Source organism: Balaenoptera acutorostrata, chromosome 7 (genome assembly GCF_949987535.1).
Source record: "Balaenoptera acutorostrata chromosome 7, mBalAcu1.1, whole genome shotgun sequence".
NCBI classification, from domain to species: Eukaryota; Metazoa; Chordata; class Mammalia; order Artiodactyla; family Balaenopteridae; genus Balaenoptera; species Balaenoptera acutorostrata.
The window spans coordinates 118221172-118365350 of NC_080070.1; positions in this window are offsets into that span (position 1 = coordinate 118221172).

Consider the following 144179-nt stretch of genomic DNA (forward strand, 5'->3'; position numbering starts at 1 on the left):
CAATAATTCTGGAGCATTGTGATGAGAAGGGCCATGGTGCATTGTGATGACACGGTCATGGAACTTTGTGATGACAAGCAATCTGGAGCATTGTGATGACCAGGGCCATGGAGCATTGTGATGACACGGTCATGGAACATTGTGATGACAAGAATTATGGAGCATTGTGATGACACGGTCATGGAACATTGTGATGACAAGAATTCTGGAGCATTGTGATGACAAGGGCCAAGGAGCATTGTGATGACACGGTCATGGAACATTGTGATGACAAGAATTATGGAGCATTGTGATGACACGGTCATGGAACATTGTGATGACAAGAATTAAGGAGCATTGTGATGACAAGGGCCATGGAGCATTGTGATGACACGGTAATGGAACATTGTGATGACAAGAATTTTGGAGCATTGTGATGACAATGGCCATGGAGCATTGTGATGACACGGTCATGGAACATTTTGATGACAAGAATTCTGGAGCATTATGATGACAACGGCCATGGAGCATTGTGATGACACGGTCATGGAACATTGTGATGACAAGAATTCTGGAGCATTGTGATGACAAGGGCCATGGTGCATTGTGATGACACGGTCATGGAACTTTGTGATGACAAGCAATCTGGAGCATTGTGATGACAAGGGCCATGGAGCATTGTGATGACATGGTCATGGAACATTTTGATGAAAAGAATTCTGGAGCATTGTGATGACACGGTCATGGAACATTGTGATGACAATAATTATGGAGCATTGTGATGACACGGTCATGGAACATTGTGATGACAAGAATTATGGAGCATTGTGATGACACGGTCATGGAACATTGTGATGACAAAAATTATAGAGCATTGTGATGACACGGTCATGGAACATTGTGATGACAAGAATTCTGGAGCACTGTGATGACACGGTCATGGAACACTGTGATGACAAGAATTCTGGAGCATTGTGATGACAAGGGCCATGGAGCATTGTGATGACACGGTCATGGAACATTGTGATGACAATAATTCTGGAGCATTGTGATGACAAGAATTCTGGAGCATTGTGATGACAAGAATTCTGGAGCATTGTGATGACACGGTCATGGAACATTGTGATGACAAGAATTATGGAGCATTGTGATGACACGGTCATGGAACATTGTGATGACAAAAATTATGGAGCATTGTGATGACACGGTCATGGAACATTGTGATGACAAAAATTATGGAGCATTGTGATGACACGGTCATGGAACATTGTGATGACAAGTATTATGGAGCATTGTGATGACACGGTCATGGAACATTGTGATGACAAGAATTAAGGAGCATTGTGATGACAGGGCCATGGAGCATTGTGATGACACGGTCATGGAACATTGTGATGACAAGAATTTTGGAGCATTGTGATGACAACGGCCATGGAGCATTGTGATGACATGGTCATGGAACATTGTGATGACAAGAATTCTGGAGCATTATGATGACAACCGCCATGGAGCATTGTGATGACACGGTCATGGAACATTGTGATGACAAGAATTCTGGAGCATTGTGATGACAAGGGCCATGGTGCATTGTGATGACACGGTCATGGAACTTTGTGATGACAAGCAATCTGGAGCATTGTGATGACCAGGGCCATGGAGCATTGTGATGACACGGTCATGGAACATTGTGATGACAAGAATTCTGGAGCATTGTGATGACAAGAATTCTGGAGCATTGTGATGTGACGGTCATGGAACATTGTGATGACAAGAAATATGGAGCATTGTGATGACAAGGGCCATGGAGCATTGTGATGACACGGTCATGGAATATTGTGATGACAAGAATTCTGGAGCATTGTTATGACAAGGGCCATGGAGCATTGTGATGACACGGTCATGGAACATTGTGATGACAAGAATTCTGGAGCATTGTGATGACAAGGGCCATGGTGCATTGTGATGACACGGTCATGGAACTGTGTGATGACAAGCAATCTGGAGCATTGTGGTGACCAGGGCCATGGAGCATTGTGATGACACGGTCATGGAACATTGTGAAGACAAGAATTCTGGAGCATTGTCATGACAAGAATTCTGGAGCATTGTGATAACACGGTCATGGAACATTGTGATGACAAGAAATATGGAGCATTGTGATGACAAGGGCCAAGGAGCATTGTGATGACATGGTCATGGAACATTTTGATGACAAGAATTCTGGAGCATTGTGATGACACGGTCATGGAACATTGTGATGTCAAAAATTATGGAGCATTGTGATGACACGGTCATGGAACATTGTGATGACAAGAATTATGGAGCATTGTGATGACACGGTCATGGAGCATTGTGATGACACGGTCATGGAACATTGTGATGACAAGAATTCTGGAGCATTATGATGACAACGGACATGGAGCATTGTGATGACACGGTCATGGAACATTGTGATGACAAGAATTCTGGAGCATTGTGATGACAAGGGCCAAGGAGCATTGTGATGACACGGTCATGGAACATTGTGATGACAATAATTCTGGAGCATTGTGATGACAAGGGCCATGGTGCATTGTGATGACACGGTCATGGAACTTTGTGATGACAAGCAATCTGGAGCATTGTGATGACCAGGGCCATGGAGCATTGTGATGACACGGTCATGGAACATTGTGAAGACAAGAATTCTGGAGCATTGTGATGACAAGAATTCTGGAGCATTGTGATAACACGGTCATGGAACATTGTGATGACAAGAAATATGGAGCATTGTGATGACAAGGGCCATGGAGCATTGTGATGACATGGTCATGGAACATTTTGATGACAAGAATTCTGGAGCATTGTGATGAGACGGTCATGGAACATTGTGATGACAAAAATTATGGAGCATTGTGATGACACGGTCATGGAACATTGTGATGACAAGAATTATGCAGCATTGTGATGACACGGTCATGGAACATTGTGATGACAAAAATTATAGAGCATTGTGATGACACGGTCATGGAACATTGTGATGACAAGAATTCTGGAGCACTGTGATGACACGGTCATGGAACACTGTGATGACAAGAATTCTGGAGCATTGTGATGACAAGGGCCATGGAGCATTGTGATGACACGGTCATGGAACATTGTGATGACAAGAATTCTGGAGCATTGTGATGACAAGAATTCTGGAGCATTGTGATGACAAGAATTCTGGAGCATTGTGATGACACGGTCATGGAACATTGTGATGACAAGAATTATGGAGCATTGTGATGATACGGTCATGGAACATTGTGATGACAAGAATTATGGAGCATTGTGATGACACGGTCATGGAACATTGTGATGACAAAAATTATGGAGCATTGTGATGACACGGTCATGGAACATTGTGATGACAAGAATTATGGAGCATTGTGATGACACGGTCATGGAACATTGTGATGACAAGAATTAAGGAGCATTGTGATGACAAGGGCCATGGAGCATTGTGATGACACGGTCATGGAACATTGTGATGACAAGAATTTTGGAGCATTGTGATGACAACGGCCATGGAGCATTGTGATGACATGGTCATGGAACATTGTGATGACAAGAATTCTGGAGCATTATGATGACAACCGCCATGGAGCATTGTGATGACACGGTCATGGAACATTGTGATGACAAGAATTCTGGAGCATTGTGATGACAAGGGCCATGGTGCATTGTGATGACACGGTCATGGAACTTTGTGATGACAAGCAATCTGGAGCATTGTGATGACCAGGGCCATGGAGCATTGTGATGACACGGTCATGGAACATTGTGATGACAAGAATTCTGGAGCATTGTGATGACACGGTCATGGAACATTGTGATGACAAGAAATATGGAGCATTGTGATGACAAGGGCCATGGAGCATTGTGATGACACGGTCATGGAATATTGTGATGACAAGAATTCTGAAGCATTGTTATGACAAGGGCCATGGAGCATTGTGATGACACGGTCATGGAACATTGTGATGACAAGAATTCTGGAGCATTGTGATGACAAGGGCCATGGTGCATTGTGATGACACGGTCATGGAACTGTGTGATGACAAGCAATCTGGAGCATTGTGGTGACCAGGGCCATGGAGCATTGTGATGACACGGTCATGGAACATTGTGAAGACAAGAATTCTGGAGCATTGTCATGACAAGAATTCTGGAGCATTGTGATAACACGGTCATGGAACATTGTGATGACAAAAATATGGAGCATTGTGATGACAAGGGCCATGGAGCATTGTGATGACATGGTCATGGAACATTTTGATGACAAGAATTCTGGAGCATTGTGATGACACGGTCATGGAACATTGTGATGACAAAAATTATGGAGCATTGTGATGACACGGTCATGGAACATTGTGATGACAAGAATTATGGAGCATTGTGATGACACGGTCATGGAACATTGTGATGACAAAAATTATAGAGCATTGTGATGACACGGTCATGGAACATTGTGATGACAAGAATTATGGAGCACTGTGATGACACGGTCATGGAACATTGTGATGACAAGAATTCTGGAGCATTGTGATGACAAGGGCCATGGAGCATTGTGATGACACCGTCATGGAACATTGTGATGACAATAATTCTGGAGCATTGTGATGACAAGGGCCATGGTGCATTGTGATGACACGGTCATGGAACTTTATGATGACAAGCAATCTGGAGCATTGTGATGACCAGGGCCATGGAGCATTGTGATGACACGGTAATGGAACATTGTGATGACAAGAATTCTGGAGCATTGTGATGACAAGAATTCTGGAGCATTGTGATGACACGGTCATGGAACATTGTGATGACAAGAATTCTGGAGCATTGTGATGACACGGTCATGGAACATTGTGATGACAAAAATTATAGAGCATTGTGATGACACGGTCATGGAACATTGTGATGACAAGAATTATGGAGCACTGTGATGACACGGTCATGGAACATTGTGATGACAAAAATTATAGAGCATTGCGATGACACGGTCATGGAACATTGTGATGACAAGAATTATGGAGCACTGTGATGACACGGTCATGGAACATTGTGATGAAAAGAATTCTGGAGCATTGTGATGACAAGGGCCATGGAGCATTGTAATGAAACTTTTCATTGTGCACCGTGATGACAAGGGGGATGGAGTATTGTGATGAAACTGGTCCTGGAGCATTGTGATAACAAAAGCCATTGAGCATTGTGATGACAGGCGTCATGGAGCAATGTGAAGAAAGGGGTCATGGGGAATTGTAATGACAATAGAGAAATGTGATGAAAATGGTCAGCAAGCAAAGTGATTAAAGTGGTCATTTAGAATTGTCATGAAAAACTATATAGAGCATTGTGATGAAAAAGGTCATGGAGAACTGTGATGACTAGGGTCATGTAGCATTGTGATGACACGGTCATGGAACATTGGGATGACAAGAATTATGGAGCATTGTGATGACACGGTCATGGAACATTGTAATGACAAGAATTCTGGAGCATTGTGATGACAAGGGCCATGGAGAATTGTGATGATATGGTCATGGAACATTGTGATGACAAGAATTCTGGAGCATTGTGATGACAAGGGCCATGGAGCATTGTGATGACACGGTCATGGAATATTGTGATGACAAGAATTCTGGAGCATTGTTATGACAAGGGCCATGGAGCATTGTGAAGACACGGTCATGGAACATTGTGATGACAAGAATTCTGGAGCATTGTGATGACAAGGGCCATGGTGCATTGTGATGACACGGTCATGGAACTTTGTGATGACAAGCAATCTGGAGCATTGTGGTGACCAGGGCCATGGAGCATTGTGATGACACGGTAATGGAACATTGTGAAGACAAGAATTCTGGAGCATTGTGATGACAAGAATTCTGGAGCATTGTGATAACACGGTCATGGAACATTGTGATGACAAGAAATATGGAGCATTGTGATGACAAGGGCCATGGAGCATTGTGATGACATTGTCATGGAACATTTTGATGACAAGAATTCTGGAGCATTGTGATGACACGGTCATGGAACATTGTGATGACAAATATTATGGAGCATTGTGATGACACGGTCATGGAACATTGTGATGACAAGAATTATGGAGCATTGTGATGACACGGTCATGGAACATTGTGATGACAAAAATTATAGAGCATTGTGATGACACGGTCATGGAACATTGTGATGACAAGAATTATGGAGCACTGTGATGACACGGTCATGGAACATTGTGATGAAAAGAATTCTGGAGCATTGTGATGACAAGGGCCATGGAGCATTGTGATGACACGGTCATGGAACATTGTGATGACAAGAATTCTGGAGCATTGTGATGACAAGGGCCATGGAGCATTGTGATGACACGGTCATGGAACATTGTGATGACAATAATTCTGGAGCATTGTGATGACAAGGGCCATGGTGCATTGTGATGACACGGTCATGGAACATTGTGATGACAAGCAATCTGGAGCATTGTGGTGACCAGGGCCATGTAGCATTGTGATGACACGGTCATGGAACATTTTGATGACAATAATTCTGGAGCATTGTGATGACAAGGGCCATGGAGAATTGTGATGACATGGTCATGGAACATTGTGATGATAAGAATTCTGGAGCATTGTGATGACAAGTGTCATGGAGCATTGTAATGAAACTTTTCATTGTGCAACGTGATGACAAGGGGGATGGAGTATTGTGATGAAACTGGTCCTGGAGCATTGTGATAACAAAAGCCATTGAGCATTGTGATGACAGGCATCATGGAGCAATGTGAAGAAAGGGGTCATGGGGAATTGTAATGACAATAGAGAAATGTGATGAAAATGGTCAGCAAGCAAAGTGATTAAAGTGGTCATTTAGAATTGTCATGAAAAACTATATAGAGCATTGTGATGAAAAAGGTCACGGAGAACTGTGATGACTAGGGTCATGTAGCATTGTGATGACACGGTCATGGAACATTGGGATGACAAGAATTATGGAGCATTGTGATGACACGGTCATGGAACATTGTGATTACAAGAATTCTGGAGCATTGTGATGACAAGGGCCATGGAGAATTGTGATGATATGGTCATGGAACATTGTGATGACAAGAATTCTGGAGCATTGTGATGACAAGGGCCATGGAGCATTGTGATGACACGGTCATGGAATATTGTGATGACAAGAATTCTGGAGCATTGTTATGACAAGGGCCATGGAGCATTGTGATGACACGGTCATGGAACATTGTGATGACAAGAATTCTGGAGCATTGTGATGACAAGGGCCATGGTGCATTGTGATGACACGGTCATGGAACATTGTGAAGACAAGAATTCTGGAGCATTGTGATGACAAGAATTCTGGAGCATTGTGATAACACGGTCATGGAACATTGTGATGACAAGAAATATGGAGCATTGTGATGACAAGGGCCATGGAGCATTGTGTTGACATGGTCATGGAACATTTTGATGACAAGAATTCTGGAGCATTGTGATGACACGGTCATGGAACATTGTGATGACAAAAATTATGGAGCATTGTGATGACACGGTCATGGAACATTGTGATGACAAGAATTATGGAGCATTGTGATGACACGGTCATGGAACATTGTGATGACAAGAATTATGGAGCACTGTGATGACACGGTCATGGAACATTGTGATGACAAGAATTCTGGAGCATTGTGATGACAAGGGCCATGGAGCATTGTGATGACACGGTCATGGAACATTGTGATGACAAGAATTCTGGAGCATTGTGATGACAAGGGCCATGGAGCATTGTGATGACACGGTCATGGAACATTGTGATGACAATAATTCTGGAGCATTGTGATGACAAGGGCCATGGTGCATTGTGATGACACGGTCATGGAACTTTGTGATGACAAGCAATCTGGAGCATTGTGATGACCAGGGCCATGGAGCATTGTGATGACACAGTCATGGAACATTGTGATGACAAGAATTCTGGAGCATTGTGATGACAAGAATTCTGGAGCATTGTGATGACACGGTCATGGAACATTGTGGTGACAAGAAATATGGAGCATTGTGATGACAAGTGCCATGGAGCATTGTGATGACATGGTCATGGAACATTATGATGACAAAAATTCTGGAGCATTATGATGACACGGTCATGGAACATTGTGATGACAAAAATTATGGAGCATTGTGATGACACGGTCATGGAACATTGTGATGACAAGAATTATGGAGCATTGTGATGACACGGTCATGGAACATTGTGATGACAAAAATTCTGGAGCATTGTGATGACAAGGGCCATGGAACATTGTGATGACACGGTCATGGAACATTGTGATGACAATAATTCTGGAGGATTGTGATGACAAGGGCCATGGAGGATTGTGATGACACGGTCATGGAACATTGTGATGACAAGAATTCTGGAGCATTGTGATGACAAGGGCCATGGAGCATTGTGATGACACGGTCATGGAACATTGTGATGACAATAATTCTGGAGCATTGTGATGACAAGGGCCATGGTGCATTGTGATGACACGGTCATGGAACTTTGTGATGACAAGCAATCTGGAGCATTGTGGTGACCAGGGCCATGTAGCATTGTGATGACACGGTCATGGAACATTTTGATAACAAGAATTCTGGAGCATTGTGATGACAAGGGCCATGGAGAATTGTGATGACATGGTCATGGAACATTGTGATGATAAGAATTCTGGAGCATTGTGATGACAAGTGTCATGGAGCATTGTAATGAAACTTTTCATTGTGCACCGTGATGACAAGGGGGATGGAGTATTGTGATGAAACTGGTCCTGGAGCATTGTGATAACAAAAGCCATTGAGCATTGTGATGACAGGCATCATGGAGCAATGTGAAGAAAGGGGTCATGGGGAATTGTAATGACAATAGAGAAATGTGATGAAAATGGTCAGTAAGCAAAGTGATTAAAGTGGTCATTTAGAATTGTCATGAAAAACTATAGAGAGCATTGTGATGAAAAAGGTCATGGAGAACTGTGATGACTAGGGTCATGTAGCATTGTGATGACACGGTCATGGAACATTGGGATGACAAGAATTATGGAGCATTGTGATGACAAGGGCCATGGTGCATTGTGATGACACGGTCATTGAACTTTGTGATGACAAGCAATCTGGAGCATTGTGATGACAAGAATTCTGGAGCATTGTGATGACACGGTCATGGAACATTGTGATGACAAGAATTAAGGAGCATTGTGATGACAAGGGCCATGGAGCATTGTGATGACACAGTCATCTAACATTGTGTTGACAAGAATTTTGGAGCATTGTGATGACAACGGCCATGGAGCATTGTGATGACACGGTCATGGAACATTGTGAGGACAAGAATTCTGGAGCATTGTGATGAAAAGGGCCATGGAGCATTGTGATGACATGGTCATGGAACATTGTGATTACAAGAATTCTGGAGCATTGTGATGACAAGGGCCATGGAGCATTGTGATGACACGGTCATGGAACTTTGTGATGACAAGCAATCTGGAGCATTGTGATGACCAGGGCCATGGAGCATTGTGATGACACAGTCATGGAACATTGTGATGACAAGAATTCTGGAGCATTGTGATGACAAGAATTCTGGAGCATTGTGATGACACGGTCATGGAACATTGTGGTGACAAGAAATATGGAGCATTGTGATGACAAGTGCCATGGAGCATTGTGATGACATGGTCATGGAACATTATGATGACAAAAATTCTGGAGCATTATGATGACACGGTCATGGAACATTGTGATGACAAAAATTATGGAGCATTGTGATGACACGGTCATGGAACATTGTGATGACAAGAATTATGGAGCATTGTGATGACACGGTCATGGAACATTGTGATGACAAAAATTCTGGAGCATTGTGATGACAAGGGCCATGGAACATTGTGATGACACGGTCATGGAACATTGTGATGACAATAATTCTGGAGGATTGTGATGACAAGGGCCATGGAGGATTGTGATGACACGGTCATGGAACATTGTGATGACAAGAATTCTGGAGCATTGTGATGACAAGGGCCATGGAGCATTGTGATGACACGGTCATGGAACATTGTGATGACAATAATTCTGGAGCATTGTGATGACAAGGGCCATGGTGCATTGTGATGACACGGTCATGGAACTTTGTGATGACAAGCAATCTGGAGCATTGTGGTGACCAGGGCCATGTAGCATTGTGATGACACGGTCATGGAACATTTTGATAACAAGAATTCTGGAGCATTGTGATGACAAGGGCCATGGAGAATTGTGATGACATGGTCATGGAACATTGTGATGATAAGAATTCTGGAGCATTGTGATGACAAGTGTCATGGAGCATTGTAATGAAACTTTTCATTGTGCACCGTGATGACAAGGGGGATGGAGTATTGTGATGAAACTGGTCCTGGAGCATTGTGATAACAAAAGCCATTGAGCATTGTGATGACAGGCATCATGGAGCAATGTGAAGAAAGGGGTCATGGGGAATTGTAATGACAATAGAGAAATGTGATGAAAATGGTCAGTAAGCAAAGTGATTAAAGTGGTCATTTAGAATTGTCATGAAAAACTATAGAGAGCATTGTGATGAAAAAGGTCATGGAGAACTGTGATGACTAGGGTCATGTAGCATTGTGATGACACGGTCATGGAACATTGGGATGACAAGAATTATGGAGCATTGTGATGACAAGGGCCATGGTGCATTGTGATGACACGGTCATTGAACTTTGTGATGACAAGCAATCTGGAGCATTGTGATGACAAGAATTCTGGAGCATTGTGATGACACGGTCATGGAACATTGTGATGACAAGAATTAAGGAGCATTGTGATGACAAGGGCCATGGAGCATTGTGATGACACAGTCATCTAACATTGTGTTGACAAGAATTTTGGAGCATTGTGATGACAACGGCCATGGAGCATTGTGATGACACGGTCATGGAACATTGTGAGGACAAGAATTCTGGAGCATTGTGATGAAAAGGGCCATGGAGCATTGTGATGACATGGTCATGGAACATTGTGATTACAAGAATTCTGGAGCATTGTGATGACAAGGGCCATGGAGCATTGTGATGACACGGTCATGGAACATTGTGATGACAATAATTCTGGAGCATTGTGATGACAAGGGCCATGGTGCATTGTGATGACACGGTCATGGAACATTGTGATGACAAGAATTCTGGAGCATTGTGATGACAAGAATTCTGGAGCATTGTGATGACACGGTCATGGAACATTGTGATGACAAGAAATATGGAGCATTGTGATGACAAGGGCCATGGAGCATTGTGATGACACGGTCATGGAACATTGTGATGAAAAGAATTCTGGAGCATTGTGATGACAAGAATTCTGGAGCATTGTGATGACACGGTCATGGAACATTGTAATGACAAGAAATATGGAGCATTGTGATGACAAGGGCCATGGAGCATTGTGATGACATTGTCATGGAACATTGTGATGACAAGAATTCTGGAGCATTGTGATGACAAGGGCCATGGAGCATTGTGATGACACGGTCATGGAACATTGTGATGACAAGAATTTTGGAGCATTGTGATGACAACGGCCATGGAGCATTGTGATGACACGGTCATGGAACATTGTGATGACAAGAATTCTGGAGCATTATGATGACAAGGGCCATGGAGCATTGTGATGACACGGTCATGGAACATTGTAATGAAAAGAAATCTGGAGCATTGTGATGACAAGGGCCATAGATCATTGTGATGACACGGTCATGGAACATTTTGATGACAAGAATTCTGGAGCATTGTGATGAAAAGGGCCATGGAGAATTGTGATGACATGGTCATGGAACATTGTGATGATCAGAATTCTGGAGCATTGTGATGACAAGTGTCATGGAGCATTGTGATGACAAGAATTCTGGACCATTGTGATGACAAGAATTCTGGAGCATTGTGATGACACGGTCATGGAACATTGTGCTGACAAGCAATATGGAGCATTGTGATGACAAGGGCCATGGAGCATTGTGATGACATGGTCATGGAACATTTTGATGACAAGAATTCTGGAGCATTGTGATGACAAGGGCCATGGAGCATTGTGATGACACGGTAATGGAACATTGTGATGACAACAATTCTGGAGCATTGTGATGACAAGGGCCATGGAGCATTGTGATGACACGGTCATGGAACATTGTGATGACAATAATTCTGGAGCATTGTGATGACAAGGGCCATGGTGCATTGTGATGACACGGTCATGGAACTTTGTGATGACAAGCAATCTGGAGCATTGTGATGACCAGGGCCAAGGAGCATTGTGATGACACGGTCAATGAATATTGTGATGACAAGAATTCTGGAGCATTGTGATGACATGAATTCTGGAGCATTGTGATGACACGGTCATGGAACATTGTGATGACAAGAAATATGGAGCATTGTGATGACAAGGGCCATGGAGCATTGTGATGACAAGAATTATGGAGCATTGTGATGACACGGTCATGGAACATTGTGATGACAAAAATTATAGAGCATTGTGATGACACGGTCATGGAACATTGTGATGACAAGAATTATGGAGCATTGTGATGACACGGTCATGGAACATTGTGATGACAAGAATTCTGGAGCATTGTGATGACAAGGGCCAGGGAGCACTGTGATGACACGGTCATGGAACATTGTGATGACAAGAATTCTGGAGCATTGTGATGACACGGTCATGGAACATTGTGATGACATATATTATGGAGCATTGTGATGACACGGTCATGGAACATTGTGATGGCAAGAATTATGGAGCATTGTGATGACAAGGGCCATGGAGCATTGTGATGACATGGTCATGGAACATTGTGATGACAAGAATTCTGGAGCATTGTGATGACACGGTCATGGAACATTGTGAGGACAAATATTATGGAGCATTGTGATGACACGGTCATGGAACATTGTGATGACAAGAATTATGGAGCATTGTGATGACACGGTTATGGAAAATTGTGATGACAAAAATTATAGAGCATTGTGTTGACACGGTCATGGAACATTGTGATGACAAGAATTCTGGAGCATTGTGATGACAAGGGCCATGGAGCATTGTGATGACATGGTCATGGAACATTGTGATGACAAGAATTCTGGAGCATTGTGATGACAAGGGTCATGGTGCATTGTGATGACACGGTCATGGAACTTTGTGATGACAAGCAATCTGGAGCATTGTGATGACCAGGGCCATGGAGCATTGTGATGATATGGTCATGGAACATTGTGATGACAAGCATTCTGGAGCATTGTGATGACACGGTCATGGAACATTGTGATGACAAGAATTCTGGAGCATTTTGATGACAAGGGACATGGAGCATTGTGATGACACGGTCATGGAACATTGTGATGACAAGAATTTTGGAGCATTGTGATGACAACGGCCATGGAGCATTGTGATGACACGGTCATGGAACATTGTGATGACAAGAATTCTGGAGCATTGTGATGACAAGGGCCATGGTGCATTGTGATGACACGGTCTTGGAACTTTGTGATGACAAAAATTCTGGAGCATTGTGATGACAAGGGCCATGGAGCATTGTGATGACACGGTCATGGAACATTGTAATGAAAAGAAATCTGGAGCATTGTGATGACAAGGGCCATAGAGCATTGTGATGACACGGTCATGGAACATTTTGATGACAAGAATTCTGGAGCATTGTGATGACAAGGGACATGGAGAATTGTGATGACATGATCATGGAACATTGTGATGATAAGAATTCTGGAGCATTGTGATGACAAGTGTCATGGAGCATTGTAATGAAACTTTTCATTGTGCACCGTGATGACAAGGGGGATGGAGTTTTGTGATGAATCTGGTCCTGGAGCATTGTGATAACAAAAGCCATTGAGCATTGTGATGACAGGCATCATGGAGCAATGTGAAGAAAGGGGTCATGGGGAATTGTAATGACAATAGAGAAATGTGATGAAAATGGTCAGCAAGCAAAGTGATTAAAGTGGTCATTTAGAATTGTCATGAAAAACTATATAGAGCATTGTGATGAAAAAGGTCATGGAGAACTGTGATGACTAGGGTCATGTAGCATTGTGATGACACTGTCATGGAACATTGGGATGACAAGAATTATGGAGCATTGTGATGACACGGTCATGGAACATTGTGATGACAAGAATTCAGGAGCATTGTGATGACAAGGGCCATGGAGCATTGTGATGACACGGTCATGGAACATTGTGAAACAAGAATTCTGGAGCATTGTGATGACAAGAATTCTGGAGCATTGTGATGACAAGGGCCATGGAATATTGTGATGACACTGTCATGGAACATTGTGATGACAAGAATTCTGGAGCATTGTGATGAAAAGGGCCATGGAGCATTGTGATGACACGGTCATGGAACATTGTGATGAGAAGAATTCTGGAGCATTGTGATGACAAGGGCCATGTAGCTTTGTGATGACACGGTCATGGAACATTGTGATGACAAGAATTCTGGAGCATTGTGATGACAAGTGTCATGGAGCATTGTAATGAAACTTTTCATTGTGCACCGTGATGACAAGGGGGATGGAGTATTGTGATGAAACTGGTCCTGGAGCATTGTGATAACAAAAGACATTGAGCATTGTTATGACAGGCATCATGGAGCATTGTGAAGAACGGGGTCATGGGGAATTGTAATGACAATAGAGAAATGTGATGAAAATGGTCAGCAAGCAAAGTGATTAAAGTGTTCATTTAGAATTGTCACGAAAAACTATGTAGAGTATTGTGATGACAAAGGTCATGGAGAACTGTGATGACCAGTGTCATGTAGCATGGTGATGACAGTGTCATGGAACATTGTGATGACAAGAATTATGGAGCATTGTGATGACACGGTCATGGAACAGTGTGATGACAAGAATTCTGGAGGATAGTGATGAGAAGGGCCATGGAGCATTGTGATGACACGATCATGGAACATTGTGATGACAAGAATTCTGGAGCATTGTGATGACAAGGGCCATGGAGAATTGTGATGACACGGTTTCATTGTGCACCGTGATGACATGTGGGATGGAATATTGTGATGAAACTGGTCCTGGAGCATTCTGATAACAAAAGCCATGGAGCATTGTGATGACAGGCATGATGGAGCATTGTACAGAAAGGGGCAATGGGGAATTGTAATGACAATAGAGAAATGGGATGAAAATGGTCAGCGAGCATAGTGATTAAAGTGGTCTTTGAGAATTGTGATGAAAAGCGACATAGAGCATTGTGATGACAAAGGTCATGGAGAACTGTGATGACCAGGGTCATGGAACATTGTGATGACACGGTCATGGAACATTGTGATGACAAGAATTCTGGAGCATTGTGATGACAAGGGCCATGGAGCATTGTGATGACACGGTCATGGAACATTGTGATGACACGAATTCTAGAGCATTGGGATGACAAGGGCCATGGAGCATTGTGATGACACGGTCATGGAACATTGTGATGACAAGAATTCTGGAGCATTGTGATGACAAGGGCCATGGAGCATTGTGATGACACGGTCATGGAACATTGTGATTACAAGAATTCTGGAGCATTGTGATGACACCGTCATGGAACATTTTGATGACATGAATTATGGAGCATTGTGATGACACGGTCATTGAACATTGTGATGACAAGAAATCTGGAGCATTGTGATGACAAAGGCCATGGAGCATTGTGATGACACGGTCATGGAACATTGTGATGACAAGAATTCTGGAGAATTGTGATGACAAGGGCCATGGAGCATTGTGATGACAAGTGTCACGGAGCATTGTAATGAGAGGTTTCATTGTGCACCGTGATGACATGTGGGATGGAATATTGTGATGAAACTGGTCCTGGAGCATTCTGATAACAAAAGCCATGGAGCATTGTGATGACAGGCATGATGGAGCATTGTACAGAAAGGGGCAATGGGGAATTGTAATGACAATAGAGAAATGGCATGAAAATGGTCAGCGAGCATAGTGATTAAAGTGGTCTTTGAGAATTGTGATGAAAAGCAACATAGAGCATTGTGATGACAAAGGTCATGGAGAACTGTGATGACCAGGGTCATGGAACATTGTGATGACACGGCCATGGAACATTGTGATGACAAGAATTCTGGAGCATTGTGATGACAAGGGCCATGGAGCATTGTGATGACACGGTCATGGAACATTGTGATGACAAGTATTCTGGAGCATTGTGATGACAAAGGCCATGGAGCATTGTGATGACACGGTCATGGAACATTGTGATGACAAGAATTCTGGAGAATTGTGATGACAAGGGCCATGGAGCATTGTGATGACACGGTCATGGAACATTTTGATGACAAGAATTCTGGAGCATTGTGATGACAAGGGCCATGGAGAATTGTGATGACACGGTTTCATTGTGCACCGTGATGACATGTGGGATGGAATATTGTGATGAAACTGGTCCTGGAGCATTCTGATAACAAAAGCCATGGAGCATAGTGATGACAGGCATGATGGAGCATTGTACAGAAAGAGGCAATGGGGAATTGTAATGACAATAGAGAAATGGGATGAAAATGGTCAGCGAGCATAGTGATTAAAGTGGTCTTTGAGAATTGTGATGAAAAACGACATAGAGCATTGTGATGACAAAGGTCATGGAGAACTGTGATGACCAGGGTCATGGAGCATTGTGATGACACGGTCATGGAACATTGTGATGAAAAGAATTCTGGAGCATTGTGATGACAAATGCCATGGAGCATTGTGATGACACGGTCATGGAACATTGTGATGACAAGAATTCTGGAGCAGTGTGTTGACAAGGGCCATGGAGCATTGTGATGACAAGTGTCATGGAGCATTGTGATGACATGGTCATGGAACATTGTGATGAGAAGAATTCTGGAGCATTGTGATGACAAGTGCCATGGAGCATTGTGATGACAAGTGTCATGGAGCATTGTAATGAAAGGTTTCATTGTGCTCCGTGATGACATGTGGGATGGAGTATTGTGATGAAACTGGTCCTGGAGCATTCTGATAACAAAAACCATGGAGCATTGTGATGACCGGCATCATGGAGCATTGTAAAGTAAGGGGCAATGGGGAATTGTAATGACAATAGAGAAACGGGATGAAAATGGTCAGCGAGCATAGTGATTAAAGTGGTCTTTGAGAATTGTGAAGAAAAGCGACATAGAGCATTGTGATGACAAAGGTCATGGAGAACTGTGATGACTACGGTCATGTAGCATTGTGATGACACGCTTATGGAACATTGTGATGAGAAGAATTATGGAGCATTGTGATGACACGGTCATGGAACATTGTGATGACAAGAATTCAGGAGCACTGTGTTGAAAAGGGCCATGGAGCATTGTGATGACAAGTGTCATGGAGCATTGTAATGAAATGTTTCATTGTGCACCGTGATGACATGTGGAATGGAATATTGTGATGAAACTGGTCCTGGAGCATTTTGATAACAAAAGCCATGGAGCATTGTGATGACAGGCATCATGGAGCATTTTAAAGAAAGGTGCAATGGGGAATTGTAATGACAATAGAGAAATGGTATGAAAATGGTCAGCGAGCATAGTGATTAAAGTGGTCTTTGAGAATTGTGATGAAAAGAGACATAGAGCATTGTGATGACAAAGGTCATGGAGAACTGTGATGACTAGGGTCATGTAGCATTGTGATGACACGGTTATGGAACATTGTGATGAGAAGAATTATGGAGCATTGTGAAGACACGGGCATGGAACATTGTGATGACAAGAATTCTGGAGCATTGTGATGAAAAGGGCCATGGAGCATTGTGATGACACGGTCATGGAACATTGTGAGGACAAGAATTCTGGAGCACTGTGTTGAAAAGGGCCATGGAGCATTGTGATGACAAGTGTCATGGAGCATTGTAATGACATGTTTCATTGTGCACCGTGATGACATGTGGGATGGAATATTGTGATGAAACTGGTCTTGGAGCATTCTGATAACAAAAGCCATGGAGCATTGTGATGACAGGCATCATGGAGCATTTTAAAGAAAGGTTCAATGGGGAATTGTAATGACAATTGAGAAATGGGATGAAAATGGTCAGCGAGCATAGTGATTAAAGTGGTCTTTGAGAATTGTGATGAAAAGCGACACAGAGCATTGTGATGAAAAGGTCATGGAGAACTGTGATGACCAGGGTCATGTAGCATTGTGATGACACGGTCATGGAACATTGTGATGAAAAGAAATCTGGAGCATTGTGATGACCAGGGCCATGGGGCATTGTGATGACACAGTCATGGAACATTGTGATGAGAAGAATTCTGGAGCATTGTGATGACAAAGGCCATGGAGCATTGTGATGACAAGTGTCATGGAGCATTGTAATGAAAGGTTCCATTGTGCACCGTGATGACATGTGGGATGGAGTATTGTGATGAAACTGGTCCTGGAGCATTCTGATAACAAAAGCCATGGAGCATTGTGATGACAGGCATGATGGAACATTGTAAAGAAAGGGGCAATGGGGAATTGTAATGACAATAGAGAAATATGATGAAAATGGTCAGCGAGCATAGTGATTAAAGTGGTCTTTGAGAATTGTGATGAAAAGCGACATAGAGCATTGTGATGACAAAGGTCATGGAGAACTGTGATGACCAGTGTCATGTAGCATTGTGATGACAGTGTCATGGAACATTGTGATGACAAGAATTATGGAGCATTGTGATGACACGGTCATGGAACAGTGTGATGACAAGAATTCTGGAGGATAGTGATGAGAAGGGCCATGGAGCATTGTGATGACACGGTCATGGAACATTGGGATGACAAGTATAAAGGAGCATTGTGATGACAAGGGCCATGGAGCATTGTGATGACACGGTCATGGAACATTGTGATGACAAGAATTCTGGAGCATTGTGATGACAAGGGCCATGGAGCATTGTGATGACACGGTCATGGAACATTGTGATGACAAGAATTCTGGAGCATTGTGATGACAAGGGCCATGGAATATTGTGATGACAGTGTCATGGAACATTGTGATGACAAGAATTCTGGAGCATTGTGATGAAAAGGGCCATGGAGCATTGTGATGACACGGTCATGGAACATTGTGATGAGAAGAATTCTGGAGCATTGTGATGACAAGGGCCATGTAGCTTTGTGATGACACGGTCAGGGAACATTGTGATGACAAGAATTCTGGAGCATTGTGATGACAAGTGTCATGGAGCATTGTAATGAAACTTTTCATTGTGCACCGTGATGACAAGGGGGATGGAGTATTGTGATGAAACTGGTCCTGGAGCATTGTGATAACAAAAGACATTGAGCATTGTTATGACAGGCATCATGGAGCATTGTGAAGAAAGGGGTCATGTGGAATTGTAATGACAATAGAGAAATGTGATGAAAATGGTCAGCAAGCAAAGTGATTAAAGTGTTCATTTAGAATTGTCACGAAAAACTATATAGAGTATTGTGATGACAAAGGTCATGGAGAACTGTGATGACCAGTGTCATGTAGCATGGTGATGACAGTGTCATGGAACATTGTGATGACAAGAATTATGGAGCATTGTGATGACACAGTCATGGAACAGTGTGATGACAAGAATTCTGGAGGATAGTGATGAGAAGGGCCATGGAGCATTGTGATGACACGGTCATGGAACATTGTGATGACAAGAATTCTGGAGCATTGTGATGACAAGGGCCATGGAGCATTGTGATGACACGGTCATGGAACATTGTGATGACAAGAATTCTGGAGCATTGTGATGACAAGGGCCATGGAGAATTGTGATGACACGGTTTCATTGTGCACCGTGATGACATGTGGGATGGAATATTGTGATGAAACTGGTCCTGGAGCATTCTGATAACAAAAGCCATGGAGCATTGTGATGACAGGCATGATGGAGCATTGTACAGAAAGGGGCAATGGGGAATTGTAATGACAATAGAGAAATGGGATGAAAATGGTCAGCGAGCATAGTGATTAAAGTGGTCTTTGAGAATTGTGATGAAAAGCGACATAGAGCATTGTGATGACAAAGGTCATGGAGAACTGTGATGACCAGGGTCATGGAACATTGTGATGACACGGTCATGGAACATTGTGATGACAAGAATTCTGGAGCATTGTGATGACAAGGGCCATGGAGCATTGTGATGACACGGTCATGGAACATTGTGATGACAAGAATTCTAGAGCATTGGGATGACAAGGGCCATGGAGCATTGTGATGACACGGTCATGGAACATTGTGATGACAAGAATTCTGGAGCATTGTGATGACAAGGGCCATGGAGCATTGTGATGACACGGTCATGGAACATTGTGATGACAAGAATTCTGGAGCATTGTGATGACACCGTCATGGAACATTTTGATGACATGAATTATGGAGCATTGTGATGACACGGTCATTGAACATTGTGATGACAAGAAATCTGGAGCATTGTGATGACAAAGGCCATGGAGCATTGTGATGACACGGTCATGGAACATTGTGATGACAAGAATTCTGGAGAATTGTGATGACAAGGGCCATGGAGCATTGTGATGACAAGTGTCACGGAGCATTGTAATGAGAGGTTTCATTGTGCACCGTGATGACATGTGGGATGGAATATTGTGATGAAACTGGTTCTGGAGCATTCTGATAACAAAAGCCATGGAGCATTGTGATGACAGGCATGATGGAGCATTGTACAGAAAGGGGCAATGGGGAATTGTAATGACAATAGAGAAATGGCATGAAAATGGTCAGCGAGCATAGTGATTAAAGTGGTCTTTGAGAATTGTGATGAAAAGCGACATAGAGCATTGTGATGACAAAGGTCATGGAGAACTGTGATGACCAGGGTCATGGAACATTGTGATGACACGGTCATGGAACATTGTGATGACAAGAATTCTGGAGCATTGTGATGACAAGGGCCATGGAGCATTGTGATGACACGGTCATGGAACATTGTGATGACAAGAATTCTGGAGCATTGTGATGACAAAGGCCATGGAGCATTGTGATGACACGGTCATGGAACATTTTGATGACAAGAATTCTGGAGCATTGTGATGACAAGTGCCATGGAGAATTGTGATGACACGGTTTCATTGTGCACCGTGATGACATGTGGGATGGAATATTGTGATGAAACTGGTCCTGGAGCATTCTGATAACAAAAGCCATGGAGCATAGTGATGACAGGCATGATGGAGCATTGTACAGAAAGAGGCAATGGGGAATTGTAATGACAATAGAGAAATGGGATGAAAATGGTCAGCGAGCATAGTGATTAAAGTGGTCTTTGAGAATTGTGATGAAAAACGACATAGAGCATTGTGATGACAAAGGTCATGGAGAACTGTGATGACCAGGGTCATGGAGCATTGTGATGACACGGTCATGGAACATTGTGATGAAAAGAATTCTGGAGCATTGTGATGACAAATGCCATGGAGCATTGTGATGACACGGTCATGGAACATTTTGATGACAAGAATTCTGGAGCAGTGTGTTGACAAGGGCCATGGAGCATTGTGATGACAAGTGTCATGGAGCATTGTGATGACATGGTCATGGAACATTGTGATGAGAAGAATTCTGGAGCATTGTGATGACAAGTGCCATGGAGCATTGTGATGACAAGTGTCATGGAGCATTGTAATGAAAGGTTTCATTGTGCTCCGTGATGACATGTGGGATGGAGTATTGTGATGAAACTGGTCCTGGAGCATTCTGATAACAAAAACCATGGAGCATTGTGATGACCGGCATCATGGAGCATTGTAAAGTAAGGGGCAATGGGGAATTGTAATGACAATAGAGAAACGGGATGAAAATGGTCAGCGAGCATAGTGATTAAAGTGGTCTTTGAGAATTGTGAAGAAAAGCGACATAGAGCATTGTGATGACAAAGGTCATGGAGAACTGTGATGACTACGGTCATGTAGCATTGTGATGACATGCTTATGGAACATTGTGATGAGAAGAATTATGGAGCATTGTGATGACACGGTCATGGAACATTGTGATGACAAGAATTCAGGAGCACTGTGTTGAAAAGGGCCATGGAGCATTGTGATGACAAGTGTCATGGAGCATTGTAATGAAATGTTTCATTGTGCACCGTGATGACATGTGGAATGGAATATTGTGATGAAACTGTTCCTGGAGCATTTTGATAACAAAAGCCATGGAGCATTGTGATGACAGGCATCATGGAGCATTTTAAAGAAAGGTGCAATGGGGAATTGTAATGACAATAGAGAAATGGTATGAAAATGGTCAGCGAGCATAGTGATTAAAGTGGTCTTTGAGAATTGTGATGAAAAGAGACATAGAGCATTGTGATGACAAAGGTCATGGAGAACTGTGATGACTAGGGTCATGTAGCATTGTGATGACACGGTTATGGAACATTGTGATGAGAAGAATTATGGAGCATTGTGAAGACACGGGCATGGAACATTGTGATGACAAGAATTCTGGAGCATTGTGATGAAAAGGGCCATGGAGCATTGTGATGACACGGTCATGGAACATTGTGAGGACAAGAATTCTGGAGCACTGTGTTGAAAAGGGCCATGGAGCATTGTGATGACAAGTGTCATGGAGCATTGTAATGACATGTTTCATTGTGCACCGTGATGACATGTGGGATGGAATATTGTGATGAAACTGGTCTTGGAGCATTCTGATAACAAAAGCCATGGAGCATTGTGATGACAGGCATCATGGAGCATTTTAAAGAAAGGTTCAATGGGGAATTGTAATGACAATTGAGAAATGGGATGAAAATGGTCAGCGAGCATAGTGATTAAAGTGGTCTTTGAGAATTGTGATGAAAAGCGACACAGAGCATTGTGATGACAAAGGTCATGGAGAACTGTGATGACCAGGGTCATGTAGCATTGTGATGACACGGTCATGGAACATTGTGATGAAAAGAAATCTGGAGCATTGTGATGACCAGGGCCATGGGGCATTGTGATGACACAGTCATGGAACATTGTGATGAGAAGAATTCTGGAGCATTGTGATGACAAAGGCCATGGAGCATTGTGATGACAAGTGTCATGGAGCATTGTAATGAAAGGTTTCATTGTGCACCGTGATGACATGTGGGATGGAGTATTGTGATGAAACTGGTCCTGGAGCATTCTGATAACAAAAGCCATGGAGCATTGTGATGACAGGCATGATGGAACATTGTAAAGAAAGGGGCAATGGGGAATTGTAATGACAATAGAGAAATATGATGAAAATGGTCAGCGAGCATAGTGATTAAAGTGGTCTTTGAGAATTGTGATGAAAAGCGACATAGAGCATTGTGATGACAAAGGTCATGGAGAACTGTGATGACCAGTGTCATGTAGCATTGTGATGACAGTGTCATGGAACATTGTGATGACAAGAATTATGGAGCATTGTGATGACACGGTCATGGAACAGTGTGATGACAAGAATTCTGGAGGATAGTGATGAGAAGGGCCATGGAGCATTGTGATGACACGGTCATGGAACATTGGGATGAGAAGTATAAAGGAGCATTGCGATGACAAGGGCCATGGAGCATTGTGATGACACGGTCATGGAACATTGTGATGACAAGAATTCTGGAGCATTGTGATGACAAGGGCCATGGAGCATTGTGATGACACGGTCATGGAACATTGTGATGACAAGAATTCTGGAGCATTGTGATGACAAGGGCCATGGAATATTGTGATGACAGTGTCATGGAACATTGTGATGACAAGAATTCTGGAGCATTGTGATGAAAAGGGCCATGGAGCATTGTGATGACACGGTCATGGAACATTGTGATGAGAAGAATTCTGGAGCATTGTGATGACAAGGGCCATGTAGCTTTGTGATGACACGGTCAGGGAACATTGTGATGACAAGAATTCTGGAGCATTGTGATGACAAGTGTCATGGAGCATTGTAATGAAACTTTTCATTGTGCACCGTGATGACAAGGGGGATGGAGTATTGTGAGGAAACTGGTCCTGGAGCATTGTGATAACAAAAGACATTGAGCATTGTTATGACAGGCATCATGGAGCATTGTGAAGAAAGGGGTCATGTGGAATTGTAATGACAATAGAGAAATGTGATGAAAATGGTCAGCAAGCAAAGTGATTAAAGTGTTCATTTAGAATTGTCACGAAAAACTATATAGAGTATTGTGATGACAAAGGTCATGGAGAACTGTGATGACCAGTGTCATGTAGCATGGTGATGACAGTGTCATGGAACATTGTGATGACAAGAATTATGGAGCATTGTGATGACACGGTCATGGAACAGTGTGATGACAAGAATTCTGGAGGATAGTGATGAGAAGGGCCATGGAGCATTGTGATGACACGGTCATGGAACATTGTGATGACAAGAATTCTGGAGCATTGTGATGACAAGGGCCATGGAGCATTGTGATGACACGGTCATGGAACATTGTGATGACAAGAATTCTGGAGCATTGTGATGACAAGGGCCATGGAGAATTGTGAGGACACGGTTTCATTGTGCACCGTGATGACATGTGGGATGGAATATTGTGATGAAACTGGTCCTGGAGCATTCTGATAACAAAAGCCATGGAGCATTGTGATGACAGGCATGATGGAGCATTGTACAGAAAGGGGCAATGGGGAATTGTAATGACAATAGAGAAATGGGATGAAAATGGTCAGCGAGCATAGTGATTAAAGTGGTCTTTGAGAATTGTGATGAAAAGCGACATAGAGCATTGTGATGACAAAGGTCATGGAGAACTGTGATGACCAGGGTCATGGAACATTGTGATGACACGGTCATGGAACATTGTGATGACAAGAATTCTGGAGCATTGTGATGACAAGGGCCATGGAGCATTGTGATGACACGGTCATGGAACATTGTGATGACAAGAATTCTAGAGCATTGGGATGACAAGGGCCATGGAGCATTGTGATGACACGGTCATGGAACATTGTGATGACAAGAATTCTGGAGCATTGTGATGACAAGGGCAATGGAGCATTGTGATGACACGGTCATGGAACATTGTGATGACAAGAATTCTGGAGCATTGTGATGACACCGTCATGGAACATTTTGATGACATGAATTATGGAGCATTGTGATGACACGGTCATTGAACATTGTGATGACAAGAAATCTGGAGCATTGTGATGACAAAGGCCATGGAGCATTGTGATGACACGGTCATGGAACATTGTGATGACAAGAATTCTGGAGAATTGTGATGACAAGGGCCATGGAGCATTGTGATGACAAGTGTCACGGAGCATTGTAATGAGAGGTTTCATTGTGCACCGTGATGACATGTGGGATGGAATATTGTGATGAAACTGGTTCTGGAGCATTCTGATAACAAAAGCCATGGAGCATTGTGATGACAGGCATGATGGAGCATTGTACAGAAAGGGGCAATGGGGAATTGTAATGACAATAGAGAAATGGCATGAAAATGGTCAGCGAGCATAGTGATTAAAGTGGTCTTTGAGAATTGTGATGAAAAGCGACATAGAGCATTGTGATGACAAAGGTCATGGAGAACTGTGATGACCAGGGTCATGGAACATTGTGATGACACGGTCATGGAACATTGTGATGACAAGAATTCTGGAGCATTGTGATGACAAGGGCCATGGAGCATTGTGATGACACGGTCATGGAACATTGTGATGACAAGAATTCTGGAGCATTGTGATGACAAAGGCCATGGAGCATTGTGATGACACGGTCATGGAACATTTTGATGACAAGAATTCTGGAGCATTGTGATGACAAGTGCCATGGAGAATTGTGATGACACGGTTTCATTGTGCACCGTGATGACATGTGGGATGGAATATTGTGATGAAACTGGTCCTGGAGCATTCTGATAACAAAAGCCATGGAGCATAGTGATGACAGGCATGATGGAGCATTGTACAGAAAGAGGCAATGGGGAATTGTAATGACAATAGAGAAATGGGATGAAAATGGTCAGCGAGCATAGTGATTAAAGTGGTCTTTGAGAATTGTGATGAAAAACGACATAGAGCATTGTGATGACAAAGGTCATGGAGAACTGTGATGACCAGGGTCATGGAGCATTGTGATGACACGGTCATGGAACATTGTGATGAAAAGAATTCTGGAGCATTGTGATGACAAATGCCATGGAGCATTGTGATGACACGGTCATGGAACATTTTGATGACAAGAATTCTGGAGCAGTGTGTTGACAAGGGCCATGGAGCATTGTGATGACAAGTGTCATGGAGCATTGTGATGACATGGTCATGGAACATTGTGATGAGAAGAATTCTGGAGCATTGTGATGACAAGTGCCATGGAGCATTGTGATGACAAGTGTCATGGAGCATTGTAATGAAAGGTTTCATTGTGCTCCGTGATGACATGTGGGATGGAGTATTGTGATGAAACTGGTCCTGGAGCATTCTGATAACAAAAACCATGGAGCATTGTGATGACCGGCATCATGGAGCATTGTAAAGTAAGGGGCAATGGGGAATTGTAATGACAATAGAGAAACGGGATGAAAATGGTCAGCGAGCATAGTGATTAAAGTGGTCTTTGAGAATTGTGAAGAAAAGCGACATAGAGCATTGTGATGACAAAGGTCATGGAGAACTGTGATGACTACGGTCATGTAGCATTGTGATGACATGCTTATGGAACATTGTGATGAGAAGAATTATGGAGCATTGTGATGACACGGTCATGGAACATTGTGATGACAAGAATTCAGGAGCACTGTGTTGAAAAGGGCCATGGAGCATTGTGATGACAAGTGTCATGGAGCATTGTAATGAAATGTTTCATTGTGCACCGTGATGACATGTGGAATGGAATATTGTGATGAAACTGTTCCTGGAGCATTTTGATAACAAAAGCCATGGAGCATTGTGATGACAGGCATCATGGAGCATTTTAAAGAAAGGTGCAATGGGGAATTGTAATGACAATAGAGAAATGGTATGAAAATGGTCAGCGAGCATAGTGATTAAAGTGGTCTTTGAGAATTGTGATGAAAAGAGACATAGAGCATTGTGATGACAAAGGTCATGGAGAACTGTGATGACTAGGGTCATGTAGCATTGTGATGACACGGTTATGGAACATTGTGATGAGAAGAATTATGGAGCATTGTGAAGACACGGGCATGGAACATTGTGATGACAAGAATTCTGGAGCATTGTGATGAAAAGGGCCATGGAGCATTGTGATGACACGGTCATGGAACATTGTGAGGACAAGAATTCTGGAGCACTGTGTTGAAAAGGGCCATGGAGCATTGTGATGACAAGTGTCATGGAGCATTGTAATGACATGTTTCATTGTGCACCGTGATGACATGTGGGATGGAATATTGTGATGAAACTGGTCTTGGAGCATTCTGATAACAAAAGCCATGGAGCATTGTGATGACAGGCATCATGGAGCATTTTAAAGAAAGGTTCAATGGGGAATTGTAATGACAATTGAGAAATGGGATGAAAATGGTCAGCGAGCATAGTGATTAAAGTGGTCTTTGAGAATTGTGATGAAAAGCGACACAGAGCATTGTGATGACAAAGGTCATGGAGAACTGTGATGACCAGGGTCATGTAGCATTGTGATGACACGGTCATGGAACATTGTGATGAAAAGAAATCTGGAGCATTGTGATGACCAGGGCCATGGGGCATTGTGATGACACAGTCATGGAACATTGTGATGAGAAGAATTCTGGAGCATTGTGATGACAAAGGCCATGGAGCATTGTGATGACAAGTGTCATGGAGCATTGTAATGAAAGGTTTCATTGTGCACCGTGATGACATGTGGGATGGAGTATTGTGATGAAACTGGTCCTGGAGCATTCTGATAAAAAAAGCCATGGAGCATTGTGATGACAGGCATGATGGAACATTGTAAAGAAAGGGGCAATGGGGAATTGTAATGACAATAGAGAAATATGATGAAAATGGTCAGCGAGCATAGTGATTAAAGTGGTCTTTGAGAATTGTGATGAAAAGCGACATAGAGCATTGTGATGACAAAGGTCATGGAGAACTGTGATGACCAGTGTCATGTAGCATTGTGATGACAGTGTCATGGAACATTGTGATGACAAGAATTATGGAGCATTGTGATGACACGGTCATGGAACAGTGTGATGACAAGAATTCTGGAGGATAGTGATGAGAAGGGCCATGGAGCATTGTGATGACACGGTCATGGAACATTGGGATGACAAGTATAAAGGAGCATTGCGATGACAAGGGCCATGGAGCATTGTGATGACACGGTCATGGAACATTGTGATGACAAGAATTCTGGAGCATTGTGATGACAAGGGCCATGGAGCATTGTGATGACACGGTCATGGAACATTGTGATGACAAGAATTCTGGAGCATTGTGATGACAAGGGCCATGGAATATTGTGATGACAGTGTCATGGAACATTGTGATGACAAGAATTCTGGAGCATTGTGATGAAAAGGGCCATGGAGCATTGTGATGACACGGTCATGGAACATTGTGATGAGAAGAATTCTGGAGCATTGTGATGACAAGGGCCATGTAGCTTTGTGATGACACGGTCAGGGAACATTGTGATGACAAGAATTCTGGAGCATTGTGATGACAAGTGTCATGGAGCATTGTAATGAAACTTTTCATTGTGCACCGTGATGACAAGGGGGATGGAGTATTGTGATGAAACTGGTCCTGGAGCATTGTGATAACAAAAGACATTGAGCATTGTTATGACAGGCATCATGGAGCATTGTGAAGAAAGGGGTCATGGGGAATTGTAATGACAATAGAGAAATGTGTTGAAAATGGTCAGCAAGCAAAGTGATTAAAGTGTTCATTTAGAATTGTCACGAAAAACTATATAGAGTATTGTGATGACAAAGGTCATGGAGAACTGTGATGACCAGTGTCATGTAGCATTGTGATGACAGTGTCATGGAACATTGTGATGACAAGAATTATGGAGCATTGTGATGACACGGTCATGGAACAGTGTGATGACAAGAATTCTGGAGGATAGTGATGAGAAGGGCCATGGAGCATTGTGATGACACGGTCATGGAACATTGTGATGACAAGAATTCTGGAGCATTGTGATGACAAGGGCCATGGAGCATTGTGATGACACGGTCATGGAACATTGTGATGACAAGAATTCTAGAGCATTGTGATGTCAAGGGCCATGGAGAATTGTGATGACACGGTTTCATTGTGCACCGTGATGACATGTGGGATGGAATATTGTGATGAAACTGGTCCTAGAGCATTCTGATAACAAAAGCCATGGAGCATTGTGATGACAGGCATGATGGAGCATTGTACAGAAAGGGGCAATGGGGAATTGTAATGACAATAGAGAAATGGGATGAAAATGGTCAGCGAGCATAGTGATTAAAGTGGTCTTTGAGAATTGTGATGAAAAGCGACATAGAGCATTGTGATGACAAAGGTCATGGAGAACTGTGATGACCAGGGTCATGGAACATTGTGATGACAAGAATTCTGGAGCATTGTGATGACAAGTGCCATGGAGCATTGTGATGACACGGTCATGGAACATTGTGATGACAAGAATTCTGGAGCATTGTGATGACAAAGGCCATGGAGCATTGTGATGACACGGTCATGGAACATTGTGATGACAAGAATTCTGGAGCAGTGTGTTGACAAGGGCCATGGAGCATTGTGATGACAAGTGTCATGGAGCATTGTGATGACATGGTCATGGAACATTGTGATGAGAAGAATTCTGGAGCATTGTGATGACAAGTGCCATGGAGCATTGTGATGACAAGTGTCATGGAGCATTGTAATGAAAGGTTTCATTGTGCTCCGTGATGACATGTGGGATGGAGTATTGTGATGAAACTGGTCCTGGAGCATTCTGATAACAAAAGCCATTGAGCATTGGGATGACAGGCATCATGGAGCATTGTGAAGAAAGGGGTCATGGGTAATTGTAATGACAATAGAGGAATGTGATGAAAATGGTCAGCAAGCAAAGTGATTAAAGTGGTCATTTAGAATTGTCATGAAAAACTATAGAGAGCATTGTGATGACAAAGGTCATGGAGAACTGTGATGACCAGTGTCATGTAGCATTGTGATGACACGGTCATGGAACATTGTGATGACAAGAATTATGGAGCATTGTGATGACACGGTCATGGAACATTGTGAGGACAAGAATTCTGGAGCACTGTGTTGAAAAGGGCCATGGAGCATTGTGATGACAAGTGTCATGGAGCATTGTAATGACATGTTTCATTGTGCACCGTGATGACATGTGGGATGGAATATTGTGATGAAACTGGTCTTGGAGCATTCTGATAACAAAAGCCATGGAGCATTGTGATGACAGGCATCATGGAGCATTTTAAAGAAAGGTTCAATGGGGAATTGTAATGACAATTGAGAAATGGGATGAAAATGGTCAGCGAGCATAGTGATTAAAGTGGTCTTTGAGAATTGTGATGAAAAGCAACACAGAGCATTGTGATGACAAAGGTCATGGAGAACTGTGATGACCAGGGTCATGTAGCATTGTGATGACACGGTCATGGAACAGTGTGATGACAAGAATTCTGGAGGATAGTGATGAGAAGGGCCATGGAGCATTGTGATGACACGGTCATGGAACATTGTGATGACAAGCAATCTGGACCATTGTGATGACAAGGGCCATGGAGCATTGTGATAACACGGTCATGGAACATTGTGATGACAAGAATTCTGGAGCATTGTGATGACAAGGGACATGGAGCATTGTGATGAAAAGTGTCATGGAGCATTGTAATGAAAGGTTTCATTGTGCACCGTGATGACATGTGGGATGGAGTATTGTGATGAAACTGGTCCTGGAGCATTCTGATAACAAAAGCCATGGAGCACTGTGATGACAGGCATGATGGAGCATTGTAAAGAAAGGGGCAATGGGGAATTGTAATGACAACAGAGAAATGAGATGAAAATGGTCAGCGAGCATAGTGATTAAAGTGGTCTTTGAGAATTGTGATGAAAACCGACATAGAGCATTGTGATGACAAAGGTCATGGAGAACTGTGATGACCAGGGTCATGGAGCATTGTGATGACACACTCATGGAACATTGTGATGACAAGAATTCTGGAGCATTGTGATGACCAGGGTCATGGAGCATTGTGATGACAAGTGTCATGGAGCATTTTGATGACAAGGTCACGGAACATTGTGATGAAAAGTATTCTGGAGCATTGTGATGACAAGGGCCATGCAGAATTGTGATGACATGGTCATGGAACATTGTGATGACAAGAATTCTGGAGCATTGTGATGACAAGTGTCATGGAGCATTGTTATGAAACTTTTTATTGTGCACCGTGATGACAAGGGGGATGGAGTATTGTGATGAAACTGGTCCTGGAGCATTGTGATAACAAAAGCTATTGAGCATTCTGATGACAGGCATCATGGAGCATTGTGAAGAAAGGGGTCATGGTGAATTGTAATGACAATAGAGAAATGTGATGAAAATGGTCAGCAAGCAAAGTGATTAAAGTCGTCACTTAGAATTGTCATGAAAAACTATATAGAGCATTGTGATGATAAAGGTCATGGAGAACAGTGATGACCAGGGTCATGTAGCATTGTGATGACACGGTCATGGAACATTGTGATGACAAGAATTATGGAGCATTGTGATGACACGGTCATGGAACATTGTGATGACAAGAATTCTGGAGGATTGTGATGACAAGGGCCATGGAGCATTGTGATGACTCGGTCATGGAACATTGTGATGACAAGAATTCTGGAGCATTGTGATGACAAGGGCCATTGAGCTTTGGGATGACAAGAATTCTGTAGAATTGTGATGACAAGGGCCATGGAGAATTGTGATGACACGGTTTCATTGTGCACCGTGATGACATGTGGGATGGAATATTGTGATGAAACTGGTCCTGGAGCATTCTGATAACAAAAGCCATGGAGCATTGTGATGACAGGCATGATCGAGCACTTTACAGAAAGGGGCAATGGGGTATTGTAATGACAATAGAGAAATGAGATGAAAATGGTCAGCGAGCATAGTGATTAAAGTGGTCTTTGAGAATTGTGATGAAAAGCGACATAGAGCATTGTGATGAAAAAGGTCATGGAGAACTGTGATGACCAGGGTCATGGAGCATTGTGATGACACGGTCATGGAACATTGTGGTGACAAGAATTCTGGAGCATTGTGATGAAAAAGGCCATGGAGCATTGTGATGACACGGTCATGGAACATTGTGATGAAAAGAAATCTGGAGCAATTTGATGACCAGGGCCATGGAGCATTGTGATGACACGGTCATGGAACATTGTGATGACAAGAATTCTGGAGCATTGTGATGACAAAGGCCATGGAGCATTGTGATGACACGGTCATGGAACATTGTGATGAAAAGAAATCTGGAGCATTGTGATGACCAGGGCCATGGGGCATTGTGATGCCACAGTCATGGAACATTGTGATGAGAAGAATTCTGGAGCATTGTGATGACAAGGGCCATGGAGCATTGTGATGACAAGTGTCATGGAGCATTGTAATGAAAGGTTTCATTGTGCACCGTGATGACATGTGGGATGGAGTATTGTGATGAAACTGGTCCTGGAGCATTCTGATAACAAAAGCCATGGAGCATTGTGATGACAGGCATGATGGAACATTGTAAAGAAAGGGGCAATGGGGAATTGTAATGACAATAGAGAAATGTGATGAAAATGGTTAGCGAGCATAGTGATTAAAGTGGTCTTTGAGAATTGTGATGAAAAGCGACATAGAGCATTGTGATGACAAAGGTCATGGAGAACTGTGATGACTAGGGACATGTAGCATTGTGATGAAACGGTTATGGAACATTGTGATGAGAAGAATTATGGAGCATTGTGAAGACACGGTCATGGAACACTGTGATGACAAGAATTCTGGAGCTTTGTGATGACAAGGGCCATGGAGCATTGTGATGACACGGTCATGGAACATTGTGATGACCAGAATTCTGGAGCATTGTGATGACAAGGGCCATAGAGCATTGTGATGACACGGTCATGGAACATTGTGATGACAAGAATTCTGGAGCATTGTGATGACCAGGGTCATGGAACATTGTGATGACAAGAATTCTGGAGCATTGTGATGACCAGGGCCATGGAGCATTGTGGTGACACGGTCACGGAACATTGTGATGAAAAGAATTCTGGAGCATTGTGATGACAAGGGCCATAGAGCATTGTGATGACACGGTCATGGAACATTGTGAAGACAGGAATTCTGGAGCATTGTGATGAAAAGGGCCATGGAGAATTGTGATGACATGGTCATGGAACATTGTGATGACAAGAATTCAGGAGCATTGTGATGACAAGTGTCATGGAGCATTGTAATGAAACTTTTCATTGTGCACCGTGATGACAAGGGGGATGGAGTATTGTGATGAAACTGGTCCTGGAGCATTGTGATAACAAAAGCTATTGAGTATTGTGATGACAGGCATCATGGAGCATTGTGAAGAAAGGGGTCATGGGGAATTGAAATGACAATAGAGAAATGTGATGAAAATGGTCAGCAAGCAAAGTGATTAAAGTGGTCACTTAGAATTGTCATGAAAAACTATATAGAGCATTGTGATGATAAAGGTCATGGAAAACAGTGATGACCAGGGTCATGTAGCATTGTGATGACACGGTCACGGAACATTGTTTTGACAAGAATTATGGAGCATTGTGATGACACGGTCATGGAACATTGTGATGAGAAGAATTCTGGAACATTGTGATGACAAGGGCCATGGAGCATTGTGATGACATGGTCATGGAACATTGTGATGACAAGAATTCTGGAGCATTGTGATGACCAGGGCCATGGAGCATTGTGATGACTCGGTCATGGAACATTGTGATGACAAGAATTCTGGAGCATTGTGATGACAAGGGCCATGGAGCATTGTGATGACAAGTGTCATGCAGCATTGTAATGAAAGGTTTCATTGTGCACCGTGATGACATGTGGGATGGAATATTGTGATGAAACTGGTCCTGGAGCATTCTGATAACAAAAGCCATGGAGCATTGTGATGACAGTCATCATGGAGCATTGTGAAGAAAGGGGTCTTGGGGAATTGTAATGACAATAGAGAAATGTGATGAAAATGATCAGCAAGCAAAGTGATTAAAGTGGTCACTTAGAATTGTCATGAAAAACTATATAGAGCAATGTGATGATAAAGGTCATGGAGAACAGTGATGACCAGGTTCATATAGCATTGTGATGAAACGGTCATGGAACATTGTGATGACAAGAATTATGGAGCATTGTGATGACACGGTCATGTAACATTGTGATGACAAGAATTCTGGAGGATTGTGATGACAAGGGCCATGGAGCATTGTGATGACTCGGTCATGGAACATTGTGATGACAAGAATTCTGGAGCATTGTGATGACAAAGGCCATGGAGCATTGTGATGACACGGTCATGGAACATTGTGATGAAAAGAAATCTGGAGCAATTTGATGACCAGGGCCATGGGGCATTGTGATGACAAGTGTCATGGAGCATTGTAATGAAAGGTTTCATTGTGCACCGTGATGACATGTGGGATGGAATATTGTGATGAACCTGGTCCTGGAGCATTCTGATAACAAAAGCCATGGAACATTGTGATGATCGGCATCATGGAGCATTGTAAAGAAAGGGGAAATGGGGAATTGTAATGACAATAGAGAAATGGGATGAAAATGGTCAGTGAGCATAGTGATTAAAGTGGTCTTTGAGAATTGTGAGGAAAAGCGACATAGAGCATTGTGATGACAAAAGTCATGGAGAACTGTGATGACCAGGGTCATGTTGCATTGTGATGACACGGTCATGAAACATTGTGATGAAAAGAAATCTGGAGCATTGTGATGACAAGGGCCATGGGGCATTGTGATGACATGGTCATGGAACATTGTGATGAGAAGAATTCTGGAGCAATGTGATGACAAGTGCCATGGAGCATTGTGATGACAAGTGTCATGGAGCATTGTAATGAAAGGTTTCATTGTGCACCGAGATGACACGTGGGATGGAGTATTTTGATGAAACTGGTCCTGGAGCATTGTGATAACAAAAGCCATGGAGAATTGTGATGACAGGCATCATGGAGCATTTTAAAGAAAGGGGCAATGGGGAATTGTAATGACAATAGAGAAATGGGATGAAAATGGTCAGTGAGCATAGTGATTAAAGTGGTCTTTGAGAATTGTGATGAAAAGCGACATAGAGCAGTGTGATGACAAAGGTCATGGAGAACTGTGATCACCAGGGTCATGTAGCATTGTGATGACATGGTCATGGAACATTGTGATGACAAGAATTCTGGAGCATTGTGATGACAAGGGCCTTGGAGCATTGTGATGACACGGTCAAGGAACATTGTGATGACCAGAATTCTGGAGCATTGTGATGACAAGGGCCATGGAGCATTGTGATGACACGGTCATGGAACATTGTGATGACAAGAATTCTGGAGCATTGTGATGAAAAGGGCCATGGTGCATTGTGATGTCACGGTCATTGAACTTTGTGATGACAAGCAATCTGGAGCATTGTGATGACAAGGGCCATGGAGCATTGAGATGACACGGTCATGGAACATTGTGATGACAAGAATTCTGGAGCATTGTGATGACAAGGGCCATGGAGCATTGTGATGACACGGTCATGGAACATTGTGATGACAAGAATTCTGGAGCATTGTGATGACAAGGGCCATGGAGCATTGTGATGACAAGTGTCATGGAGCATTGTAATAAAATGTTTCATTGAGCTCCGTGATGACATGTCGGATGGAGTATTGTGATGAAACTGGTTCTGGAGCATTCTGATAACAAAAGCCATGGAGCATTGTGATGACAGGCATGATGGAGCATTGTAAAGAAAGGGGCAATGGGGTATTGTAATGACAATAGAGAAATGTGATGAAAATGGTCAGCGAGCATAGTGATTAAAGTGGTCTTTGAGAATTGTGATGAAAAGTGACATAGAGCATTGTGATGACAAAGGTCATGGAGAACTGTGATGACCATGGTCATGTAGCATTGTGATGACACGGTCATGGAACATTGTGATGACAAGAATTCTGGAGCATTGTGATGACAAGGGCCATGGAGCATTGTGATGACAAGTGTCATGGAGCATTGTAATGAAACTTTTCATTGTGCACCGTGATGACATGTGGGATGGAGTATTGTGATGAAACTGATCCTGGGGCATTCTGATAACAAAAGCCATGGAGCATTGTGATGACAGGCATGATGGAGCATTGTAAAGAAAGGGGCAATGGGGAATTGTAATGACAATAGAGAAATGGGATGAAAATGGTCAGCGAGCATAGTGATTAAAGTGGTCTTTGAGAATTGTGATGAAAAGCGATATAGAACATTGTGTTGACAAAGGACATGGAGAACTGTGATGACCAGGGTCATGTAGCATTGTGATGCCACGGTCACGGAACATTGTGATGAAAAGAATTCTGGAGCATTGTGATGACAAGGGCAATGGAGAATTGTGATGACACGGTCATGGAACATTGTGATGACAAGAATTATGGAGCATTGTGATGACACGGTCATGGAACATTGTGATGACAAGAATTCTGGAGCATTGTGATGACCAGGGCCATGGAGCATTGTGATGACTCGGTCATGGAACATTGTGATGACAAGAATTCTGGAGCATTGTGATGACAAGGGCCATGGAGCATTGTGATGACAAGTGTCATGCAGCATTGTAATGAAAGGTTTCATTGTGCACCGTGATGACATGTGGGATGGAATATTGTGATGAAACTGGTCCTGGAGCATTCTGATAACAAAAGCCATGGAGCATTGTGATGACAGTCATCATGGAGCATTGTGAAGAAAGGGGTCTTGGGGAATTGTAATGACAATAGAGAAATGTGATGAAAATGATCAGCAAGCAAAGTGATTAAAGTGGTCACTTAGAATTGTCATGAAAAACTATATAGAGCATTGTGATGATAAAGGTCATGGAGAACAGTGATGACCAGGTTCATATAGCATTGTGATGAAACGGTCATGGAACATTGTGATGACAAGAATTATGGAGCATTGTGATGACACGGTCATGTAACATTGTGATGACAAGAATTCTGGAGGATTGTGATGACAAGGGCCATGGAGCATTGTGATGACTCGGTCATGGAACATTGTGATGACAAGAATTCTGGAGCATTGTGATGACAAAGGCCATGGAGCATTGTGATGACACGGTCATGGAACATTGTGATGAAAAGAAATCTGGAGCAATTTGATGACCAGGGCCATGGGGCATTGTGATGACAAGTGTCATGGAGCATTGTAATGAAAGGTTTCATTGTGCACCGTGATGACATGTGGGATGGAATATTGTGATGAACCTGGTCCTGGAGCATTCTGATAACAAAAGCCATGGAACATTGTGATGATCGGCATCATGGAGCATTGTAAAGAAAGGGGAAATGGGGAATTGTAATGACAATAGAGAAATGGGATGAAAATGGTCAGTGAGCATAGTGATTAAAGTGGTCTTTGAGAATTGTGAGGAAAAGCGACATAGAGCATTGTGATGACAAAAGTCATGGAGAACTGTGATGACCAGGGTCATGTTGCATTGTGATGACACGGTCATGAAACATTGTGATGAAAAGAAATCTGGAGCATTGTGATGACAAGGGCCATGGGGCATTGTGATGACTTGGTCATGGAACATTGTGATGAGAAGAATTCTGGAGCAATGTGATGACAAGTGCCATGGAGCATTGTGATGACAAGTGTCATGGAGCATTGTAATGAAAGGTTTCATTGTGCACCGAGATGACACGTGGGATGGAGTATTTTGATGAAACTGGTCCTGGAGCATTGTGATAACAAAAGCCATGGAGAATTGTGATGACAGGCATCATGGAGCATTTTAAAGAAAGGGGCAATGGGGAATTGTAATGACAATAGAGAAATGGGATGAAAATGGTCAGTGAGCATAGTGATTAAAGTGGTCTTTGAGAATTGTGATGAAAAGCGACATAGAGCAGTGTGATGACAAAGGTCATGGAGAACTGTGATCACCAGGGTCATGTAGCATTGTGATGACATGGTCATGGAACATTGTGATGACAAGAATTCTGGAGCATTGTGATGACAAGGGCCTTGGAGCATTGTGATGACACGGTCAAGGAACATTGTGATGACCAGAATTCTGGAGCATTGTGATGACAAGGGCCATGGAGCATTGTGATGACACGGTCATGGAACATTGTGATGACAAGAATTCTGGAGCATTGTGATGAAAAGGGCCATGGTGCATTGTGATGTCACGGTCATTGAACTTTGTGATGACAAGCAATCTGGAGCATTGTGATGACAAGGGCCATGGAGCATTGAGATGACACGGTCATGGAACATTGTGATGACAAGAATTCTGGAGCATTGTGATGACAAGGGCCATGGAGCATTGTGATGACACGGTCATGGAACATTGTGATGACAAGAATTCTGGAGCATTGTGATGACAAGGGCCATGGAGCATTGTGATGACAAGTGTCATGGAGCATTGTAATAAAATGTTTCATTGAGCTCCGTGATGACATGTCGGATGGAGTATTGTGATGAAACTGGTTCTGGAGCATTCTGATAACAAAAGCCATGGAGCATTGTGATGACAGGCATGATGGAGCATTGTAAAGAAAGGGGCAATGGGGTATTGTAATGACAATAGAGAAATGTGATGAAAATGGTCAGCGAGCATAGTGATTAAAGTGGTCTTTGAGAATTGTGATGAAAAGTGACATAGAGCATTGTGATGACAAAGGTCATGGAGAACTGTGATGACCATGGTCATGTAGCATTGTGATGACACGGTCATGGAACATTGTGATGACAAGAATTCTGGAGCATTGTGATGACAAGGGCCATGGAGCATTGTGATGACAAGTGTCATGGAGCATTGTAATGAAACTTTTCATTGTGCACCGTGATGACATGTGGGATGGAGTATTGTGATGAAACTGATCCTGGGGCATTCTGATAACAAAAGCCATGGAGCATTGTGATGACAGGCATGATGGAGCATTGTAAAGAAAGGGGCAATGGGGAATTGTAATGACAATAGAGAAATGGGATGAAAATGGTCAGCGAGCATAGTGATTAAAGTGGTCTTTGAGAATTGTGATGAAAAGCGATATAGAACATTGTGTTGACAAAGGACATGGAGAACTGTGATGACCAGGGTCATGTAGCATTGTGATGCCACGGTCACGGAACATTGTGATGAAAAGAATTCTGGAGCATTGTGATGACAAGGGCAATGGAGAATTGTGATGACACGGTCATGGAACATTGTGATGACAAGAATTATGGAGCATTGTGATGACACGGTCATGGAACATTGTGATGACAAGAATTCTGGAGCATTGTGATGACAAGGGCCATGGTGCATTGTGATGACACGGTCATGGAACTTTGTCATGACAAACAATCTGGAGCATTGTGATGACAAGGGCCATGGAGCATTGTGATGACACGGTCATGGAACATTGTGATGACAAGAATTCTGGAGCAGTTTGTTGACAAGGGCCATGGAGCATTGTGATGACAAGTGTCATGTAGCATTGTAATGAAAGGTTTCATTGTGCACCGTGATGACATGTGGGATGGAATATTGTGATGAAACTGGTCCTGGAATATTCTGATAACAAAAGCCATGGAGCATTGTAATGACCGGCATCATGGAGCATTGTAAAGAAAGGGGCAATGGGGAATTGTAATGACAATAGAGAAATGGGATGAAAATGATCAGCGAGCATAGTGATTAAAGTGGTCTTTGAGAATTGTGATGAAGAGCGACATAGAGCATTGTGATGACAAAGGTCATGGAGAACTGTGTTGACCAGGGTCATGTAGCATTGTGATGACACGGTCATGGAACATTTTGATGACAAATATTCTGGAGCATTGTGATGACAACGGCCATGGAGCATTGTGATGACACGGTCATGGAACATTGCAATGAAAAGAAATCTGGAGCATTGTGATGACAAGGTCCATAGAGCATTGTGATCACACGGTCATGGAACATTTCGATGACAAGAATTCTGGAGCATTGTGATGACAATTGCCATGGAGAATTGTGATGACATGGTCATGGAACATTGTGATGATAAGAATTCTGGAGCATTGTGATGACAAGTGTCATGGAGCATTGTAATGAAACTTTTCATTGTGCACTGTGATGACAAGGGGGATGGAGTATTGTGATGAAACTGGTCCTGGGGCATTGTGATAACAAAAGACATTGAGCATTGTGATGACAGGCATCATGGAGCATTGTGAAGAAAGGGGTCATGGGGAATTGTAATGACAATAGAGAAATGTGATGAAAATGGTCAGCAAGCAATGTGATTAAAGTGGTCATTTAGAATTGTCATGAAAAACTATATAGAGCATTGTGATGACAAAGGTCATGGAGAACTGTGATGACTAGGGTCATGTAGCATTGTGATGACACGCTCATGGAACATTGTGATGACAAGAATTATGGAGCATTGTGATGACACGGTCATGGATCATTGTGATGACAAGAATTCTGGAGCATTGTGATGACAAGGGCCATGGAGCATTGTGATGACACGGTCATGGAACATTGTGATGACAAGAATTCTGGAGCATTGTGATGACAAGGGCCATGGTGCATTGTGATGACACGGTCATGGAACTTTTTCATGACAAACAATCTGGAGCATTGTGATGACAAGGGCCATGGAGCATTGTGATGACACGGTCATGGAACATTGTGATGACAAGAATTCTGGAGCAGTGTGTTGACAAGGGCCATGGAGCATTGTGATGACACGGTCATGGAACATTGTGATGACAAGAATTCTGGAGCATTGTGATGACAAAGGCCATGGTTCATTGTGATGACACGGTCATGGAACATGGTGATGACAAGAATTCTGGAGCATTGTGAAGACAAGGGCCATGGAGCATTGCGATGACAAGTTTCATGTAGCATCATAATGAGAGGTTTCATTGTGCACCGTGATGACAAGGGGGATGGAGTATTGTGGTGAAACTGGTCCTGGAGCATTGTGATAACAAAAGCCATTGAGCATTGTGATGACAGGCATCATGGAGCATTGTGAAGAAAGGGGTCAAGGGGAATTGTAATGACAATAGAGAAATGTGATGAAAATGGTCAGCAAGCAAAGTGATTAAAGTGGTCATTTAGAATTGTCACGAAAATCTATATAGAGCATTGTGATGACAAAGGTCATGGAGAACTATGATGACCAGGGTCACGTAGCATTGTGATGACACGGTCATGGAACATTGTGATGACAAGAATTATGGAGCATTGTGATGACACGGTCATGGAACATTGTGATGACAAGAATTATGGAGCATTGTGATGACACGGTCATGGAACATTGTGATGACCAGAATTCTGGAGCATTGTGATGACAAGGGCCATGGAGCATTGTGATGACACGGTCATGGAACATTGTGATGACAAGAATACTGGAGCATTGTGATGACAAGGGCCATGGAGCATTGTGATGACACGGTCATGGAACATTGTGATGACAAGAATTCTGGAGCATTGTGATGACAAGGGCCATGGAGCATTGTGATGACACGGTCATGGATCATTGTGATGACAAGAATTCTGGAGCATTGTGATGACAAGGGCCATGGAGCATTGTGATGACACGGTCATGGAACATTGTGATGACAATAATTCTGGAGCATTGTAATGACAAGGGCCATGGTGCATTGTGATGACACGGTCATGGAACATTGTGATGAAAAGCAATCTGGAGCATTGTGATGACAAGGGCCATGGAGCATTGTGATAACACGGTCATGGAACATTGTGATGACAAGAATTCTGGAGCATTGTGATGACAAGGGCCATGGAGCCTTGTGATGACAAGTGTCATGGAGCATTGTAATGAAAGGTTTCATTGTGCTCCGTGATGACATGTGGGATGGAGTATTGTGATGAAACTGGTCCTGGAGCATTCTGATAACAAAAGCCATTGAGCATTGTGATGACAGTCATCATGGAGCATTGTGAAGAAAGGGGTCTTGGGGAATTGTAATGACAATAGAGAAATGTGATGAAAATGATCAGCAAGCAAAGTGATTAAAGTGGTCACTTAGAATTGTCATGAAAAACTATATAGAGCATTGTGATGATAAAGGTCATGGAGAACAGTGATGACCAGGTTCATATAGCATTGTGATGAAACGGTCATGGAACATTGTGATGACAAGAATTATGGAGCATTGTGATGACACGGTCATGTAACATTGTGATGACAAGAATTCTGGAGGATTGTGATGACAAGGGCCATGGAGCATTGTGATGACTCGGTCATGGAACATTGTGATGACAAGAATTCTGGAGCATTGTGATGACAAAGGCCATGGAGCATTGTGATGACACGGTCATGGAACATTGTGATGAAAAGAAATCTGGAGCAATTTGATGACCAGGGCCATGGGGCATTGTGATGACAAGTGTCATGGAGCATTGTAATGAAAGGTTTCATTGTGCACCGTGATGACATGTGGGATGGAATATTGTGATGAACCTGGTCCTGGAGCATTCTGATAACAAAAGCCATGGAACATTGTGATGATCGGCATCATGGAGCATTGTAAAGAAAGGGGAAATGGGGAATTGTAATGACAATAGAGAAATGGGATGAAAATGGTCAGTGAGCATAGTGATTAAAGTGGTCTTTGAGAATTGTGAGGAAAAGCGACATAGAGCAGTGTGATGACAAAGGTCATGGAGAACTGTGATCACCAGGGTCATGTAGCATTGTGATGACATGGTCATGGAACATTGTGATGACAAGAATTCTGGAGCATTGTGATGACAAGGGCCTTGGAGCATTGTGATGACACGGTCAAGGAACATTGTGATGACCAGAATTCTGGAGCATTGTGATGACAAGGGCCATGGAGCATTGTGATGACACGGTCATGGAACATTGTGATGAAAAGAAATCTGGAGCAATTTGATGACCAGGGCCATGGGGCATTGTGATGACAAGTGTCATGGAGCATTGTAATGAAAGGTTTCATTGTGCACCGTGATGACATGTGGGATGGAATATTGTGATGAACCTGGTCCTGGAGCATTCTGATAACAAAAGCCATGGAACATTGTGATGATCGGCATCATGGAGCATTGTAAAGAAAGGGGAAATGGGGAATTGTAATGACAATAGAGAAATGGGATGAAAATGGTCAGTGAGCATAGTGATTAAAGTGGTCTTTGAGAATTGTGAGGAAAAGCGACATAGAGCATTGTGATGACAAAAGTCATGGAGAACTGTGATGACCAGGGTCATGTTGCATTGTGATGACACGGTCATGAAACATTGTGATGAAAAGAAATCTGGAGCATTGTGATGACAAGGGCCATGGGGCATTGTGATGACATGGTCATGGAACATTGTGATGAGAAGAATTCTGGAGCAATGTGATGACAAGTGCCATGGAGCATTGTGATGACAAGTGTCATGGAGCATTGTAATGAAAGGTTTCATTGTGCACCGAGATGACACGTGGGATGGAGTATTTTGATGAAACTGGTCCTGGAGCATTGTGATAACAAAAGCCATGGAGAATTGTGATGACAGGCATCATGGAGCATTTTAAAGAAAGGGGCAATGGGGAATTGTAATGACAATAGAGAAATGGGATGAAAATGGTCAGTGAGCATAGTGATTAAAGTGGTCTTTGAGAATTGTGATGAAAAGCGACATAGAGCAGTGTGATGACAAAGGTCATGGAGAACTGTGATCACCAGGGTCATGTAGCATTGTGATGACATGGTCATGGAACATTGTGATGACAAGAATTCTGGAGCATTGTGATGACAAGGGCCTTGGAGCATTGTGATGACACGGTCAAGGAACATTGTGATGACCAGAATTCTGGAGCATTGTGATGACAAGGGCCATGGAGCATTGTGATGACACGGTCATGGAACATTGTGATGACAAGAATTCTGGAGCATTGTGATGAAAAGGGCCATGGTGCATTGTGATGTCACGGTCATTGAACTTTGTGATGACAAGCAATCTGGAGCATTGTGATGACAAGGGCCATGGAGCATTGAGATGACACGGTCATGGAACATTGTGATGACAAGAATTCTGGAGCATTGTGATGACAAGGGCCATGGAGCATTGTGATGACACGGTCATGGAACATTGTGATGACAAGAATTCTGGAGCATTGTGATGACAAGGGCCATGGAGCATTGTGATGACAAGTGTCATGGAGCATTGTAATAAAATGTTTCATTGAGCTCCGTGATGACATGTCGGATGGAGTATTGTGATGAAACTGGTTCTGGAGCATTCTGATAACAAAAGCCATGGAGCATTGTGATGACAGGCATGATGGAGCATTGTAAAGAAAGGGGCAATGGGGTATTGTAATGACAATAGAGAAATGTGATGAAAATGGTCAGCGAGCATAGTGATTAAAGTGGTCTTTGAGAATTGTGATGAAAAGTGACATAGAGCATTGTGATGACAAAGGTCATGGAGAACTGTGATGACCATGGTCATGTAGCATTGTGATGACACGGTCATGGAACATTGTGATGACAAGAATTCTGGAGCATTGTGATGACAAGGGCCATGGAGCATTGTGATGACAAGTGTCATGGAGCATTGTAATGAAACTTTTCATTGTGCACCGTGATGACATGTGGGATGGAGTATTGTGATGAAACTGATCCTGGGGCATTCTGATAACAAAAGCCATGGAGCATTGTGATGACAGGCATGATGGAGCATTGTAAAGAAAGGGGCAATGGGGAATTGTAATGACAATAGAGAAATGGGATGAAAATGGTCAGCGAGCATAGTGATTAAAGTGGTCTTTGAGAATTGTGATGAAAAGCGATATAGAACATTGTGTTGACAAAGGACATGGAGAACTGTGATGACCAGGGTCATGTAGCATTGTGATGCCACGGTCACGGAACATTGTGATGAAAAGAATTCTGGAGCATTGTGATGACAAGGGCAATGGAGAATTGTGATGACACGGTCATGGAACATTGTGATGACAAGAATTATGGAGCATTGTGATGACACGGTCATGGAACATTGTGATGACAAGAATTCTGGAGCATTGTGATGACAAGAGCCATGGTGCATTGTGATGACACGGTCATGGAACTTTGTCATGACAAACAATCTGGAGCATTGTGATGACAAGGGCCATGGAGCATTGTGATGACACGGTCATGGAACATTGTGATGACAAGAATTCTGGAGCAGTTTGTTGACAAGGGCCATGGAGCATTGTGATGACAAGTGTCATGTAGCATTGTAATGAAAGGTTTCATTGTGCACCGTGATGACATGTGGGATGGAATATTGTGATGAAACTGGTCCTGGAATATTCTGATAACAAAAGCCATGGAGCATTGTAATGACCGGCATCATGGAGCATTGTAAAGAAAGGGGCAATGGGGAATTGTAATGACAATAGAGAAATGGGATGAAAATGATCAGCGAGCATAGTGATTAAAGTGGTCTTTGAGAATTGTGATGAAGAGCGACATAGAGCATTGTGATGACAAAGGTCATGGAGAACTGTGTTGACCAGGGTCATGTAGCATTGTGATGACACGGTCATGGAACATTTTGATGACAAATATTCTGGAGCATTGTGATGACAACGGCCATGGAGCATTGTGATGACACGGTCATGGAACATTGCAATGAAAAGAAATCTGGAGCATTGTGATGACAAGGTCCATAGAGCATTGTGATGACACGGTCATGGAACATTTCGATGACAAGAATTCTGGAGCATTGTGATGACAATTGCCATGGAGAATTGTGATGACATGGTCATGGAACATTGTGATGATAAGAATTCTGGAGCATTGTGATGACAAGTGTCATGGAGCATTGTAATGAAACTTTTCATTGTGCACCGTGATGACAAGGGGGATGGAGTATTGTGATGAAACTGGTCCTGGAGCATTGTGATAACAAAAGACATTGAGCATTGTGATGACAGGCATCATGGAGCATTGTGAAGAAAGGGGTCATGGGGAATTGTAATGACAATAGAGAAATGTGATGAAAATGGTCAGCAAGCAATGTGATTAAAGTGGTCATTTAGAATTGTCATGAAAAACTATATAGAGCATTGTGATGACAAAGGTCATGGAGAACTGTGATGACTAGGGTCATGTAGCATTGTGATGACACGCTCATGGAACATTGTGATGACAAGAATTATGGAGCATTGTGATGACACGGTCATGGATCATTGTGATGACAAGAATTCTGGAGCATTGTGATGACAAGGGCCATGGAGCATTGTGATGACACGGTCATGGAACATTGTGATGACAAGAATTCTGGAGCATTGTGATGACAAGGGCCATGGTGCATTGTGATGACACGGTCATGGAACTTTTTCATGACAAACAATCTGGAGCATTGCGATGACAAGGGCCATGGAGCATTGTGATGACACGGTCATGGAACATTGTGATGACAAGAATTCTGGAGCAGTGTGTTGACAAGGGCCATGGAGCATTGTGATGACACGGTCATGGAACATTGTGATGACAAGAATTCTGGAGCATTGTGATGACAAAGGCCATGGTTCATTGTGATGACACGGTCATGGAACATGGTGATGACAAGAATTCTGGAGCATTGTGAAGACAAGGGCCATGGAGCATTGCGATGACAAGTTTCATGTAGCATCATAATGAGAGGTTTCATTGTGCACCGTGATGACAAGGGGGATGGAGTATTGTGGTGAAACTGGTCCTGGAGCATTGTGATAACAAAAGCCATTGAGCATTGTGATGACAGGCATCATGGAGCATTGTGAAGAAAGGGGTCAAGGGGAATTGTAATGACAATAGAGAAATGTGATGAAAATGGTCAGCAAGCAAAGTGATTAAAGTGGTCATTTAGAATTGTCACGAAAAACTATACAGAGCATTGTGATGACAAAGGTCATGGAGAACTGTGATGACCAGGGTCACGTAGCATTGTGATGACACGGTCATGGAACATTGTGATGACAAGAATTATGGAGCATTGTGATGACACGGTCATGGAACATTGTGATGACAAGAATTATGGAGCATTGTGATGACACGGTCATGTAACATTGTGATGACCAGAATTCTGGAGCATTGTGATGACAAGGGCCATGGAGCATTGTGATGACTCGGTCATGGAACATTGTGATGACAAGAATTCTGGAGCATTGTGATGACAAGGGCCATGGAGCATTGTGATGACACGGTCATGGAACATTGTGATGAAAAGAAATCTGGAGCAATTTGATGACCAGGGCCATGGGGCATTGTGATGACAAGTGTCATGGAGCATTGTAATGAAAGGTTTCATTGTGCACCGTGATGACATGTGGGATGGAATATTGTGATGAACCTGGTCCTGGAGCATTCTGATAACAAAAGCCATGGAACATTGTGATGATCGGCATCATGGAGCATTGTAAAGAAAGGGGAAATGGGGAATTGTAATGACAATAGAGATATGGGATGAAAATGGTCAGTGAGCATAGTGATTAAAGTGGTCTTTGAGAATTGTGAGGAAAAGCGACATAGAGCATTGTGATGACAAAAGTCATGGAGAACTGTGATGACCAGGGTCATGTTGCATTGTGATGACACGGTCATGAAACATTGTGATGAAAAGAAATCTGGAGCATTGTGATGACAAGGGCCATGGGGCATTGTGATGACATGGTCATGGAACATTGTGATGAGAAGAATTCTGGAGCAATGTGATGACAAGTGCCATGGAGCATTGTGATGACAAGTGTCATGGAGCATTGTAATGAAAGGTTTCATTGTGCACCGAGATGACACGTGGGATGGAGTATTTTGATGAAACTGGTCCTGGAGCATTGTGATAACAAAAGCCATGGAGAATTGTGATGACAGGCATCATGGAGCATTTTAAAGAAAGGGGCAATGGGGAATTGTAATGACAATAGAGAAATGGGATGAAAATGGTCAGTGAGCATAGTGATTAAAGTGGTCTTTGAGAATTGTGATGAAAAGCGACATAGAGCAGTGTGATGACAAAGGTCATGGAGAACTGTGATCACCAGGGTCATGTAGCATTGTGATGACATGGTCATGGAACATTGTGATGACAAGAATTCTGGAGCATTGTGATGACAAGGGCCTTGGAGCATTGTGATGACACGGTCAAGGAACATTGTGATGACCAGAATTCTGGAGCATTGTGATGACAAGGGCCATGGAGCATTGTGATGACACGGTCATGGAACATTGTGATGACAAGAATTCTGGACCATTGTGATGAAAAGGGCCATGGTGCATTGTGATGTCACGGTCATTGAACTTTGTGATGACAAGCAATCTGGAGCATTGTGATGACAAGGGCCATGGAGCATTGAGATGACACGGTCATGGAACATTGTGATGACAAGAATTCTGGAGCATTGTGATGACAAGGGCCATGGAGCATTGTGATGACAAGTGTCATGGAGCATTGTAATAAAATGTTTCATTGAGCTCCGTGATGACATGTCGGATGGAGTATTGTGATGAAACTGGTTCTGGAGCATTCTGATAACAAAAGCCATGGAGCATTGTGATGACAGGCATGATGGAGCATTGTAAAGAAAGGGGCAATGGGGTATTGTAATGACAATAGAGAAATGTGATGAAAATGGTCAGCGAGCATAGTGATTAAAGTGGTCTTTGAGAATTGTGATGAAAAGTGACATAGAGCATTGTGAGGACAAAGGTCATGGAGAACTGTGATGACCATGGTCATGTAGCATTGTGATGACACGGTCATGGAACATTGTGATGACAAGAATTCTGGAGCATTGTGATGACAAGGGCCATGGAGCATTGTGATGACAAGTGTCATGGAGCATTGTAATGAAACTTTTCATTGTGCACCGTGATGACAAGGGGGATGGAGTATTGTGATGAAACTGGTCCTGGAGCATTGTGATAACAAAAGCCATTGAGCATTGTGATGACAGGCATCATGGAGCATTGTGAAGAAAGGGGTCATGGGGAATTGTAATGACAATAGAGAAATGTGATGAAAATGGTCAGCAAGCAAAGTGATTAAAGTGTTCATTTAGAATTGTCACGAAAAAGTATATAGAGCATTGTGATGACAAAGGTCATGGAGAACTGTGATGACCAGGGACATGTAGCATTGTGATGACACGGTCATGGAACATTGTGACGACAAGAATTATGGAGCATTGTGATGACACGGTCATGGAACATTGTGATGACAAGAATTAAGGAGCATTGTGATGATAAGGGCCATGGAGCATTGTGATGACACGGTCTTGGAACATTGTGATGACAAGAATTCTGGAGCAGTGTGATGACAAGGGCCATGGAGCATTGTGATGACACGGTCATGGAACATTGTGATGACAAGAATTCTGGAGCATTGTGATGAGAAGGGTCATGGAGCATTGTAATGAAACTTTTCATTGTGCACCGTGATGACAAGGGGGATGGAGTATTGTGTTGAAACTGGTCCTGGAGCATTGTGATAACAAAAGCCATTGAGCATTGTGATGAGAGGCATCATGGAGCATTGTGAAGAAAGGGGTCATGGGGAATTGTAATGAGAATAGAGAAATGTGACGAAAATGGTCAGCAAGCAAAGTGATTAAAGTGGTCATTTAGAATTGTCATGAAAAACTCTATAGAGCATTGTGATGTCAAAGGTCATGGAGAACTCTGATTACCAGGGTCATGTAGCATTGTGATGACACGGTCATGGAACATTGTGATGACAAGAATTATGCAGCATTGTGATGACACGGTCATGGAACATTGTGATGACAAGAATTCTGGAGCATTGTGATGACAAGGGCCATGGAGCATTGTGATGACACGGTCATGGAACAATGTGATGAAAGGAATTCTGGAGCATTGTGATGACAAGGGCGATGGAGCATTGTGATGACACGGTCATGGAACATTGTGATGAAAAGAATTCTGGAGCATTTTGATGAAAAGGGGTATGGAGCATTGTGATGACACGGTCATGTCATGGAACATTTTGATGACAAGAATTCTGGAGCATTGTGATGACAATGGCCATGGAGAATTGTGATGACATGGTCATGGAACATTGTGATGACAAGAATTCTGGAGCATTGTGATGACAAGTGTCATGGAGCATTGTAATGAAACTTTTCATTGTGCACCGTGACGACAAGGGGGATGGAGTATTGTGATGAAACTGGTCCTGGAGCATTGTGATAACAAAAGCCATTGAGCATTGTGATGACAGGCATCATGGAGCATTGTGAAGAAAGGGGTCATGGGGAATTGTAATGACAATAGAGAAATGTGATGAAAATGGTCAGCAAGCAAAGTGATTAAAGTGGTCATTTAGAAATGTCATGAAAAATTATATAGAGAATTGTGATGACAAAGGTCATGGAGAACTGTGATGACAAGGGTCATGTAGCATTGTGATGACACGGTCATGGAACATTGTGATGACAAGAATTCTGGAGCATTGTGATGACAAGGGCCATGGAGAATTGTGATGACATGGTCATGGAACATTGTGATGACAAGAATTCTGGAGCATTGTGATGACAAGGGCCATGGAGCATTGTGATGACACGGTCATGGAACATTGTGATGACAAGAATTATGGAGCATTGTGATGACACGGTCATGGAACATTGTGATGACAAGAATTCTGGAGCATTGTGATGACAAGGGCCATGGAGCATTGTGATGACAAGGTCATGGAATATTGTGATGACAAGAATTCTGGAGCACTGTGATGACAAGGGCCATGGAGCATTGTGATGACACGGTCATGGAACATTGTGATGACAAGAATTCTGGAGCATTGTGATGACAAGGGCCATGGTGCATTTTGATGACACGGTCATGGAACATTGTGATTACAAGGATTCTGGAGCATTGTGATGATAAGGGCCATGGAGAATTGTGATGACATGGTCATGGAACATGGTGATGACAAGAATTCTGGAGCATTGTAATAACAAGGGCCATGGAGCATTGTGATGACAAGTGTCATGGAGCATTGTAATGAGATGTTTCATTGGGCACTGTGATGACAAGGGGGATGGAGTATTGTGATGAAACTGGTCCTGGAGCATTGTGATAACAAAAGCCATTGAGCATTGTGATGACAGGCATCATGGAGCATTGTGAAGGAAGGGGTTATGGGGAATTGTAATGACAATAGAGAAATGTGATGAAAATGGTCAGCAAGCAAAGTGATTAAAGTGGTCATTTAGAATTGTCATGAAAAACTATATAGAGCATTGTGATGACAAAGGTCATGGAGAACTGTGATTACCAGGGTCATGTAGCATTGTGATGACACGGTCATGGAACATTGTGATGACAAGAATTATGGAGCATTGTGATGACAAGGGCCATGGAGCATTGTGATGACACGGTCATGGAATATTTTGATGACAAGAAATCTGGAGCATTGTGATGACAAGGGCCATGGAGCATTGTGATGACAAGGTCATGGAACATTGTGATGACAAGAATTAAGGAGCATTGTGATGACACGGTCATGGAACATTGTGATGACAAGAATTAAGGAGCATTGTGATGACACGGTCATGGAACATTGTGATGACAAGAATTCTGGAGCATTGTGATGACAAGGGCCATGGAGAATTGTGATGACACGGTCATGGAACAATGTGATGAGAGGAATTCTGGAGCATTGTGATGACAAGGGCCATGGAGCATTTTGATGACACGGTCATGGAACATTGTGATGAAAATAATTCTGGAGCATTGTGATGAAAAGGGGCATGGAGCATTGTGATGACACGGTCATGGAACATTGGGATGACAAGAATTCTGGAGCATTGTGATGAAAAGGGCCATGGAGAATTGTGATGACATGGTCATGGAACATTGTGATGACAAGAATTCTGGAGCATTGTGATGACATGTGTCATGGAGCATTGTAATGAAACTTTTCATTGTGCACCGTGATGACAAGGGGGATGGAGTATTGTGATGAAACTGGTCCTGGAGCATTGTGATAACAAAAGCCATTGAGCATTGGGATGACAGGCATCATGGAGCATTGTGAAGAAAGGGGTCATGGGAAATTGTAATGACAATAGAGAAATGTGATGAAAATGGTCAGCAAGCAAAGTGATTAAAGTGGTCATTTAGAATTGTCATGGAAAACTCTATGGAGCATTGTGATGTCAAAGGTCATGGAGAACTCTGATTACCAGGGTCATGTAGCATTGTGATGACACGGTCATGGAACATTGTGATGACAAGAATTATGGAGCATTGTGATGACACGGTCATGGAACATTGTGATGACAAGAATTCTGGAGCATTGTGATGACAAGGGCCATGGAGCATTGTGATGACACGGTCATGGAACAATGTGATGAAAGGAATTCTGGAGCATTGTGATGACAAGGGCGATGGAGCATTGTGATGACACGGTCATGGAACATTGTGATGAAAAGAATTCTGGAGCATTGTGATGAAAAGGGGCATGGAGCATTGTGATGACACGGTCATGTCATGGAACATTTTGATGACAAGAATTCTGGAGCATTGTTATGACAAGGGCCATGGAGAATTGTGATGACATGGTCATGGAACATTGTGATGACAAGAATTCTGGAGCATTGTGATGACAAGTGTCATGGAGCATTGTAATGAAACTTTTCATTGTGCACCGTGATGACAAGGGGGATGGAGTATTGTGATGAAACTTGTCCTGGAGCATTGTGATAACAAAAGCCATTGAGCATTGTGATGACAGGCATCATGGAGCATTGTGAAGAAAGGGGTCATGGGGAATTGTAATGACAATAGAGAAATGTGATGAAAATGGTCAGCAAGCAAAGTGATTAAAGTGGTCATTTAGAAATGTCATGAAAAATTATGTAGAGAATTGTGATGACAAAGGTCATGGAGAACTGTGATGACCAGGGTCATGTAGCATTGTGATGACACGGTCATGGAACATTGTGATGACAAGAATTCTGGAGCATTGTGATGACAAGGGCCATGGAGAATTGTGATGACATGGTCATGGAACATTGTGATGACAAGAATTCTGGAGCATTGTGATGACATGTGTCATGGAGCATTGTAATGAAACGTTTCATTGTGCACCGTGATGACAAGGGGGATGGAGTATTGTGATGAAACTGGTCCTGGAGCATTGTGATAACAAAAGCCATTGAGCATTGGGATGACAGGCATCATGGAGCATTGTGAAGAAAGGGGTCATGGGAAATTGTAATGACAATAGAGAAATGTGATGAAAATGGTCAGCAAGCAAAGTGATTAAAGTGGTCATTTAGAATTGTCATGAAAAACTCTATAGAGCATTGTGATGTCAAAGGTCATGGAGAACTCTGATTACCAGGGTCATGTAGCATTGTGATGACACGGTCATGGAACATTGTGATGACAAGAATTATGGAGCATTGTGATGACACGGTCATGGAACATTGTGATGACAAGAATTCTGGAGCATTGTGATGACAAGGGCCATGGAGCATTGTGATGACACGGTCATGGAACAATGTGATGAAAGGAATTCTGGAGCATTGTGATGACATGTGTCATGGAGCATTGTAATGAAACTTTTCATTGTGCACCGTGATGACAAGGGGGATGGAGTATTGTGATGAAACTTGTCCTGGAGCATTGTGATAACAAAAGCCATTGAGCATTGTGATGACAGGCATCATGGAGCATTGTGAAGAAAGGGGTCATGGGGAATTGTAATGACAATAGAGAAATGTGATGAAAATGGTCAGCAAGCAAAGTGATTAAAGTGGTCATTTAGAAATGTCATGAAAAATTATATAGAGAATTGTGATGACAAAGGTCATGGAGAACTGTGATGACCAGGGTCATGTAGCATTGTGATGACACGGTCATGGAACATTGTGATGACAAGAATTCTGGAGCATTGTGATGAAAAGGGGCATGGAGCATTGTGATGACACGGTCATGGAACATTGTGATGACAAGAATTCTGGAGCATTGTGATGACAAGGGCCATGGAGCATTGTGATGACAAGGTCATGGAATATTGTGATGACAAGAATTCTGGAGCACTGTGATGACAAGGGCCATGGAGCATTGTGATGACACGGTCATGGAACATTGTGATGACAAGAATTCTGGAGCATTGTGATGACAAGGGCCATGGTGCATTGTGATGACACGGTCATGGAACATTGTGATTACAAGGATTCTGGAGCATTGTGATGATAAGGGCCATGGAGAATTTTGATGACATGGTCATGGAACATGGTGATGACAAGAATTCTGGAGCATTGTAATAACAAGGGCCATGGAGCATTGTGATGACAAGTGTCATGGAGCATTGTAATGAGATGTTTCATTGGGCACCGTGATGACAAGGGGGATGGAGTATTGTGATGAAACTGGTCCTGGAGCTTTGTGATAACAAAAGCCATTGAGCATTGTGATGACAGGCATCATGGAGCATTGTGAAGGAAGGGGTTATAGGGAATTGTAATGACAATAGAGAAATGTGATGAAAATGGTCAGCAAGCAAAGTGATTAAAGTGGTCATTTAGAATTGTCATGAAAAACTCTATAGAGCATTGTGATGACAAAGGTCATGGGGAACTGTGATTACCAGGGTCATGTAGCATTGTGATGACACGGTCATGGAACATTGTGATGACAAGAATTATGGAGCATTGTGATGACAAGGGCCATGGAGCATTGTGATGACACGGTCATGGAACATTTTGATGACAAGAAATCTGGAGCATTGTGATGACAAGGGCCATGGAGCATTGTGATGACAAGGTCATGGAACATTGTGATGACAAGAATTCTGGAGCATTGTGATGACACGGTCATGGAACATTGTGATGACAAGAATTCTGGAGCATTGTGATGACAAGTGCCATGGAGCATTGTGATGACACGGTCATGGAACATTGTGATGACAAGAATTCTGGAGCATTGTGATGAAAAGGGGCATGGAGCATTGTGATGACACGGTCATGGAACATTGGGATGACAAGAATTCTGGAGCATTGTGATGAAAAGGGGCATGTAGCATTGTGATGACACGGTCATGGAACATTGTGATGACAAGAATTCTGGAGCATTGTGATGACAAGGGCCATGGAGCATTGTGATGACAAGGTCATGGAATATTGTGATGACAAGAATTCTGGAGCACTGTGATGACAAGGGCCATGGAGCATTGTGATGACAAGGTCATGGAACATTGTGATGACAAGAATTAAGGAGCATTGTGATGACACGGTCATGGAACATTGTGATGACAAGAATTAAGGAGCATTGTGATGACACGGTCATGGAACATTGTGATGACAAGAATTCTGGAGCATTGTGATGACAAGGGCCATGGAGAATTGTGATGACACGGTCATGGAACAATATGATGAGAGGAATTCTGGAGCATTGTGATGACAAGGGCCATGGAGCATTTTGATGACACGGTCATGGAACATTGTGATGAAAATAATTCTGGAGCATTGTGATGAAAAGGGGCATGGAGCATTGTGATGACACGGTCATGGAACATTGGGATGACAAGAATTCTGGAGCATTGTGATGAAAAGGGCCATGGAGAATTGTGATGACATGGTCATGGAACATTGTGATGACAAGAATTCTGGAGCATTGTGATGACATGTGTCATGGAGCATTGTAATGAAACTTTTCATTGTGCACCGTGATGACAAGGGGGATGGAGTATTGTGATGAAACTGGTCCTGGAGCATTGTGATAACAAAAGCCATTGAGCATTGGGATGACAGGCATCATGGAGCATTGTGAAGAAAGGGGTCATGGGAAATTGTAATGACAATAGAGAAATGTGATGAAAATGGTCAGCAAGCAAAGTGATTAAAGTGGTCATTTAGAATTGTCATGGAAAACTCTATAGAGCATTGTGATGTCAAAGGTCATGGAGAACTCTGATTACCAGGGTCATGTAGCATTGTGATGACACGGTCATGGAACATTGTGATGACAAGAATTATGGAGCATTGTGATGACACGGTCATGGAACATTGTGATGACAAGAATTCTGGAGCATTGTGATGACAAGGGCCATGGAGCATTGTGATGACACGGTCATGGAACAATGTGATGAAAGGAATTCTGGAGCATTGTGATGACAAGGGCGATGGAGCATTGTGATGACACGGTCATGGAACATTGTGATGAAAAGAATTCTGGAGCATTGTGATGAAAAGGGGCATGGAGCATTGTGATGACACGGTCATGTCATGGAACATTTTGATGACAAGAATTCTGGAGCATTGTTATGACAAGGGCCATGGAGAATTGTGATGACATGGTCATGGAACATTGTGATGACAAGAATTCTGGAGCATTGTGATGACAAGTGTCATGGAGCATTGTAATGAAACTTTTCATTGTGCACCGTGATGACAAGGGGGATGGAGTATTGTGATGAAACTTGTCCTGGAGCATTGTGATAACAAAAGCCATTGAGCATTGTGATGACAGGCATCATGGAGCATTGTGAAGAAAGGGGTCATGGGGAATTGTAATGACAATAGAGAAATGTGATGAAAATGGTCAGCAAGCAAAGTGATTAAAGTGGTCATTTAGAAATGTCATGAAAAATTATGTAGAGAATTGTGATGACAAAGGTCATGGAGAACTGTGATGACAAGGGTCATGTAGCATTGTGATGACACGGTCATGGAACATTGTGATGACAAGAATTCTGGAGCATTGTGATGACAAGGGCCATGGAGAATTGTGATGACATGGTCATGGAACATTGTGATGACAAGAATTCTGGAGCATTGTGATGAAAAGGGCCATGGAGCATTGTGATGACACGGTCATGGAACATTGTGATGACAAGAATTATGGAACATTGTGATGACACGGTCATGGAACATTGTGATGACAAGAATTCTGGAGCATTGTGATGACAAGGGCCATGGAGCATTGTGATGACACGGTCATGGAAAATTGTGATGACAAGAATTCTGGAGCATTGTGATGAAAAGGGGCATGGAGCATTGTCATGACACGGTCATGGAACATTGGGATGACAAGAATTCTGGAGCATTGTGATGAAAAGGGGCATGGAGCATTGTGATGACACGGTCATGGAACATTGTGATGACAAGAATTCTGGAGCATTGTGATGACAAGGGTCATGGAGCATTGTGATGACACGGTCATGGAACATTGTGATGACAAGAATTATGGAGCATTGTGATGACACGGTCATGGAACATTGTGATGACAAGAATTCTGGAGCATTGTGATGACAAGGGCCATGGAGCATTGTGATGACACGGTCATGGAAAATTGTGATGACAAGAATTCTGGAGCATTGTGATGAAAAGGGGCATGGAGCATTGTGATGACACGGTCATGGAACATTGGGATGACAAGAATTCTGGAGCATTGTGATGAAAAGGGGCATGGAGCATTGTGATGACACGGTCATGGAACATTGTGATGACAAGAATTCTGGAGCATTGTGATGACAAGGGTCATGGAGCATTGTGATGACAAGGTCATGGAATATTGTGATGACAAGAATTCTGGAGCACTGTGATGACAAGGGCCATGGAGCATTGTGATGACACGGTCATGGAACATTGTGATGACAAGAATTCTGGAGCATTGTGATGACAAGGGCCATGGTGCATTTTGATGACACGGTCATGGAACATTGTGATTACAAGGATTCTGGAGCATTGTGATGATAAGGGCCATGGAGAATTGTGATGACATGGTCATGGAACATGGTGATGACAAGAATTCTGGAGCATTGTAATAACAAGGGCCATGGAGCATTGTGATGACAAGTGTCATGGAGCATTGTAATGAGATGTTTCATTGGGCACCGTGATGACAAGGGGGATGGAGTATTGTGATGAAACTGGTCCTGGAGCATTGTGATAACAAAAGCCATTGAGCATTGTGATGACAGGCATCATGGAGCATTGTGAAGGAAGGGGTTATGGGGAATTGTAATGACAATAGAGAAATGTGATGAAAATGGTCAGCAAGCAAAGTGATTAAAGTGGTCATTTAGAATTGTCATGAAAAACTATATAGAGCATTGTGATGACACGGTCATGGAACATTGTGATGACAAGAATTATGGAGCATTGTGATGACACGGTCATGGAACATTGTGATGACAAGAATTCTGGAGCATTGTGATGACAAGGGCCATGGAGCATTGTGATGACACGGTCATGGAACATTGTGATGACAAGAATTCTGGAGCATTGTGATGACAAGGGCCATGGAGCATTGTGATGACACGGTCATGGAACATTTTGATGACAAGAAATCTGGAGCATTGTGATGACAAGGGCCATGGAGCATTGTGATGACACGGTCATGGAACATTGTGATGACAAGAATTCTGGAGCATTGTGATGACAAGGGCCATGGAGCATTGTGATGACAAGGTCATGGAATATTGTGATGACAAGAATTCTGGAGCACTGTGATGACAAGGGCCATGGAGCATTGTGATGACAAGGTCATGGAACATTGTGATGACAAGAATTAAGGAGCATTGTGATGACACGGTCATGGAACATTGTGATGACAAGAATTAAGGAGCATTGTGATGACACGGTCATGGAACATTGTGATGACAAGAATTCTGGAGCATTGTGATGACAAGGGCCATGGAGAATTGTGATGACACGGTCATGGAACAATGTGATGAGAGGAATTCTGGAGCATTGTGATGACAAGGGCCATGGAGCATTTTGATGACACGGTCATGGAACATTGTGATGAAAATAATTCTGGAGCATTGTGATGAAAAGGGGCATGGAGCATTGTGATGACACGGTCATGGAACATTGGGATGACAAGAATTCTGGAGCATTGTGATGAAAAGGGCCATGGAGAATTGTGATGACATGGTCATGGAACATTGTGATGACAAGAATTCTGGAGCATTGTGATGACATGTGTCATGGAGCATTGTAATGAAACTTTTCATTGTGCACCGTGATGACAAGGGGGATGGAGTATTGTGATGAAACTGGTCCTGGAGCATTGTGATAACAAAAGCCATTGAGCATTGGGATGACAGGCATCATGGAGCATTGTGAAGAAAGGGGTCATGGGAAATTGTAATGACAATAGAGAAATGTGATGAAAATGGTCAGCAAGCAAAGTGATTAAAGTGGTCATTTAGAATTGTCATGGAAAACTCTATAGAGCATTGTGATGTCAAAGGTCATGGAGAACTCTGATTACCAGGGTCATGTAGCATTGTGATGACACGGTCATGGAACATTGTGATGACAAGAATTATGGAGCATTGTGATGACACGGTCATGGAACATTGTGATGACAAGAATTCTGGAGCATTGTGATGACAAGGGCCATGGAGCATTGTGATGACACGGTCATGGAACAATGTGATGAAAGGAATTCTGGAGCATTGTGATGACAAGGGCGATGGAGCATTGTGATGACACGGTCATGGAACATTGTGATGAAAAGAATTCTGGAGCATTGTGATGAAAAGGGGCATGGAGCATTGTGATGACACGGTCATGTCATGGAACATTTTGATGACAAGAATTCTGGAGCATTGTGATGACAAGGGCCATGGAGAATTGTGATGACATGGTCATGGAACATTGTGATGACAAGAATTCTGGAGCATTGTGATGACAAGTGTCATGGAGCATTGTAATGAAACTTTTCATTGTGCACCGTGATGACAAGGGGGATGGAGTATTGTGATGAAACTTGTCCTGGAGCATTGTGATAACAAAAGCCATTGAGCATTGTGATGACAGGCATCATGGAGCATTGTGAAGAAAGGGGTCATGGGGAATTGTAATGACAATAGAGAAATGTGATGAAAATGGTCAGCAAGCAAAGTGATTAAAGTGGTCATTTAGAAATGTCATGAAAAATTATGTAGAGAATTGTGATGACAAAGGTCATGGAGAACTGTGATGACAAGGGTCATGTAGCATTGTGATGACACGGTCATGGAACATTGTGATGACAAGAATTCTGGAGCATTGTGATGACAAGGGCCATGGAGAATTGTGATGACATGGTCATGGAACATTGTGATGACAAGAATTCTGGAGCATTGTGATGAAAAGGGCCATGGAGCATTGTGATGACACGGTCATGGAACATTGTGATGACAAGAATTATGGAGCATTGTGATGACACGGTCATGGAACATTGTGATGACAAGAATTCTGGAGCATTGTGATGACAAGGGCCATGGAGCATTGTGATGACACGGTCATGGAAAATTGTGATGACAAGAATTCTGGAGCATTGTGATGAAAAGGGGCATGGAGCATTGTCATGACACGGTCATGGAACATTGGGATGACAAGAATTCTGGAGCATTGTGATGAAAAGGGGCATGGAGCATTGTGATGACACGGTCATGGAACATTGTGATGACAAGAATTCTGGAGCATTGTGATGACAAGGGTCATGGAGCATTGTGATGACACGGTCATGGAACATTGTGATGACAAGAATTATGGAGCATTGTGATGACACGGTCATGGAACATTGTGATGACAAGAATTCTGGAGCATTGTGATGACAAGGGCCATGGAGCATTGTGATGACACGGTCATGGAAAATTGTGATGACAAGAATTCTGGAGCATTGTTATGAAAAGGGGCATGGAGCATTGTGATGACACGGTCATGGAACATTGGGATGACAAGAATTCTGGAGCATTGTGATGAAAAGGGGCATGGAGCATTGTGATGACACGGTCATGGAACATTGTGATGACAAGAATTCTGGAGCATTGTGATGACAAGGGTCATGGAGCATTGTGATGACAAGGTCATGGAATATTGTGATGACAAGAATTCTGGAGCACTGTGATAACAAGGGCCATGGAGCATTGTGATGACACGGTCATGGAACATTGTGATGACAAGAATTCTGGAGCATTGTGATGACAAGGGCCATGGTGCATTTTGATGACACGTTCATGGAACATTGTGATGACAAGAATTCTGGAGCATTGTGATGACAAGGGCCATGGAGCATTGTGATGACACGGTCATGGAAAATTGTGATGACAAGAATTCTGGAGCATTGTGATGAAAAGGGGCATGGAGCATTGTGATGACACGGTCATGGAACATTGGGATGACAAGAATTCTGGAGCATTGTGATGAAAAGGGGCATGGAGCATTGTGATGACACGGTCATGGAACATTGTGATGACAAGAATTCTGGAGCATTGTGATGACAAGGGTCATGGAGCATTGTGATGACAAGGTCATGGAATATTGTGATGACAAGAATTCTGGAGCACTGTGATGACAAGGGCCATGGAGCATTGTGATGACACGGTCATGGAACATTGTGATGACAAGAATTCTGGAGCATTGTGATGACAAGGGCCATGGTGCATTTTGATGACACGGTCATGGAACATTGTGATTACAAGGATTCTGGAGCATTGTGATGATAAGGGCCATGGAGAATTGTGATGACATGGTCATGGAACATGGTGATGACAAGAATTCTGGAGCATTGTAATAACAAGGGCCATGGAGCATTGTGATGACAAGTGTCATGGAGCATTGTAATGAGATGTTTCATTGGGCACCGTGATGACAAGGGGGATGGAGTATTGTGATGAAACTGTTCCTGGAGCATTGTGATAACAAAAGCCATTGAGCATTGTGATGACAGGCATCATGGAGCATTGTGAAGGAAGGGGTTATGGGGAATTGTAATGACAATAGAGAAATGTGATGAAAATGGTCAGCAAGCAAAGTGATTAAAGTGGTCATTTAGAATTGTCATGAAAAACTCTATAGAGCATTGTGATGACAAAGGTCATGGAGAACTGTGATGACCAGGGTCATGTAGCATTGTGATGACACGGTCATGGAACATTGTGATGACAAGAATTATGGAGCATTGTGATGACAAGGGCCATGGAGCATTGTGATGACACGGTCATGGAACATTTTGATGACAAGAAATCTGGAGCATTGTGATGACAAGGGCCATGGAGCATTGTGATGACACGGTCATGGAACATTGTGATGACAAGAATTCTGGAGCATTGTGATGACAAGGGCCATGGAGCATTGTGATGACAAGGTCATGGAATATTGTGATGACAAGAATTCTGGAGCACTGTGATGACAAGGGCCATGGAGCATTGTGATGACAAGGTCATGGAACATTGTGATGACAAGAATTAAGGAGCATTGTGATGACACGGTCATGGAACATTGTGATGACAAGAATTAAGGAGCATTGTGATGACACGGTCATGGAACATTGTGATGACAAGAATTCTGGAGCATTGTGATGACAAGGGCCATGGAGAATTGTGATGACACGGTCATGGAACAATGTGATGAGAGGAATTCTGGAGCATTGTGATGACAAGGGCCATGGAGCATTTTGATGACACGGTCATGGAACATTGTGATGAAAATAATTCTGGAGCATTGTGATGAAAAGGGGCATGGAGCATTGTGATGACAAGAATTCTGGAGCATTGTGATGAAAAGGGCCATGGAGAATTGTGATGACATGGTCATGGAACATTGTGATGACAAGAATTCTGGAGCATTGTGATGACATGTGTCATGGAGCATTGTAATGAAACTTTTCATTGTGCACCGTGATGACAAGGGGGATGGAGTATTGTGATGAAACTGGTCCTGGAGCATTGTGATAACAAAAGCCATTGAGCATTGGGATGACAGGCATCATGGAGCATTGTGAAGAAAGGGGTCATGGGAAATTTTAATGACAATAGAGAAATGTGATGAAAATGGTCAGCAAGCAAAGTGATTAAAGTGGTCATTTAGAATTGTCATGGAAAACTCTATAGAGCATTGTGATGTCAAAGGTCATGGAGAACTCTGATTACCAGGGTCATGTAGCATTGTGATGACACGGTCATGGAACATTGTGATGACAAGAATTATGGAGCATTGTGATGACACGGTCATGGAACATTGTGATGACAAGAATTCTGGAGCATTGTGATGACAAGGGCCATGGAGCATTGTGATGACACGGTCATGGAACAATGTGATGAAAGGAATTCTGGAGCATTGTGATGACAAGGGCGATGGAGCATTGTGATGACACGGTCATGGAACATTGTGATGAAAAGAATTCTGGAGCATTGTGATGAAAAGGGGCATGGAGCATTGTGATGACACGGTCATGTCATGGAACATTTTGATGACAAGAATTCTGGAGCATTGTTATGACAAGGGCCATGGAGAATTGTGATGACATGGTCATGGAACATTGTGATGACAAGAATTCTGGAGCATTGTGATGACAAGTGTCATGGAGCATTGTAATGAAACTTTTCATTGTGCACCGTGATGACAAGGGGGATGGAGTATTGTGATGAAACTTGTCCTGGAGCATTGTGATAACAAAAGCCATTGAGCATTGTGATGACAGGCATCATGGAGCATTGTGAAGAAAGGGGTCATGGGGAATTGTAATGACAATAGAGAAATGTGATGAAAATGGTCAGCAAGCAAAGTGATTAAAGTGGTCATTTAGAAATGTCATGAAAAATTATGTAGAGAATTGTGATGACAAAGGTCATGGAGAACTGTGATGACAAGGGTCATGTAGCATTGTGATGACACGGTCATGGAACATTGTGATGACAAGAATTCTGGAGCATTGTGATGACAAGGGCCATGGAGAATTGTGATGACATGGTCATGGAACATTGTGATGACAAGAATTCTGGAGCATTGTGATGAAAAGGGCCATGGAGCATTGTGATGACACGGTCATGGAACATTGTGATGACAAGAATTATGGAGCATTGTGATGACACGGTCATGGAACATTGTGATGACAAGAATTCTGGAGCATTGTGATGACAAGGGCCATGGAGCATTGTGATGACACGGTCATGGAAAATTGTGATGACAAGAATTCTGGAGCATTGTGATGAAAAGGGGCATGGAGCATTGTCATGACACGGTCATGGAACATTGGGATGACAAGAATTCTGGAGCATTGTGATGAAAAGGGGCATGGAGCATTGTGATGACACGGTCATGGAACATTGTGATGACAAGAATTCTGGAGCATTGTGATGACAAGGGTCATGGAGCATTGTGATGACACGGTGATGGAACATTGTGATGACAAGAATTATGGAGCATTGTGATGACACGGTCATGGAACATTGTGATGACAAGAATTCTGGAGCATTGTGATGACAAGGGCCATGGAGCATTGTGATGACACGGTCATGGAACATTGTGATGACAAGAATTCTGGAGCATTGTGATGAAAAGGGGCATGGAGCATTGTGATGACACGGTCATGGAACATTGGGATGACAAGAATTCTGGAGCATTGTGATGAAAAGGGGCATGGAGCATTGTGATGACACGGTCATGGAACATTGTGATGACAAGAATTCTGGAGCATTGTGATGACAAGGGTCATGGAGCATTGTGATGACAAGGTCATGGAATATTGTGATGACAAGAATTCTGGAGCACTGTGATGACAAGGGCCATGGAGCATTGTGATGACACGGTCATGGAACATTGTGATGACAAGAATTCTGGAGCATTGTGATGACAAGGGCCATGGTGCATTTTGATGACACGGTCATGGAACATTGTGATTACAAGGATTCTGGAGCATTGTGATGACAAGGGCCATGGAGAATTGTGATGACATGGTCATGGAACATGGTGATGACAAGAATTCTGGAGCATTGTAATAACAAGGGCCATGGAGCATTGTGATGACAAGTGTCATGGAGCATTGTAATGAGATGTTTCATTGGGCACCGTGATGACAAGGGGGATGGAGTATTGTGATGAAACTGGTCCTGGAGCATTGTGATAACAAAAGCCATTGAGCATTGTGATGACAGGCATCATGGAGCATTGTGAAGGAAGGGGTTATGGGGAATTGTAATGACAATAGAGATATGTGATGAAAATGGTCAGCAAGCAAAGTGATTAAAGTGGTCATTTAGAATTGTCATGAAAAACTCTATAGAGCATTGTGATGACAAAGGTCATGGAGAACTGTGATGACCAGGGTCATGTAGCATTGTGATGACACGGTCATGGAACATTGTGATGACAAGAATTATGGAGCATTGTGATGACAAGGGCCATGGAGCATTGTGATGACACGGTCATGGAACATTTTGATGACAAGAAATCTGGAGCATTGTGATGACAAGGGCCATGGAGCATTGTGATGACAAGGTCATGGAACATTGTGATGACAAGAATTAAGGAGCATTGTGATGACACGGTCATGGAACATTGTGATGACAAGAATTAAGGAGCATTGTGATGACACGGTCATGGAACATTGTGATGACAAGAATTCTGGAGCATTGTGATGACAAGGGCCATGGAGAATTGTGATGACACGGTCATGGAACAATGTGATGAGAGGAATTCTGGAGCATTGTGATGACAAGGGCCATGGAGCATTTTGATGACACGGTCATGGAACATTGTGATGAAAATAATTCTGGAGCATTGTGATGAAAAGGGGCATGGAGCATTGTGATGACACGGTCATGGAACATTGGGATGACAAGAATTCTGGAGCATTGTGATGAAAAGGGCCATGGAGAATTGTGATGACATGGTCATGGAACATTGTGATGACAAGAATTCTGGAGCATTGTGATGACATGTGTCATGGAGCATTGTAATGAAACTTTTCATTGTGCACCGTGATGACAAGGGGGATGGAGTATTGTGATGAAACTGGTCCTGGAGCATTGTGATAACAAAAGCCATTGAGCATTGGGATGACAGGCATCATGGAGCATTGTGAAGAAAGGGGTCATGGGAAATTGTAATGACAATAGAGAAATGTGATGAAAATGGTCAGCAAGCAAAGTGATTAAAGTGGTCATTTAGAATTGTCATGGAAAACTCTATAGAGCATTGTGATGTCAAAGGTCATGGAGAACTCTGATTACCAGGGTCATGTAGCATTGTGATGACACGGTCATGGAACATTGTGATGACAAGAATTATGGAGCATTGTGATGACACGGTCATGGAACATTGTGATGACAAGAATTCTGGAGCATTGTGATGACAAGGGCCATGGAGCATTGTGATGACACGGTCATGGAACAATGTGATGAAAGGAATTCTGGAGCATTGTGATGACAAGGGCGATGGAGCATTGTGATGACACGGTCATGGAACATTGTGATGAAAAGAATTCTGGAGCATTGTGATGAAAAGGGGCATGGAGCATTGTGATGACACGGTCATGTCATGGAACATTTTGATGACAAGAATTCTGGAGCATTGTTATGACAAGGGCCATGGAGAATTGTGATGACATGGTCATGGAACATTGTGATGACAAGAATTCTGGAGCATTGTGATGACAAGTGTCATGGAGCATTGTAATGAAACTTTTCATTGTGCACCGTGATGACAAGGGGGATGGAGTATTGTGATGAAACTTGTCCTGGAGCATTGTGATAACAAAAGCCATTGAGCATTGTGATGACAGGCATCATGGAGCATTGTGAAGAAAGGGGTCATGGGGAATTGTAATGACAATAGAGAAATGTGATGAAAATGGTCAGCAAGCAAAGTGATTAAAGTGGTCATTTAGAAATGTCATGAAAAATTATGTAGAGAATGGTGATGACAAAGGTCATGGAGAACTGTGATGACCAGGGTCATGTAGCATTGTGATGACACGGTCATGGAACATTGTGATGACAAGAATTCTGGAGCATTGTGATGACAAGGGCCATGGAGAATTGTGATGACATGGTCATGGAACATTGTGATGACAAGAATTCTGGAGCATTGTGATGACATGTGTCATGGAGCATTGTAATGAAACGTTTCATTGTGCACCGTGATGACAAGGGGGATGGAGTATTGTGATGAAACTGGTCCTGGAGCATTGTGATAACAAAAGCCATTGAGCATTGGGATGACAGGCATCATGGAGCATTGTGAAGAAAGGGGTCATGGGAAATTGTAATGACAATAGAGAAATGTGATGAAAATGGTCAGCAAGCAAAGTGATTAAAGTGGTCATTTAGAATTGTCATGAAAAACTCTATAGAGCATTGTGATGTCAAAGGTCATGGAGAACTCTGATTACCAGGGTCATGTAGCATTGTGATGACACGGTCATGGAACATTGTGATGACAAGAATTATGGAGCATTGTGATGACACGGTCATGGAACATTGTGATGACAAGAATTCTGGAGCATTGTGATGACAAGGGCCATGGAGCATTGTGATGACACGGTCATGGAACAATGTGATGAAAGGAATTCTGGAGCATTGTGATGACAAGGGCGATGGAGCATTGTGATGACACGGTCATGGAACATTGTGATGAAAAGAATTCTGGAGCATTGTGATGAAAAGGGGCATGGAGCATTGTGATGACACGGTCATGTCATGGAACATTTTGATGACAAGAATTCTGGAGCATTGTTATGACAAGGGCCATGGAGAATTGTGATGACATGGTCATGGAACATTGTGATGACAAGAATTCTGGAGCATTGTGATGACAAGTGTCATGGAGCATTGTAATGAAACTTTTCATTGTGCACCGTGATGACAAGGGGGATGGAGTATTGTGATGAAACTTGTCCTGGAGCATTGTGATAACAAAAGCCATTGAGCATTGTGATGACAGGCATCATGGAGCATTGTGAAGAAAGGGGTCATGGGGAATTGTAATGACAATAGAGAAATGTGATGAAAATGGTCAGCAAGCAAAGTGATTAAAGTGGTCATTTAGAAATGTCATGAAAAATTATATAGAGAATTGTGATGACAAAGGTCATGGAGAACTGTGATGACCAGGGTCATGTAGCATTGTGATGACACGGTCATGGAACATTGTGATGACAAGAATTCTGGAGCATTGTGATGAAAAGGGGCATGGAGCATTGTGATGACACGGTCATGGAACATTGTGATGACAAGAATTCTGGAGCATTGTGATGACAAGGGCCATGGAGCATTGTGATGACAAGGTCATGGAATATTGTGATGACAAGAATTCTGGAGCACTGTGATGACAAGGGCCATGGAGCATTGTGATGACACGGTCATGGAACATTGTGATTACAAGGATTCTGGAGCATTGTGATGATAAGGGCCATGGAGAATTTTGATGACATGGTCATGGAACATGGTGATGACAAGAATTCTGGAGCATTGTAATAACAAGGGCCATGGAGCATTGTGATGACAAGTGTCATGGAGCATTGTAATGAGATGTTTCATTGGGCACCGTGATGACAAGGGGGATGGAGTATTGTGATGAAACTGGTCCTGGAGCTTTGTGATAACAAAAGCCATTGAGCATTGTGATGACAGGCATCATGGAGCATTGTGAAGGAAGGGGTCATGGGGAATTGTAATGACAATAGAGAAATGTGATGAAAATGGTCAGCAAGCAAAGTGATTAAAGTGGTCATTTAGAATTGTCATGAAAAACTCTATAGAGCAATGTGATGACAAAGGTCATGGAGAACTGTGATGACCAGGGTCATGTAGCATTGTGATGACACGGTCATGGAACATTGTGATGACAAGAATTATGGAGCATTGTGATGACAAGGGCCATGGAGCATTGTGATGACACGGTCATGGAACATTTTGATGACAAGAAATCTGGAGCATTGTGATGACAAGGGCCATGGAGCATTGTGATGACAAGGTCATGGAACATTGTGATGACAAGAATTCTGGAGCATTGTGATGACACGGTCATGGAACATTGTGATGAAAAGAATTCTGGAGCATTGTGATGACAAGTGCCATGGAGCATTGTGATGACACGGTCATGGAACATTGTGATGACAAGAATTCTGGAGCATTGTGATGAAAAGGGGCATGGAGCACTGTGATGACACGGTCATGGAACATTGTGATGACAAGAATTCTGGAGCATTGTGATGACAAGGGCCATGGAGCATTGTGATGACAAGGTCATGGAATATTGTGATGACAAGAATTCTGGAGCACTGTGATGACAAGGGCCATGGAGCATTGTGATGACACGGTCATGGAACATTGTGATTACAAGGATTCTGGAGCATTGTGATGATAAGGGCCATGGAGAATTTTGATGACATGGTCATGGAACATGGTGATGACAAGAATTCTGGAGCATTGTAATAACAAGGGCCATGGAGCATTGTGATGACAAGTGTCATGGAGCATTGTAATGAGATGTTTCATTGGGCACCGTGATGACAAGGGGGATGGAGTATTGTGATGAAACTGGTCCTGGAGCTTTGTGATAACAAAAGCCATTGAGCATTGTGATGACAGGCATCATGGAGCATTGTGAAGGAAGGGGTTATGGGGAATTGTAATGACAATAGAGAAATGTGATGAAAATGGTCAGCAAGCAAAGTGATTAAAGTGGTCATTTAGAATTGTCATGAAAAACTCTATAGAGCATTGTGATGACAAAGGTCATGGAGAACTGTGATGACCAGGGTCATGTAGCATTGTGATGACACGGTCATGGAACATTGTGATGACAAGAATTATGGAGCATTGTGATGACAAGGGCCATGGAGCATTGTGATGACACGGTCATGGAACATTTTGATGACAAGAAATCTGGAGCATTGTGATGACAAGGGCCATGGAGCATTGTGATGACAAGGTCATGGAACATTGTGATGACAAGAATTCTGGAGCATTGTGATGACACGGTCATGGAACATTGTGATGACAAGAATTCTGGAGCATTGTGATGACAAGTGCCATGGAGCATTGTGATGACACGGTCATGGAACATTGTGATGACAAGAATTCTGGAGCATTGTGATGAAAAGGGGCATGGAGCATTGTGATGACACGGTCATGGAACATTGTGATGACAAGAATTCTGGAGCATTGTGATGACAAGGGCCATGGAGCATTGTGATGACAAGGTCATGGAATATTGTGATGACAAGAATTCTGGAGCACTGTGATGACAAGGGCCATGGAGCATTGTGATGACACGGTCATGGAACATTGTGATGACAAGAATTCTGGAGCATTGTGATGACATGTGTCATGGAGCATTGTAATGAAACTTTTCATTGTGCACCGTGATGACAAGGGGGATGGAGTATTGTGATGAAACTGGTCCTGGAGCATTGTGATAACAAAAGCCATTGAGCATTGTGATGACAGGTATCATGGAGCATTGTGAAGAAAGGGGTCATGGGGAATTGTAATGACAATAGAGAAATGTGATGAAAATGGTCAGCAAGGAAAGTGATTAAAGTGGTCATTTAGAATTGTCATGAAAAACTATACAGAGCATTGTGATGACACGGTCATGGAACATTGTGATGACAAGAATTATGGAGCATTGTGATGACATGGTCATGGAACATTGTGATGACAAGAATTCTGGAGCATTGTGATGACAAGGGCCATGGAGCATTGTGATGACACGGTCATGGAACATTGTGATGAGAAGAATTCTGGAGCATTGTCATGACAAGGGCCATGGAGCATTGTGATGAGAAGAATTCTGGAGCATTGTCATGAAAAAGGCCATGGAGCATTGTGATGACACGGTCAAGGAACATTGAGATGACAAGATTTCTGGAGCATTGTGGTGAAAGGGTATGGAGCATTGTGATGACACGGTCATGGAACATTGTGATGACAAGAATTCTGGAGCATTGTGATGACAAGGGTCATGGAGCATTGTGATGACAAGGTCATGGAATATTGTGATGACAAGAATTCTGGAGCACTGTGATAACAAGGGCCATGGAGCATTGTGATGACACGGTCATGGAACATTGTGATGACAAGAATTCTGGAGCATTGTGATGACAAGGGCCATGGTGCATTTTGATGACACGGTCATGGAACATTGTGATGACAAGAATTCTGGAGCATTGTGATGACAAGGGCCATGGAGCATTGTGATGACACGGTCATGGAAAATTGTGATGACAAGAATTCTGGAGCATTGTGATGAAAAGGGGCATGGAGCATTGTGATGACACGGTCATGGAACATTGGGATGACAAGAATTCTGGAGCATTGTGATGAAAAGGGGCATGGAGCATTGTGATGACACGGTCATGGAACATTGTGATGACAAGAATTCTGGAGCATTGTGATGACAAGGGTCATGGAGCATTGTGATGACAAGGTCATGGAATATTGTGATGACAAGAATTCTGGAGCACTGTGATGACAAGGGCCATGGAGCATTGTGATGACACGGTCATGGAACATTGTGATGACAAGAATTCTGGAGCATTGTGATGACAAGGGCCATGGTGCATTTTGATGACACGGTCATGGAACATTGTGATTACAAGGATTCTGGAGCATTGTGATGATAAGGGCCATGGAGAATTGTGATGACATGGTCATGGAACATGGTGATGACAAGAATTCTGGAGCATTGTAATAACAAGGGCCATGGAGCATTGTGATGACAAGTGTCATGGAGCATTGTAATGAGATGTTTCATTGGGCACCGTGATGACAAGGGGGATGGAGTATTGTGATGAAACTGGTCCTGGAGCATTGTGATAACAAAAGCCATTGAGCATTGTGATGACAGGCATCATGGAGCATTGTGAAGGAAGGGGTTATGGGGAATTGTAATGACAATAGAGAAATGTGATGAAAATGGTCAGCAAGCAAAGTGATTAAAGTGGTCATTTAGAATTGTCATGAAAAACTCTATAGAGCATTGTGATGACAAAGGTCATGGAGAACTGTGATGACCAGGGTCATGTAGCATTGTGATGACACGGTCATGGAACATTGTGATGACAAGAATTATGGAGCATTGTGATGACAAGGGCCATGGAGCATTGTGATGACACGGTCATGGAACATTTTGATGACAAGAAATCTGGAGCATTGTGATGACAAGGGCCATGGAGCATTGTGATGACACGGTCATGGAACATTGTGATGACAAGAATTCTGGAGCATTGTGATGACAAGGGCCATGGAGCATTGTGATGACAAGGTCATGGAATATTGTGATGACAAGAATTCTGGAGCACTGTGATGACAAGGGCCATGGAGCATTGTGATGACAAGGTCATGGAACATTGTGATGACAAGAATTAAGGAGCATTGTGATGACACGGTCATGGAACATTGTGATGACAAGAATTAAGGAGCATTGTGATGACACGGTCATGGAACATTGTGATGACAAGAATTCTGGAGCATTGTGATGACAAGGGCCATGGAGAATTGTGATGACACGGTCATGGAACAATGTGATGAGAGGAATTCTGGAGCATTGTGATGACAAGGGCCATGGAGCATTTTGATGACACGGTCATGGAACATTGTGATGAAAATAATTCTGGAGCATTGTGATGAAAAGGGGCATGGAGCATTGTGATGACACGGTCATGGAACATTGGGATGACAAGAATTCTGGAGCATTGTGATGAAAAGGGCCATGGAGAATTGTGATGACATGGTCATGGAACATTGTGATGACAAGAATTCTGGAGCATTGTGATGACATGTGTCATGGAGCATTGTAATGAAACTTTTCATTGTGCACCGTGATGACAAGGGGGATGGAGTATTTTGATGAAACTGGTCCTGGAGCATTGTGATAACAAAAGCCATTGAGCATTGGGATGACAGGCATCATGGAGCATTGTGAAGAAAGGGGTCATGGGAAATTTTAATGACAATAGAGAAATGTGATGAAAATGGTCAGCAAGCAAAGTGATTAAAGTGGTCATTTAGAATTGTCATGGAAAACTCTATAGAGCATTGTGATGTCAAAGGTCATGGAGAACTCTGATTACCAGGGTCATGTAGCATTGTGATGACACGGTCATGGAACATTGTGATGACAAGAATTATGGAGCATTGTGATGACACGGTCATGGAACATTGTGATGACAAGAATTCTGGAGCATTGTGATGACAAGGGCCATGGAGCATTGTGATGACACGGTCATGGAACAATGTGATGAAAGGAATTCTGGAGCATTGTGATGACAAGGGCGATGGAGCATTGTGATGACACGGTCATGGAACATTGTGATGAAAAGAATTCTGGAGCATTGTGATGAAAAGGGGCATGGAGCATTGTGATGACACGGTCATGTCATGGAACATTTTGATGACAAGAATTCTGGAGCATTGTTATGACAAGGGCCATGGAGAATTGTGATGACATGGTCATGGAACATTGTGATGACAAGAATTCTGGAGCATTGTGATGACAAGTGTCATGGAGCATTGTAATGAAACTTTTCATTGTGCACCGTGATGACAAGGGGGATGGAGTATTGTGATGAAACTTGTCCTGGAGCATTGTGATAACAAAAGCCATTGAGCATTGTGATGACAGGCATCATGGAGCATTGTGAAGAAAGGGGTCATGGGGAATTGTAATGACAATAGAGAAATGTGATGAAAATGGTCAGCAAGCAAAGTGATTAAAGTGGTCATTTAGAAATGTCATGAAAAATTATGTAGAGAATTGTGATGACAAAGGTCATGGAGAACTGTGATGACAAGGGTCATGTAGCATTGTGATGACACGGTCATGGAACATTGTGATGACAAGAATTCTGGAGCATTGTGATGACAAGGGCCATGGAGAATTGTGATGACATGGTCATGGAACATTGTGATGACAAGAATTCTGGAGCATTGTGATGAAAAGGGCCATGGAGCATTGTGATGACACGGTCATGGAACATTGTGATGACAAGAATTATGGAGCATTGTGATGACACGGTCATGGAACATTGTGATGACAAGAATTCTGGAGCATTGTGATGACAAGGGCCATGGAGCATTGTGATGACACGGTCATGGAAAATTGTGATGACAAGAATTCTGGAGCATTGTGATGAAAAGGGGCATGGAGCATTGTCATGACACGGTCATGGAACATTGGGATGACAAGAATTCTGGAGCATTGTGATGAAAAGGGGCATGGAGCATTGTGATGACACGGTCATGGAACATTGTGATGACAAGAATTCTGGAGCATTGTGATGACAAGGGTCATGGAGCATTGTGATGACACGGTCATGGAACATTGTGATGACAAGAATTATGGAGCATTGTGATGACACGGTCATGGAACATTGTGATGACAAGAATTCTGGAGCATTGTGATGACAAGGGCCATGGAGCATTGTGATGACACGGTCATGGAAAATTGTGATGACAAGAATTCTGGAGCATTGTGATGAAAAGGGGCATGGAGCATTGTGATGACACGGTCATGGAACATTGGGATGACAAGAATTCTGGAGCATTGTGATGAAAAGGGGCATGGAGCATTGTGATGACACGGTCATGGAACATTGTGATGACAAGAATTCTGGAGCATTGTGATGACAAGGGTCATGGAGCATTGTGATGACAAGGTCATGGAATATTGTGATGACAAGAATTCTGGAGCACTGTGATGACAAGGGCCATGGAGCATTGTGATGACACGGTCATGGAACATTGTGATGACAAGAATTCTGGAGCATTGTGATGACAAGGGCCATGGTGCATTTTGATGACACGGTCATGGAACATTGTGATTACAAGGATTCTGGAGCATTGTGATGACAAGGGCCATGGAGAATTGTGATGACATGGTCATGGAACATGGTGATGACAAGAATTCTGGAGCATTGTAATAACAAGGGCCATGGAGCATTGTGATGACAAGTGTCATGGAGCATTGTAATGAGATGTTTCATTGGGCACCGTGATGACAAGGGGGATGGAGTATTGTGATGAAACTGGTCCTGGAGCATTGTGATAACAAAAGCCATTGAGCATTGTGATGACAGGCATCATGGAGCATTGTGAAGGAAGGGGTTATGGGGAATTGTAATGACAATAGAGAAATGTGATGAAAATGGTCAGCAAGCAAAGTGATTAAAGTGGTCATTTAGAATTGTCATGAAAAATTCTATAGAGCATTGTGATGACAAAGGTCATGGAGAACTGTGATGACCAGGGTCATGTAGCATTGTGATGACACGGTCATGGAACATTGTGATGACAAGAATTATGGAGCATTGTGATGACAAGGGCCATGGAGCATTGTGATGACACGGTCATGGAACATTTTGATGACAAGAAATCTGGAGCATTGTGATGACAAGGGCCATGGAGCATTGTGATGACAAGGTCATGGAACATTGTGATGACAAGAATTAAGGAGCATTGTGATGACACGGTCATGGAACATTGTGATGACAAGAATTAAGGAGCATTGTGATGACACGGTCATGGAACATTGTGATGACAAGAATTCTGGAGCATTGTGATGACAAGGGCCATGGAGAATTGTGATGACACGGTCATGGAACAATGTGATGAGAGGAATTCTGGAGCATTGTGATGACAAGGGCCATGGAGCATTTTGATGACACGGTCATGGAACATTGTGATGAAAATAATTCTGGAGCATTGTGATGAAAAGGGGCATGGAGCATTGTGATGACACGGTCATGGAACATTGGGATGACAAGAATTCTGGAGCATTGTGATGAAAAGGGCCATGGAGAATTGTGATGACATGGTCATGGAACATTGTGATGACAAGAATTCTGGAGCATTGTGATGACATGTGTCATGGAGCATTGTAATGAAACTTTTCATTGTGCACCGTGATGACAAGGGGGATGGAGTATTGTGATGAAACTGGTCCTGGAGCATTGTGATAACAAAAGCCATTGAGCATTGGGATGACAGGCATCATGGAGCATTGTGAAGAAAGGGGTCATGGGAAATTGTAATGACAATAGAGAAATGTGATGAAAATGGTCAGCAAGCAAAGTGATTAAAGTGGTCATTTAGAATTGTCATGGAAAACTCTATAGAGCATTGTGATGTCAAAGGTCATGGAGAACTCTGATTACCAGGGTCATGTAGCATTGTGATGACACGGTCATGGAACATTGTGATGACAAGAATTATGGAGCATTGTGATGACACGGTCATGGAACATTGTGATGACAAGAATTCTGGAGCATTGTGATGACAAGGGCCATGGAGCATTGTGATGACACGGTCATGGAACAATGTGATGAAAGGAATTCTGGAGCATTGTGATGACAAAGGCGATGGAGCATTGTGATGACACGGTCATGGAACATTGTGATGAAAAGAATTCTGGAGCATTGTGATGAAAAGGGGCATGGAGCATTGTGATGACACGGTCATGTCATGGAACATTTTGATGACAAGAATTCTGGAGCATTGTTATGACAAGGGCCATGGAGAATTGTGATGACATGGTCATGGAACATTGTGATGACAAGAATTCTGGAGCATTGTGATGACAAGTGTCATGGAGCATTGTAATGAAACTTTTCATTGTGCACCGTGATGACAAGGGGGATGGAGTATTGTGATGAAACTTGTCCTGGAGCATTGTGATAACAAAAGCCATTGAGCATTGTGATGACAGGCATCATGGAGCATTGTGAAGAAAGGGGTCATGGGGAATTGTAATGACAATAGAGAAATGTGATGAAAATGGTCAGCAAGCAAAGTGATTAAAGTGGTCATTTAGAAATGTCATGAAAAATTATGTAGAGAATGGTGATGACAAAGGTCATGGAGAACTGTGATGACCAGGGTCATGTAGCATTGTGATGACACGGTCATGGAACATTGTGATGACAAGAATTCTGGAGCATTGTGATGACAAGGGCCATGGAGAATTGTGATGACATGGTCATGGAACATTGTGATGACAAGAATTCTGGAGCATTGTGATGACATGTGTCATGGAGCATTGTAATGAAACGTTTCATTGTGCACCGTGATGACAAGGGGGATGGAGTATTGTGATGAAACTGGTCCTGGAGCATTGTGATAACAAAAGCCATTGAGCATTGGGATGACAGGCATCATGGAGCATTGTGAAGAAAGGGGTCATGGGAAATTGTAATGACAATAGAGAAATGTGATTAAAATGGTCAGCAAGCAAAGTGATTAAAGTGGTCATTTAGAATTGTCATGAAAAACTCTATAGAGCATTGTGATGTCAAAGGTCATGGAGAACTCTGATTACCAGGGTCATGTAGCATTGTGATGACACGGTCATGGAACATTGTGATGACAAGAATTATGGAGCATTGTGATGACACGGTCATGGAACATTGTGATGACAAGAATTCTGGAGCATTGTGATGACAAGGGCCATGGAGCATTGTGATGACACGGTCATGGAACAATGTGATGAAAGGAATTCTGGAGCATTGTGATGACAAGGGCGATGGAGCATTGTGATGACACGGTCATGGAACATTGTGATGAAAAGAATTCTGGAGCATTGTGATGAAAAGGGGCATGGAGCATTGTGATGACACGGTCATGTCATGGAACATTTTGATGACAAGAATTCTGGAGCATTGTTATGACAAGGGCCATGGAGAATTGTGATGACATGGTCATGGAACATTGTGATGACAAGAATTCTGGAGCATTGTGATGACAAGTGTCATGGAGCATTGTAATGAAACTTTTCATTGTGCACCGTGATGACAAGGGGGATGGAGTATTGTGATGAAACTTGTCCTGGAGCATTGTGATAACAAAAGCCATTGAGCATTGTGATGACAGGCATCATGGAGCATTGTGAAGAAATTGGTCATGGGGAATTGTAATGACAATAGAGAAATGTGATGAAAATGGTCAGCAAGCAAAGTGATTAAAGTGGTCATTTAGAAATGTCATGAAAAATTATATAGAGAATTGTGATGACAAAGGTCATGGAGAACTGTGATGACCAGGGTCATGTAGCATTGTGATGACACGGTCATGGAACATTGTGATGACAAGAATTCTGGAGCATTGTGATGAAAAGGGGCATGGAGCATTGTGATGACACGGTCATGGAACATTGTGATGACAAGAATTCTGGAGCATTGTGATGACAAGGGCCATGGAGCATTGTGATGACAAGGTCATGGAATATTGTGATGACAAGAATTCTGGAGCACTGTGATGACAAGGGCCATGGAGCATTGTGATGACACGGTCATGGAACATTGTGATGACAAGGATTCTGGAGCATTGTGATGATAAGGGCCATGGAGAATTTTGATGACATGGTCATGGAACATGGTGATGACAAGAATTCTGGAGCATTGTAATAACAAGGGCCATGGAGCATTGTGATGACAAGTGTCATGGAGCATTGTAATGAGATGTTTCATTGGGCACCGTGATGACAAGGGGGATGGAGTATTGTGATGAAACTGGTCCTGGAGCTTTGTGATAACAAAAGCCATTGAGCATTGTGATGACAGGCATCATGGAGCATTGTGAAGGAAGGGGTTATGGGGAATTGTAATGACAATAGAGAAATGTGATGAAAATGGTCAGCAAGCAAAGTGATTAAAGTGGTCATTTAGAATTGTCATGAAAAACTCTATAGAGCATTGTGATGACAAAGGTCATGGAGAACTGTGATGACCAGGGTCATGTAGCATTGTGATGACACGGTCATGGAACATTGTGATGACAAGAATTATGGAGCATTGTGATGACAAGGGCCATGGAGCATTGTGATGACACGGTCATGGAACATTTTGATGACAAGAAATCTGGAGCATTGTGATGACAAGGGCCATGGAGCATTGTGATGACAAGGTCATGGAACATTGTGATGACAAGAATTCTGGAGCATTGTGATGACACGGTCATGGAACATTGTGATGACAAGAATTCTGGAGCATTGTGATGACAAGTGCCATGGAGCATTGTGATGACACGGTCATGGAACATTGGGATGACAAGAATTCTGGAGCATTGTGATGAAAAGGGGCATGGAGCATTGTGATGACACGGTCATGGAACATTGGGATGACAAGAATTCTGGAGCATTGTGATGAAAAGGGGCATGGAGCATTGTGATGACACGGTCATGGAACATTGTGATGACAAGAATTCTGGAGCATTGTGATGACAAGGGTCATGGAGCATTGTGATGACAAGGTCATGGAATATTGTGATGACAAGAATTCTGGAGCACTGTGATGACAAGGGCCATGGAGCATTGTGATGACACGGTCATGGAACATTGTGATGACAAGAATTCTGGAGCATTGTGATGACAAGGGCCATGGTGCATTTTGATGACACGGTCATGGAACATTGTGATTACAAGGATTCTGGAGCATTGTGATGATAAGGGCCATGGAGAATTGTGATGACATGGTCATGGAACATGGTGATGACAAGAATTCTGGAGCATTGTAATAACAAGGGCCATGGAGCATTGTGATGACAAGTGTCATGGAGCATTGTAATGAGATGTTTCATTGGGCACCGTGATGACAAGGGGGATGGAGTATTGTGATGAAACTGGTCCTGGAGCATTGTGATAACAAAAGCCATTGAGCATTGTGATGACAGGCATCATGGAGCATTGTGAAGGAAGGGGTTATGGGGAATTGTAATGACAATAGAGAAATGTGATGAAAATGGTCAGCAAGCAAAGTGATTAAAGTGGTCATTTAGAATTGTCATGAAAAACTCTATAGAGCATTGTGATGACAAAGGTCATGGAGAACTGTGATGACCAGGGTCATGTAGCATTGTGATGACACGGTCATGGAACATTGTGATGACAAGAATTATGGAGCATTGTGATGACAAGGGCCATGGAGCATTGTGATGACACGGTCATGGAACATTTTGATGACAAGAAATCTGGAGCATTGTGATGACAAGGGCCATGGAGCATTGTGATGACACGGTCATGGAACATTGTGATGACAAGAATTCTGGAGCATTGTGATGACAAGGGCCATGGAGCATTGTGATGACAAGGTCATGGAATATTGTGATGACAAGAATTCTGGAGCACTGTGATGACAAGGGCCATGGAGCATTGTGATGACAAGGTCATGGAACATTGTGATGACAAGAATTAAGGAGCATTGTGATGACACGGTCATGGAACATTGTGATGACAAGAATTAAGGAGCATTGTGATGACACGGTCATGGAACATTGTGATGACAAGAATTCTGGAGCATTGTGATGACAAGGGCCATGGAGAATTGTGATGACACGGTCATGGAACAATGTGATGAGAGGAATTCTGGAGCATTGTGATGACAAGGGCCATGGAGCATTTTGATGACACGGTCATGGAACATTGTGATGAAAATAATTCTGGAGCATTGTGATGAAAAGGGGCATGGAGCATTGTGATGACACGGTCATGGAACATTGGGATGACAAGAATTCTGGAGCATTGTGATGAAAAGGGCCATGGAGAATTGTGATGACATGGTCATGGAACATTGTGATGACAAGAATTCTGGAGCATTGTGATGACATGTGTCATGGAGCATTGTAATGAAACTTTTCATTGTGCACCGTGATGACAAGGGGGATGGAGTATTTTGATGAAACTGGTCCTGGAGCATTGTGATAACAAAAGCCATTGAGCATTGGGATGACAGGCATCATGGAGCATTGTGAAGAAAGGGGTCATGGGAAATTTTAATGACAATAGAGAAATGTGATGAAAATGGTCAGCAAGCAAAGTGATTAAAGTGGTCATTTAGAATTGTCATGGAAAACTCTATAGAGCATTGTGATGTCAAAGGTCATGGAGAACTCTGATTACCAGGGTCATGTAGCATTGTGATGACACGGTCATGGAACATTGTGATGACAAGAATTATGGAGCATTGTGATGACACGGTCATGGAACATTGTGATGACAAGAATTCTGGAGCATTGTGATGACAAGGGCCATGGAGCATTGTGATGACACGGTCATGGAACAATGTGATGAAAGGAATTCTGGAGCATTGTGATGACAAGGGCGATGGAGCATTGTGATGACACGGTCATGGAACATTGTGATGAAAAGAATTCTGGAGCATTGTGATGAAAAGGGGCATGGAGCATTGTGATGACACGGTCATGTCATGGAACATTTTGATGACAAGAATTCTGGAGCATTGTTATGACAAGGGCCATGGAGAATTGTGATGACATGGTCATGGAACATTGTGATGACAAGAATTCTGGAGCATTGTGATGACAAGTGTCATGGAGCATTGTAATGAAACTTTTCATTGTGCACCGTGATGACAAGGGGGATGGAGTATTGTGATGAAACTTGTCCTGGAGCATTGTGATAACAAAAGCCATTGAGCATTGTGATGACAGGCATCATGGAGCATTGTGAAGAAAGGGGTCATGGGGAATTGTAATGACAATAGAGAAATGTGATGAAAATGGTCAGCAAGCAAAGTGATTAAAGTGGTCATTTAGAAATGTCATGAAAAATTATGTAGAGAATTGTGATGACAAAGGTCATGGAGAACTGTGATGACAAGGGTCATGTAGCATTGTGATGACACGGTCATGGAACATTGTGATGACAAGAATTCTGGAGCATTGTGATGACAAGGGCCATGGAGAATTGTGATGACATGGTCATGGAACATTGTGATGACAAGAATTCTGGAGCATTGTGATGACAAGGGCCATGGAGCATTGTGATGACACGGTCATGGAACATTGTGATGACAAGAATTATGGAGCATTGTGATGACACGGTCATGGAACATTGTGATGACAAGAATTCTGGAGCATTGTGATGACAAGGGCCATGGAGCATTGTGATGACACGGTCATGGAAAATTGTGATGACAAGAATTCTGGAGCATTGTGATGAAAAGGGGCATGGAGCATTGTCATGACACGGTCATGGAACATTGGGATGACAAGAATTCTGGAGCATTGTGATGAAAAGGGGCATGGAGCATTGTGATGACACGGTCATGGAACATTGTGATGACAAGAATTCTGGAGCATTGTGATGACAAGGGTCATGGAGCATTGTGATGACACGGTCATGGAACATTGTGATGACAAGAATTATGGAGCATTGTGATGACACGGTCATGGAACATTGTGATGACAAGAATTCTGGAGCATTGTGATGACAAGGGCCATGGAGCATTGTGATGACACGGTCATGGAAAATTGTGATGACAAGAATTCTGGAGCATTGTGATGAAAAGGGGCATGGAGCATTGTGATGACACGGTCATGGAACATTGGGATGACAAGAATTCTGGAGCATTGTGATGAAAAGGGGCATGGAGCATTGTGATGACACGGTCATGGAACATTGTGATGACAAGAATTCTGGAGCATTGTGATGACAAGGGTCATGGAGCATTGTGATGACAAGGTCATGGAATATTGTGATGACAAGAATTCTGGAGCACTGTGATGACAAGGGCCATGGAGCATTGTGATGACACGGTCATGGAACATTGTGATGACAAGAATTCTGGAGCATTGTGATGACAAGGGCCATGGTGCATTTTGATGACACGGTCATGGAACATTGTGATTACAAGGATTCTGGAGCATTGTGATGACAAGGGCCATGGAGAATTGTGATGACATGGTCATGGAACATGGTGATGACAAGAATTCTGGAGCATTGTAATAACAAGGGCCATGGAGCATTGTGATGACAAGTGTCATGGAGCATTGTAATGAGATGTTTCATTGGGCACCGTGATGACAAGGGGGATGGAGTATTGTGATGAAACTGGTCCTGGAGCATTGTGATAACAAAAGCCATTGAGCATTGTGATGACAGGCATCATGGAGCATTGTGAAGGAAGGGGTTATGGGGAATTGTAATGACAATAGAGAAATGTGATGAAAATGGTCAGCAAGCAAAGTGATTAAAGTGGTCATTTAGAATTGTCATGAAAAACTCTATAGAGCATTGTGATGACAAAGGTCATGGAGAACTGTGATGACCAGGGTCATGTAGCATTGTGATGACACGGTCATGGAACATTGTGATGACAAGAATTATGGAGCATTGTGATGACAAGGGCCATGGAGCATTGTGATGACACGGTCATGGAACATTTTGATGACAAGAAATCTGGAGCATTGTGATGACAAGGGCCATGGAGCATTGTGATGACAAGGTCATGGAACATTGTGATGACAAGAATTAAGGAGCATTGTGATGACACGGTCATGGAACATTGTGATGACAAGAATTAAGGAGCATTGTGATGACACGGTCATGGAACATTGTGATGACAAGAATTCTGGAGCATTGTGATGACAAGGGCCATGGAGAATTGTGATGACACGGTCATGGAACAATGTGATGAGAGGAATTCTGGAGCATTGTGATGACAAGGGCCATGGAGCATTTTGATGACACGGTCATGGAACATTGTGATGAAAATAATTCTGGAGCATTGTGATGAAAAGGGGCATGGAGCATTGTGATGACACGGTCATGGAACATTGGGATGACAAGAATTCTGGAGCATTGTGATGAAAAGGGCCATGGAGAATTGTGATGACATGGTCATGGAACATTGTGATGACAAGAATTCTGGAGCATTGTGATGACATGTGTCATGGAGCATTGTAATGAAACTTTTCATTGTGCACCGTGATGACAAGGGGGATGGAGTATTGTGATGAAACTGGTCCTGGAGCATTGTGATAACAAAAGCCATTGAGCATTGGGATGACAGGCATCATGGAGCATTGTGAAGAAAGGGGTCATGGGAAATTGTAATGACAATAGAGAAATGTGATGAAAATGGTCAGCAAGCAAAGTGATTAAAGTGGTCATTTAGAATTGTCATGGAAAACTCTATAGAGCATTGTGATGTCAAAGGTCATGGAGAACTCTGATTACCAGGGTCATGTAGCATTGTGATGACACGGTCATGGAACATTGTGATGACAAGAATTATGGAGCATTGTGATGACACGGTCATGGAACATTGTGATGACAAGAATTCTGGAGCATTGTGATGACAAGGGTCATGGAGCATTGTGATGACACGGTCATGGAACAATGTGATGAAAGGAATTCTGGAGCATTGTGATGACAAAGGCGATGGAGCATTGTGATGACACGGTCATGGAACATTGTGATGAAAAGAATTCTGGAGCATTGTGATGAAAAGGGGCATGGAGCATTGTGATGACACGGTCATGTCATGGAACATTTTGATGACAAGAATTCTGGAGCATTGTTATGACAAGGGCCATGGAGAATTGTGATGACATGGTCATGGAACATTGTGATGACAAGAATTCTGGAGCATTGTGATGACAAGTGTCATGGAGCATTGTAATGAAACTTTTCATTGTGCACCGTGATGACAAGGGGGATGGAGTATTGTGATGAAACTTGTCCTGGAGCATTGTGATAACAAAAGCCATTGAGCATTGTGATGACAGGCATCATGGAGCATTGTGAAGAAAGGGGTCATGGGGAATTGTAATGACAATAGAGAAATGTGATGAAAATGGTCAGCAAGCAAAGAGATTAAAGTGGTCATTTAGAAATGTCATGAAAAATTATGTAGAGAATGGTGATGACAAAGGTCATGGAGAACTGTGATGACCAGGGTCATGTAGCATTGTGATGACACGGTCATGGAACATTGTGATGACAAGAATTCTGGAGCATTGTGATGACAAGGGCCATGGAGAATTGTGATGACATGGTCATGGAACATTGTGATGACAAGAATTCTGGAGCATTGTGATGACATGTGTCATGGAGCATTGTAATGAAACGTTTCATTGTGCACCGTGATGACAAGGGGGATGGAGTATTGTGATGAAACTGGTCCTGGAGCATTGTGATAACAAAAGCCATTGAGCATTGGGATGACAGGCATCATGGAGCATTGTGAAGAAAGGGGTCATGGGAAATTGTAATGACAATAGAGAAATGTGATTAAAATGGTCAGCAAGCAAAGTGATTAAAGTGGTCATTTAGAATTGTCATGAAAAACTCTATAGAGCATTGTGATGTCAAAGGTCATGGAGAACTCTGATTACCAGGGTCATGTAGCATTGTGATGACACGGTCATGGAACATTGTGATGACAAGAATTATGGAGCATTGTGATGACACGGTCATGGAACATTGTGATGACAAGAATTCTGGAGCATTGTGATGACAAGGGCCATGGAGCATTGTGATGACACGGTCATGGAACAATGTGATGAAAGGAATTCTGGAGCATTGTGATGACAAGGGCGATGGAGCATTGTGATGACACGGTCATGGAACATTGTGATGAAAAGAATTCTGGAGCATTGTGATGAAAAGGGGCATGGAGCATTGTGATGACACGGTCATGTCATGGAACATTTTGATGACAAGAATTCTGGAGCATTGTTATGACAAGGGCCATGGAGAATTGTGATGACATGGTCATGGAACATTGTGATGACAAGAATTCTGGAGCATTGTGATGACAAGTGTCATGGAGCATTGTAATGAATCTTTTCATTGTGCACCGTGATGACAAGGGGGATGGAGTATTGTGATGAAACTTGTCCTGGAGCATTGTGATAACAAAAGCCATTGAGCATTGTGATGACAGGCATCATGGAGCATTGTGAAGAAATTGGTCATGGGGAATTGTAATGACAATAGAGAAATGTGATGAAAATGGTCAGCAAGCAAAGTGATTAAAGTGGTCATTTAGAAATGTCATGAAAAATTATATAGAGAATTGTGATGACAAAGGTCATGGAGAACTGTGATGACCAGGGTCATGTAGCATTGTGATGACACGGTCATGGAACATTGTGATGACAAGAATTCTGGAGCATTGTGATGAAAAGGGGCATGGAGCATTGTGATGACACGGTCATGGAACATTGTGATGACAAGAATTCTGGAGCATTGTGATGACAAGGGCCATGGAGCATTGTGATGACAAGGTCATGGAATATTGTGATGACAAGAATTCTGGAGCACTGTGATGACAAGGGCCATGGAGCATTGTGATGACACGGTCATGGAACATTGTGATGACAAGGATTCTGGAGCATTGTGATGATAAGGGCCATGGAGAATTTTGATGACATGGTCATGGAACATGGTGATGACAAGAATTCTGGAGCATTGTAATAACAAGGGCCATGGAGCATTGTGATGACAAGTGTCATGGAGCATTGTAATGAGATGTTTCATTGGGCACCGTGATGACAAGGGGGATGGAGTATTGTGATGAAACTGGTCCTGGAGCTTTGTGATAACAAAAGCCATTGAGCATTGTGATGACAGGCATCATGGAGCATTGTGAAGGAAGGGGTCATGGGGAATTGTAATGACAATAGAGAAATGTGATGAAAATGGTCAGCAAGCAAAGTGATTAAAGTGGTCATTTAGAATTGTCATGAAAAACTCTATAGAGCAATGTGATGACAAAGGTCATGGAGAACTGTGATGACCAGGGTCATGTAGCATTGTGATGACACGGTCATGGAACATTGTGATGACAAGAATTATGGAGCATTGTGATGACAAGGGCCATGGAGCATTGTGATGACACGGTCATGGAACATTTTGATGACAAGAAATCTGGAGCATTGTGATGACAAGGGCCATGGAGCATTGTGATGACAAGGTCATGGAACATTGTGATGACAAGAATTCTGGAGCATTGTGATGACACGGTCATGGAACATTGTGATGACAAGAATTCTGGAGCATTGTGATGACAAGTGCCATGGAGCATTGTGATGACACGGTCATGGAACATTGTGATGACAAGAATTCTGGAGCATTGTGATGAAAAGGGGCATGGAGCACTGTGATGACACGGTCATGGAACATTGTGATGACAAGAATTCTGGAGCATTGTGATGACAAGGGCCATGGAGCATTGTGATGACAAGGTCATGGAATATTGTGATGACAAGAATTCTGGAGCACTGTGATGACAAGGGCCATGGAGCATTGTGATGACACGGTCATGGAACATTGTGATTACAAGGATTCTGGAGCATTGTGATGATAAGGGCCATGGAGAATTTTGATGACATGGTCATGGAACATGGTGATGACAAGAATTCTGGAGCATTGTAATAACAAGGGCCATGGAGCATTGTGATGACAAGTGTCATGGAGCATTGTAATGAGATGTTTCATTGGGCACCGTGATGACAAGGGGGATGGAGTATTGTGATGAAACTGGTCCTGGAGCTTTGTGATAACAAAAGCCATTGAGCATTGTGATGACAGGCATCATGGAGCATTGTGAAGGAAGGGGTTATGGGGAATTGTAATGACAATAGAGAAATGTGATGAAAATGGTCAGCAAGCAAAGTGATTAAAGTGGTCATTTAGAATTGTCATGAAAAACTCTATAGAGCATTGTGATGACAAAGGTCATGGAGAACTGTGATGACCAGGGTCATGTAGCATTGTGATGACACGGTCATGGAACATTGTGATGACAAGAATTATGGAGCATTGTGATGACAAGGGCCATGGAGCATTGTGATGACACGGTCATGGAACATTTTGATGACAAGAAATCTGGAGCATTGTGATGACAAGGGCCATGGAGCATTGTGATGACAAGGTCATGGAACATTGTGATGACAAGAATTCTGGAGCATTGTGATGACACGGTCATGGAACATTGTGATGACAAGAATTCTGGAGCATTGTGATGAAAAGGGGCATGGAGCATTGTGATGACACGGTCATGGAACATTGTGATGACAAGAATTCTGGAGCATTGTGATGACAAGGGCCATGGAGCATTGTGATGACAAGGTCATGGAATATTGTGATGACAAGAATTCTGGAGCACTGTGATGACAAGGGCCATGGAGCATTGTGATGACACGGTCATGGAACATTGTGATGACAAGAATTCTGGAGCATTGTGATGACAAGGGCCATGGAGAATTGTGATGACATGGTCATGGAACATTGTGATGACAAGAATTCTGGAGCATTGTGATGACATGTGTCATGGAGCATTGTAATGAAACTTTTCATTGTGCACCGTGATGACAAGGGGGATGGAGTATTGTGATGAAACTGGTCCTGGAGCATTGTGATAACAAAAGCCATTGAGCATTGTGATGACAGGTATCATGGAGCATTGTGAAGAAAGGGGTCATGGGGAATTGTAATGACAATAGAGAAATGTGATGAAAATGGTCAGCAAGGAAAGTGATTAAAGTGGTCATTTAGAATTGTCATGAAAAACTATACAGAGCATTGTGATGACACGGTCATGGAACATTGTGATGACAAGAATTATGGAGCATTGTGATGACATGGTCATGGAACATTGTGATGACAAGAATTCTGGAGCATTGTGATGACAAGGGCCATGGAGCATTGTGATGGCACGGTCATTGAACATTATGATGACAAGAATTCTGGAGCATTGTGATGACAAGGGCCATGGAGAATTGTGATGACATGGTCATGGAACATCGTGATGACAAGAATTCTGGAGCACTGTGATAACAAGGGCCATGGAGCATTGTGATGACAAGTGTCATGGAGCATTGTAATGAGATGTTTCACTATGCACCGTGATGACAAGGGGGATGGAGTATTGTGATGAATCTTGTCCTGGAGCATTGTGATAACAAAAGCCATTGAGCATTGTGATGACAGGGATCATGGAGCATTGTGAAGAAAGGGGTCATGGGAAATTTTATTGACAATAGAGAAATGTGATGAAAATGGTCAGCAAGCAAAGTGATTAAAGTGGTCATTTAGAATTGTCATGAAAAACTTTATAGAGCATTGTGATGACAAAGGTCATGGAGACCTTTGATGACCAGGGTCATGTAGCATTGTGATGACACGGTCATGGAACATTGTGATGACAAGAATTCTGGAGCATTGTGATGACAAGGGCCAAGGAGCATTGTGATGACACGGTCATGGAACATTGTGATGACAAGAATTCTGGATCATTGTGATGACAAGGGCCATGGAGCATTGTGATGACACGGTCATGGAACATTGTGATGACAAGAATTCTGGAGCATTGTGAGGAAAACGGCAATGGAGCATTGTGATGACACGGTCATGGAACTTTGTGATGAAAAGAATTCTGGTGCATTGTAATGACAAGGGCCATGGAGCATTGTGAGGACACGGTCATGGAACATTGTGATGAAAAGAATTCTGGAGCATTGTGATGAAAAGGGACATGGAGCATTATGATGACATCGCCATGGAACATTGTGATGACAAGAATTCTGGAGCATTGTGATGACAAGGGCCATGGAGCATTGTGATGACACGGTCATAGAACATTGTGATGACAAGAATTCTGGAGCATTGTGATGACACGGTCATGGAACATTGTGATGACAAGAATTCTGGAGCATTGTGAGGAAAACGGCAATGGAGCATTGTGATGACACGGTCATGGAACTTTGTGATGAAAAGAATTCTGGTGCATTGTAATGACAAGGGCCATGGAGCATTGTGAGGACACGGTCATGGAACATTGTGATGAAAAGAATTCTGGAGCATTGTGATGAAAAGGGACATGGAGCATTATGATGACATCGCCATGGAACATTGTGATGACAAGAATTCTGGAGCATTGTGATGACAAGGGCCATGGAGCATTGTGATGACACGGTCATAGAACATTGTGATGACAAGAATTCTGGAGCATTGTAATGACACGGTCATGGAACAATGTGATGAAAGGAATTCTGGAGCATTGTGATGACAAAGGCGATGGAGCATTGTGATGACACGGTCATGGAACATTGTGATGAAAAGAATTCTGGAGCATTGTGATGAAAAGGGGCATGGAGCATTGTGATGACACGGTCATGTCATGGAACATTTTGATGACAAGAATTCTGGAGCATTGTTATGACAAGGGCCATGGAGAATTGTGATGACATGGTCATGGAACATTGTGATGACAAGAATTCTGGAGCATTGTGATGACAAGTGTCATGGAGCATTGTAATGAAACTTTTCATTGTGCACCGTGATGACAAGGGGGATGGAGTATTGTGATGAAACTTGTCCTGGAGCATTGTGATAACAAAAGCCATTGAGCATTGTGATGACAGGCATCATGGAGCATTGTGAAGAAAGGGGTCATGGGGAATTGTAATGACAATAGAGAAATGTGATGAAAATGGTCAGCAAGCAAAGAGATTAAAGTGGTCATTTAGAAATGTCATGAAAAATTATGTAGAGAATGGTGATGACAAAGGTCATGGAGAACTGTGATGACCAGGGTCATGTAGCATTGTGATGACACGGTCATGGAACATTGTGATGACAAGAATTCTGGAGCATTGTGATGACAAGGGCCATGGAGAATTGTGATGACATGGTCATGGAACATTGTGATGACAAGAATTCTGGAGCATTGTGATGACATGTGTCATGGAGCATTGTAATGAAACGTTTCATTGTGCACCGTGATGACAAGGGGGATGGAGTATTGTGATGAAACTGGTCCTGGAGCATTGTGATAACAAAAGCCATTGAGCATTGGGATGACAGGCATCATGGAGCATTGTGAAGAAAGGGGTCATGGGAAATTGTAATGACAATAGAGAAATGTGATTAAAATGGTCAGCAAGCAAAGTGATTAAAGTGGTCATTTAGAATTGTCATGAAAAACTCTATAGAGCATTGTGATGTCAAAGGTCATGGAGAACTCTGATTACCAGGGTCATGTAGCATTGTGATGACACGGTCATGGAACATTGTGATGACAAGAATTATGGAGCATTGTGATGACACGGTCATGGAACATTGTGATGACAAGAATTCTGGAGCATTGTGATGACAAGGGCCATGGAGCATTGTGATGACACGGTCATGGAACAATGTGATGAAAGGAATTCTGGAGCATTGTGATGACAAGGGCGATGGAGCATTGTGATGACACGGTCATGGAACATTGTGATGAAAAGAATTCTGGAGCATTGTGATGAAAAGGGGCATGGAGCATTGTGATGACACGGTCATGTCATGGAACATTTTGATGACAAGAATTATGGAGCATTGTGATGACACGGTCATGGAACATTGTGATGACAAGAATTCTGGAGCATTGTGATAACAAAAGCCATTGAGCATTGTGATGACAGGCATCATGGAGCATTGTGAAGAAATTGGTCATGGGGAATTGTAATGACAATAGAGAAATGTGATGAAAATGGTCAGCAAGCAAAGTGATTAAAGTGGTCATTTAGAAATGTCATGAAAAATTATATAGAGAATTGTGATGACAAAGGTCATGGAGAACTGTGATGACCAGGGTCATGTAGCATTGTGATGACACGGTCATGGAACATTGTGATGACAAGAATTCTGGAGCATTGTGATGAAAAGGGGCATGGAGCATTGTGATGACACGGTCATGGAACATTGTGATGACAAGAATTCTGGAGCATTGTGATGACAAGGGCCATGGAGCATTGTGATGACAAGGTCATGGAATATTGTGATGACAAGAATTCTGGAGCACTGTGATGACAAGGGCCATGGAGCATTGTGATGACACGGTCATGGAACATTGTGATGACAAGGATTCTGGAGCATTGTGATGATAAGGGCCATGGAGAATTTTGATGACATGGTCATGGAACATGGTGATGACAAGAATTCTGGAGCATTGTAATAACAAGGGCCATGGAGCATTGTGATGACAAGTGTCATGGAGCATTGTAATGAGATGTTTCATTGGGCACCGTGATGACAAGGGGGATGGAGTATTGTGATGAAACTGGTCCTGGAGCTTTGTGATAACAAAAGCCATTGAGCATTGTGATGACAGGCATCATGGAGCATTGTGAAGGAAGGGGTCATGGGGAATTGTAATGACAATAGAGAAATGTGATGAAAATGGTCAGCAAGCAAAGTGATTAAAGTGGTCATTTAGAATTGTCATGAAAAACTCTATAGAGCAATGTGATGACAAAGGTCATGGAGAACTGTGATGACCAGGGTCATGTAGCATTGTGATGACACGGTCATGGAACATTGTGATGACAAGAATTATGGAGCATTGTGATGACAAGGGCCATGGAGCATTGTGATGACACGGTCATGGAACATTTTGATGACAAGAAATCTGGAGCATTGTGATGACAAGGGCCATGGAGCATTGTGATGACAAGGTCATGGAACATTGTGATGACAAGAATTCTGGAGCATTGTGATGACACGGTCATGGAACATTGTGATGACAAGAATTCTGGAGCATTGTGATGACAAGTGCCATGGAGCATTGTGATGACACGGTCATGGAACATTGTGATGACAAGAATTCTGGAGCATTGTGATGAAAAGGGGCATGGAGCACTGTGATGACACGGTCATGGAACATTGTGATGACAAGAATTCTGGAGCATTGTGATGACAAGGGCCATGGAGCATTGTGATGACAAGGTCATGGAATATTGTGATGACAAGAATTCTGGAGCACTGTGATGACAAGGGCCATGGAGCATTGTGATGACACGGTCATGGAACATTGTGATTACAAGGATTCTGGAGCATTGTGATGATAAGGGCCATGGAGAATTTTGATGACATGGTCATGGAACATGGTGATGACAAGAATTCTGGAGCATTGTAATAACAAGGGCCATGGAGCATTGTGATGACAAGTGTCATGGAGCATTGTAATGAGATGTTTCATTGGGCACCGTGATGACAAGGGGGATGGAGTATTGTGATGAAACTGGTCCTGGAGCTTTGTGATAACAAAAGCCATTGAGCATTGTGATGACAGGCATCATGGAGCATTGTGAAGGAAGGGGTTATGGGGAATTGTAATGACAATAGAGAAATGTGATGAAAATGGTCAGCAAGCAAAGTGATTAAAGTGGTCATTTAGAATTGTCATGAAAAACTCTATAGAGCATTGTGATGACAAAGGTCATGGAGAACTGTGATGACCAGGGTCATGTAGCATTGTGATGACACGGTCATGGAACATTGTGATGACAAGAATTATGGAGCATTGTGATGACAAGGGCCATGGAGCATTGTGATGACACGGTCATGGAACATTTTGATGACAAGAAATCTGGAGCATTGTGATGACAAGGGCCATGGAGCATTGTGATGACAAGGTCATGGAACATTGTGATGACAAGAATTCTGGAGCATTGTGATGACACGGTCATGGAACATTGTGATGACAAGAATTCTGGAGCATTGTGATGACAAGTGCCATGGAGCATTGTGATGACACGGTCATGGAACATTGTGATGACAAGAATTCTGGAGCATTGTGATGAAAAGGGGCATGGAGCATTGTGATGACACGGTCATGGAACATTGTGATGACAAGAATTCTGGAGCATTGTGATGACAAGGGCCATGGAGCATTGTGATGACAAGGTCATGGAATATTGTGATGACAAGAATTCTGGAGCACTGTGATGACAAGGGCCATGGAGCATTGTGATGACACGGTCATGGAACATTGTGATGACAAGAATTCTGGAGCATTGTGATGACAAGGGCCATGGAGAATTGTGATGACATGGTCATGGAACATTGTGATGACAAGAATTCTGGAGCATTGTGATGACATGTGTCATGGAGCATTGTAATGAAACTTTTCATTGTGCACCGTGATGACAAGGGGGATGGAGTATTGTGATGAAACTGGTCCTGGAGCATTGTGATAACAAAAGCCATTGAGCATTGGGATGACAGGCATCATGGAGCATTGTGAAGAAAGGGGTCATGGGGAATTGTAATGACAATAGAGAAATGTGATGAAAATGGTCAGCAAGGAAAGTGATTAAAGTGGTCATTTAGAATTGTCATGAAAAACTATACAGAGCATTGTGATGACACGGTCATGGAACATTGTGATGACAAGAATTCTGGAGCATTGTGATGACAAGGGCCAAGGAGCATTGTGATGACACGGTCATGGAACATTGTGATGACAAGAATTCTGGATCATTGTGATGACAAGGGCCATGGAGCATTGTGATGACACGGTCATGGAACATTGTGATGACAAGAATTCTGGAGCATTGTGAGGAAAACGGCAATGGAGCATTGTGATGACACGGTCATGGAACGTTGTGATGAAAAGAATTCTGGTGCATTGTAATGACAAGGGCCATGGAGCATTGTGAGGACACGGTCATGGAACATTGTGATGAAAAGAATTCTGGAGCATTGTGATGAAAAGGGACATGGAGCATTATGATGACATCGCCATGGAACATTGTGATGACAAGAATTCTGGAGCATTGTGATGACAAGGGCCATGGAGCATTGTGATGACACGGTCATAGAACATTGTGATGACAAGAATTCTGGAGCATTGTGATGACACGGTCATGGAACATTGTGATGACAAGGGCCATGGAGCATTTTGATGACACGGTCATGGAACATTGTGATGACCAGAATTCTGGAGCATTGTGATGACAAGGGCCATGGAGCATTGTGATGACACGGTCATGGAACATAGTGATGACAAGAATTCTAGAGCATTGTGATGACAATGCCCATGGTGCATTGTGATGATACGGTCATGGAACTTTGTGATGACAAGCAATCTGGAGCATTGTGATGACAAGGGCCATGGAGCATTGTGAAGACAAGTGTCATGGAGCATTGTAATGAGAGGTTTCATTGTGCACCGTGATCACAAGGGGGATGGAGTATTGTGATGAAACTGGTCCTGGAGCATTGTGATAACAAAAGGCATTGAGCAATGTGATGACAGTCATCACGGAGCATTGGTAAGAAAGGGGTCATGGGAAATTGTAATGACAATAGAGAAATGTGATGAAAATGGTCAGCAAGCAAAGTGAGTAAAGTGGTCATTTAGAATTGTCAAGAAAAACTCTATACAGCATTGTGATGTCAAAGGTCATGGAGAACTCTGATTACCAGGGTCATGTAGCATTGTGATGACACGGTCATGGAACATTGTGATGACAAGAATTATGGAGCATTGTGATGACACGCTCATGGAACATTGTGATGACAAGAATTCTGGAGCATTGTGATGACAAGGCCCATGGAGCATTGTGATGACACGGTCATGGAACAATGTGATGAGAGGAATTCTGGAGCATTGTGATGACAAGGGCCATGGAGAATTGTTATGACATGGTCATGGAACATGGTGATGACAAGAATTCTGGAGCATTTTGATAACAAGGGCCATGGAGCATTGTGATGACAAGTGTCATGGAGCATTGTAATGAGATGTATCATTGTGCACCGTGATGACAAGGGGGATGGATTATTGTGATGAAACTGGTCCTGGAGCATTGTGATAACAAAAGCCATTGAGCATTGTGAAGACAGGCATCATGGAGCATTGTGAAAAAGGGTCATGTGGAATGTAATGAAAATAGAGAAATGTGATGAAAATGGTCAGCAAGCAAAGTGATTAAAGTGGTCATTTAGAATTGTCATGAAATACTATATAGAGCATTGTGATGACACGGTCATGGAACATTGTGATGACAAGAATTATGGAGCATTGTGATGAAACGGTCATGGAACATTGTGATGACAAGAATTCTGGAGCATTGTGATGACAAGGGCCAAGGAGCATTGTGATGACACGGTCATGGAACATTGTGATGACAAGAATTCTGGAGCATTGTGAGGAAAACGGCCATGGAGCATTGTGATGACACGTTCATGGAACTTTGTGATGACAAGAATTCTGGAGCATTGTGATGACAAGGGACATGGAGCATTGTGATGACATGGTCATGGAACATTGTGATGACAAGAATTCTGGAGCATTGTGATGACAAGTGCCATGGAGCATTGTGATGACAAGTGTCATGGAGCATTGTAATGAGAGGTTTCATTGTGCACCGTGATGACAAGGGGGATGGAGTATTGTGATGAATCTTGTCCTGGAGCATTGTGATAACAAAAGCCATTGAGCATTGTGATGACAGGGATCATGGAGCATTGTGAAGAAAGGGGTCATGGGAAATTTTAATGACAATAGAGAAATGTGATGAAAATGGTCAGCAAGCAAAGTGATTAAAGTGGTCATTTAGAATTGTCATGAAAAACTATATAGAGCATTGTGATGACAAAGGTCATGGAGACCTTTGATGACCAGGGTCATGTAGCATTGTGATGACACGGTCATGGAACATTGTGATGACAAGAATTCTGGAGCATTGTGATGACAAGGGCCAAGGAGCATTGTGATGACACGGTCATGGAACATTGTGATGACAAGAATTCTGGATCATTGTGATGACAAGGGCCATGGAGCATTGTGATGACACGGTCATGGAACATTGTGATGACAAGAATTCTGGAGCATTGTGAGGAAAAGGGCCATGGAGCATTGTGATGACACGGTCATGGAACTTTGTGATGAAAAGAATTCTGGAGCATTGTAATGACAAGGGCCATGGAGCATTGTGAGGACACGGTCATGGAACATTGTGATGAAAAGAATTCTGGAGCATTGTGATGAAAAGGGACATGGAGCATTGTGATGACATCGCCATGGAACATTGTGATGACAAGAATTCTGGAGCATTGTGATGACAAGGGCCATGGAGCATTGTGATGACACGGTCATAGAACATTGTGATGACAAGAATTCTGGAGCATTGTGATGACACGGTCATGGAACATTGTGATGACAAGGGCCATGGAGCATTTTGATGACACGGTCATGGAACATTGTGATGACCAGAATTCTGGAGCATTGTGATGACAAGGGCCATGGAGCATTGTGATGACACGGTCATGGAACATAGTGATGACAAGAATTCTGGAGCATTGTGATGACAATGCCCATGGTGCATTTTGATGATACGGTCATGGAACTTTGTGATGACAAGCAATCTGGAGCATTGTGATGACAATGGCCATGGAGCACTGTGAAGACAAGTGTCATGGAGCATTGTAATGAGAGGTTTCATTGTGCACCGTGATCACAAGGGGGATGGAGTATTGTGATGAAACTGGTCCTGGAGCATTGTGATAACAAAAGGCATTGAGCAATGTGATGACAGTCATCACGGAGCATTGGTAAGAAAGGGGTCATGGGAAATTGTAATGACAATAGAGAAATGTGATGAAAATGGTCAGCAAGCAAAGTGAGTAAAGTGGTCATTTAGAATTGTCAAGAAAAACTATATAGAGCATTGTGATGACAAAGGTCATGGAGAACTGTGATGACCAGGGTCATGTAGCATTGTGATGAGAAGAATTATGGAGCATTGTGATGACAGGGTCATGGAACATTGTGATGATAAGAATTCTGGAGCATTGTGATGACAAGGGCGATGGAGCATTGGGATGACACGGTCATGGAACATTGTGATGAAAAGAATTCTGGAGCATTGTGATGAAAAGGGGCATGGAGCATTGTGATGACACGGTCATGGAACATTGGGATCACAAGAATTCTGGAGCATTGTGATGAAAAGGGGCATGGAGCATTGTGATGACACGGTCATGGAACATTGTGATGACAAGAATTCTGGAGCATTGTGATGACAAGGGCCATGGAGCATTGTGATGACAAGGTCATGGAACATTGTGATGACAAGAATTCTGGAGCATTGTGATGAAAAGGGGCATGGAGCATTGTGATGACACGGTCATGGAACATTGTGATGACAAGAATTCTGGAGCATTGTGATGACAAGGGCCATGGAGAATTGTGATGACATGGTCATGGAACATTGTGATGACAAGAATTCTGGAGCATTGTGATGACATGTGTCATGGAGCATTGTAATGAAACTTTTCATTGTGCACCGTGATGACAAGGGGGATGGAGTATTGTGATGAAACTGGTCCTGGAGCATTGTGATAACAAAAGCCATTGAGCATTGTGATGACAGGCATCATGGAGCATTGTGAAGAAAGGGGTCATGGGGAATTGTAATGACAATAGAGAAATGTGATGAAAATGGTCAGCAAGCAAAGTGATTAAAGTGGTCATTTAGAATTGTCATGAAAAACTCTATAGAGCATTGTGATGACAAAGGTCATGGAGAACTCTGATGACCAGGTTCATGTAGCATTGTGATGACACGGTCATGGAACATTGTGATGACAAGAATTATGGAGCATTGTGATGACACGGTCATGGAACATTGTGATGACAAGAATTCTGGAGCATTGTGATGACAAGGGCCATGGAGCATTGTGATGACACGGTCATGGAACAATGTGATGAAAGGAATTCTGGAGCATTGTGATGACAAGGGCGATGGAGCATTGTGATGACACGGTCATGGAACATTTTGATGAAAAGAATTCTGGAGCATTGTGATGAAAAGGGGCATGGAGCATTGTGATGACACGGTCATGGAACATTTTGATGACAAGAATTCTGGAGCATTGTGATGACAAGGGCCATGGAGAATTGTGATGACATGGTCATGGAACATTGTGATGACAAGAATTCTGGAGCATTGTGATGACAAGGGCCATGGAGAATTGTGATGACATGGTCATGGAACATTGTGATGACAAGAATTCTGGAGCATTGTGATGACATGTGTCATGGAGCATTGTAATGAAACTTTTCATTGTGCACCGTGATGATAAGGGGGATGGAGTATGGTGAAGAAACTGGTCCTGGAGCATTGTGATAACAAAAGCCATTGAGAATTGTGATGACAGGCATCATGGAGCATTGTGAAGAAAGGGGTCATGGGGAATTGTAATGACAATAGAGAAATGTGATGAAAATTGTCAGCAAGCAAAGTGATTAAAGTGGTTATTTAGAAATGTCATGAAAAATTATATAGAGCATTGTGATGACAAAGGTCATGGAGAACTCTGATGACCAGAGTCATGTAGCATTGTGATGACACGGTCATGGAACATTGTGATGACAAGAATTATGGAGCATTGTGATGACACGGTCATGGAACATTGTGATGACAAGAATTCTGGAGCATTGTGATGACAAGGGCCATGGAGCATTGTGATGACACGGTCATGGAACATTGTGATGACAAGAATTCTGGAGCATTGTGATGAAAAGGGGCATGGAGCATTGTGATGACACGGTCATGGAACATTGTGATGACAAGAATTCTGGAGCATTGTGATGACAAGGGCCATGGAGCATTGTGATGACAAGGTCATGGAATATTGTGATGACAAGAATTCTGGAGCACTGTGATGACAAGGGCCATGGAGCATTGTGATGACACGGTCATGGAACATTGTGATGACAAGAATTCTGGAGCATTGTGATGACAAGGGCCATGGTGCATTGTGATGACACGGTCATGGAACTTTGTGATGACAAGCAATCTGGAGCATTGTGATGACAAGGGCCATGGAGCATTGTGATGACACGGTCATGGAACATTGTGATGACAAGGATTCTGGAGCATTGTGATGATAAGGGCCATGGAGCATTGTGATGACATGGTCATGGAACATGGTGATGACAAGAATTCTGGAGCATTGTAATAACAAGGGCCATGGAGCATTGTGATGAGAAGTGTCATGGAGCATTGTAATGAGATGTTTCATTGTGCACCGTGATGACAAGGGGGATGGAGTATTGTGATGAAACTGGTCCTGGAGCATTGTGATAACAAAAGCCATTGAGCATTGTGATGACAGGCATCATGGAGCATTGTGAAGGAAGGGGTCATGGGGAATTGTAATGACAATAGAGAAATGTGATGAAAATGGTCAGCAACCAATTGATTAAACTGGTCATTTACAATTGTCATGAAAAACTATATAGAGCATTGTGATCACAAAGGTCATGGAGAACTGTGATGACCAGGGTCATGTAGCATTGTGATGACACGGTCATGGAACATTGTGATGACAAGAATTCTGGAGCATTGTGATGACAAGGGCCATGGAGCATTGTGATGACACGGTCATGGAAAATTGTGATGACAAGAATTCTGGAGCATTGTGATGACAAGGGCCATGGAGCATTGTGATGACACGGTCATGGAACATTGTGATGACAAGAATTCTGGAGCATTGTGATAACAAGGGCCATGGAGCATTGTGATGACAAGTGTCATGGAACATTGTAATGAGAGGTTTCATTGTGCACCGTTATGACAAGGGGGATGGATTATTGTGATGAAACTGGTCCTGTAGCATTGTGATAACAAAAGCCATTGAACATTGTGAAGACAGGCATCATGGAGCATTGTGAAAAAGGGGTCATGGGGAATGTAATGAAAATAGAGAAATGTGATGAAAATGGTCAGCAAGCAAAGTGATTAAAGTGCTCATTTAGAATTGTCATGAAAAACTCTATAGAGCATTGTGATGACACGGTCATGGAACATTGTGATGACAAGAATTATGGAGCATTGTGCACAATGACAAGGGCCATGGAGCATTGTGATGACACGGTCATGGAACATTGTGATGACAAGAATTCTGGAGCATTGTGATGACATGTGTCATGGAGCACTGTAATGAAACTTTTCATTGTGCACCGTGATGACAAGGGGGATGGAGTATTGTGATGAAACTGGTCCTGGAGCATTGTGATAACAAAAGCCATTGAGCATTGTGATGACAGGCATCATGGAGCATTGTGAAGAAAGGGGTCATGGGGAATTGTAATGACAATAGAGAAATGTGATGAAAATGGTCAGCAAGCAAAGTGATTAAAGTGGTCATTTAGAATTGTCATGAAAAACTCTATAGAGCATTGTGATGACAAAGGTCATGGAGAACTGTGATGACCAGGGTCATATAGCGTTGTGATGACACGGTCATGGAACATTGTGATGACAGGAATTATGGAGCATTGTGATGACACGGTCATGGAACATTGTGATGACAAGAATTCTGGAGCATTGTGATGACAAGGGCCATGGAGCATTGTGATGACACGGTCATGGAACAATGTGATGAAAGGAATTCTGGAGCATTGTGATGACAAGGGCGATGGAGCATTGGGATGACACGGTCATGGAACATTGTGATGAAAAGAATTCTGGAGCATTGTGATGAAAAGGGGCATGGAGCATTGTGATGACACGGTCATGGAACATTGGGATCACATGAATTCTGGAGCATTGTGATGAAAAGGGGCATGGAGCATTGTGATGACACGGTCATGGAACATTGTGATGACAAGAATTCTGGAGCATTGTGATGACAAGGGCCATGGAGCATTGTGATGACAAGGTCATGGAACATTGTGATGACAAGAATTCTGGAGCATTGTGATGAAAAGGGGCATGGAGCATTGTGATGACACGGTCATGGAACATTGTGATGACAAGAATTCTGGAGCATTGTGATGACAAGGGCCATGGAGAATTGTGATGACATGGTCATGGAACATTGTGATGACAAGAATTCTGGAGCATTGTGATGACATGTGTCATGGAGCATTGTAATGAAACTTTTCATTGTGCACCGTGATGACAAGGGGGATGGAGTATTGTGATGAAACTGGTCCTGGAGCATTGTGATAACAAAAGCCATTGAGAATTGTGATGACAGGCATCATGGAGCATTGTGAAGAAAGGGGTCATGGATAATTGTAATGACAATAGAGAAATGTGATGAAAATGGTCAGCAAGCAAAGTGATTAAAGTGGTCATTTAGAATTGTCATGAAAAACTCTATAGAGCATTGTGATGACAAAGGTCATGGAGAACTCTGATGACCAGGTTCATGTAGCATTGTGATGACACGGTCATGGAACATTGTGATGACAAGAATTATGGAGCATTGTGATGACACGGTCATGGAACATTGTGATGACAAGAATTCTGGAGCATTGTGATGACAAGGGCCATGGAGCATTGTGATGACACGGTCATGGAACAATGTGATGAAAGGAATTCTGGAGCATTGTGATGACAAGGGCGATGGAGCATTGTGATGACACGGTCATGGAACATTGTGATGAAAAGAATTCTGGAGCATTGTGATGAAAAGGGGCATGGAGCATTGTGATGACACGGTCATGGAACATTTTGATGACAAGAATTCTGGAGCATTGTGATGACAAGGGCCATGGAGAATTGTGATGACATGGTCATGGAACATTGTGATGACAAGAATTCTGGAGCATTGTGATGACAAGGGCCATGGAGAATTGTGATGACATGGTCATGGAACATTGTGATGACAAGAATTCTGGAGCATTGTGATGACAAGGGCCATGGTGCATTGTGATGACACGGTCATGGAACTTTGTGATGACAAGCAATCTGGAGCATTGTGATGACAAGGGCCATGGAGCATTGTGATGACACGGTCATGGAACATTGTGATGACAAGGATTCTGGAGCATTGTGATGATAAGGGCCATGGAGCATTGTGATGACATGGTCATGGAACATGGTGATGACAAGAATTCTGGAGCATTGTAATAACAAGGGCCATGGAGCATTGTGATGAGAAGTGTCATGGAGCATTGTAATGAGATGTTTCATTGTGCACCGTGATGACAAGGGGGATGGAGTATTGTGATGAAACTGGTCCTGGAGCATTGTGATAACAAAAGCCATTGAGCATTGTGATGACAGGCATCATGGAGCATTGTGAAGGAAGGGGTCATGGGGAATTGTAATGACAATAGAGAAATGTGATGAAAATTGTCAGCAAGCAAAGTGATTAAAGTGGTCATTTACAATTGTCATGAAAAACTATATAGAGCATTGTGATGAAAAAGGTCATGGAGAACTGTGATGACCAGGGTCATGTAGCATTGTGATGACACGGTCATGGAACATTGTGATGACAAGAATTCTGGAGCATTGTGATGACAAGGGCCATGGAGCATTGTGATGACACGGTCATGGAAAATTGTGATGACAAGAATTCTGGAGCATTGTGATGACAAGGGCCATGGAGCATTGTGATGACACGGTCATGGAACATTGTGATGACAAGAATTCTGGAGCATTGTGATAACAAGGGCCATGGAGCATTGTGATGACAAGTGTCATGGAACATTGTAATGAGAGGTTTCATTGTGCACCGTGATGACAAGGGGGATGGATTATTGTGATGAAACTGGTCCTGTAGCATTGTGATAACAAAAGCCATTGAGCATTGTGAAGACAGGCATCATGGAGCATTGTGAAAAAGGGGTCATGGGGAATGTAATGAAAATAGAGAAATGTGATGAAAATGGTCAGCAAGCAAAGTGATTAAAGTGCTCATTTAGAATTGTCATGAAAAACTATATAGAGCATTGTGATGACACGGTCATGGAACATTGTGATGACAAGAATTATGGAGCATTGTGCACAATGACAAGGGCCATGGAGCATTGTGATGACACGGTCATGGAACATTGTGATGACAAGAATTCTGGAGCATTGTGATGACATGTGTCATGGAGCACTGTAATGAAACTTTTCATTGTGCACCGTGATGACAAGGGCGATGGAGTATTGTGATGAAACTGGTCCTGGAGCATTGTGATAACAAAAGCCATTGAGCATTGTGATGACAGGCATCATGGAGCATTGTGAAGAAAGGGGTCATTGGGAATTGTAATGACAATAGAGAAATGTGATGAAAATGGTCAGCAAGCAAAGTGATTAAAGTGGTCATTTAGAATTGTCATGAAAAACTCTATAGAGCATTGTGATGACAAAGGTCATGGAGAACTGTGATGACCAGGGTCATGTAGCATTGTGATGACACGGTCATGGAACATTGTGATGACAGGAATTATGGAGCATTGTGATGACACGGTCATGGAACATTGTGATGACAAGAATTCTGGAGCATTGTGATGACAAGGGCCATGGAGCATTGTGATGACACGGTCATGGAACAATGTGATGAAAGGAATTCTGGAGCATTGTGATGACAAGGGCGATGGAGCATTGGGATGACACGGTCATGGAACATTGTGATGAAAAGAATTCTGGAGCATTGTGATGAAAAGGGGCATGGAGCATTGTGATGACACGGTCATGGAACATTGGGATCACAAGAATTCTGGAGCATTGTGATGAAAAGGGGCATGGAGCATTGTGATGACACGGTCATGGAACATTGCGATGACAAGAATTCTGGAGCATTGTGATGACAAGGGCCATGGAGCATTGTGATGACAAGGTCATGGAACATTGTGATGACAAGAATTCTGGAGCATTGTGATGAAAAGGGGCATGGAGCATTGTGATGACACGGTCATGGAACATTGTGATGACAAGAATTCTGGAGCATTGTGATGACAAGGGCCATGGAGAATTGTGATGACATGGTCATGGAACATTGTGATGACAAGAATTCTGGAGCATTGTGATGACATGTGTCATGGAGCATTGTAATGAAACTTTTCATTGTGCACCGTGATGACAAGGGGGATGGAGTATTGTGATGAAACTGGTCCTGGAGCATTGTGATAACAAAAGCCATTGAGAATTGTGATGACAGGCATCATGGAGCATTGTGAAGAAAGGGGTCATGGATAATTGTAATGACAATAGAGAAATGTGATGAAAATGGTCAGCAAGCAAAGTGATTAAAGTGGTCATTTAGAATTGTCATGAAAAACTCTATAGAGCATTGTGATGACAAAGGTCATGGAGAACTCTGATGACCAGGTTCATGTAGCATTGTGATGACACGGTCATGGAACATTGTGATGACAAGAATTATGGAGCATTGTGATGACACGGTCATGGAACATTGTGATGACAAGAATTCTGGAGCATTGTGATGACAAGGGCCATGGAGCATTTTGATGACACGGTCATGGAACAATGTGATGAAAGGAATTCTGGAGCATTGTGATGACAAGGGCGATGGAGCATTGTGATGACACGGTCATGGAACATTGTGATGAAAAGAATTCTGGAGCATTGTGATGAAAAGGGGCATGGAGCATTGTGATGACACGGTCATGGAACATTTTGATGACAAGAATTCTGGAGCATTGTGATGACAAGGGCCATGGAGAATTGTGATGACATGGTCATGGAACATTGTGATGACAAGAATTCTGGAGCATTGTGATGACAAGGGCCATGGAGAATTGTGATGACATGGTCATGGAACATTGTGATGACAAGAATTCTGGAGCATTGTGATGACATGTGTCATGGAGCATTGTAATGAAACTTTTCATTGTGCACCGTGATGATAAGGGGGATGGATTATGGTGAAGAAACTGGTCCTGGAGCATTTTGATAACAAAAGCCATTGAGAATTGTGATGACAGGCATCATGGAGCATTGTGAAGAAAGGGGTCATGGGGAATTGTAATGACAATAGAGAAATGTGATGAAAATTGTCAGCAAGCAAAGTGATTAAAGTGGTTATTTAGAAATGTCATGTAAAATTATATAGAGCATTGTGATGACAAAGGTCATGGAGAACTCTGATGACCAGAGTCATGTAGCATTGTGATGACACGGTCATGGAACATTGTGATGACAAGAATTATGGAGCATTGTGATGACACGGTCATGGAACATTGTGATGACAAGAATTCTGGAGCATTGTGATGACAAGGGCCATGGAGCATTGTGATGACACGGTCATGGAACATTGTGATGACAAGAATTCTGGAGCATTGTGATGACAAGGGCCATGGAGCATTGTGATGACAAGGTCATGGAATATTGTGATGACAAGAATTCTGGAGCACTGTGATGACAAGGGCCATGGAGCATTGTGATGACACGGTCATGGAACATTGTGATGACAAGAATTCTGGAGCATTGTGATGACAAGGGCCATGGTGCATTGTGATGACACGGTCATGGAAATTTGTGATTACAAGCAATCTGGAGCAATGTGATGACAAGGGCCATGGAGCATTGTGATGACACGGTCATGGAACATTGTGATGACAAGGATTCTGGAGCATTGTGATGATAAGGGCCATGGAGCATTGTGATGACATGGTCATGGAACATGGTGATGACAAGAATTCTGGAGCATTGTAATAACAAGGGCCATGGAGCATTGTGATGAGAAGTGTCATGGAGCATTGTAATGAGATGTTTCATTGTGCACCGTGATGACAAGGGGGATGGAGTATTGTGATGAAACTGGTCCTGGAGCCTTGTGATAACAAAAGCCATTGAGCATTGTGATGACAGGCATCATGGAGCATTGTGAAGGAAGGGGTCATGGGGAATTGTAATGACAATAGAGAAATGTGATGAAAATTGTCAGCAAGCAAAGTGATTAAAGTGGTCATTTACAATTGTCATGAAAAACTATACAGAGCATTGTGATGACAAAGGTCATGGAGAACTGTGATGACCAGGGTCATGTAGCATTGTGATGACACGGTCATGGAACATTGTGATGACAAGAATTCTGGAGCATTGTGATGACAAGGGCCATGGAGCATTGTGATGACACGGTCATGGAAAATTGTGATGACAAGAATTCTGGAGCATTGTGATGACAAGGGCCATGGAGCATTGTGATGACACGGTCATGGAACATTGTGATGACAAGAATTCTGGAGCATTGTGATAACAAGGGCCATGGAGCATTGTGATGACAAGTGTCATGGAACATTGTAATAAGAGGTTTCATTGTGCACCGTGATGACAAGGGGGATGGATTATTGTGATGAAACTGGTCCTGTAGCATTGTGATAACAAAAGCCATTGAGCATTGTGAAGACAGGCATCATGGAGCATTGTGAAAAAGGGGTCATGGGGAATGTAATGAAAATAGAGAAATGTGATGAAAATGGTCAGCAAGCAAAGTGATTAAAGTGCTCATTTAGAATTGTCATGAAAAACTATATAGAGCATTGTGATGACACGGTCATGGAACATTGTGATGACAAGAATTATGGAGCATTGTGCACAATGACAAGGGCCATGGAGCATTGTGATGACACGGTCATGGAACATTGTGATGACAAGAATTCTGGAGCATTGTGATGACATGTGTCATGGAGCACTGTAATGAAACTTTTCATTGTGCACCGTGATGACAAGGGCGATGGAGTATTGTGATGAAACTGGTCCTGGAGCATTGTGATAACAAAAGCCATTGAGCATTGTGATGACAGGCATCATGGAGCATTGTGAAGAAAGGGGTCATTGGGAATTGTAATGACAATAGAGAAATGTGATGAAAATGGTCAGCAAGCAAAGTGATTAAAGTGGTCATTTAGAATTGTCATGAAAAACTCTATAGAGCATTGTGATGACAAAGGTCATGGAGAACTGTGATGACCAGGGTCATGTAGCATTGTGATGACACGGTCATGGAACATTGTGATGACAGGAATTATGGAGCATTGTGATGACACGGTCATGGAACATTGTGATGACAAGAATTCTGGAGCATTGTGATGACAAGGGCCATGGAGCATTGTGATGACACGGTCATGGAACAATGTGATGAAAGGAATTCTGGAGCATTGTGATGACAAGGGCGATGGAGCATTGGGATGACACGGTCATGGAACATTGTGATGAAAAGAATTCTGGAGCATTGTGATGAAAAGGGGCATGGAGCATTGTGATGACACGGTCATGGAACATTGGGATCACAAGAATTCTGGAGCATTGTGATGAAAAGGGGCATGGAGCATTGTGATGACACGGTCATGGAACATTGTGATGACAAGAATTCTGGAGCATTGTGATGACAAGGGCCATGGAGCATTGTGATGACAAGGTCATGGAACATTGTGATGACAAGAATTCTGGAGCATTGTGATGAAAAGGGGCATGGAGCATTGTGATGACACGGTCATGGAACATTGTGATGACAAGAATTCTGGAGCATTGTGATGACAAGGGCCATGGAGAATTGTGATGACATGGTCATGGAACATTGTGATGACAAGAATTCTGGAGCATTGTGATGACATGTGTCATGGAGCATTGTAATGAAACTTTTCATTGTGCACCGTGATGACAAGGGGGATGGAGTATTGTGATGAAACTGGTCCTGGAGCATTGTGATAACAAAAGCCATTGAGAATTGTGATGACAGGCATCATGGAGCATTGTGAAGAAAGGGGTCATGGATAATTGTAATGACAATAGAGAAATGTGATGAAAATGGTCAGCAAGCAAAGTGATTAAAGTGGTCATTTAGAATTGTCATGAAAAACTCTATAGAGCATTGTGATGACAAAGGTCATGGAGAACTCTGATGACCAGGTTCATGTAGCATTGTGATGACACGGTCATGGAACATTGTGATGACAAGAATTATGGAGCATTGTGATGACACGGTCATGGAACATTGTGATGACAAGAATTCTGGAGCATTGTGATGACAAGGGCCATGGAGCATTGTGATGACACGGTCATGGAACATTGTGATGACAAGAATTCTGGAGCATTGTGATGAAAAGGGGCATGGAGCATTGTGATGACACGGTCATGGAACATTGTGATGACAAGAATTCTGGAGCATTGTGATGACAAGGGCCATGGAGCATTGTGATGACAAGGTCATGGAATATTGTGATGACAAGAATTCTGGAGCACTGTGATGACAAGGGCCATGGAGCATTGTGATGACACGGTCATGGAACATTGTGATGACAAGAATTCTGGAGCATTGTGATGACAAGGGCCATGGTGCATTGTGATGACACGGTCATGGAACTTTGTGATGACAAGCAATCTGGAGCATTGTGATGACAAGGGCCATGGAGCATTGTGATGACACGGTCATGGAACATTGTGATGACAAGGATTCTGGAGCATTGTGATGATAAGGGCCATGGAGCATTGTGATGACATGGTCATGGAACATGGTGATGACAAGAATGCTGGAGCATTGTAATAACAAGGGCCATGGAGCATTGTGATGAGAAGTGTCATGGAGCATTGTAATGAGATGTTTCATTGTGCACCGTGATGACAAGGGGGATGGAGTATTGTGATGAAACTGGTCCTGGAGCCTTGTGATAACAAAAGCCATTGAGCATTGTGATGACAGGCATCATGGAGCATTGTGAAGGAAGGGGTCATGGGGAATTGTAATGACAATAGAGAAATGTGATGAAAATTGTCAGCTAGCAAAGTGATTAAAGTGGTCATTTACAATTGTCATGAAAAACTATATAGAGCATTGTGATGACAAAGGTCATGGAGAACTGTGATGACCAGGGTCATGTAGCATTATGATGACACGGTCATGGAACATTGTGATGACAAGAATTCTGGAGCATTGTGATGACAAGGGCCATGGAGCATTGTGATGACACGGTCATGGAAAATTGTGATGACAAGAATTCTGGAGCATTGTGATGACAAGGGCCATGGAGCATTGTGATGACACGGTCATGGAACATTGTGATGACAAGAATTCTGGAGCATTGTGATAACAAGGGCCATGGAGCATTGTGATGACAAGTGTCATGGAACATTGTAATAAGAGGTTTCATTGTGCACCGTGATGACAAGGGGGATGGATTATTGTGATGAAACTGGTCCTGTAGCATTGTGATAACAAAAGCCATTGAGCATTGTGAAGACAGGCATCATGGAGCATTGTGAAAAAGGGGTCATGGGGAATGTAATGAAAATAGAGAAATGTGATGAAAATGGTAAGCAAGCAAAGTGATTAAAGTGGTCATTTAGAATTGTCATGAAAAACTATATAGAGCATTGTGATGACACGGTCATGGAACATTGTGATGACAAGAATTCTGGAGCATTGTGAGGAAAACGGCCATGGAGCATTGTGATGACACGGTCATGGAACTTTGTGATGACAAGAATTCTGGAGCATTGTGATGACAAGGGACATGGAGCATTGTGATGACATGGTCATGGAACATTGTGATGACAAGAATTCTGGAGCATTGTGATGACAAGGGCCATGGAGCATTGTGATGACACGGTCATGGAACATTGTGATGACCAGAATTCTGGAGCATTGTGATGACAAGGTCCATGGAGCATTGTGATGACACGGTCATGGAACATTGTGATGACAAGAATTCTGGAGCATTGTGATGACAATGCCCATGGTGCATTGTGATGATACGGTCATGGAACTTTGTGATGACAAGCAATCTGGAGCATTGTGATGACAAGGGCCATGGAGCATTGTGAAGACAAGTGTCATGGAGCATTGTAATGAGAGGTTTCATTGTGCACCGTGATCACAAGGGGGATGGAGTATTGTGATGAAACTGGTCCTGGAGCATTGTGATAACAAAAGGCATTGAGCAATGTGATGACAGTCATCACGGAGCATTGGTAAGAAAGGGGTCATGGGAAATTGTAATGACAATAGAGAAATGTGATGGAAATGGTCAGCAAGCAAAGTGAGTAAAGTGCTCATTTAGTATTGTCATGAAAAACTATGTAGAGCATTGTGATGACAAAGGTCATGGAGAACTGTGATGACCAGGGTCATGTAGCATTGTGATGACACGGTCATGGAACATTGTGATGACAAGAATTCTGGAGCATTGTGATGACAAGGGACATGGAGCACTGTGATGACCCGGTCATGGAACATTGTGATGACAAGAATTCTGGAGCATTGTGATGACAAGGGCCATGGTGCATTGTGATGACACGGTCATGGAATGTTGTGATGACAAGAATTCTGAAGCATTGTGATGACAAGGGCCATGGAGCATTGTGATGACACGGTCATGGAACATTGTGATGACAAGAATTCTGGAGCATTGTGATGACATGTGTCATGGAGCACTGTAATGAAACTTTTCATTGTGCACCGTGATGACAAGGGGGATGGAGTATTGTGATGAAACTTGTCCTGGAGCATTGTGATAACAAAAGCCATTGAGCATTGTGATGACAGGCATCATGGAGCATTGTGAAGAAAGGGGTCATGGGGAATTGTAATGACAATAGAGAAATGAGATGAAAATGGTCAGCAAGCAAAGTGATTAAAGTGGTCATTTAGAATTGTCATGAAAAACTATAGAGAGCATTGTGATGACAAAGGTCATGGAGAACTGTGATGACCAGTGTCATGTAGCATTGTGATGACACGGTCATGGAACATTGTGATGACAAGAATTATGGAGCATTGTGATGACACGGTCATGGAACATTGTGATGACAAGAATTCTGGAGCATTGTGATGACAAGGGCCATGGAGCATTGTGATGACAAGTGTCATGGAGCATTGTAATGAGAGGTTTCATTGTACACCGTGATGACAAGGGGGATGGAGTATTGTGATGAAACTGGTCCTGGAGCATTGTGATAACAAAAGCCATTGAGCATTGTGATGACAGGCATCATGGAGCATTGTGAAGAAAGGGGTCATTGGGAATTGTAATGACAATCGAGAAATGTGATGAAAATGGTCAGCAAGCAAAGTGATTAAAGTGGTCATTTAGAATTGTCATGAAAAACTATATAGAGCATTGTGATGACACGGTCATGGAAAATTGTGATGACAAGAATTATGGAGCATTGTGATGACACGGTCATGGAACATTGTGATGACAAGAATTCTGGAGCATTGTGATGAAAAGGGCCATGGAGCATTGTGATGACACGGTCATGGAACATTGTGATGACAAGAATTCTGGAGCATTGTGATGACAAGGGCCATGGAGCATTGTGATGACACGGTCATGGAACATTGTGATGACAAGAATTCTGGAGCATTGTGATGACAAGGGCCATGGAGAATTGTGATGACATGGTCATGGAACATTGTGATGACAATAATTCTGGAGCATTGTGATGACATGTGTCATGGAGCATTGTAATGAAACTTTTCATTGTGCACCATGATGAGAAGGGTGATGGAGTATTGTGATGAAACTGGTCCTGGAGCATTCTGATAACAAAAGCCATGGAGCATTGTGATGACAGTCATCATGGAGCATTGGTAAGAAAGGGGTCATGGGAAATTGTAATGACAATAGAGAAATGTGATGAAAATGGTCAGCAAGCAAAGTGAGTAAAGTGGTCATTTAGAATTGTCATGAAAAACTATATAGAGCATTGTGATGACAAAGGTCATGGAGAACTGTGATGACCAGGGTCATGTAGCATTGTGATGACACGGTCATGGAACATTGTGATGACAAGAATTCTGGAGCATTGTGATGACAAGGGACATGGAGCACTGTGATGACACGGTCATGGAACATTGTGATGACAAGAATTCTGGAGCATTGTGATGACAAGGGCCATGGTGCATTGTGATGACACGGTCATGGAATGTTGTGATGACAAGAATTCTGAAGCATTGTGATGACAAGGGCCATGGAGCATTGTGATGACACGGTCATGGAACATTGTGATGACAAGAATTCTGGAGCATTGTGATGACATGTGTCATGGAGCACTGTAATGAAACTTTTCATTGTGCACCGTGATGACAAGGGGGATGGAGTATTGTGATGAAACTTGTCCTGGAGCATTGTGATAACAAAAGCCATTGAGCATTGTGATGACAGGCATCATGGAGCATTGTGAAGAAAGGGGTCATGGGGAATTGTAATGACAATAGAGAAATGAGATGAAAATGGTCAGCAAGCAAAGTGATTAAAGTGGTCATTTAGAATTGTCATGAAAAACTATAGAGAGCATTGTGATGACACGGTCATGGAACATTGTGATGACAAGAATTATGGAGCATTGTGATGACACGGTCATGGAACATTGTGATGACAAGAATTCTGGAGCATTGTGATGACAAGGGCCATGGAGCATTGTGATGACAAGTGTCATGGAGCATTGTAATGAGAGGTTTCATTGTACACCGTGATGACAAGGGGGATGGAGTATTGTGATGAAACTGGTCCTGGAGCATTGTGATAACAAAAGCCATTGAGCATTGTGATGACAGGCATCATGGAGCATTGTGAAGAAAGGGGTCATTGGGAATTGTAATGACAATCGAGAAATGTGATGAAAATGGTCAGCAAGCAAAGTGATTAAAGTGGTCATTTAGAATTGTCATGAAAAACTATATAGAGCATTGTGATGACACGGTCATGGAACATTGTGATGACAAGAATTATGGAGCATTGTGATGACACGGTCATGGAACATTGTGATGACAAGAATTCTGGAGCATTGTGATGACAAGGGCCATGGAGCATTGTGATGACACGGTCATGGAACATTGTCATGACAAGAATTCTGGAGCATTGTGATGACAAGGGCCATGGAGAATTGTGATGACATGGTCATGGAACATGGTGATGACAAGAATTCTGGAGCATTTTGATAACAAGGGCCATGGAGCATTGTGATGACAAGTGTCATGGAGCATTGTAATGAGATGTATCATTGTGCACCGTGATGACAAGGGGGATGGAGTATTGTGATGAAACTGGTCCTGGAGCATTGTGATAACAAAAGCCATTGAGCATTGTGAAGACAGGCATCATGGAGCATTGTGAAAAAGGGGTCATGGGGAATGTAATGAAAATAGAGAAATGTGATGAAAATGGTCAGCAAGCAAAGTGATTAAACTGGTCATTTACAATTGTCATGAAAAACTATATAGAGCATTGTGATGACAAAGGTCATGGAGAACTGTGATGACCAGGGTCATGTAGCATTGTGATGACACGGTCATGGAACATTGTGATGACAAGAATTATGGAGCATTGTGATGGCACGGTCATGGAACATTGTGATGACAAGAATTCTGGAGCATTGTGATGACAAGGGCCATGGAGCATTGTGATGACACGGTCATGGAAAATTGTGATGACATGAATTCTGGAGCATTGTGATGACAAGGGCCATGGAGCATTGTGATGACACGGTCATGGAACATTGTGATGACAAGAATTCTGGAGCATTGTGATAACAAGGGCCATGGAGCATTGTGATGACAAGTGTCATGGAACATTGTAATGAGAGGTTTCATTGTGCACCGTGATGAAAAGGGGGATGGATTATTGTGATGAAACTGGTCCTGGAGCATTGTGATAACAAAAGCCATTGAGCATTGTGAAGACAGGCATCATGGAGCATTGTGAAAAAGGGGTCATGGGGAATGTAATGAAAATAGAGAAATGTGATGAAAATGGTCAGCAAGCAAAGTGATTAAAGTGGTCATTTAGAATTGTCATGAAAAACTATATAGAGCATTGTGATGACACGGTCATGGAACATTGTGATGACAAGAATTCTGGAGCATTGTGATGACAAGGGCCATGGAGCATTGTGATGACACGGTCATGGAACATTGTGATGACAAGAATTCTGGAGCATTGTGAGGAAAACGGCCATGGAGCATTGTGATGACACGGTCATGGAACATTGTGATGACAAGAATTCTGGAGCATTGTGATGACAAGGGACATGGAGCATTGTGATGACATGGTCATGGAACATTGTGATGACAAGAATTCTGGAGCATTGTGATGACAAGGGCCATGGAGCATTGTGATGACACGGTCATGGAACATTGTGATGACCAGAATTCTGGAGCATTGTGATGACAAGGGCCATGGAGCATTGTGATGACACGGTCATGGAACATTGTGATGACAAGAATTCTGGAGCATTGTGATGACAATGCCCATGGTGCATTGTGATGATACGGTCATGGAACTTTGTGATGACAAGCAATCTGGAGCATTGTGATGACAAGGGCCATGGAGCATTGTGAAGACAAGTGTCATGGAGCATTGTAATGAGAGGTTTCATTGTGCACCGTGATCACAAGGGGGATGGAGTATTGTGATGAAACTGGTCCTGGAGCATTGTGATAACAAAAGGCATTGAGCAATGTGATGACAGTCATCACGGAGCATTGGTAAGAAAGGGGTCATGGGAAATTGTAATGACAATAGAGAAATGTGATGAAAATGGTCAGCAAGCAAAGTGAGTAAAGTGGTCATTTAAAATCGTCATGAAAAACTATATAGAGCATTGTGATGACAAAGGTCATGGAGAACTGTGATGACCAGGGTCATGTAGCATTGTGATGACACGGTCATGGAACATTGTGATGACAAGAATTCTGGAGCATTGTGATGACAAGGGACATGGAGCACTGTGATGACACGGTCATGGAACATTGTGATGACAAGAATTCTGGAGCATTGTGATGACAAGGGCCATGGAGCATTGTGATGACACGGTCATGGAACATTGTGATGACAAGAATTCTGGAGCATTGTGATGACATGTGTCATGGAGCACTGTAATGAAACTTTTCATTGTGCACCGTGATGACAAGGGGGATGGAGTATTGTGATGAAACTTGTCCTGGAGCATTGTGATAACAAAAGCCATTGAGCATTGTGATGACAGGCATCATGGAGCATTGTGAAGAAAGGGGTCATGGGGAATTGTAATGACAATAGAGAAATGAGATGAAAATGGTCAGCAAGCAAAGTGATTAAAGTGGTCATTTAGAATTGTCATGAAAAACTATAGAGAGCATTGTGATGACAAAGGTCATGGAGAACTGTGATGACCAGTGTCATGTAGCATTGTGATGACACGGTCATGGAACATTGTGATGACAAGAATTATGGAGCATTGTGATGACACGGTCATGGAACATTGTGATGACAAGAATTCTGGAGCATTGTGATGACAAGGGCCATGGAGCATGGTGATGACAAGTGTCATGGAGCATTGTAATGAGAGGTTTCACTGTACACCGTGATGACAAGGGGGATGGAGTATTGTGATGAAACTGGTCCTGGAGCATTGTGATAACAAAAGCCATTGAGCATTGAGATGACAGGCATCATGGAGCATTGTGAAGAAAGGGGTCATTGGGAATTGTAATGACAATCGAGAAATGTGATGAAAATGGTCAGCAAGCAAAGTGATTAAAGTGGTCATTTAGAATTGTCATGAAAAACTATATAGAGCATTGTGATGACACGGTCATGGAACATTGTGATGACAAGAATTCTGGAGCATTGTGATGAAAAGGGGCATGGAGCATTGTGATGACACGGTCATGGAACATTGTGATGACAAGAATTCTGGAGCATTGTGATGACAAGGGCCATGGAGAATTGTGATGACATGGTCATGGAACATTGTGATGACAAGAATTCTGGAGCATTGTGATGACATGTGTCATGGAGCATTGTAATGAAACTTTTCATTGTGCACCGTGATGACAAGGGGGATGGAGTATTGTGATGAAACTGGTCCTGGAGCATTGTGATAACAAAAGCCATTGAGAATTGTGATGACAGGCATCATGGAGCATTGTGAAGAAAGGGGTCATGGATAATTGTAATGACAATAGAGAAATGTGATGAAAATGGTCAGCAAGCAAAGTGATTAAAGTGGTCATTTAGAATTGTCATGAAAAACTCTATAGAGCATTGTGATGACGAAGGTCATGGAGAACTCTGATGACCAGGTTCATGTAGCATTGTGATGACACGGTCATGGAACATTGTGATGACAAGAATTATGGAGCATTGTGATGACACGGTCATGGAACATTGTGATGACAAGAATTCTGGAGCATTGTGATGACAAGGGTCATGGAGCATTGTGATGACACGGTCATGGAACAATGTGATGAAAGGAATTCTGGAGCATTGTGATGACAAGGCCGATGGAGCATTGTGATGACACGGTCATGGAACATTGTGATTAAAAGAATTCTGGAGCATTGTGATGAAAAGGGGCATGGAGCATTGTGATGACACGGTCATGGAACATTTTGATGACAAGAATTCTGGAGCATTGTGATGACAAGGGCCATGGAGAATTGTGATGACATGGTCATGGAACATTGTGATGACAAGAATTCTGGAGCATTGTGATGACAAGGGCCATGGAGAATTGTGATGACATGGTCATGGAACATTGTGATGACAAGAATTCTGGAGCATTGTGATGACATGTGTCATGGAGCATTGTAATGAAACTTTTCATTGTGCACCGTGATGATAAGGGGGATGGAGTATGGTGAAGAAACTGGTCCTGGAGCATTTTGATAACAAAAGCCATTGAGAATTGTGATGACAGGCATCATGGAGCATTGTGAAGAAAGGGGTCATGGGGAATTGTAATGACAATAGAGAAATGTGATGAAAATTGTCAGCAAGCAAAGTGATTAAAGTGGTTATTTAGAAATGTCATGTAAAATTATATAGAGCATTGTGATGACAAAGGTCATGGAGAACTCTGATGACCAGAGTCATGTAGCATTGTGATGACACGGTCATGGAACATTGTGATGACAAGAATTATGGAGCATTGTGATGACACGGTCATGGAACATTGTGATGACAAGAATTCTGGAGCATTGTGATGACAAGGGCCATGGAGCATTGTGATGACACGGTCATGGAACATTGTGATGACAAGAATTCTGGAGCATTGTGATGAAAAGGGGCATGGAGCATTGTGATGACACGGTCATGGAACATTGTGATGACAAGAATTCTGGAGCATTGTGATGACAAGGGCCATGGAGCATTGTGATGACAAGGTCATGGAATATTGTGATGACAAGAATTCTGGAGCACTGTGATGACAAGGGCCATGGAGCATTGTGATGACACGGTCATGGAACATTGTGATGACAAGAATTCTGGAGCATTGTGATGACAAGGGCCATGGTGCATTGTGATGACACGGTCATGGAACTTTGTGATGACAAGCAATCTGGAGCATTGTGATGACAAGGGCCATGGAGCATTGTGATGACACGGTCATGGAACATTGTGATGACAAGGATTCTGGAGCATTGTGATGATAAGGGCCATGGAGCATTGTGATGACATGGTCATGGAACATGGTGATGACAAGAATTCTGGAGCATTGTAATAACAAGGGCCATGGAGCATTGTGATGAGAAGTGTCATGGAGCATTGTAATGAGATGTTTCATTGTGCACCATGATGACAAGGGGGATGGAGTATTGTGATGAAACTGGTCCTGGAGCCTTGTGATAACAAAAGCCATTGAGCATTGTGATGACAGGCATCATGGAGCATTGTGAAGGAAGGGGTCATGGGGAATTGTAATGACAATAGAGAAATGTGATGAAAATTGTCAGCAAGCAAAGTGATTAAAGTGGTCATTTACAATTGTCATGAAAAACTATATAGAGCATTGTGATGACAAAGGTCATGGAGAACTGTGATGACCAGGGTCATGTAGCATTGTGATGACACGGTCATGGAACATTGTGATGACAAGAATTCTGGAGCATTGTGATGACAAGGGCCATGGAGCATTGTGATGACACGGTCATGGAAAATTGTGATGACAAGAATTCTGGAGCATTGTGATGACAAGGGCCATGGAGCATTGTGATGACACGGTCATGGAACATTGTGATGACAAGAATTCTGGAGCATTGTGATAACAAGGGCCATGGAGCATTGTGATGACAAGTGTCATGGAACATTGTAATAAGAGGTTTCATTGTGCACCGTGATGACAAGGGGGATGGATTATTGTGATGAAACTGGTCCTGTAGCATTGTGATAACAAAAGCCATTGAGCATTGTGAAGACAGGCATCATGGAGCATTGTGAAAAAGGGGTCATGGGGAATGTAATGAAAATAGAGAAATGTGATGAAAATGGTAAGCAAGCAAAGTGATTAAAGTGGTCATTTAGAATTGTCATGAAAAACTATATAGAGCATTGTGATGACACGGTCATGGAACATTGTGATGACAAGAATTCTGGAGCATTGTGATGACAAGGGACATGGAGCACTGTGATGACACGGTCATGGAACATTGTGATGACAAGAATTCTGGAGCATTGTGATGACAAGGGCCATGGAGCATTGTGATGACACGGTCATGGAACATTGTGATGACAAGAATTCTGGAGCATTGTGATGACATGTGTCATGGAGCACTGTAATGAAACTTTTCATTGTGCACCGTGATGACAAGGGGGATGGAGTATTGTGATGAAACTTGTCCTGGAGCATTGTGATAACAAAAGCCATTGAGCATTGTGATGACAGGCATCATGGAGCATTGTGAAGAAAGGGGTCATGGGGAATTGTAATGACAATAGAGAAATGAGATGAAAATGGTCAGCAAGCAAAGTGATTAAAGTGGTCATTTAGAATTGTCATGAAAAACTATAGAGAGCATTGTGATGACAAAGGTCATGGAGAACTGTGATGACCAGTGTCATGTAGCATTGTGATGACACGGTCATGGAACATTGTGATGACAAGAATTATGGAGCATTGTGATGACACGGTCATGGAACATTGTGATGACAAGAATTCTGGAGCATTGTGATGACAAGGGCCATGGAGCATGGTGATGACAAGTGTCATGGAGCATTGTAATGAGAGGTTTCACTGTACACCGTGATGACAAGGGGGATGGAGTATTGTGATGAAACTGGTCCTGGAGCATTGTGATAACAAAAGCCATTGAGCATTGAGATGACAGGCATCATGGAGCATTGTGAAGAAAGGGGTCATTGGGAATTGTAATGACAATCGAGAAATGTGATGAAAATGGTCAGCAAGCAAAGTGATTAAAGTGGTCATTTAGAATTGTCATGAAAAACTATATAGAGCATTGTGATGACACGGTCATGGAACATTGTGATGACAAGAATTCTGGAGCATTGTGATGAAAAGGGGCATGGAGCATTGTGATGACACGGTCATGGAACATTGTGATGACAAGAATTCTGGAGCATTGTGATGACAAGGGCCATGGAGAATTGTGATGACATGGTCATGGAACATTGTGATGACAAGAATTCTGGAGCATTGTGATGACATGTGTCATGGAGCATTGTAATGAAACTTTTCATTGTGCACCGTGATGACAAGGGGGATGGAGTATTGTGATGAAACTGGTCCTGGAGCATTGTGATAACAAAAGCCATTGAGAATTGTGATGACAGGCATCATGGAGCATTGTGAAGAAAGGGGTCATGGATAATTGTAATGACAATAGAGAAATGTGATGAAAATGGTCAGCAAGCAAAGTGATTAAAGTGGTCATTTAGAATTGTCATGAAAAACTCTATAGAGCATTGTGATGACAAAGGTCATGGAGAACTCTGATGACCAGGTTCATGTAGCATTGTGATGACACGGTCATGGAACATTGTGATGACAAGAATTATGGAGCATTGTGATGACACAGTCATGGAACATTGTGATGACAAGAATTCTGGAGCATTGTGATGACAAGGGCCATGGAGCATTGTGATGACACGGTCATGGAACAATGTGATGAAAGGAATTCTGGAGCATTGTGATGACAAGGGCGATGGAGCATTGTGATGACACGGTCATGGAACATTGTGATGAAAAGAATTCTGGAGCATTGTGATGAAAAGGGGCATGGAGCATTGTGATGACACGGTCATGGAACATTTTGATGACAAGAATTCTGGAGCATTGTGATGACAAGGGCCATGGAGAATTGTGATGACATGGTCATGGAACATTGTGATGACAAGAATTCTGGAGCATTGTGATGACAAGGGCCATGGAGAATTGTGATGACATGGTCATGGAACATTGTGATGACAAGAATTCTGGAGCATTGTGATGACATGTGTCATGGAGCACTGTAATGAAACTTTTCATTGTGCACCGTGATGACAAGGGGGATGGAGTATTGTGATGAAACTTGTCCTGGAGCATTGTGATAACAAAAGCCATTGAGCATTGTGATGACAGGCATCATGGAGCATTGTGAAGAAAGGGGTCATGGGGAATTGTAATGACAATAGAGAAATGAGATGAAAATGGTCAGCAAGCAAAGTGATTAAAGTGGTCATTTAGAATTGTCATGAAAAACTATAGAGAGCATTGTGATGACAAAGGTCATGGAGAACTGTGATGACCAGTGTCATGTAGCATTGTGATGACACGGTCATGGAACATTGTGATGACAAGAATTATGGAGCATTGTGATGACACGGTCATGGAACATTGTGATGACAAGAATTCTGGAGCATTGTGATGACAAGGGCCATGGAGCATGGTGATGACAAGTGTCATGGAGCATTGTAATGAGAGGTTTCACTGTACACCGTGATGACAAGGGGGATGGAGTATTGTGATGAAACTGGTCCTGGAGCATTGTGATAACAAAAGCCATTGAGCATTGAGATGACAGGCATCATGGAGCATTGTGAAGAAAGGGGTCATTGGGAATTGTAATGACAATCGAGAAATGTGATGAAAATGGTCAGCAAGCAAAGTGATTAAAGTGGTCATTTAGAATTGTCATGAAAAACTATATAGAGCATTGTGATGACACGGTCATGGAACATTGTGATGACAAGAATTCTGGAGCATTGTGATGAAAAGGGGCATGGAGCATTGTGATGACACGGTCATGGAACATTGTGATGACAAGAATTCTGGAGCATTGTGATGACAAGGGCCATGGAGAATTGTGATGACATGGTCATGGAACATTGTGATGACAAGAATTCTGGAGCATTGTGATGACATGTGTCATGGAGCATTGTAATGAAACTTTTCATTGTGCACCGTGATGACAAGGGGGATGGAGTATTGTGATGAAACTGGTCCTGGAGCATTGTGATAACAAAAGCCATTGAGAATTGTGATGACAGGCATCATGGAGCATTGTGAAGAAAGGGGTCATGGATAATTGTAATGACAATAGAGAAATGTGATGAAAATGGTCAGCAAGCAAAGTGATTAAAGTGGTCATTTAGAATTGTCATGAAAAACTCTATAGAGCATTGTGATGACGAAGGTCATGGAGAACTCTGATGACCAGGTTCATGTAGCATTGTGATGACACGGTCATGGAACATTGTGATGACAAGAATTATGGAGCATTGTGATGACACGGTCATGGAACATTGTGATGACAAGAATTCTGGAGCATTGTGATGACAAGGGTCATGGAGCATTGTGATGACACGGTCATGGAACAATGTGATGAAAGGAATTCTGGAGCATTGTGATGACAAGGGCGATGGAGCATTGTGATGACACGGTCATGGAACATTGTGATTAAAAGAATTCTGGAGCATTGTGATGAAAAGGGGCATGGAGCATTGTGATGACACGGTCATGGAACATTTTGATGACAAGAATTCTGGAGCATTGTGATGACAAGGGCCATGGAGAATTGTGATGACATGGTCATGGAACATTGTGATGACAAGAATTCTGGAGCATTGTGATGACAAGGGCCATGGAGAATTGTGATGACATGGTCATGGAACATTGTGATGACAAGAATTCTGGAGCATTGTGATGACATGTGTCATGGAGCATTGTAATGAAACTTTTCATTGTGCACCGTGATGATAAGGGGGATGGAGTATGGTGAAGAAACTGGTCCTGGAGCATTTTGATAACAAAAGCCATTGAGAATTGTGATGACAGGCATCATGGAGCATTGTGAAGAAAGGGGTCATGGGGAATTGTAATGACAATAGAGAAATGTGATGAAAATTGTCAGCAAGCAAAGTGATTAAAGTGGTTATTTAGAAATGTCATGTAAAATTATATAGAGCATTGTGATGACAAAGGTCATGGAGAACTCTGATGACCAGAGTCATGTAGCATTGTGATGACACGGTCATGGAACATTGTGATGACAAGAATTATGGAGCATTGTGATGACACGGTCATGGAACATTGTGATGACAAGAATTCTGGAGCATTGTGATGACAAGGGCCATGGAGCATTGTGATGACACGGTCATGGAACATTGTGATGACAAGAATTCTGGAGCATTGTGATGAAAAGGGGCATGGAGCATTGTGATGACACGGTCATGGAACATTGTGATGACAAGAATTCTGGAGCATTGTGATGACAAGGGCCATGGAGCATTGTGATGACAAAGTCATGGAATATTGTGATGACAAGAATTCTGGAGCACTGTGATGACAAGGGCCATGGAGCATTGTGATGACACGGTCATGGAACATTGTGATGACAAGAATTCTGGAGCATTGTGATGACAAGGGCCATGGTGCATTGTGATGACACGGTCATGGAACTTTGTGATGACAAGCAATCTGGAGCATTGTGATGACAAGGGCCATGGAGCATTGTGATGACACGGTCATGGAACATTGTGATGACAAGGATTCTGGAGCATTGTGATGATAAGGGCCATGGAGCATTGTGATGACATGGTCATGGAACATGGTGATGACAAGAATTCTGGAGCATTGTAATAACAAGGGCCATGGAGCATTGTGATGAGAAGTGTCATGGAGCATTGTAATGAGATGTTTCATTGTGCACCGTGATGACAAGGGGGATGGAGTATTGTGATGAAACTGGTCCTGGAGCCTTGTGATAACAAAAGCCATTGAGCATTGTGATGAGAGGCATCATGGAGCATTGTGAAGGAAGGGGTCATGGGGAATTGTAATGACAATAGAGAAATGTGATGAAAATTGTCAGCAAGCAAAGTGATTAAAGTGGTCATTTACAATTGTCATGAAAAACTATATAGAGCATTGTGATGACAAAGGTCATGGAGAACTGTGATGACCAGGGTCATGTAGCATTGTGATGACACGGTCATGGAACATTGTGATGACAAGAATTCTGGAGCATTGTGATGACAAGGGCCATGGAGCATTGTGATGACACGGTCATGGAAAATTGTGATGACAAGAATTCTGGAGCATTGTGATGACAAGGGCCATGGAGCATTGTGATGACACGGTCATGGAACATTGTGATGACAAGAATTCTGGAGCATTGTGATAACAAGGGCCATGGAGCATTGTGATGACAAGTGTCATGGAACATTGTAATAAGAGGTTTCATTGTGCACCGTGATGACAAGGGGGATGGATTATTGTGATGAAACTGGTCCTGTAGCATTGTGATAACAAAAGCCATTGAGCATTGTGAAGACAGGCATCATGGAGCATTGTGAAAAAGGGGTCATGGGGAATGTAATGAAAATAGAGAAATGTGATGAAAATGGTAAGCAAGCAAAGTGATTAAAGTGGTCATTTAGAATTGTCATGAAAAACTATATAGAGCATTGTGATGACACGGTCATGGAACATTGTGATGACAAGAATTCTGGAGCATTGTGAGGAAAACGGCCATGGAGCATTGTGATGACACGGTCATGGAACTTTGTGATGACAAGAATTCTGGAGCATTGTGATGACAAGGGACATGGAGCATTGTGATGACATGGTCATGGAACATTGTGATGACAAGAATTCTGGAGCATTGTGATGACAAGGGCCATGGAGCATTGTGATGACACGGTCATGGAACATTGTGATGACCAGAATTCTGGAGCATTGTGATGACAAGGGCCATGGAGCATTGTGATGACACGGTCATGGAACATTGTGATGACAAGAATTCTGGAGCATTGTGATGACAATGCCCATGGTGCATTGTGATGATACGGTCATGGAACTTTGTGATGACAAGCAATCTGGAGCATTGTGATGACAAGGGCCATGGAGCATTGTGAAGACAAGTGTCATGGAGCATTGTAATGAGAGGTTTCATTGTGCACCGTGATCACAAGGGGGATGGAGTATTGTGATGAAACTGGTCCTGGAGCATTGTGATAACAAAAGGCATTGAGCAATGTGATGACAGTCATCACGGAGCATTGGTAAGAAAGGGGTCATGGGAAATTGTAATGACAATAGAGAAATGTGATGAAAATGGTCAGCAAGCAAAGTGAGTAAAGTGCTCATTTAGTATTGTCATGAAAAACTATGTAGAGCATTGTGATGACAAAGGTCATGGAGAACTGTGATGACCAGGGTCATGTAGCATTGTGATGACACGGTCATGGAACATTGTGATGACAAGAATTCTGGAGCATTGTGATGACAAGGGACATGGAGCACTGTGATGACCCGGTCATGGAACATTGTGATGACAAGAATTCTGGAGCATTGTGATGACAAGGGCCATGGTGCATTGTGATGACACGGTCATGGAATGTTGTGATGACAAGAATTCTGAAGCATTGTGATGACAAGGGCCATGGAGCATTGTGATGACACGGTCATGGAACATTGTGATGACAAGAATTCTGGAGCATTGTGATGACATGTGTCATGGAGCACTGTAATGAAACTTTTCATTGTGCACCGTGATGACAAGGGGGATGGAGTATTGTGATGAAACTTGTCCTGGAGCATTGTGATAACAAAAGCCATTGAGCATTGTGATGACAGGCATCATGGAGCATTGTGAAGAAAGGGGTCATGGGGAATTGTAATGACAATAGAGAAATGAGATGAAAATGGTCAGCAAGCAAAGTGATTAAAGTGGTCATTTAGAATTGTCATGAAAAACTATAGAGAGCATTGTGATGACAAAGGTCATGGAGAACTGTGATGACCAGTGTCATGTAGCATTGTGATGACACGGTCATGGAACATTGTGATGACAAGAATTATGGAGCATTGTGATGACACGGTCATGGAACATTGTGATGACAAGAATTCTGGAGCATTGTGATGACAAGGGCCATGGAGCATTGTGATGACACGGTCATGGAACATTGTGATGACAAGAATTCTGGAGCATTGTGAGGAAAACGGCCATGGAGCATTGTGATGACACGGTCATGGAACTTTGTGATGACAAGAATTCTGGAGCATTGTGATGACAAGGGACATGGAGCATTGTGATGACATGGTCATGGAACATTGTGATGACAAGAATTCTGGAGCATTGTGATGACAAGGGCCATGGAGCATTGTGATGACACGGTCATGTAACATTGTGATGACCAGAATTCTGGAGCATTGTGATGACAAGGGCCATGGAGCATTGTGATGACACGGTCATGGAACATTGTGATGACAAGAATTCTGGAGCATTGTGATGACAATGCCCATGGTGCATTGTGATGATACGGTCATGGAACTTTGTGATGACAAGCAATCTGGAGCATTGTGATGACAAGGGCCATGGAGCATTGTGAAGACAAGTGTCATGGAGCATTGTAATGAGAGGTTTCATTGTGCACCGTGATCACAAGGGGGATGGAGTATTGTGATGAAACTTGTCCTGGAGCATTGTGATAACAAAAGCCATTGAGCATTGTGATGACAGGCATCATGGAGCATTGTGAAGAAAGGGGTCATGGGGAATTGTAATGACAATAGAGAAATGAGATGAAAATGGTCAGCAAGCAAAGTGATTAAAGTGGTCATTTAGAATTGTCATGAAAAACTATAGAGAGCATTGTGATGACAAAGGTCATGGAGAACTGTGATGACCAGTGTCATGTAGCATTGTGATGACACGGTCATGGAATATTGTGATGACAAGAATTATGGAGCATTGTGATGACACGGTCATGGAACATTGTGATGACAAGAATTCTGGAGCATTGTGATGACAAGGGCCATGGAGCATGGTGATGACAAGTGTCATGGAGCATTGTAATGAGAGGTTTCATTGTACACCGTGATGACAAGGGGGATGGAGTATTGTGATGAAACTGGTCCTGGAGCATTGTGATAACAAAAGCCATTGAGCATTGAGATGACAGGCATCATGGAGCATTGTGAAGAAAGGGGTCATTGGGAATTGTAATGACAATCGAGAAATGTGATGAAAATGGTCAGCAAGCAAAGTGATTAAAGTGGTCATTTAGAATTGTCATGAAAAACTATATAGAGCATTGTGATGACACGGTCATGGAACATTGTGATGACAAGAATTCTGGAGCATTGTGATGAAAAGGGGCATGGAGCATTGTGATGACACGGTCATGGAACATTGTGATGACAAGAATTCTGGAGCATTGTGATGACAAGGGCCATGGAGAATTGTGATGACATGGTCATGGAACATTGTGATGACAAGAATTCTGGAGCATTGTGATGACATGTGTCATGGAGCATTGTAATGAAACTTTTCATTGTGCACCGTGATGACAAGGGGGATGGAGTATTGTGATGAAACTGGTCCTGGAGCATTGTGATAACAAAAGCCATTGAGAATTGTGATGACAGGCATCATGGAGCATTGTGAAGAAAGGGGTCATGGATAATTGTAATGACAATAGAGAAATGTGATGAAAATGGTCAGCAAGCAAAGTGATTAAAGTGGTCATTTAGAATTGTCATGAAAAACTATAGAGAGCATTGTGATGACAAAGGTCATGGAGAACTGTGATGACCAGTGTCATGTAGCATTGTGATGACACGGTCATGGAACATTGTGATGACAAGAATTATGGAGCATTGTGATGACACGGTCATGGAACATTGTGATGACAAGAATTCTGGAGCATTGTGATGACAAGGGCCATGGAGCATTGTGATGACACGGTCATGGAACATTGTGATGACAAGAATTCTGGAGCATTGTGAGGAAAACGGCCATGGAGCATTGTGATGACACGGTCATGGAACTTTGTGATGACAAGAATTCTGGAGCATTGTGATGACAAGGGACATGGAGCATTGTGATGACATGGTCATGGAACATTGTGATGACAAGAATTCTGGAGCATTGTGATGACAAGGGCCATGGAGCATTGTGATGACACGGTCATGTAACATTGTGATGACCAGAATTCTGGAGCATTGTGATGACAAGGGCCATGGAGCATTGTGATGACACGGTCATGGAACATTGTGATGACAAGAATTCTGGAGCATTGTGATGACAATGCCCATGGTGCATTGTGATGATACGGTCATGGAACTTTGTGATGACAAGCAATCTGGAGCATTGTGATGACAAGGGCCATGGAGCATTGTGAAGACAAGTGTCATGGAGCATTGTAATGAGAGGTTTCATTGTGCACCGTGATCACAAGGGGGATGGAGTATTGTGATGAAACTTGTCCTGGAGCATTGTGATAACAAAAGCCATTGAGCATTGTGATGACAGGCATCATGGAGCATTGTGAAGAAAGGGGTCATGGGGAATTGTAATGACAATAGAGAAATGAGATGAAAATGGTCAGCAAGCAAAGTGATTAAAGTGGTCATTTAGAATTGTCATGAAAAACTATAGAGAGCATTGTGATGACAAAGGTCATGGAGAACTGTGATGACCAGTGTCATGTAGCATTGTGATGACACGGTCATGGAATATTGTGATGACAAGAATTATGGAGCATTGTGATGACACGGTCATGGAACATTGTGATGACAAGAATTCTGGAGCATTGTGATGACAAGGGCCATGGAGCATGGTGATGACAAGTGTCATGGAGCATTGTAATGAGAGGTTTCATTGTACACCGTGATGACAAGGGGGATGGAGTATTGTGATGAAACTGGTCCTGGAGCATTGTGATAACAAAAGCCATTGAGCATTGAGATGACAGGCATCATGGAGCATTGTGAAGAAAGGGGTCATTGGGAATTGTAATGACAATCGAGAAATGTGATGAAAATGGTCAGCAAGCAAAGTGATTAAAGTGGTCATTTAGAATTGTCATGAAAAACTATATAGAGCATTGTGATGACACGGTCATGGAACATTGTGATGACAAGAATTCTGGAGCATTGTGATGAAAAGGGGCATGGAGCATTGTGATGACACGGTCATGGAACATTGTGATGACAAGAATTCTGGAGCATTGTGATGACAAGGGCCATGGAGAATTGTGATGACATGGTCATGGAACATTGTGATGACAAGAATTCTGGAGCATTGTGATGACATGTGTCATGGAGCATTGTAATGAAACTTTTCATTGTGCACCGTGATGACAAGGGGGATGGAGTATTGTGATGAAACTGGTCCTGGAGCATTGTGATAACAAAAGCCATTGAGAATTGTGATGACAGGCATCATGGAGCATTGTGAAGAAAGGGGTCATGGATAATTGTAATGACAATAGAGAAATGTGATGAAAATGGTCAGCAAGCAAAGTGATTAAAGTGGTCATTTAGAATTGTCATGAAAAACTATAGAGAGCATTGTGATGACAAAGGTCATGGAGAACTGTGATGACCAGTGTCATGTAGCATTGTGATGACACGGTCATGGAATATTGTGATGACAAGAATTATGGAGCATTGTGATGACACGGTCATGGAACATTGTGATGACAAGAATTCTGGAGCATTGTGATGACAAGGGCCATGGAGCATGGTGATGACAAGTGTCATGGAGCATTGTAATGAGAGGTTTCATTGTACACCGTGATGACAAGGGGGATGGAGTATTGTGATGAAACTGGTCCTGGAGCATTGTGATAACAAAAGCCATTGAGCATTGAGATGACAGGCATCATGGAGCATTGTGAAGAAAGGGGTCATTGGGAATTGTAATGACAATCGAGAAATGTGATGAAAATGGTCAGCAAGCAAAGTGATTAAAGTGGTCATTTAGAATTGTCATGAAAAACTCTATAGAGCATTGTGATGACAAAGGTCATGGAGAACTCTGATGACCAGGTTCATGTAGCATTGTGATGACACGGTCATGGAACATTGTGATGACAAGAATTATGGAGCATTGTGATGACACGGTCATGGAACATTGTGATGACAAGAATTCTGGAGCATTGTGATGACAAGGGCCATGGAGCATTGTGATGACACGGTCATGGAACAATGTGATGAAAGGAATTCTGGAGCATTGTGATGACAAGGGCGATGGAGCATTGTGATGACACGGTCATGGAACATTGTGATGAAAAGAATTCTGGAGCATTGTGATGAAAAGGGGCATGGAGCATTGTGATGACACGGTCATGGAACATTTTGATGACAAGAATTCTGGAGCATTGTGATGACAAGGGCCATGGAGAATTGTGATGACATGGTCATGGAACATTGTGATGACAAGAATTCTGGAGCATTGTGATGACAAGGGCCATGGAGAATTGTGATGACATGGTCATGGAACATTGTGATGACAAGAATTCTGGAGCATTGTGATGACATGTGTCATGGAGCATTGTAATGAAACTTTTCATTGTGCACCGTGATGATAAGGGGGATGGAGTATGGTGAAGAAACTGGTCCTGGAGCATTTTGATAACAAAAGCCATTGAGAATTGTGATGACAGGCATCATGGAGCATTGTGAAGAAAGGGGTCATGGGGAATTTTAATGACAATAGAGAAATGTGATGAAAATTGTCAGCAAGCAAAGTGATTAAAGTGGTTATTTAGAAATGTCATGTAAAATTATATAGAGCATTGTGATGACAAAGGTCATGGAGAACTCTGATGACCAGAGTCATGTAGCATTGTGATGACACGGTCATGGAACATTGTGATGACAAGAATTATGGAGCATTGTGATGACACGGTCATGGAACATTGTGATGACAAGAATTCTGGAGCATTGTGATGACAAGGGCCATGGAGCATTGTGATGACACGGTCATGGAACATTGTGATGACAAGAATTCTGGAGCATTGTGATGAAAAGGGGCATGGAGCATTGTGATGACACGGTCATGGAACATTGTGATGACAAGAATTCTGGAGCATTGTGATGACAAGGGCCATGGAGCATTGTGATGACAAGGTCATGGAATATTGTGATGACAAGAATTCTGGAGCACTGTGATGACAAGGGCCATGGAGCATTGTGATGACACGGTCATGGAACATTGTGATGACAAGAATTCTGGAGCATTGTGATGACAAGGGCCATGGTGCATTGTGATGACACGGTCATGGAACTTTGTGATGACAAGCAATCTGGAGCATTGTGATGACAAGGGCCATGGAGCATTGTGATGACACGGTCATGGAACATTGTGATGACAAGGATTCTGGAGCATTGTGATGATAAGGGCCATGGAGCATTGTGATGACATGGTCATGGAACATGGTGATGACAAGAATTCTGGAGCATTGTAATAACAAGGGCCATGGAGCATTGTGATGAGAAGTGTCATGGAGCATTGTAATGAGATGTTTCATTGTGCACCGTGATGACAAGGGGGATGGAGTATTGTGATGAAACTGGTCCTGGAGCCTTGTGATAACAAAAGCCATTGAGCATTGTGATGACAGGCATCATGGAGCATTGTGAAGGAAGGGGTCATGGGGAATTGTAATGACAATAGAGAAATGTGATGAAAATTGTCAGCAAGCAAAGTGATTAAAGTGGTCATTTACAATTGTCATGAAAAACTATATAGAGCATTGTGATGACAAAGGTCATGGAGAAATGTGATGACCAGGGTCATGTAGCATTGTGATGACACGGTCATGGAACATTGTGATGACAAGAATTATGGAGCATTGTGATGACAAGGGCCATGGAGAATTGTGATGACATGGTCATGGAACATTGTGATGACAAGAATTCTGGAGCATTGTGATGACATGTGTCATGGAGCATTGTAATGAAACTTTTCATTGTGCACCGTGATGACAAGGGGGATGGAGTATTGTGATGAAACTGGTCCTGGAGCATTGTGATAACAAAAGCCATTGAGAATTGTGATGACAGGCATCATGGAGCATTGTGAAGAAAGGGGTCATGGATAATTGTAATGACAATAGAGAAATGTGATGAAAATGGTCAGCAAGCAAAGTGATTAAAGTGGTCATTTAGAATTGTCATGAAAAACTATAGAGAGCATTGTGATGACAAAGGTCATGGAGAACTGTGATGACCAGTGTCATGTAGCATTGTGATGACACGGTCATGGAATATTGTGATGACAAGAATTATGGAGCATTGTGATGACACGGTCATGGAACATTGTGATGACAAGAATTCTGGAGCATTGTGATGACAAGGGCCATGGAGCATGGTGATGACAAGTGTCATGGAGCATTGTAATGAGAGGTTTCATTGTACACCGTGATGACAAGGGGGATGGAGTATTGTGATGAAACTGGTCCTGGAGCATTGTGATAACAAAAGCCATTGAGCATTGAGATGACAGGCATCATGGAGCATTGTGAAGAAAGGGGTCATTGGGAATTGTAATGACAATCGAGAAATGTGATGAAAATGGTCAGCAAGCAAAGTGATTAAAGTGGTCATGTAGAATTGTCATGAAAAACTATATAGAGCATTGTGATGACACGGTCATGGAACATTGTGATGACAAGAATTCTGGAGCATTGTGATGAAAAGGGGCATGGAGCATTGTGATGACACGGTCATGGAACATTGTGATGACAAGAATTCTGGAGCATTGTGATGACAAGGGCCATGGAGAATTGTGATGACATGGTCATGGAACATTGTGATGACAAGAATTCTGGAGCATTGTGATGACATGTGTCATGGAGCATTGTAATGAAACTTTTCATTGTGCACCGTGATGACAAGGGGGATGGAGTATTGTGATGAAACTGGTCCTGGAGCATTGTGATAACAAAAGCCATTGAGAATTGTGATGACAGGCATCATGGAGCATTGTGAAGAAAGGGGTCATGGATAATTGTAATGACAATAGAGAAATGTGATGAAAATGGTCAGCAAGCAAAGTGATTAAAGTGGTCATTTAGAATTGTCATGAAAAACTCTATAGAGCATTGTGATGACAAAGGTCATGGAGAACTCTGATGACCAGGTTCATGTAGCATTGTGATGACACGGTCATGGAACATTGTGATGACAAGAATTATGGAGCATTGTGATGACACGGTCATGGAACATTGTGATGACAAGAATTCTGGAGCATTGTGATGACAAGGGCCATGGAGCATTGTGATGACACGGTCATGGAACAATGTGATGAAAGGAATTCTGGAGCATTGTGATGACAAGGGCGATGGAGCATTGTGATGACACGGTCATGGAACATTGTGATGAAAAGAATTCTGGAGCATTGTGATGAAAAGGGGCATGGAGCATTGTGATGACACGGTCATGGAACATTTTGATGACAAGAATTCTGGAGCATTGTGATGACAAGGGCCATGGAGAATTGTGATGACATGGTCATGGAACATTGTGATGACAAGAATTCTGGAGCATTGTGATGACAAGGGCCATGGAGAATTGTGATGACATGGTCATGGAACATTGTGATGACAAGAATTCTGGAGCATTGTGATGACATGTGTCATGGAGCATTGTAATGAAACTTTTCATTGTGCACCGTGATGATAAGGGGGATGGAGTATGGTGAAGAAACTGGTCCTGGAGCATTTTGATAACAAAAGCCATTGAGAATTGTGATGACAGGCATCATGGAGCATTGTGAAGAAAGGGGTCATGGGGAATTGTAATGACAATAGAGAAATGTGATGAAAATTGTCAGCAAGCAAAGTGATTAAAGTGGTTATTTAGAAATGTCATGTAAAATTATATAGAGCATTGTGATGACAAAGGTCATGGAGAACTCTGATGACCAGAGTCATGTAGCATTGTGATGACACGGTCATGGAACATTGTGATGACAAGAATTATGGAGCATTGTGATGACACGGTCATGGAACATTGTGATGACAAGAATTCTGGAGCATTGTGATGACAAGGGCCATGGAGCATTGTGATGACACGGTCATGGAACATTGTGATGACAAGAATTCTGGAGCATTGTGATGAAAAGGGGCATGGAGCATTGTGATGACACGGTCATGGAACATTGTGATGACAAGAATTCTGGAGCATTGTGATGACAAGGGCCATGGAGCATTGTGATGACAAGGTCATGGAATATTGTGATGACAAGAATTCTGGAGCACTGTGATGACAAGGGCCATGGAGCATTGTGATGACACGGTCATGGAACATTGTGATGACAAGAATTCTGGAGCATTGTGATGACAAGGGCCATGGTGCATTGTGATGACACGGTCATGGAACTTTGTGATGACAAGCAATCTGGAGCATTGTGATGACAAGGGCCATGGAGCATTGTGATGACACGGTCATGGAACATTGTGATGACAAGGATTCTGGAGCATTGTGATGATAAGGGCCATGGAGCATTGTGATGACATGGTCATGGAACATGGTGATGACAAGAATTCTGGAGCATTGTAATAACAAGGGCCATGGAGCATTGTGATGAGAAGTGTCATGGAGCATTGTAATGAGATGTTTCATTGTGCACCGTGATGACAAGGGGGATGGAGTATTGTGATGAAACTGGTCCTGGAGCCTTGTGATAACAAAAGCCATTGAGCATTGTGATGACAGGCATCATGGAGCATTGTGAAGGAAGGGGTCATGGGGAATTGTAATGACAATAGAGAAATGTGATGAAAATTGTCAGCAAGCAAAGTGATTAAAGTGGTCATTTACAATTGTCATGAAAAACTATATAGAGCATTGTGATGACAAAGGTCATGGAGAAATGTGATGACCAGGGTCATGTAGCATTGTGATGACACGGTCATGGAACATTGTGATGACAAGAATTATGGAGCATTGTGATGACAAGGGCCATGGAGAATTGTGATGACATGGTCATGGAACATTGTGATGACAAGAATTCTGGAGCATTGTGATGACATGTGTCATGGAGCATTGTAATGAAACTTTTCATTGTGCACCGTGATGACAAGGGGGATGGAGTATTGTGATGAAACTGGTCCTGGAGCATTGTGATAACAAAAGCCATTGAGAATTGTGATGACAGGCATCATGGAGCATTGTGAAGAAAGGGGTCATGGATAATTGTAATGACAATAGAGAAATGTGATGAAAATGGTCAGCAAGCAAAGTGATTAAAGTGGTCATTTAGAATTGTCATGAAAAACTATAGAGAGCATTGTGATGACAAAGGTCATGGAGAACTGTGATGACCAGTGTCATGTAGCATTGTGATGACACGGTCATGGAATATTGTGATGACAAGAATTATGGAGCATTGTGATGACACGGTCATGGAACATTGTGATGACAAGAATTCTGGAGCATTGTGATGACAAGGGCCATGGAGCATGGTGATGACAAGTGTCATGGAGCATTGTAATGAGAGGTTTCATTGTACACCGTGATGACAAGGGGGATGGAGTATTGTGATGAAACTGGTCCTGGAGCATTGTGATAACAAAAGCCATTGAGCATTGAGATGACAGGCATCATGGAGCATTGTGAAGAAAGGGGTCATTGGGAATTGTAATGACAATCGAGAAATGTGATGAAAATGGTCAGCAAGCAAAGTGATTAAAGTGGTCATGTAGAATTGTCATGAAAAACTATATAGAGCATTGTGATGACACGGTCATGGAACATTGTGATGACAAGAATTCTGGAGCATTGTGATGAAAAGGGGCATGGAGCATTGTGATGACACGGTCATGGAACATTGTGATGACAAGAATTCTGGAGCATTGTGATGACAAGGGCCATGGAGAATTGTGATGACATGGTCATGGAACATTGTGATGACAAGAATTCTGGAGCATTGTGATGACATGTGTCATGGAGCATTGTAATGAAACTTTTCATTGTGCACCGTGATGACAAGGGGGATGGAGTATTGTGATGAAACTGGTCCTGGAGCATTGTGATAACAAAAGCCATTGAGAATTGTGATGACAGGCATCATGGAGCATTGTGAAGAAAGGGGTCATGGATAATTGTAATGACAATAGAGAAATGTGATGAAAATGGTCAGCAAGCAAAGTGATTAAAGTGGTCATTTAGAATTGTCATGAAAAACTCTATAGAGCATTGTGATGACAAAGGTCATGGAGAACTCTGATGACCAGGTTCATGTAGCATTGTGATGACACGGTCATGGAACATTGTGATGACAAGAATTATGGAGCATTGTGATGACACGGTCATGGAACATTGTGATGACAAGAATTCTGGAGCATTGTGATGACAAGGGCCATGGAGCATTGTGATGACACGGTCATGGAACAATGTGATGAAAGGAATTCTGGAGCATTGTGATGACAAGGGCGATGGAGCATTGTGATGACACGGTCATGGAACATTGTGATGAAAAGAATTCTGGAGCATTGTGATGAAAAGGGGCATGGAGCATTGTGATGACACGGTCATGGAACATTTTGATGACAAGAATTCTGGAGCATTGTGATGACAAGGGCCATGGAGAATTGTGATGACATGGTCATGGAACATTGTGATGACAAGAATTCTGGAGCATTGTGATGACAAGGGCCATGGAGAATTGTGATGACATGGTCATGGAACATTGTGATGACAAGAATTCTGGAGCATTGTGATGACATGTGTCATGGAGCATTGTAATGAAACTTTTCATTGTGCACCGTGATGATAAGGGGGATGGAGTATGGTGAAGAAACTGGTCCTGGAGCATTTTGATAACAAAAGCCATTGAGAATTGTGATGACAGGCATCATGGAGCATTGTGAAGAAAGGGGTCATGGGGAATTGTAATGACAATAGAGAAATGTGATGAAAATTGTCAGCAAGCAAAGTGATTAAAGTGGTTATTTAGAAATGTCATGTAAAATTATATAGAGCATTGTGATGACAAAGGTCATGGAGAACTCTGATGACCAGAGTCATGTAGCATTGTGATGACACGGTCATGGAACATTGTGATGACAAGAATTATGGAGCATTGTGATGACACGGTCATGGAACATTGTGATGACAAGAATTCTGGAGCATTGTGATGACAAGGGCCATGGAGCATTGTGATGACACGGTCATGGAACATTGTGATGACAAGAATTCTGGAGCATTGTGATGAAAAGGGGCATGGAGCATTGTGATGACACGGTCATGGAACATTGTGATGACAAGAATTCTGGAGCATTGTGATGACAAGGGCCATGGAGCATTGTGATGACAAGGTCATGGAATATTGTGATGACAAGAATTCTGGAGCACTGTGATGACAAGGGCCATGGAGCATTGTGATGACACGGTCATGGAACATTGTGATGACAAGAATTCTGGAGCATTGTGATGACAAGGGCCATGGTGCATTGTGATGACACGGTCATGGAACTTTGTGATGACAAGCAATCTGGAGCATTGTGATGACAAGGGCCATGGAGCATTGTGATGACACGGTCATGGAACATTGTGATGACAAGGATTCTGGAGCATTGTGATGATAAGGGCCATGGAGCATTGTGATGACATGGTCATGGAACATGGTGATGACAAGAATTCTGGAGCATTGTAATAACAAGGGCCATGGAGCATTGTGATGAGAAGTGTCATGGAGCATTGTAATGAGATGTTTCATTGTGCACCGTGATGACAAGGGGGATGGAGTATTGTGATGAAACTGGTCCTGGAGCCTTGTGATAACAAAAGCCATTGAGCATTGTGATGACAGGCATCATGGAGCATTGTGAAGGAAGGGGTCATGGGGAATTGTAATGACAATAGAGAAATGTGATGAAAATTGTCAGCAAGCAAAGTGATTAAAGTGGTCATTTACAATTGTCATGAAAAACTATATAGAGCATTGTGATGACAAAGGTCATGGAGAACTGTGATGACCAGGGTCATGTAGCATTGTGATGACACGGTCATGGAACATTGTGATGACAAGAATTATGGAGCATTGTGATGACAAGGGCCATGGAGAATTGTGATGACATGGTCATGGAACATTGTGATGACAAGAATTCTGGAGCATTGTGATGACATGTGTCATGGAGCATTGTAATGAAACTTTTCATTGTGCACCGTGATGACAAGGGGGATGGAGTATTGTGATGAAACTGGTCCTGGAGCATTGTGATAACAAAAGCCATTGAGAATTGTGATGACAGGCATCATGGAGCATTGTGAAGAAAGGGGTCATGGATAATTGTAATGACAATAGAGAAATGTGATGAAAATGGTCAGCAAGCAAAGTGATTAAAGTGGTCATTTAGAATTGTCATGAAAAACTATAGAGAGCATTGTGATGACAAAGGTCATGGAGAACTGTGATGACCAGTGTCATGTAGCATTGTGATGACACGGTCATGGAATATTGTGATGACAAGAATTATGGAGCATTGTGATGACACGGTCATGGAACATTGTGATGACAAGAATTCTGGAGCATTGTGATGACAAGGGCCATGGAGCATGGTGATGACAAGTGTCATGGAGCATTGTAATGAGAGGTTTCATTGTACACCGTGATGAAAAGGGGGATGGAGTATTGTGATGAAACTGGTCCTGGAGCATTGTGATAACAAAAGCCATTGAGCATTGAGATGACAGGCATCATGGAGCATTGTGAGGAAAGGGGTCATTGGGAATTGTAATGACAATCGAGAAATGTGATGAAAATGGTCAGCAAGCAAAGTGATTAAAGTGGTCATGTAGAATTGTCATGAAAAACTATATAGAGCATTGTGATGACACGGTCATGGAACATTGTGATGACAAGAATTCTGGAGCATTGTGATGAAAAGGGGCATGGAGCATTGTGATGACACGGTCATGGAACATTGTGATGACAAGAATTCTGGAGCATTGTGATGACAAGGGCCATGGAGAATTGTGATGACATGGTCATGGAACATTGTGATGACAAGAATTCTGGAGCATTGTGATGACATGTGTCATGGAGCATTGTAATGAAACTTTTCATTGTGCACCGTGATGACAAGGGGGATGGAGTATTGTGATGAAACTGGTCCTGGAGCATTGTGATAACAAAAGCCATTGAGAATTGTGATGACAGGCATCATGGAGCATTGTGAAGAAAGGGGTCATGGATAATTGTAATGACAATAGAGAAATGTGATGAAAATGGTCAGCAAGCAAAGTGATTAAAGTGGTCATTTAGAATTGTCATGAAAAACTCTATAGAGCATTGTGATGACAAAGGTCATGGAGAACTCTGATGACCAGGTTCATGTAGCATTGTGATGACACGGTCATGGAACATTGTGATGACAAGAATTATGGAGCATTGTGATGACACGGTCATGGAACATTGTGATGACAAGAATTCTGGAGCATTGTGATGACAAGGGCCATGGAGCATTGTGATGACACGGTCATGGAACAATGTGATGAAAGGAATTCTGGAGCATTGTGATGACAAGGGCGATGGAGCATTGTGATGACACGGTCATGGAACATTGTGATGAAAAGAATTCTGGAGCATTGTGATGAAAAGGGGCATGGAGCATTGTGATGACACGGTCATGGAACATTTTGATGACAAGAATTCTGGAGCATTGTGATGACAAGGGCCATGGAGAATTGTGATGACATGGTCATGGAACATTGTGATGACAAGAATTCTGGAGCATTGTGATGACAAGGGCCATGGAGAATTGTGATGACATGGTCATGGAACATTGTGATGACAAGAATTCTGGAGCATTGTGATGACAAGGGCCATGGAGCATTGTGATGACAAGGTCATGGAATATTGTGATGACAAGAATTCTGGAGCACTGTGATGACAAGGTCCATGGAGCATTGTGATGACACGGTCATGGAACATTGTGATGACAAGAATTCTGGAGCATTGTGATGACAAGGGCCATGGAGCATTGTGATGACACGGTCATGGAACATTGTGATGACAAGAATTCTGGAGCATTGTGATGAAAAGGGGCATGGAGCATTGTGATGACACGGTCATGGAACATTGTGATGACAAGAATTCTGGAGCATTGTGATGACAAGGGCCATGGAGCATTGTGATGACAAGGTCATGGAATATTGTGATGACAAGAATTCTGGAGCACTGTGATGACAAGGTCCATGGAGCATTGTGATGACACGGTCATGGAACATTGTGATGACAAGAATTCTGGAGCATTGTGATGACAAGGGCCATGGTGCATTGTGATGACACGGTCATGGAACTTTGTGATGACAAGCAATCTGGAGCATTGTGATGACAAGGGCCATGGAGCATTGTGATGACATGGTCATGGAACATGGTGATGACAAGAATTCTGGAGCATTGTGATGACAAGGGCCATGGAGCATTGTGATGAGAAGTGTCATGGAGCATTGTAATGAGATGTTTCATTGTGCACCGTGATGACAAGGGGGATGGAGTATTGTGATGAAACTGGTCCTGGAGCCTTGTGATAACAAAAGCCATTGAGCATTGTGATGACAGGCATCATGGAGCATTGTGAAGGAAGGGGTCATGGGGAATTGTAATGACAATAGAGAAATGTGATGAAAATTGTCAGCAAGCAAAGTGATTAAAGTGGTCATTTACAATTGTCATGAAAAACTATATAGAGCATTGTGATGACAAAGGTCATGGAGAAATGTGATGACCAGGGTCATGTAGCATTGTGATGACACGGTCATGGAACATTGTGATGACAAGAATTCTGGAGCATTGTGATGACAAGGGCCATGGAGCATTGTGATGACACGGTCATAGAAAATTGTGATGACAAGAATTCTGGAGCATTGTGATGACAAGGGCCATGGAGCATTGTGATGACACGGTCATGGAACATTGTGATGACAAGAATTCTGGAGCATTGTGATAACAAGGGCCATGGAGCATTGTGATGACAAGTGTCATGGAACATTGTAATAAGAGGTTTCATTGTGCACCGTGATGACAAGGGGGATGGATTATTGTGATGAAACTGGTCCTGTAGCATTGTGATAACAAAAGCCATTGAGCATTGTGAAGACAGGCATCATGGAGCATTGTGAAAAAGGGGTCATGGGGAATGTAATGAAAATAGAGAAATGTGATGAAAATGGTAAGCAAGCAAAGTGATTAAAGTGGTCATTTAGAATTGTCATGAAAAACTATATAGAGCATTGTGATGACACGGTCATGGAACATTGTGATGACAAGAATTCTGGAGCATTGTGAGGAAAACGGCCATGGAGCATTGTGATGACACGGTCATGGAACTTTGTGATGACAAGAATTCTGGAGCATTGTGATGACAAGGGACATGGAGCATTGTGATGACATGGTCATGGAACATTGTGATGACAAGAATTCTGGAGCATTGTGATGACAAGGGCCATGGAGCATTGTGATGACACGGTCATGGAACATTGTGATGACAAGAATTCTGGAGCATTGTGATGACAATGCCCATGGTGCATTGTGATGATACGGTCATGGAACTTTGTGATGACAAGCAATCTGGAGCATTGTGATGACAAGGGCCATGGAGCATTGTGAAGACAAGTGTCATGGAGCATTGTAATGAGAGGTTTCATTGTGCACCGTGATCACAAGGGGGATGGAGTATTGTGATGAAACTGGTCCTGGAGCATTGTGATAACAAAAGGCATTGAGCAATGTGATGACAGTCATCACGGAGCATTGGTAAGAAAGGGGTCATGGGAAATTGTAATGACAATAGAGAAATGTGATGAAAATGGTCAGCAAGCAAAGTGAGTAAAGTGCTCATTTAGTATTGTCATGAAAAACTATGTAGAGCATTGTGATGACAAAGGTCATGGAGAACTGTGATGACCAGGGTCATGTAGCATTGTGATGACACGGTCATGGAACATTGTGATGACAAGAATTCTGGAGCATTGTGATGACAAGGGACATGGAGCACTGTGATGACCCGGTCATGGAACATTGTGATGACAAGAATTCTGGAGCATTGTGATGACAAGGGCCATGGTGCATTGTGATGACACGGTCATGGAATGTTGTGATGACAAGAATTCTGAAGCATTGTGATGACAAGGGCCATGGAGCATTGTGATGACACGGTCATGGAACATTGTGATGACAAGAATTCTGGAGCATTGTGATGACATGTGTCATGGAGCACTGTAATGAAACTTTTCATTGTGCACCGTGATGACAAGGGGGATGGAGTATTGTGATGAAACTTGTCCTGGAGCATTGTGATAACAAAAGCCATTGAGCATTGTGATGACAGGCATCATGGAGCATTGTGAAGAAAGGGGTCATGGGGAATTGTAATGACAATAGAGAAATGAGATGAAAATGGTCAGCAAGCAAAGTGATTAAAGTGGTCATTTAGAATTGTCATGAAAAACTATAGAGAGCATTGTGATGACAAAGGTCATGGAGAACTGTGATGACCAGTGTCATGTAGCATTGTGATGACACGGTCATGGAACATTGTGATGACAAGAATTATGGAGCATTGTGATGACACGGTCATGGAACATTGTGATGACAAGAATTCTGGAGCATTGTGATGACAAGGGCCATGGAGCATTGTGATGACAAGTGTCATGGAGCATTGTAATGAGAGGTTTCATTGTACACCGTGATGACAAGGGGGATGGAGTATTGTGATGAAACTGGTCCTGGAGCATTGTGATAACAAAAGCCATTGAGCATTGAGATGACAGGCATCATGGAGCATTGTGAAGAAAGGGGTCATTGGGAATTGTAATGACAATCGAGAAATGTGATGAAAATGGTCAGCAAGCAAAGTGATTAAAGTGGTCATTTAGAATTGTCATGAAAAACTATATAGAGCATTGTGATGACACGGTCATGGAACATTGTGATGACAAGAATTATGGAGCATTGTGATGACACGGTCATGGAACATTGTGATGACAAGAATTCTGGAGCATTGTGATGAAAAGGGCCATGGAGCATTGTGATGACACGGTCATGGAACATTGTGATGACAAGAATTCTGGAGCATTTTGATGACAAGGGCCATGGAGCATTGTGATGACACGGTCATGGAACATTGTGATGACAAGAATTCTGGAGCATTGTGATGACAAGGGCCATGGAGCATTGTGAAGACAAGTGTCATGGAGCATTGTAATGAGAGGTTTCATTGTGCACCGTGATCACAAGGGGGATGGAGTATTGTGATGAAACTGGTCCTCAGCATTGTGATAACAAAAGGCATTGAGCAATGTGATGACAGTCATCACGGAGCATTGGTAAGAAAGGGGTCATGGGAAATTGTAATGACAATAGAGAAATGTGATGAAAATGGTCAGCAAGCAAAGTGAGTAAAGTGCTCATTTAGTATTGTCATGAAAAACTATGTAGAGCATTGTGATGACAAAGGTCATGGAGAACTGTGATGACCAGGGTCATGTAGCATTGTGATGACACGGTCATGGAACATTGTGATGACAAGAATTCTGGAGCATTGTGATGACAAGGGACATGGAGCACTGTGATGACCCGGTCATGGAACATTGTGATGACAAGAATTCTGGAGCATTGTGATGACAAGGGCCATGGTGCATTGTGATGACACGGTCATGGAATGTTGTGATGACAAGAATTCTGAAGCATTGTGATGACAAGGGCCATGGAGCATTGTGATGACACGGTCATGGAACATTGTGATGACAAGAATTCTGGAGCATTGTGATGACATGTGTCATGGAGCACTGTAATGAAACTTTTCATTGTGCACCGTGATGACAAGGGGGATGGAGTATTGTGATGAAACTTGTCCTGGAGCATTGTGATAACAAAAGCCATTGAGCATTGTGATGACAGGCATCATGGAGCATTGTGAAGAAAGGGGTCATGGGGAATTGTAATGACAATAGAGAAATGAGATGAAAATGGTCAGCAAGCAAAGTGATTAAAGTGGTCATTTAGAATTGTCATGAAAAACTATAGAGAGCATTGTGATGACAAAGGTCATGGAGAACTGTGATGACCAGTGTCATGTAGCATTGTGATGACACGGTCATGGAACATTGTGATGACAAGAATTATGGAGCATTGTGATGACACGGTCATGGAACATTGTGATGACAAGAATTCTGGAGCATTGTGATGACAAGGGCCATGGAGCATTGTGATGACAAGTGTCATGGAGCATTGTAATGAGAGGTTTCATTGTACACCGTGATGACAAGGGGGATGGAGTATTGTGATGAAACTGGTCCTGGAGCATTGTGATAACAAAAGCCATTGAGCATTGTGATGACAGGCATCATGGAGCATTGTGAAGAAAGGGGTCATTGGGAATTGTAATGACAATCGAGAAATGTGATGAAAATGGTCAGCAAGCAAAGTGATTAAAGTGGTCATTTAGAATTGTCATGAAAAACTATATAGAGCATTGTGATGACACGGTCATGGAACATTGTGATGACAAGAATTATGGAGCATTGTGATGACACGGTCATGGAACATTGTGATGACAAGAATTCTGGAGCATTGTGATGAAAAGGGCCATGGAGCATTGTGATGACACGGTCATGGAACATTGTGATGACAAGAATTCTGGAGCATTTTGATGACAAGGGCCATGGAGCATTGTGATGACACGGTCATGGAACATTGTGATGACAAGAATTCTGGAGCATTGTGATGACAAGGGCCATGGAGCATTGTGAAGACAAGTGTCATGGAGCATTGTAATGAGAGGTTTCATTGTGCACCGTGATCACAAGGGGGATGGAGTATTGTGATGAAACTGGTCCTGGAGCATTGTGATAACAAAAGGCATTGAGCAAT